This window comes from Canis lupus, chromosome 22, assembly GCF_003254725.2.
Source record: "Canis lupus dingo isolate Sandy chromosome 22, ASM325472v2, whole genome shotgun sequence".
Lineage (NCBI taxonomy): Eukaryota > Metazoa > Chordata > Mammalia > Carnivora > Canidae > Canis > Canis lupus.
Window position 1 is genome coordinate 49,629,573 of NC_064264.1, and position 144,179 is coordinate 49,773,751.

Below are 144,179 nucleotides of genomic sequence, written 5' to 3' on the forward strand. Positions count from 1 at the left end.
TACTTATCTCCATTAATATTTATCTCTGGACAATTCTCATCTCTGAAATTATCTCTAAATGTGAATTGTCTCCTCCATAAAATGGGATAGCAAGTGCTGTTTCATGGGATTGTTGTGCAAATTGGATTCAGTTTTGTTTGTAAAGTAGCAGGGTACCTGTTCCATCAGTGTGAACCTCATCCCCTCCTGCTCCTCCAAAACACGTTTCCTTCTCCTTAGAAAAGCTATACAGACCAAGTTTGCACATTACTTCATGATCCTAAGAGACTTAGAAAGAAGCAAGGTGGAGGCTGTAAAAAGATAAATTTCAGGAAAAGATGAAATTATGACTCTCATTCAAATATAATAAGAATGGACACATGTTGGACAGCCCGGGTGGGTCTGTGGTTTAGCACTGCCCTCAGCCCAGGGTGTGATCCCGGAGACCTGGGAGCAAGTCCCACGTCAGGCTTCCTGCATGGGGCCTGCTTCTTCCTCTGCCTGTGTCTCTGCCTCTCTCTCTCTCTCTCTCTCTCTCTCTCCCTGCGTCTCTCATAAATAAAAAATAAAATCTTTAAAAAACAAAAAGAATGGACACATGTTAAAGGTTTTATTTAGCATCTTGATTTAATTCAAGAATCAGATTTTGTAACACTAGTTCAATAAAGAAGTCAAGAAGCAAAAATTTGGTTCAGTCAATTAAGCATCTACCTTCAGCTCAGGTCATGAGACCAGGATCCAGGGATCAAGCCCCACATCTGCCTTCCTGCTCAGCAGGAAGTCTGCTTCTCCCTCTACCTCTGCCCCTCTCCCTGCTTGTGCTCTCTCTCTCTCTCTCAATAAATAAATAAATAAATACATACATACATACATACATAAAATCTTTTTTTAAAAGAGCAAAAATTTATATGGAGCAAAAGAAATGTTGAAATGACTTGAAAAGAGGAAAACTGGTTTTTTCCCTAAGTTGAGAGGAGAGTTAGCTAAAATTCTCCTAGACAGAACTCGCATAGATACCAGTTATCTATAGCTCACAGTGTTTTAAATAGCTCAGAATCAGAAGGGGGAAATAAATCAGAATCTGATAAGGCAGAAAAGTGTGCGTAGTTCTCCATTGGGAAATACTTTTCTTTTTCTACCACAGCAGGTATGTGTGGCAATAATGGGCTCCTTTGTTATTTCCTACTTCCTAGAGTTAGATCATACAAAGAGCTAAGAGCATGTAGCTTTTTTCTAGGATCCAGGTCCTTGATTTTTAGTGATTTCACAACAGATTTGGGCCAAAGCAGAATGGTATTTGTGAAGGTGCCCCGAGGGAGACTGATGAGCTTAGTGGTCTCCTACTCAATTCCACATTTGCTGTCCAGCAGAGCACCACCACTAGCTCCCATTTTCAAACCCTGGTGGTCTGCTGACTAATACAAAACAAATTCTTTCCCTCACACCTTCTCCAATTGTTGAGACTCCCCAGATGGCCATGCACCCCAATTTGAAACCCTCCCAACTCCCCTCCTGAGCTCAGGAGAATGTTAGTCCTAATGTGGTTCCCTCACATTGCCAGTGGGTGGGCACTTGGTCTACAGCTGTGATTGGTAGCCTATGTATTGCTTATCACAGGGTTAGTAATTAACTGCACAAGGGAAGTGACCTGGAATCATGTTTTCTAATGATTGAACTACCTGGCTTCTATGTTGAACAGCAAGTGGATTAGCAAGTGGGTTCAACTCCATTCAGCCTTTCTCTGCTCCAAATAGGCCCTCCCCCCTGGACTTCCTACTTAGCAGGGCTGGGACTAGGGTGAGGCAAGTGAGGCATTTGCTTCTACTGCAAAATTTAAGGAGCAGAGAATTGTGCCAGAGAAAATCCATTATTAATACTTTAATATAACACATTTAAAAACATCAAAATCAATGCAAAAATCCTTGATAAACAAAATATAAAAATTGTAAATGAAAAGAGGATCTAACCTTATATATGCAAGATAAGTCTTGGCCCTGCAACCTAGCCCAGGCAAAGGCAAATCAGGCCCCACTGTGTTTATGAATCTAGGCTCTTGCAGATTTATGCATGTTTTCATAATAGCAAATGTACATTTAAGATTTGCATTTCATAAAAAAAAGATTTGCATTTCATTAAAGGTAAGTTTTACACTAAAGGAAAAAAAACTAAGTAGACATTGAGTTCTGATTAATTAAATATTTAAGGGTAGGAGCACCTGGGTGGCTCAGTGGTTGAGTATCTACCTTCAACTCAGGTCATGATCCCTGGGTCCTGGGATGGAGTCCTGTATCAGGCTCCCTGCAGGAGCCTGCTTCTCCTTCTGCCTATGTCTCTGCCTCTCATGAATAAATAAACAAAATCTTTTAAATAAATAAATAAATAAATAAATAAATAAATAAATAAATAAATATTTAAGGGTAGATGTACTGATGTTTGCAATTTACTTTATAAAAAAATTGGATGGATGATAGGTTAGTAGAGAGGATAGAGGGATAGATGTTGATAAAGTATAGTAAAATGTTTATTGTGGAATCTATACAATAAAGTAAGTATACAAGTATACTTACTTGTAAGTATACAAGTGTTCACTATAAAATTCTTTCAACTTTGCTGTATGTGTGAAAATGTTCAAAATAGCATTAGAAATTTTTTATTTTTATTTTTTTAAGATTTTATTTATTTATTCATGAGACACACACACACACACACAGAGGCAGAGACACAGGCAGAGGGAGAAGCAGGCTCCATGCAGGGAGCCCGATGTGGGACTCGATCCTGGGACTCCAGGACCATGCCCTGGACTGAAGGCAGGTGCTAAACCGCTGCGCCACCCAGGGATCCCCAGAAATTTTTTTAATTAGGGGGAAAAATAATTCAGTCTGCTACAATAAATGTAGGATCACTAGCTCTCAAGTTAGAGATGTTGGATTTGTCACTTTCTCTCTCCTTTAATGAGTGGGAAATATTAAGGTTTTAACTCTAAGCGAACTAAATTTACCGTCCTCAGTGATATGTGTTAGATCACACCCAGTGCTGTCTGGTGGAATTCTCCAGTGTTTAAGAACATCTAACAATTTTTATTTTTTCTGAAGCCCCGATATCACCTAATGTGTGATAATTCAACAAAAAGTGAGTTTTTGCTTTCCAGACCATTTACTGTATGTCATACCCTCACCACTGCACAGCAATTTGCCAACATTTAATAATGACTGTTAGCTATTGAAGAGTGCCAGAACATGCCACCCCAAATATGCACTGTGACATAAGGATTATTTTGAGCTAAAGGCAACAGGGAAGAAACAGATACTAAAATATCTCTCTGCCTTTCCTTATTTGCCTACTAGCAAGACATAAACTTATAAAGGTGTCACTCCTCTTTTCTTACCAGGAAGAACAAAGGTTAGTCTCTGAGACAATTTTAAACTCTTATCAATGGAGAAGGTACCAACCAAAATCTATATAAAAACTTTATTCATGTTTACTGTGCTTTTCCGGGGCACCTCCCCATTACTGGTCTTCCTACACCTTATTTTCTTTTGTCTTTAGGGGAAGATAGTATTTAAGCCTGAGTTCTAAGCCACTCTGAGAGTTACTCATTTTTCCCTGCATCTCTCTCTCACATATACATGAGGTTTACAGGTTAGTAAACTTCTGTCTGTTTTTCTCTTGCATATATTTGCCACCTATATGTCTTAAAGTTTGAGATTTGAGACCAGAAATTTGAAAGCTAAGATACAATAGCATATTTGTGAATAGAAGCAGAGGATGGCCTGGACAATTTTCTAGATAGCCACACTATTTAGCAGCTGTTTTGTTTTCCTAGTAGATGCATGATTGAGATATAATTCACATACTATAAGATTTGTCTGTTTAAAATATACAATTCAATGTGAATTTAGTGTATTCATATAACTGTGCAATCATCACCACATCAATTTTAGAACATTTTCATCATCCCACAAAGAAACACCATAGCCTATAGCCAGCACCTCCCAAAGCCTGTATCTGCACTCCCTCAACTGAGGTGACCATTCATTTACTATTTATTTATTTATTTATTTATTTATTTATTTATTTATTTATTTTTCATTTACTCTTTATCTCTAGATTTGCCTGTTCTGAACATTTCATATAAATGGAAGTGTACCATATGTGCCTTTTGTGACTGGCTTCTTTCACTTGACATTGTTTTCAAGGTTTATACATATTGTAGCATGTGTCAGTACTTCATTCCTTTTCACAGAAGAATAATATTCCATTATGTGATATAATACATTTCATTTATCCATTTCACAGCTGATAGATATTTGGATTTTTTCCACCTTTTGACTATTATGTATATACTGCTGTGAACACACATTTAGAAATTAAAAAAAATTTTTTTATGATAGTCACAGAGAGAGAGAGAGAGAGAGAGAGAGAGGCAGAGACAGGCAGAGGGAGAAGAAGGCTCCATGCACCGGGAGCCCGACGTGGGATCCGATCCCGGGTCTCCAGGATCGCGCCCTGGGCCAAAGGCAGGCGCTAAACCGCTGCGCCACCCAGGGATCCCACATTTAGAAATTTTTATGTGGATATGTGTTTTCATTCCTCTTGGGTATATATCTAGGATTGGAATCATTGGGTCATATATCAGTTCTATGTTGAATCTTTTCAGGCACTGCTAGACCATTTACCATAGTAGAATTTTACATTCCCACCAAGGTATGGGGATTCCAGTTTCTCCACATCCTTGCCACTACTTGTTATTACTTATTTTTTTCTTTTTATGATAACCATCCTTTAGCAGCCAAACATGCCAAGTTAAGAAGGTCAAGAGTGGAATGGACATCGATATTAGGCTCATTGTGTACTGAGTCCATGGTAGAGAGTGAATTTGCATTTCCTCAGAATTAGACATTGAGACAAGGATTCCAGAGCAAGTAGATTATTTTGGAGGAAAAGAAAATAGTGTAAGGGGAGTAGGGAAGTGAGACCAGAAGGCGAGGCAACTAGTGTGCTGTCAGCAATCAAGCCAGATACTACCATGGACAAGGAGAGCTTGGTCCCCCCAGGGAAACTCTGAGTCAATACTTTTCAGGCCTTCTAAGAGATCAGAGAGCTAGGGTATTTATACCTCTTCTCTCTTTAGCCATTGGTTGAGGCTGCTCTTGGGGGACCTGAATTCCTTGCCCCTGCCATAAAGAGAACAAGAGACAGCCTACCTCTAAAACAGAAAAACGGAAGTTCTGGCAGTTTGAAGTTGAACTTGAACAAGGAGGTATAGGAAGATCACTGAACAAGTACCCTACAGAGGGTATGAAATTGTGACTTACATCTCATCAAGGCAAGATGGGAACACGTGGCAGAAATAGAGGGCAAACAGTGAAATACACTACTATGTCAAATGACTATCTGAACTCATGATCAGAAAGACAAAAACAGTGCAGAGAGATGGCCACATATTAAATAAATCCATTTACAGGAGATGCCCCCAAAAGGCAAATCTCTAGAAAGTAAAGGCAGACTTGTGGTCCTGGGGCTAGAAGGTGGGACAGGGAGAGAGAGCAAATGGGTTCCACGGTTCTCTTGCAGTGATAAAAGTGTTCTCAAATTGGATTTTGGTGATGTCTGCACAACTCTGTGAATGTAGTAAAAATCAATGAATCATACACTCAAAACAAATGAACTTTATGGCATGTAAATTATACCTTAATAAAGTCGTTTTTAAAAAATGCCACAAGAGACTTGTCTGCAGGCACAGGGATTTGGGGCCTGCCTTCATCCTTTGTCTAGCTGCATACCAGGCCTCTTGCTGCTCCTGAATCATAATCCAAGTGACACTGGACAAAACAACTTTGCTGTTGGAAATCCATCAGATATTGATGGTTGTAAGCTGGACAAAGTCACCTGATCTCCCCAGGATGCACTGTCCTCATGTGGGCAGTGTTGGGTGTTTTTTAAAGATCACAAGAGTACCTAATGCCTCAAAATCTAATACTATTATATTTGTTACATAGTGCCATTAGGAGTGATTTCTTGGCACTATGATACATAAATACAGTAATGAGATAGTCATGGAAACAAAAGTGGATTGGAAAAGAATCCTAGCCCAGGACACTTTACAAAATGAATGGAACTTTTAGAATGAATAATGTAACAGCGCTAATAAAGAAGAGTACAGCACAGGGCACGAGAAAAAGTGCAATGGGGAAGAAAATGGCAGTGCGTGGCTTTCTGGGTATAAGGCTTTTAATGATTTATATGGTTGGTAGAAAATCTGGCTTTAGGAAACCTCTAACTCAGTTTGATGAAGAATGAAAGGAATTTTCATTAGTTACTTCAGTTCTTATTCAGTCCTTCTGATGACAAAAGAAAATTGAAACCACTGAAGCGTGTCTTATATATGCAAGAATATTGATTTGATTTGAGCAGGTAATAAACTTGGTGGCAGTACCACATGGGATTAGTTGAATTAGGCCACAGTCATGGGATTTAGTCAAACTCTTTTTTTAAGCACCAATCCAGAAACTTCTCTTGCATTAGACACCTTTTAGTAGCTTAAGATCTGTCATGATTCCCCCCCAATCCTTTTGCAATCAGTTGTGGTTTTTCTGAGTATTTTGAGGTTGAACTTTACTAGCTGCAAACAAAATCAAGCCAACTGCTTAAAGTGATTTGGAAGCCGGTTTCACAAAATATGAGTGCATATTTTCAGAATGTTTATCAAAACAAGAGAATCCTGTGTATGACCAATCTTTCAAATGATTTTGCTCCTAGAAAGTAATGACTCTCCTGGTGAGCTTTATTATCTTTTCAGAAGTATTTTTTTCTGAATTTTACAAATATTCTAAAACAAATTGGTATTATTTTACTTTAATCGTAGGAATTTTAACTTAATTATGCCAAATAATATGTGAATAGATTCTGCTCATAAAATATTCAAATAACCCAGAAGTATCTGGAGTAAAAAGTGAAGTCCTTGCTGTCACCACCAACTCCAATTGTCTTTTTGTTACAGCTTTAACAACTATGACAGTTTAAAATGTGCCCTGCTAGTAATTTATTTATACACATATGTTGTTTTCATTATATTATATGTTTTGGTTCTGTTATATGTTGTGACTTGCCTTTTGTGCTTGCAAAAGTTTGGATGTTCTTTAAATTTATTTATTATTATTTATTTATTTATTTATTTATTTATTTATTTACCTATCTGCACACCAAGCATCATACTGGCTTCTCCTTTGACTCTGTGAGCTATGCCATGTACTTTGAATAAATACATTTTTATTTTAGTTAACCAACGTCAGATGGCTTATATTCAGAGAAATCTGAACAAATACCTCCTAGTGGGATAAGCAAGGGACAAACTCCACCATGTAGAAGGGACAGAGTTAAGATAAGGCAAGAGAAGCTCCCATTCTTCACCAGAAAGCTAGAGATTCCTACAAAGTGGTTAGAAATTCCCTGGCTATGCAGATGCCACTGTGTCCTAGAATTCTGGCCATGTATCTTCTGCGCCTAGAGCTTTAGGGGACTTGAGGAGGATGCCATGTCTTGGGTACTTCTTGAGGCTATGAGTAGAATTTTGCCAAAAAGAAGCAAGCTTTGAAATAAAAGAGTGCCCTAGAGGACAGGGAGAAGTGGGCATCTGTGCCTGTTTCTCAAAGACCAAATTCTCCCGTTCTAATGTCAGGATTTCGGGACCATCCTATGACTAGAGAACTTAAGGAACGGAGCAAGGATTGTTAGAATGTGGGGTCCTCAGGACAGGGACTTTGTATTTTTCATTGTTATATTGTCAACTCTAGAACAGTGGCAGGTAACTGGTAAGCACTTAGTGTTTATTGAATGAATGACTCATTATTTCTAGTCCAAGCATTTGATGAAATGCAAACTGGATGAGAGGACACCATGGGTTTACCAGTATTATATCGCCAGAGAAACCAAGGGCCTTACAAATGATGGAGTTTGGGTGGGCATGGCCCCTTGACATTCACCCTCATCCTCAGTCCCAGTGGTAGACACAGAACAGGGACAGCCAAGGCACTGAGCAATCAGTAGAGATAGAAACATGATGCATGCCAAGTCAGTTTGTGCTTTCCGAACTAGGCTGAACTGTGATGTGGATCAGTTACAGTGCCAGAGTACTCAGGAAATTGGTTTGAGAAATGAACTGTCAAGCTGCTCACGCAACTAGGGAGCAGACTGTTTCCATGACACTGCAGGATCCTGCTCTTGTGAGCACTGGTTTTTTTCTTTGCCCTTTCCTGCTGGAGAATTCTCCAAGGTTCTACCCTTGACCTTCAACTCATGCTTTTAACTCTCTCTCTCTCCCTCTCATCCATTGTCACCTCTCCATCTTTACCTTCCTTTGGATAACATTCAAATTCATGTGTCCCTAAATTCTCTTTTCTCCAAAGAAAGATGTATGCAAAGCACAGAGGCCATTCCCAGGATCAGAGTATTAATCACTAAGATCAGGGAGGTTTCCACAGAGGTGGTCACCTGGCTTTAAAGATTAGCAGGAATCAGTTTGGGAAGAAAGGATAGAATAGAAGACACCATGCGAACACGTTCCAGACAGAAGTAGCAACATATGTGAATGTAGGGAGAAATAGCTCTGTGGAAATAAAGTTGTAATAGTAAAGCTTAATCCTTCATTTTCTTTAAAGTTTTATTTATTTAACTAATCTCTATATCCAATGTGGGGCTTGAACTCATGACCCCAAGATCAGAACCACATACTCCTCTGACTGAGCCAGCCAGGCACCTCTAATCCTTCATTTTTAATGTGCAACAGATCAAGTAGAAATAAAATCACTGAAGAAACAAAAGTCTGAAATAAAAAAAAAAAGAAAGAAACAAAGGTCTGAACAATGTAGTTAACAAGATAAATTAATCAATCATACAGGAACTGTATGCCACAAGGAGCTATAGCATTTCCTTCCCCAGAATTGTATTCATAAAGCTTTAAGCTTGGAGGGAAGTAAGAGAAGCAGTCCCTCTCCACTGGGATCTCCCGGCCAGTGCCAGGGAGCATACAGAGTCAGAGCACAGGTGTGGCTAAATACGGTGCTGCTTTTGGGGAGGGGGGATATCAATTTTCTTTGGGGATTCTCAAAGGAGTGAAACATTGTTACTATAATCAAATCACCTTGAATATTTCTGAAGCAGAATGCAAACTTCTTATTATTTTTTAAGGTGACCCCCAAACCTTTACAGATGATTCTCAGAACCTTAGGGTATATCTTTGTAGCCTCTGATCAACTGTGTTAATGGTATTACTCCCAGTTATTCACTCCCCTTACCAGCAATAGCCCCTTATTTGTTGCTTTGTGACTTGTGGTGACCTCCCTGTGGGAGGGATATGATTTAGTGGCCTTGCTGATAGCCAGCGTGGCCATATGGCTTGCCTTGGCAAATGGATTTGAGCCGAAGTGACAAACAACCACATCCAAATAGAAGCTCTCAGAGACACTGCAAGGTTCAGCCACTTGTGCTTTCCTTCTGCCACAGGAAAATGGCATGTTCCCAGTAGGGGCTGCTCTTTCAGACCAGATTCTGGAATGAAGAAGACATATGGAAGAGAGCTGTTAGCAATATACAACTGAGGTGTGACATGATTGAGAAATAAATCTTTGTTCCCATAAGCTACTCAGATTTGGGGGTGTGGGAATGGACTCCAAAGCCTAGAGTTGGTATAATTATTATAAGAAGCTAACAAGATTATTATAAGGTTGTTATAAGAAGCTAACTAAAAGTGGCAACTTCTGGGAAATGGGGCTGCCACAAACTCCCCTTTCAGGCAGATCTCTTCCAGGAAGGGAGAACAGAAATAAAACTTATCCCAAAGCCCTTTTCCAGGGGAGATCTGTGGCTCCGAAGGAAACAGACGACTCATACCTCTGTGGATAAACAGTATCACAGATTTTCTTATCTCCTCTTTGTTCTCCTGAAAACCCACTTACCTTCCCCAAAAGTCATTTGTTTTTCTCTAAGTACATTTCTCTTCCTCTCTTCCACCTATTAAGATGGTATATAAACCCTTAATTCTGACCATCCCTTTGTGTCACTTATCACCATGTACTCACAACATCTATATGTGTTACACATGTAAATAAACTGGGTTTTTCCCCCTGTTAACCTGGTTTTCATCAGTCTAATTCACAGGCTTTCGGTACAGAACATAGAGGAAAAGTTTTTCTTCCTTAAAGGAGTCATTTTTTACTGCAGCAAAGCTGAGTAGTAGATAGAGGCAGGCCTTAGTTTCTTTTTTTTTTTTTTTTTTTAAGATTTTATTTATTTATTCATGAGAGACACGGAGAGAGAGGCAGAGACACAGGCAGATGGAGAAGAAGGCTCCATGCAGGGAGCCCCATGTGGGACTCGATCCCGGGTCTTCAGGATAACGCCCTAGGCTGAAGGCGGCGCTAAACCGCTGAGCCACCCGGGCTGCCCCAGGCCTTAGTTTCTGATTGTGTCTGTGCCATTTGCTTGCTGGATGGAGCTTATGTTCTGGAAGACACGTGGTCAAATGCTCCTTTGTAGGTTTTTGAGGTTGTTTTGTTTTTTGCTTTTTGTTTTTGGTTTTGGTTTTTTTAGATTTTATTTATTTATTTGAGACAGAAAGAGCATGGGGAGAGATAGAGGGAGAAAGAGAAGCAGACTCTCCACTGAGCAGGGAGCCCAATGTGGGGCCTGATCTCAGGACGCTGAGATCATGACCTGAGCCTAAGGCAAATGTTTAATCGACTGAGCCACTCAGGTGCTCCTCTCCTTTGCAGTCTTATAAATTCAATATAGTTAATGGTTTTGTCTTTCTTGTAAAAAATAGGATGAATAAATTGTGATAATTGTATACTGGTATTAAGTCACAGTTACACATCTTTTTCAGAAGATAAATTATACATATTGCAATAAGAAAAGAGATTGGATAATATTTGCTAAATTCCTGTGAGAAACCTCTCTGTCTAAAAATTATTCTTCCTTTACTGTTTTAATGATCCTATTAAAGAATAAAGAAGGAAGTGTCCATTAAATGTGCTTGAAATCCCCATTTAGAATTATGGCTGGATGTCACATGGCCCACCCTTAGTGCCCTAGGAGAGGTTGTCAAAGGGAGCTGAGTTCCTCACCTTCCTGAAACTGGCATTTCCCCAGAGCTCAGCTGTGGGTCACAAATAGCACTTCTGTATCCATGCCTAAGATAAAAAGGGGCTGGAGAATCATGTAGATATTCCTAGATTTTGTTAAGCAAATTGTTTGAGAGAGAAAATAAGAAACATAATGTATTCCTTATTTGGGTGGTTACTACTTTATGAAACAAGAGATACCACCAGTTGGTGAAGTGATGTAGCTAGGTGATGGGTACATGGAAAGTTCTTGTACTTTGTCCCCACCTATGTGTAATTTGGGTTTTTTCATAAATAAAAAGTTTAGAGATCACAATAGGCTTATTCCAGAGAAGGATGTCAACTGAGCAAACTAACTTTCTAAGCCTTAGTTTCGTTATGTGCGAAATGAGATGAATAATACCTCTGTTGGGCAGCCCCGGTGGCTCAGCGCTTTAGCGCTGCCTTCAGCCTAGGGCGTTATCCTGGAGACCGGGATTGAGTCCCATGTCGGGCTCCCTGCATGGAGCCTGCTTCTCCCTCTGCCTGTGTCTCTGCCTCTCTCTCTCTCTCTCTCTCTCCCCCCTCTCTCTCTCTGTGTCTCTCATGAATAAATAAATAAAATATTTAAAAAAACAATACCTCTGTTGTAGAATAGTGTCTTAGTAAGGGTTTCCAAGGATAACACCCTTATGCCCACAAAACAGATACCTGTTTATAATGAGATGCTTTTCCTCTGGTTACTAAAGGATCCACAAAATATTTGAAGTTTCTAGGTAGGAAGTTTGCTGCTACAACTTGATTATAACAAACCTTTTAGATTTGGCAGCAATACTTTTTAAAATATAAATATGTGATTAGCTTTTAGCTAAATATTTTAAAGGGTTGGGTGGATATTTTTTTCTGGGTAGTCTCTAATTGCCTGTTTATTCTCTATGGATTCATAATGCCAGCCAGACTGCCTCGTGGACCACTCCTTAAAAGACCCAGGGCTCCTCCCAGCTGACCCTGAAGAGGGAAGACCCAAATTCCATCTCAGCAGGACAACCGTGTTGTTACTTGAACCCCACTGAAGATCACTGTTGAGTGTAACATTCCTCCACTAACCAGAGAAAGACAGAGGGAGGTCTCCTGAGGATAGTTCCTTCTCTCTCCATCATCAGCATGCACTTATGGTTAGACGTTGTAACCTTTGTTGCCTTCTTTGGCTCAAGATGAATGTACTCCCTCTATTCTATTGAGTCTTAGAAGGATGAAAGGTACTTTGAAGGAAAAAGAACCTGATTCTATTTCACTTTGAAACTATAAATGTATTTCTTAATTCAGATTAAGGCAGATAAATTGGTAGAGAATTTGATGCCATTTTCAACCCATAGGAGTTTCTCACTGAGTTCCCATAGATCTTGTTTAGCCTTTAGAATGTTCTGTTGTAGTATTTAAAATACATAGTATATAATTTTTTCCCTAATAAACAGTGAGTTCTTCTGAGATATGATATATGATCAGCAAATGTTTATTGAATAGATAGATGTATGCAAAAAAAAAAAGATAGATGTATGCATGGGTGGAGGAAGGATGGGCAGGTGTGTAAATAAATGACTGTATGGGTCAACGGATGGATGGTTAGAGTGCATTTATTTTTTTTTTAAGATTTATTTATTTTTTCATGGGAGACACACACACACACACAGAGAGAGAGAGAGAGAGAGAGAGAGAGAGAGAGGCAGAGACATAGGCAGAGGGAGAAGTAGGCTCCATGCAGGGAGCCTGATGCAGGACTTGATCCCGGATCCCAGGATCACGCCCTGAGCCGAAGGCAGACACTCAACCACTGAGCCACCCAAGGCATCCCAGAGTGCACTTTATTTTTATTTATTTATTTATTTATTTATTTATTTATTTATTTATTTATGATAGGCACACAGTGAGAGAGAGAGAGAGGCAGAGACACAGGCAGAGGGAGAAGCAGGCTCCATGCACCAGGAGCCTGACGTGGGATTCGATCCCGGATCTGCAGGATCGCGCCCTGGGCCAAAGGCAGGCACTAAACCGCTGCGCCACCCAGGGATCCCCCAGAGTGCACTTTAATCTATGTAACTATCTCTCTAAGATTTCTGCATAGATCTGTATTACAGGCTGAATGTTTGTGTATCTCAAAATTCATATGTTGAAGCCCTAACCTCCAATGTGATGTGTTTGGAGGTGACACCTTTGAGAGGTAATTCGGTTTAGATTAATTTAGGAAGGCAGGATCCTCATGATGGAATTATTACCCTCATAAGGAGAGGAAGAGAAACTGGAGCTTTCTCTCTCTTTCCATATGCATGTGTGTTTTGCTTATTAATAAGAATAAAAGTGTAAGCATGAATCTACATGATTACAACAGCCAACATTTATGGAGTATGTTCCATGTGCTAGGCATTATGATAAAAGCCTTTACAAACATTATCTCCTTTCTTCTCTTCAGGATAGTTCTTTTTTAAAAGATTTTATTTATTTGAGAGAGAAAGAGAGTGAGCAAGTGCACTAGTGGGGAAGGGCAGAGGGAGAAAGAATCTGAAGCAGACTCCACATTGAGCAGAGAGCCCAATGCAGGACTCAATCTCAGGAATGCGAGATCATGACCTGAGCCAAAACCAAGAGTCTGACGCTTAACCAGCTGAGCCACCCTAGCACCCATCTTTCAGGATAGCTCTTAATCAGGACTCTTGTCAGCTCATGGGCACTATCACAGCTGCCCCACTTGTTAAAACATGGAAATATTACAGTACTGGTTGGTGACTAGGTGATGCTCAAGCACCGAGTGCCTCCAGCCATCTACCTCTCTGGCCCCAGGAAAGGCATCTGGAGGGGCTGCCTTGGCAACTACCACCAGCGTCCTGCTGGAATAGTAACAGCTCCCACCCCATTTGTAGCCGCCAGATCCATGGGAAAATGATCATTGCCAACCTGGCTTTGCAAGGCTGTGTTTACCTGCCGCCATCTGGCATCCTCCATAATTATGGCAGCTGCTTGGTGGAACGGTCTCCATGGCATATAATACAAGATATTTGATATTTTGAATGTCACTCCTGCCTTTATTTTTCTTTTTCATTTTACACCAACCACAGCAAGCTTAAAGCAAATCCACCTAAAAGATGTGTTTAAATCTCCCTAGAGGGGATCCCTGGGTGGCGCAGTGGTTTAGCGCCTGCCTTTGGCCCAGGGCGCGATCCTGGAGACCCGGAATCGAATCCCATATCGGGCTCCTGGTGCATGGAGCCTGCTTCTCCCTCTGCCTGTGTCTCTGCGCCTCTCTCTTTCTCTCTCTCTCTCTCTGTGTGACTATCATAAATAAATAAAAATAAAAAAAAAATCTCCCTAGAGATCAGACATTTTTCATTCTTACCTGGAGACTCTTCTATCCTGGAACCTTGTTTGTATATACTCACAATTATTACATAGTTGTAATCAGAGCAAAGTTCATCTTTGTCTCTTGCTTCTTTTGAGTAACATTATGTCATAAGCATTTTCTCAAATTATTACATTGGTCTTCAAAATTCCTAGTTTAATGATTAATTAGATCCTACTTTGATTTAAGCCAGATATCTGTCCATAAAAATTAGGTGTGGTAGGTGGTATGTGGAGAAGAGAGAGAGAAAAGAAAGACAATACAATGTCCTCTCTCCCCATTTACTGGGACCTTCCACAGCCTGCAGATTTCCACAACAGGTGTCAGATAGCTAGACAAGGTATATTATTCACATTTCTCCTACTGGGCTCAATTTATAGCCCTGGGGGAGAAATTCCTATAGAACTTCACAAACAGCTGTAATTACAACTTCACCAAGATATCTGGTTCTTTGGTTCTGCATTACTTGTTTTATGGCTCTTTACTTGGGGAGCTCAATCCCCATGATACCCCCAACGCTTTTTGTAAAGGTACTAACACTACTATTAAAGGAGGGCAACTAGAACAAATGGTTAGTTTTGAAAACACAGCCTGTCCATTAAGTTCTAGAAAAAGATCACTAATTTCTCAGATACATCCCTTGATCTCAGAGTGATTGTATACTTATGAGAACACTTTTTAAAAATTGGGCTCTTTTTCATGCCCTAAATCAATGGCCTCTGTACTTCCCCACATCTTTCTACAAGCTGGCAAAGCAATAAAGAAAAATAAGAGAGGACTTGATAACACTAGGTATTCAAAAACACTTTCTTGTTGCTAAGGCTTTAAAATTCCTTCTTCGTGGAACACAATATCATCCTGTGCTAAGCTTGCTATCGGTAATTTAGCAACAGGATTTACTTAACAGAGCAGTTTTTACTTGATCTAATTTTAGATAATTACCTTTATTTTCCAAGCTTGTTTCCCTAGTACTTCTGCTGGTCCTGGTTTGTCACACACACGTTTACCCTAGGAACTCCTGCTTATAAGGCACTAGATAGAACAGCTCAAGTTCCTTCATCAAATTTCAAGCATGAACTCTAAGTAAATGTGTAAAATAAGGAATTCCACACCAGTCATAAAAACCTACCCACAAACAGGTGGAGAATGGAAAAAATAAATAAATAAAAACAAAAACAAACAAAACCTGAACCAGAATCCCTAAGTCAATAAAAGATTTCATGAATCCAAGCAAATGCTTAACATCACTGACAGCTGGATACCGAATCTGAGTCACTACCCAAATAGGGCACCCTACTTAATGTTCACCAAATACTGGTGATTTTTTTTTTTTTTTTTTTTTTTTTACTGGTGATTTTTATTCCAAGGCTGTTTTCCTGGGACTGGGTTTGCTAATGCCTTAATAAAGCTAGACCCTGGAAATAGGGAAGGAAATCAGCTATCTCCTCAGCAACTACTCTCAGTTTTTGGGAAAACGTGCCTATATTCTTATAGAATCTTTCATCTTTTTGTTTGAGCACATTTGAAAATGCTTTACCTCAAATAGACATCCATCTCCTAATATTAATGACAGAGAACAGAGGAAAAATATCTACTCTTAAGAGCCTCCTCTATGCCAGGTGTTGAGTAGGTGCTTTTTGGGGGTTTCTCACGGAAACTCAGCCAAACCACATACTGAAAACTGTTCCCAGAACTGTCCCCAGAGGCTCCGTAGCATCTACTCTCTGAGTAGGCACTGTAATAGCTTCCCTGCTTTTATCACAAAGTTTTTGTGAGGACCAAATTAATGGGGGTCGTTGGGTTTGGGTGAGGGTGAAGTGGGGGGAGGTTCAAACTCCAAAGAGTGGTTATCTATGTGGGGTAGGAAGCTATCTTCTACTTTATTTTTTTTAAGATTTTATTTATTTATTTATTTATTCATGAGACACAGAGAGAGACAGAGACAGAGACAGAGATACAGGCGAGGGAGAAGCAGGCTCCATGCAGGGAGCCTGACATGGGACTTGATCCTGAGTCTTCAGGATCACGCCCTGGGCTGAAGGCAGCGCTAAACTACTGAGCCACCCGGGCTGCCCTACTTTATTTATTTATTTTTTTAAGATTTACTTATTTATTTATTTATTTATTTATTTATTTATTTATTTATTTACTTACTTACTTACTTATTTGAGAGAGAGAGAGAGAGAGTATGGTAGGGAGAGGCAGAGGGAGAGGGAGAGAGAAACCCGAACAGACTCCCTTCTAAGCATAGAGCCACTTCCAGTGGCTCCATCGAGGACCCAGAGATCAGACCCCAGTGGAAACCAAGAGTCTATGCTTAACCCACTGTGCTACCAAGTCACCTGGCTACCTTCTGCTTTAGACATTTTTAACGTTATGCATTGCATTTGAAGCAATACACTTTTCAATAATAACTTTTCCTTTACAGAGAGTGTGCTAAAGTATCTTTGAGTCTGTAACGTAGTGTATTAAGTAGAACAGTAGTATTCACATTTAATGATTCATCTCCAACATAAGGATAAATGACAAATACCATCTGAAAAATCTCTTTTTTAATACATAGATTGATTTTTAGAGCAGTTTTAAGTTTATAGAAAAAAATAGCAGAAAGTACCCAGGGTTCTCATATATCCCCCTCTTCCCCATACATCCTTTCCCTATTGTTAACATCCTGCATCAGTGTGGTATATTTCTTAGCATTGATGAGCCAGTGTTGAGATAATATTATTAACTGAAATCTGTAGTTTACATTGGTTCTACTCTTTGATATTATACATCCTGTGTATCTTAACAGATATATAACAGGAACATGCCATGATAGTATCATAAAGAATATTTCACTGCCCTAAAAGTCCCCCACACTCCACCTATTGATCTCTCTCTCCCTCCCCACCAAACAAAGCCATGGTAACCACTGACAATAATTCTGTCTAAACCCTAACTAGGAAAAAAAAAAAAAAAAAAAAACCCTAACAAGGCTCCTCTGAGCTCTTTTTTTTTTTTTTTTAAGATTTTATTTATTTATTCATGAAAGACACAGAGAGAGAGGCAGAGACATAGGCAGATGGAGAAGCAGGGTCCCCTTGGGGAGCCTGATGTGGGACTCATTCCCAGGACCCTGGCATCATGACCTGAGCCAAAGGCAGACGCTCACCCACTGAGCCATCCTGGCATCCCCTCTGAGCTCTTTCTAGACTAGGTTTCAACTTTGGCCTAAGAAGACAGGAACAAACACTAAAATAGTTGCTAGCAGCTAATGGCAACATCCCACGGATGACTCTCACCCTCTCAAAGTAGCTGCCTGAGAAAATTCAAGGTTCCCCCAAAGAACTGACTGTTCCAGCTGACACCCAAAGTCAGGGCCCCGACTTGTGGCTTCTGTGGGAAGGTAAGAGCCTAACTTCCACAAGCTCCAGTCAGCAAACCCAGATGGGTTTTATATGGACTAACCTTCCATCCTTGCTTTTTGTAAGTTTTCACTTCTCTGACTCTTCCTTCCCTCCCGTTCCCTCCTCAAAATATAGCTACCTCCGTACAGAGCAAGGTGGAGTTCAGTTCACTCTGGTTTCGTTTCCCTATTGCAATTGTTTGAAATCTGTCCTCACCACTTTAGCTAGCATCCAGCTTTGTTTATCTTTGATATGGATGATCTTTTTTTTTAATATATTTTTTAAAGATTTATTTATTTATTTATGATAGACACAGAGAGAGAGAGAGGCAGAGACACAGGAGGAGGGAGAAGCAGGCTCCATGCAGGGAGCCCGATGTGGGACCCGATCCCGGGTCTCCAGGATCGCGCTCCTGGCCAAAGGCAGGCACTAAACCGCTGAGCCACCCAGGGATTCCCTGGATGATCTTTTTACTGTCTCAATAGTTTTACTTCTTCCAGAATGTCATATAATTTGAAACATACAGTATGGAGACTTTTTAGATTGGCTTCTTTCACTTAACAATATTTGAGGTTCCTTCATGTCTTTTCATGGCTTGATGGCTCATTTCTTTTTATCACTGAATACTCCATCATCTGGATGCATGACAGTTTATTTATGTGTTCACTTGCTGGAGGACATCTTGGCTCTTTCCATTGTAGCAGCTCTGAGTAAAGTTGCTAATAACATTTGCATGCAGGTTTTTGTGTGGACATAGTTTTCTGGAAATGTAGTGTTTGGTTTGCTTTTCTAACCATCATATGGTCTTAAGTGATCTGCACAATTCTAAAATAAGTGACCTTAATGAACTGGAGAATTTAGCATGTACAATGCTCAATTAACCAGGATACTCTCCTTTGCATTTGACCTTAAAAAGAGAGAACAAATATATAAGGAAACAAGCTATTAGAAACTTGTTTTATAAAATCCCACAGCAAAAAAAAAAAAAAAAAAAAAAAAAATCCCACAGCTTATATGTTATCCTGGGATTGTTGCAGTTTATATTTGCAATTATATGTTTCTATGTCTACATCTATAAAATAGGTCTTCTAAATACATTGTCCAGTTTTGAGAAAATCTTTAATGCTTGCCTTGGCCTACAGAGCTCTGCTAAAGCATTCTCTACATACATTATGCCATGCTTGGCACCACACAGTTTCATAACACACTGTGACCCTGGCCAAACTGATTAGACCATTATTAGGAGCCTAGTCCAATAGCAGGAGGTAGCTTTGGAAGGGGCTTTACCCAGCAGGGACAAGGTAATAGGTATTTTTAGGTTGGCCCACCAAGAAAATTACTCTCTTCTAAAAAAACATTCCTTCAGACCATGTGGCACATATGTAGAAAGAATTATGACACAGCAATTAGTCTAAGGATGGGATCTAAAGCCCAGTTGGATCAATCACAACCTTTATCCCAAAATATTTTGATTTGGAACCAGCAAGTCTAAGATTCACCTCCTCTCTGATGATGGAAACGTAGATCTCTGGAGCCACCAGTCATCATGTTCCCTGTCCCACGCAAGTAAACTCTGTGAAGCTGTGAAATAGTTGTAGAAGGCCAGAGTCTAGATGATTTTCCAGGCGCTGCTGCCCACTGTTCCTGAGACCCCTGGCCTTCCTACAGATGTGAAATAAGTAATATCCCCTTATAAGACTTGAGTTCTTATAAAACAGTCCTTATAAAAATACAGTCTGTGACTACATTTATAGAGAGAACACCATGTGAACATGAAGACAGTCAACTATAAGCCAAGGAAAAAGGCCTGGAACTGATCCTTCCCTGGCATCCCTCAGAAGGAAACAACCCTATCAACATCTTGATTGAAGACTTACAGACTCCAGAACTTTGAAATAATAAGTTTCTGTTATTTAAGCAACCTGGTTTGTAGTACTTTGTTATGGTAGCCCTAGAAAATTAATAGAATTTATTACATGCAACCAAGAATTCTGACTACCATAACTACCCTCTCATGGATAGTGAAGGACAAATCAATTCAGTCTTCTCTTGTGGATGATGGCAGGAACACTAGATGTGGAGACGCTGATAATTATCCACAGGGACAGGGCCCTAATTCAGGGAACAATAATAGACTCTCAACTTTTATGTCTTCCAGAGCTGCTATCAGATGATTTGAGTACTGTTTTGGTTTCCTTTGAAGACCGCTATCTTTGATATTGAAACATTTTCCTTCTCTCTAATTGTATTCCCTATTACCTGAGATACTTTGAATGTGCCCTTGGTACTTGCAATCTGAAAGATCCTGAATCTGCAAAAAAACCAATAATACATTTTTTAAAATTTATTTTATTTTATTTATTTATGATAGTCACAGAGAGAGAGAGAGAGAGAGGCAGAGACACAGGCAGAGGGAGAAGCAGGCTCCATGCACTGGGAGCCCGACGTGGGATTCGATCCTGGGTCTCCAGGATCACGCCCTGGGCCAAAGGCAAGCGCTAAACCACTGTGCCACCCAGGGTTCCCGATAATACATTTTTTAACTGAAATTTTTATTAAGATAGTGATAGACTCACATGTAAGAAATAACAGAATATACACTTAACCTGCTTCAGCGGGATAATGTTGCAAAATTAATCACCATCAGTATTTGACATAGGTACAATCCACCCATCTTATTCAATTTTGTTTTACTTATGCTCCTGTGAGTGTTTAGTTCTACACAATTTTATCACCTGCGTGTGTCTGTGTATCCAACCACAGTCAAAATATTGAACAGCAGCAGACACTTTTGGCAAAGTTTTCCATCAGTAAGAATAGATACAAAGACAGCTTTTTGGCAAAGCCCAATTTAACATAAAACCCAATAAAATAGGGATCCCTGGGTGGCGCAGCGGTTTGGCGCCTGCCTTTGGCCCAGGGCGCGATCCTGGAGACCCGGGATCGAATCCCACGTCGGGCTCCCGGTGCATGGAGCCTGCTTCTCCCTCTGCCTGTGTCTCTGCCTCTCTCTCGCTCTCTGTGACTATCATAAATAAATAAAAAATTAAAAAAAAAACAATAAAATAGATCAGCTGTATCCCAACTGGCCCATTTGCTTCCTATACTTCTCTTATAACACTATTATACTTCCTTATAGTTGCTCATTCAATTATGTGTAATTCCTTCTGACTTCCATTCTCCACAAGAGCAAGAGCATTGTCTGGCTTGGTTACCATTATATTCCAAATTCCGCAGCCACTTTCAATGTTCCTAATTATTTTACCTGAGATTTATGCCCAAATTTCTAAACAGTGTGCTTATTATAAATTAATTCTTTTTTCTAGTGAGATGATATAATTGGCCCCTACTATAGTCAATCGGTATTATTTTTTCTTTTTTATATATATAAAGATTTTATTTATTTATTTTTGTGCATGCACACTCTAGAGAAAGAGAGAAAGAGGAAGAATGAGCATGAGCTGCAAGAAGGGGCAGAAGGAGAAGCAGATTCCCCACTGAGCAGGGAGTCTGATGTGGGACCCTGAGATCGTGACATGAGCTGAAGGCAGACACTAAATGGATTGAGCCACCCAGGTGGCCAGTATTATTCTTTCTTATGTTATACACGTCACAATCCTCCCAGAATAACGTTTGACATTGCTGAAATTAATATATGTACTTTACATTAGGACAATATAAGTATTTCTTCCTGTTGAACCACATGGAGCACTGTAATGAATTATTTTACTACATAAATGTTTGTTCTTAAATTAACAACTAAATTATATTTCCATCTGCTAGTTTTCTATGTACCTTTATTAAGTTTTCTTCCAGACTTTATTAATCATACATACAGAAATCAATGGGGTTTCTTCTTCTCTTTTTTCCCCAAATTTGTATTTAAATTCTAGTTAGTTAACATATAGTGTAATATTGGTTCTAGGAGTAGAATTCAGTGATTCATCACTTACATCTAATACCCAGTGCTCAGTACTAACAAGTGCCCTCCTTAATGCCCATCATGCCCATCCCCCACCTAGGTTTTTTCTTCTTTTAAAATCCATTTGTCCTCTTGCTCCAATCTGGACTGACAGTAAGTTCTCTGTGCTTACTGCACAGTGCTTCTCATTTTGATTGTTCTGAGGAGTCTTTTCCCCTTTTTTCTGTATCACATGTCCTATTTTCATATCTTTTTCTTTCCTGGCTTACTCCCTCATTTTAGTAAAGGATGTGTTCCGGTCGCTTCTTAAGAAAAGGTGCACAAGTAGTAAAAATTTTGATGCCTATCTGTCTTTATTTTCATGCTTGAGAGTTTAGCTGGGAATGGAATTCTAGAGGTATACATGCCATTTCTGCTTCCTCATCCTCCTTTCATTTCTGGCCAACAATCAAGTACCAAATTAATTTTTCCAAGGGGTATATATCATTCAAACCACTATCTGTTCCTGGGTTTTGTTCCTCTCAAACTCTTGAGATTCTCACTTCCCCTGGCTTCTATAACCTTGTCCCCTCCTGGTTTGCTATTGCTCTAGCTATTCCTGTTCTCCCTTACTTTTTATTCACATACCTTCCTCACAATTTTAGCCTTCCTCACAATCATGGGCTTCTTTATAATTATACTAGGCTCCAGAGAGAAGTAAGCCATTAGTAACAAAGGCTGGAAATAGGAAATAAGACAGGTTTCAAAACACAGAAGTCTCTTATGAATGAAATCCAATGGGAGCGGGTCCAGCGCCAATATGGCCACTCCAAAAGTCAGCAAGGAGCTTTCTGCTCTGTAATCACTGAACTGCTGCTAGTTTTCTAGGCATCATGTCTGCTTTTCAGGAAGAAGATAAGAGGAAGGACTCAGGGGAGGAAAAAAGGTACCTGCCAAATGTCTGCCCACTTTTTAAAGGAGGTTTAGTTGAGTTCCCACCCAACTTTGGAACTCAGGGCAAATTTAGTCACATGGCCACCCCTAGCTATAAAGAAGTTTAGGAAATAAATCCTTCTAGCTCTAGCTAGGTATAGTGTCACTTGCATACAATGAGTGTCTTTTTACTAAAGAAGAGAAATATATTGGTCATTTGCTAGATAAGTAACAATCTCTGCCATTCTAGTATAGCTCACACCCTTGGTTTTAACTGTCTGTACCCCTTCTTTTGGTGAGAGCATCTCAGTTTTCCCTCCCCCATTGCCTGAAGTCTTGGCAAGACTCACAGTCAGGATGCTTCTATGTTCTCTTGGCCAAAGAGTAAATACCTGACCTAAGATAGGACAATCACATCCTTTCTATATATAATTTGACTTTTGAGTAGAGTATCAAAAAGACTGGAAATGATGGAAAGTGACTCAAGCAATGTCCTGAAAAGATTCTCCATTAGTTCCATTAAGTGGTTCTGATTCCTATAAGTATTTTCTTTCAATTCTTTGAGCTGCCTCCATTCTTCTGATAAATTCACTTTTCCTCCTTAAGTTAGACAGTTTCTACTGCTTGCAATCAAAGCATCCCACCGCTACCATTCTGCCTCTCCCATCTCCACTCTCAAGGCTTATGCACTGCACATCTTCAGAAGACACCATTCATATTGCATTCTGTTGAGCTGTGAATGGTGCCCTTGACATGGTGCAATAAATGACCCTATAATGCCAATTTGTTCTCTATGCCACTGCTGGAGTTAGCTTCCTGAGGAACATGTATCAACATTTTGCTTCATTCCTTGAAAACCTTCAATGGCTCTCCAATACAACAAATAATAAAAGTCAAACTGACTTCAACACACTTCACAATCTGGCTCCTGTCAGTTTTCTTAGCACTACTATCCACTACATGTTCCTCCCTTTCACAACATCTTGCACCCAGGGCTGGGCATATTGGACAAGCCATATTTCAATACATCCTGTGTTCTTCAGCCCTCGTGCCTGGTCCAGTGTGAGAATCTATTTCCTTTTTCCCCCAGTACCTCAGCAACCAAAGTCAGCCCTGCTGACTTTCTACTGTCTTTGACTTCTTAGGTCTTCTAGTTAAAAGGTATCACCTCATCTTCATTGGCTATTATACTTTGTGTCTCTGATTACTGTATTTCTCACCTCTTGTCTGTAATTGTAGTCTTTTTTGAGAGAAAGAGAGAGTGAGTGCATGTGTGAGCAGTGGGGAGAGGCAGTGGAAAAAAGAGAATCTCAAGCAGGCTCCATGCTCAGCACTGAGCCCTATGCATGGCTTGATATCATGACCTGAGCCAAAATCAAAAGTCAGATGCTTAACCAACTGAGCCACCAAGGTGCCCTTGTAATTATAGTCTTAATCAGACGTCTCTCTCTTCCATTTTATCATTAGCCCCTAGAAGACAATAACTACCCTATCTGCTTGGTGTATACCCCATAGCTTCCCAGCAGAGCTCTTCACTCAATTCAAGTTTTCCATTCAATGGAATGGAAACCTTTAAAATTGGACAGAAGGTAGTTCAGGGAGCTGAAGAGAGTCACTCTGGGGAATCACAGGGAAGTTATTTTTCTGAGCTGGCTTTGTCTTCTTCTGTTGCCCACTATCCGAGTTTTAAAGCTCTGTGCCCATAGCTCCACCAGAGTCTCTTAGTCCTTAGTCAGCTTTATTATGCCAAAACAACTAACAAGGAAATCATCTTCATGTAAATTTCCTTTGTTTTATTACTAAAGAGCACCATGAAAAGAACCTGAAAGAATGGGGATCCCTGGGTGGCGCAGTGGTTTGGCGCCTGCCTTTGGCCCGGGGCGCGATCCTGGAGACCCGGGATCGAATCCCACGTCGGGCTCCCGGTGCATGGAGCCTGCTTCTCCCTCTGCCTGTGTCTCTTCCTCTCTCTCTCTCTCTCTCTGTGACTATCATAAATGAATGAAAATTAAAAAAAAAAAATTAAAAAAAAAAAAGATGGAGAACCTGAAAGAATGAATGAATTAAATGAATAAATGCATTAAGGAAGAGATACCTGAGTGGCTCAGTCAGTTAAGCATCTGCCTTTGGCTCAGGTTATGGTCCCAAAGTCCTGGAATTGAGCCCCACATCAGACTCCCTCTCCCTCTGCTGCTCCCCCTGCTTGTGCTCTCTCTCTTTCAAATAAATAAGTCTTTTTAAGTCTTTAAAAAAATTGGGACACCTGGGTGGCTCAGTGGTTGAGCATCTTGCCTTTGGCTCAGGGCATGATCCCAGAATCCCAAGATGGAGTTCTGCATCGGGCTCCCTGCATGGAGCCTGCTTCTCCCTCTGCCTGTGTCTCTGCCTCTCTCTCTGTGTGTTTCTCATGCATAAATAAAGAAAATCTTTTAAAATAAATAAATAAATCTTTAAAAAAATTAATAAATGCATTAGGGAAGAAGATTTTCTCTAAAAACAGATGTCTTTCTTCAAATACTAAATGACCTATCACCATCTTATTTTCTGAGAGACACTGAGTATACATGTGATTTTAATATATCTTGGACAATAATATCTTAGGTTTTAATAAAAGGAAAAATACAATTATGTATACATAAAAGAGAGTCTCATAATTATTCTATTACTTATTTTCTTATTAAAACATGTCAAATTATACCCAGAATAAAATGATAATATAATTTAAGGGCAATCATCAAGGAATCTTTTTTATTGGAAACTTTTTTATTGGAAATTCTGAATACTAAAAAGTGGGATATATTTAATAACTATGGTATTTTGTACTTGTATTTTAGTTACTTGTTCCCTCCCTGGTAGAACATTTATCCCTGTAACTTCTGTGAACTTCTATTGCTTTTAACCTAACATGGTGACTCGTTTTCCTGTACTGAATCACATACTGTAATTTCCTAATAAAAGGTCATTATATTATTTGTTATGGCCCCTTTGAAACATTCCTATTCTTGATTCTCCTGAAGCAGAATTCCTTAATGATGGTAGGAAAGAAGAAGGAAGAGAAAGGAGGAAGGAAAAAAAGAAGTCTTCTGCTGCCTTTCTGCTGTTACTGATCACTGAACCAGACTCAGAATTGAGCTTCCAAAAAAAAAAAACAAAAACAAAAAACGAAACAGTGACTCCACTTTTCAGCTTTTTTTTTCTTTTTCTTTTCTTTTTTAAAATACTTTTGCAGATCTCTTTAATATCTGATTTCACGGAAAATTCAATTCTTTGCTTCTCCATTCAATCTGTTGAAGTATCTGGGTTTTTGAAATTATGATTGAGGAAGAATTGACACACAATGTTGCATTAATTTCAGTTGTACAACACAGGAACTCAACAACTCTATGGGTTGTCACACTACAACCTCATTGCAAATGTAGCTGCCATCTGTCACCACACAACACTATTGCAACACCATCGACTATATTCCCTGTGCTGGGCTCTTTTCAGCTTTTTCTTAAGATTGACTCTAATTCCATCTTCTCCTTTCTGTGAGAGTTATTAATATCATATACAACACTTCTTGTTCCTCTAAGATGTTGCTCTAGGCAGCCCCTGGGCTGTGCTCTGCCCCCATATCTAAATTTCTGGTCCCAGTGGTTCTCCTCCTCATCCTGCTGGTCCTGCCCCATTACCAAGTCCTCTAAAAACCTTCCCCAGCTACTTGTGTCACAACCTCCTCTCAGATCCCCAGTAGTGAGTGATTTGTCACAGTGAATTATCACCATTCTTTTGTCTGGCTTCCTCACAGGACAGGAGGCTCCTCAGGAACAGGAACCTGTGAAATCCCACCTCCCTCAGTGGGGAGTCACGTGAAAGCCCACCTTTCTTTTCACTTTCTGCCCAGGAGAATGTTGCCAACTTCCTCTGGAGCTGACACACAGATTCAGTGAGGCTCTTTCTCAAAAGGCCTCACCTGGCCTCTCACGGCCCATGACATGAATTCTAGACACTTATATGGTTGTGGATGATTCTGAACTTATTCCTCCTAACCTCATCCCCAGTTTGCTCACCTGTATCCCTAAGCTGTCTACCATATGTTCCCCTCCAGATCTCCATCTCTTTTCTTCTGGCATGTGGTCACTTTGTTTCTGAGTATTCTTTTTTTTCTTAAGATTTTATTTATTTGAGAGGGAGAGTAAGAGAGAGCACGAGTGGGGACGGGGAGAGGGGCAGAGGGAGAAACAGACTCTCAGCTGAGCAAGAACCCACCATGGGGCTTGATCCCAGGATACTGAGATCATGACCCGAGCTGAAGGCAGATACTTAACCAACTGACTCATGCAGGTGCCCTTGTTTCTGGGTATTCTAACACTTCACATTCATTCACCAGTAAAAACAGAAATAATCCAGTCTGAGAACTTTTTGAGTATTACTAGACCATCAAATCCTATTGAATAACTTCTCTAAGCTTCTTTTCACTACTATGAAACCACCTTCCCTGTTCAGTGCTATGCAAATCCTAATTCCTTCCTTTGGTGTTGTGTATACTCCTCTGGACTTCCATAGTTAACGAAACAATGTAAGACCCTCATTCCTCTCAAATTCATCTGTCCTAAGCTCCTTCCAAACATCCACTCTTATAAAAATGACAGAATAGAGCACCTGGGCAGCTCAGTGGTTGAGTGTCTGCCTTTGACTCAGGTTGTGATCCTGGGGTCTAGGATCGAGTTCCTCATCAGGCTCCCCACAGGGAGCCTACTTCTCCCTCTGCCTATGTCTCTGCCTTTCTCTGTGTCTCTCATGAATAAATAAATAACATTTTTAAATAAATTAATTAAATGACAGAATAGTGAATTTATCCATCTTTCTTCCTCCCAAAAAAGATCCTAAGATTTGATTTTAAAGTATAAGATAATATAATATGTAAAAACTTCAATAGTTCCAGACCAATTTAAAGTACCCCATTTCCAATCTTTAATATTGTCACTAGTCTGGTATGAAGCCTTCCAGACATATCCTATGCATGTACATATATATGTTTGGGTAGCTGTAGAAATAGATAACATTTTTGGTTTTGTTTGAGTTGCAGAACTATTCATTGGGAGTCAAGGCCAAACCCCTAAGAAATTACAACATGTCTGCTCTAGTCTTTTGTAATATCCTTGCTCTGTGTGGTATAGTTCTCAAGGCAGCCAATTGCTCACTGTCAAACTGCCAAGCTAAAGCATAATGCCTGATAATAACTGTGGATTTTTGAGAAACAAGTTGGCCTGGAGGATGCCTGTAGCCTCCCTTCCTGCTGGTAGCTGTGGCAGGCAAAGATGAAGGAGGCTGGGATACCCCAGGGAGTGATTGGAAGTGTTAGCTGCCAGGGTTCCAGTAGGGGTCTGCTCTCAGGGCCAGTTCTCATACCACAATCTCAGGCTTCCGTCATAAAGGTGGCAAATATGAGCAAGTAGGCCAAATGCCTACCTGAAACTTGGTTTAAGTTTTTCTCTGTAGATTTTTGGATAAAACCACTGAAAAATTTTACCTAGCATAACTTTGGCTAGTGTCATAAAGCAAAATCATATAAGTCAGATGCTATTGGAACTCCTGATTTCCTAATGCTTAATACTTGATGAAACTTCTGATCTGTTTATAAGACAAACTGAGTTGATGAGAAAGGGGAGCAAATACTCGATCTATGGTATTGCATCATTACCCTTACATTTTCCATTTCACAAGGAATTCTGGCTACATACCATAAAGTGGAATCTGTTGGTTAATGGATGCTAATGGGAGACCTAATGGTACAGCAGAAGGCCATGGCACTCTCTGCTGTGGCCCATGGCAAAGCACAAGATTTATGGAGAAAAGACAGCACTACCAGTTCTTTCATAAGTAAAAGAAACATCTTATCCAAAAGATATTTTTTCCAATAACTCAGTGAAGCTTCTTTGCCCCCCAAAGCCTGAACCAATATGAGATAATGGCAGGCATGACTCAAGTTTTCCTATAACAAGATTTATTTACACATATATTACCTATCTAAAGAAAATCTCTTCATAAATGAAACATCTGTTCAGTATTTTTAAAACTGGAAATACTCCATAATCGAGATAGAAGCAAGCACTTGTATTTGCCTGCATGGAAATAACTCCTCGCAAAAATTGTATGTGTATCTTTTCTTTTTTTTCTATGTTTATATATTTTTTTCCATTTTTAAACACTCCTTTCTAAAAGTTTTAACACATGTATAGATTTATGCTACACCCTCCAAAATCAGGATGCACAACAATTCTATCACTCCCAAAATTCCTCTTGTTATCCTCTTTGGTCATATCTTCCTTTACCCCTAATCCCTGGCACTGGAAATACTTCTCTGTCACCACTGATTTGGGTTTTTGAAATTTCATATAGGGACGCCTGTGTGGCTCAGTGGTTGAGCATCTGCCTTTGGCTCAGGGCATGATCCTGTGGTCCTGGGATCCAGCTCTGCATCGGGCTCCGCACAGGGAGCCTGCTTCTCCCTCTGTGTATGTCTTTGCCTCTGTCTGTGTGTCTCTCATGAATAAATAAATAAAATATTTTTAAAAATTTCATATAAATGGAATCAGAGAGTGTGTAATATTTTGAGATTGGCTTTTTTCCATCAGTGTGTATGGGATTCATCCAAGGTGCTGTGTGTATCAATAGTACATTACTTTTTATTGTGAGTATTCCACTGTATGCATGTATCATGGTTTGTTTATATATTTACAGGTCGAAAGACATTTGGACTGTCTCCAATTCTTGTAATTGTGAGTGGAGCTGCTATAAATATTTGTGTACAAATGTTTATGTGAACCTAAGTTTTCCTTTTTTCTAGAGTTTGAATACCTACTAGTGAAATTGCTGGGTTATATTATAAGTGTATGTTTACTTGGTAAGAAATTACCACACTGGGCAGCCCAGGTGGCTCAGCGGTTTAGTGCTGCCTTCAGCCCAGGGCCTGATCCTGGAGACCCAGGATCAAGTTCCACGTCGGGTTTCCTGCATGGAGCCTCCTTCTCCCTCTGCCTGTGTCTCTGCCTCTCTCTCTCTCTGTGTCTCTCATGAATAAATAAATAAAATCTTAAAAAAAAAGAAAAAGAAAAAGAAACTACCACACTGTTTTCCAGAGTGTGTTACATGTTACCTTGTTACATTCTTTTTTTGTTTTGTTTTGTTTTTTGTTTTTTGTTTTTTTTTTACCTTGTTACATTCTTAGTGGCAATGTGTGAGCCTTCTGTGCCCTACATCCTTGCCAGCACTTGTTATTGTTGCTGCATTTATTCTTAGTCACCCCACTGGTACCTAGCGGTATCTCAGCATGGTTTCAGTTTGCATGATCCCATTGACTGATGTTAAACATACATACTTTATTTGGTGTCCACATAGCCTCTTAGATAAAGTGTCTGTTCAAGTCATTCACTATTTTTAAATTGGAGTTTTTTTCTTACTGTTGAGTTTTGGGAGTTCTTTATACATTGAAATCAAGTCCTTTGTGGGCTAGATAATTTACAAATACTTTCTTCTGGTCTGTAGTTTACTTTTGTATTATTATAACAATGGGTATTCATGTTTTAATAACAAAACTGAAATCAGAATGAACATGCTATTTTATAACATATCTCTTTCATTTAGCAATGTATCTTAGACATCTTTCCATGTCATTAGTTCTTAGCATAATTCCAAAGGCTGCCAAGTAGTCCATTGTGCAGATGTAGAATCATAATTTATTTAACAAACTCATCTGTTGAACACTGAGGTTGTTTTTTATTTTTTTTTTATTTTTTGTTTTGTTTTGTTTTTTATTTTTTACTGTTAAAAAACATTACACTGGGGAATATCCTTAGAGCTATATCTTTTCACACATTCTAAAATTTCCCTAGGACAGATCCTGAGAAGCAGAATCATTCTTTCAGATTATACACATTTTCAAGGCTTTTAAAAAAATACATAATGCCCAATTGTCCTCCAGAAAGGCTATTGAACTCAAATCGTCAGGGTATGAAATAACACAGTATTACTGTTGCTTTTTAACTTTGCTTCCTTGATAGCTTAAAAGAAGTATCTCACTGATTTTTAAAAATGTAGCATTCTTGGGGCACTCCGGTGGTGCAGTCAGCTCAGTGTCCAACTTTTGGTTTCAGCTTGGGTCCTGATCTTGGGGTTATAAGATCAAGCTCCATGGTGGGCTCCATACTCAGTGCAGGGTCTGCTTGAGAAACTTTCTCCTCTCCCTCTACCTTTCCCTGCTCCTGCTCTCTCTCTCTAAAAATAAATAAATGAATCTTTTTTTAAAATAAGCCATTTGGGCAGCCCAGGTGGCTCAGCGGTTTAGCGCCGCCTTCAGCCCAGGGCGTGATCCTGGAAACCAGGGATGGAGTCCCACATCAGGCTCCCTGCATGGAGCCTGCTTCTCCCTCTGCCTGTGTCTGTTCCTCTCTCTCTCTCTCTCTCTCTCTCTCTCTCTGCCCCCCCCCCTCTCTCTCCTCTCTGTGTGTCTCTCATGAATAAATAAAATCTTTAAAAAAAAATTCCATTCTTGGGACACCTGGGTGGCTCAGCAGTTGAGTGCCTGCCTTCTGCACAGGGCATGATCCTGGAGTCCTGGGACTGAGTCCCACATCGGGCTCCCTGCATAGAGCCTGCTTCTCTTTCTCTGCCTATGTCTCTGCCTCTCTCTCTCTCTCTCTCTCTGTCTCTCATGAATAAATAAATAAAATCTTTAAAAAAATACATGCCATTCTTTCATTATAAGTAAGGGTGAATATTTAAGTGCTTTTTGCCGTTTGTATATTTTTTTGTGTGTGTGTGAATTATCTCTTTGTGTCCTTTGTGCATTTTTGAGCACCTTCTTTGTTTTTGTTTTAAAGATTTTTGTGCATTTTATATAGGGGAATTTCCTCTTTTTCTTATTATTCTATAATAACCCTTTCATTGCAAATGTTTTCTCCCAGCTTTTCATTTCAATGTTCCTTAATTGTGTCATCCCCTTTTGAAGCCTCAAAGAGAAAGATCCATCAGTGTGAGGGTGGCCAGATTTAGTAAATAAAAATAAACAACAAATAGGGCCACTAGGGTGGCTCAGTTAGTTAGGCATATGATGCTTGATCTCAGGGTTTTGAGTTCAAGCCTCAAGTTGGGCTCTATGCTGGGTGTGGAACCTACTTAATAAACAAACAACAGATAATTTTTAATAATTATGCCCGAAAAATATTTTGTTTATCTGAAATGTAAACATAACATAACATAACTTGTATCTTATCTGGGAACCCAGCCAGGAGTCACAATTGCGGTGAAGTATGGCTGAATTGGGTGCTCGGTTCTAAACTCAATACATTTGGTGAAAATTGTGTAAGACCAAAAGTGCCTTTAAAAGTCCTTTAGAGGGGTGCCTGGGTGGCTCAGTCAATTAAGCATCTGCCTTCAGCTCAGGTGATGATCCCAGGGTCCTGAGATGGAGCCCCGAGTCACGCATCCTACTCAGCAGGGGAGCCTGCTTCTCCCATTCTGTCCCTCTGCCTGCTTGAGTGTGCTCTTTCTCTGTCAAATAAATAAATAAATAAAATCTTTAAAAATAATAAAATAAGTAAAAGTTATTTAAGAAGCTTTTAAAAAATTTTTTTTGAATTATTTATTCACGAGAGACAGAGAGAGAGAAAAGCAGAGACACAGGCAGAGGGAGAAGCTGGCTCCATGCAGGAAGCCCAATGTGGGACTCCATCCCAGAACTCTAGGATCATGCCCTGGGTTGAAGGCAGGTGTTCAACCACTGAGCCACCCAGGTGTCCTCCTTTAAGAAGCTTTTGAAGATCAGTATATATGAAGTTCTTTCTTCTACCTTATAGAGTAATTCATTCATTCATTCAGAATGTGAGTGGGGGGAGGGGTAGAGGGAGGAGAGAGAATCTTAGTGCTGCACTCAGAAGCGCATCACTGGGCTGCATCTCACGACCCTGAGCGAAACCAAGAGTCAGACTTAACCATATAAGCCACCCAGGCAACCCCCCCCCATGTATGGTAATTCTTATGCTCAATGAAGTTGAGATCCTCTCAGAACAGAAGGAAAGTCCCTGGGCAGATATCTGGTTGTTCAGACCATTTCACTCCATGAAAATAGTATGGGCAGAAAAGGGTGAGGAAGTTAAAGTGTTTGCCTTTAAACAGTGTCCATCTGTTTGCCTACAAGCTTTTTCTGGTTTATATCAGTTTCTAAAATGTTTAAACAAGTATTTACTGTTAGTTTGTAATTCAGATATAGTAGTGAAGTTCATCTCACATGGGCATCATGTTCTAAAGTTAGCTCTCAAGGAAAACATGACCAGGCTGTGATTCCACCGGATTATTTTTATACAGTTACCCTTCAGTTCATGCTTCCCAACTTCCTCAGTCCAAATTTTCAATAAACATTCTGACCCCAAATTACTCAAATATTTTTCTTCTGGGAGAACATGTATATTTTGGCCCATTCAGCAGCTACTTAAGGGTAATCATGGTGATGGGCTTACAATGTTTGTTATGCAATCATGTGCTCTTTCAGGCAACCTCTGTCTTTATTTCTTTTTATGGAAGTTTTTCTAAAAACTTTGCCCAACATTTTATTTTACTGAAATATACATACTGATACTCAGAAGTTTCAAACCAATCATTAGCCCAGAGTCCAAAGCAAAATGTATTCATTTTTTCAAACAATTCATGAATGACATTCAAATCTCATGTATTTCAACCACATTTTTTTTTAAGATTTATTTACTTATGAGAGAGAGAGAGAGAGAGGCAGAGACACACAGACAGAGGGAGAAGCAGGCTCCATGCAAGGAGCCTGAAGTGGGATTCGATCCAGGGACTCCAGGATCATGCCCCAGGCCAAAGGCAGGTACTAAACCTCTGAGCCACCCAGGGATCCCTTCAACCACATTTGAAACATTCCCATGAAATAAAAAATGTATAATCCTAGCCTAAGTTCATTTTTAATAGGATTTGCCCTGTCATAATAGGTTCTGTCATATTGTCTGCCTTCTCTTCCATGTATTTGTATCTATTTCTGTAATATACATATAATACATATTCAATATATTTCTATGAATATATATGTATATGGATTTTCATTCAGATTGTTATTTTACATATTAGGTACATTGGTTTTATTGGCTAATACCATATAAGCACACAAACATTCTCCTTATATGTTAATTTCCAATCTAACGTATTATAAAGGAATCCCAGGGCTCTATTCATGTTGCTGTGATCTCTGGGAAATCATGTTCACTTTTGAATAGACTGGCCAGTCCAAGTGCAACTCAAACATTTATGAATAAATATACATACAAAAATACACATACATAAGTATATATGTACACATATACATATACATACATGCAAACATATGTGTTTATATATATTTAAACTTTTTATTGTGGAAACTTCCAAATGCATAAAAGTGGAGAAAATGGTATAATCAACCTCCTGTACCCAATACCCAACTTCAATGATCACTAAGTTTTTCACAATAATAATATATATTTTATTTTATTATTTAAAAAATATTTTTATTCATGAGAGACACAGAGAGACAGAGACATAGGCAGCAGGAGAAGCAGGTTCCCTGCAGGAAGCCCGATGCAGGACTTGATCCAGGACCCTGGGATCATGTCCTGAGCTGAAGGGAGACACTCAACCACTGAGCTACCCAGGTGCCCCAATGATATATATTTTAATAAGCATTTTTTTAGAAGTACAACATACGTACAAAAAAAGTACACAGATCATAGGTATCCAGCTCCAAGAATTATTACAAAGTCCCTGCATCCAGGTAACTATCACCCGGAACAGAAGGAAAGATTAAGATACAGATTAAGATACAGAACAATACAACCACTGCAGCAGCCCCCACCACATGTCCTCCCAATCACTACTTCTTTATAGCTTTTAAGAGGTATCCACTAACCTGACCTCTAACATCATAGGTTACTTTTGCCTATTTTTGAGGCAAAAACTTCATATAAATGGAATCCTGCAAGTGTTCTCATTCCCTTTGTTTTACTTAATATGTTTGTGACATTAATACATGTTGTTGTTTTTAACAGTGATTTGTTTTCATCGCTGTCGTAGTACTCTATAGTAGAACTATATTATATTTATCCACACTACTGTAGAAAAACATTAGAGCTCTGTTTTGGTGAACATATCTTTTGGTGAATGGAAGTAGGTATTAGGTCTAGAAGTGAAATTTCTAGGCTATAGAATATGTGTGCGAAACAATTTCCCATCAATTTATACTCCCACTGGCAGTGTATGTACCTTCCAGTTGTTCTACATCCTTGTCAATGCTTAATGTTGTCAGTCTTTTAAATTTTAGTTCTTGGGCAGCCCGGGTGGCTCAGCGGTTTAGTGCCCGCCTTTGGCCCGGGGCGCGATCCTGGAGACCCGAGATCGAGTCCCACGTCGGGCTCCCTGCATGGAGCCTGCTTCTCCCTCTGCTTGTGTCTCTGCCTCTCTCTCTGTGTGTCTCTCAGCACATTTATTTATGAATAAATAAATAAACTCTTAAAAAAATAAATAAATAAATTTTAGTTCTTCTGCTGTGTAGCTCTATTTCACTGAAGTTTTAATTTACAATTTCCTCATAAGTAATGAGGTTGAAGATGTCTTCATTTTTCTGGACCACTATCTACTCTTGTGATATTCTATCTTTTGCCCATTTTTCTACTTACTTGTCTTAAAAAATGATTTATAACAATTCTTATATCATGGATAGAAACCTTTTGTCAGTTATATGTACAGCAAATATTTCTAAACTCCATTTGAAAGATTCAGGGTGCTGAAAGAAAGCAAGTAAATAAAGAGTACTAATATTGTTGTTCACTGCTTCACTTATAAAAGAAAGGGTGAACCATTTTAAAATCCATAGAAATGATCACAATCTGAGTTTGAGGATTGGAGGTTACCCAGTGTCTAGTATTTTTGCAGAAATTTCAAGAAAAAGGTAAGTATATCTAGTAATACTGAGGAGTGAATAGCTGGATAATTACCCAGACAAGTGGATGACATTATTTTGGTGAGGAGAACAGACCCTGACATGAGGATCTGGCATGGTACTTTAAAGGTAAGCCTCATTCGTTGAGTATAAATAATTTCACAGAACATGAACATCAGACAAGGCCATTCTGACCATGGTCAAGACAAAATACAACCCCTCTGTAATTATGTCTTAAGGAGGGACAAAATCTGAACATTGGCCAAACCACAAAATCACCAAATATTTCCCCTACTCTAAGAATAGTGACTGCTGTTTCTTTACCAAATACAGCTTTAGCCAACAGTCTAGCCTGTTGGCTAGATAATTCTAGATAAGGTTCATTAAGATATCCAGTCTTAAGAATTACCCCTGCTTCCTGGCAACATCCTATCCAGAGCAAAGCGCCTCTTCTTTAATTACTCCCCTAAAACATCCAACAAGCTCCAATACCATAATGAGTCCCTCCTAATACTCTTACTGAGATGTCCCATAGTTCACCACGATGTGCATCCTCCCTCCCTGTATTGAATAATAAATCTGACTAGTAATGAACCCAGCCACTAGTGTGGTCCTGAAGGCCTTTGCATGGAGGGCATTGACATTGTGGAATCCAGGACAGCCTAGCAGCCTGACACAGGTAACTTGTCAGGACACTGAAAATATACCTATCCATGGGTTGAATTTACATTAGCTACAGACACAGAAATCAATAGATGAATACAATTATTAATTTAACATTTTAAAAACCCAAAGGAGACAGAAAAGACACATTGTAGAGACAGTAGATTTGTGGTTGCCTAGAGCTGAGTGTGGAAAGGGGGATTAAACATTAAAGGTCATCTCATTGGGGTGATGATGACATGACTCAGTAAATTTACTAAAAATCATTGAATTGTAGACTTAAACTGAGTGATGCATGGTATGTAAATTATACCTCAATAGAGTTGTTAAAAGTAATTCCACAGAACAGATACTTGAATCCAGCAAACATTCGCTCTCTGTAAACAAGCTACATGGCAAGCTACATTATAAGCTCATAAGCTTGTGGGCAGCCTGGGTGGCCCAGCGGTTCAGCGATCGAGGATCGAGTCCCACGTCGGGCTCCCTGCATGGAGCCTGCTTCTGTCTCTGCCTCTCTGTCTCTGTGTCTCTCATGAATAAAAAAAAAAAACATTTTTTAAAAACAGAAAGCTTGTAAACTTGTAAATCGGTTGCTGGGCATACATTTAAAGTAGCACTAGCTACATGATTAGAATATGTCACTCTGTATTAACAGGGACACACCACCACCCGTGTTGCAGACGCGCAGGCTTTGAGCCAGGCCATTATGGTCTTCTCGGGGTTCTCCCTTGGTGGTGTTTGCCTCTGCGGATTTCATTCTCCTAGGTTCTGCTGGCTAAATAATCCTTCCGGTTGCGACTCCTATTTTAGCTAATAAATCCCAATGTCCCGGGAACCATTCTTTCACCTTAAAACTTAACATTTCTTATACGTTGGCTCTGAACTTGCCTTTATAGCCTATTGTTCAGGGACAGTTTGGTTTCCTACTTGCAGTATTTAGACTGGGGAAGGGGACCATGGATTACTCACTTTTTGTCTCTTGGACTATCACATTTTCCTATCAGAAGTTAAAGGACAATGAGGTGATTTTTATCTTCTAGAAATTCCTGAAAGCCCATTAATTGCCAAGCATACAGCTAGCGGACTACAGCGGCCCTTCCTGCAACGTGACGTAGACATCGGGTTGCCAGGTCAGACGCATGCATGACCCAGGGAATATCTGGGATGCACATGCACTAAAAAAATTGTTTATTATTAATCTGGTTAAAATTTAACTAAGCATCCTGTACTTTTATTTGCGAGGAAACACATAGAAGCCGTGGGAAACGCAGAAAAACAGCTGTCTAAATTACTTTGGCAAAGAGGAGTGGAAAAACTGAATGCCAGATTATTAAGAGACTAAAACAGGAGTCATCCAATGCTATCTGCCTCGGAGGAAAGGACCAAAGCATATCCCTCAACTTTCACAGCCGGGTCTGAGCTAGTCCTTGGAGAAAGGGAGCGTCACAAAGGGAGGATGTAAGGAAAACTTCGTATCTTCCTAGTTTGGAATTGGAATCCCCACCAGGGTTTCTGCAGTGGCAGAGCCCGAAGGAAAGACCCCCTCCAACCAGAGACTCCATTTTGTGGCCCGGACGAGGAGGTGGGGCGATCTCCCCGAGCCACGCCCCGGGCACCGCAGCACGGTAACCAAGGGAACCCCGGGGACTGGCGTTTCCGGGAGAGGCCGGATCCGGAAGTAAGCGCTCCGCTCCTCCCTGCGGCCGAGCCCCGCCCCCTGTCCTACCACCGGGCCCGGCCGCGAGGGGTGACGTGTCTGATCTGTGGAGGCGGAAGCCGGAAGGAGGTCGCAGGGGTAGGAGTTGGGGAGGAGCCGCCTGTGGGCCCTGCGCATGCGCCGTCCGCACTCTGGTCAGACAGGTTTGGGACTGGAGTCCGGGGACCATTTATTGAGGAAGACTCCACTTCTCCGGGTTTTTGGTGATGCTGAGTTTCGGGGACTCGAGAGGCGGCGGGGTTTGGAGGAAAGGAACCCGGGGACTTCCTTGAACCCCCAGGTCTCTGAGGTCTCAGCGGTCTCAGCCCCAATAAGTAGCTGATTGGCTGCGGGCAGCCACGCCCCTTCATTGTTCTATAAAAGGTTAAATGCATCTGGAAAACCTGAGGTTTATTTCAGCACTAGAAGTCTGCGATTCTAAACTCAGATTTGGAATTTCTGTGGTCCGGCCAGTGCTGGTCTTGTAGTGCTTTCCAGTTACTGACTCCACTTGTGTTCTACACGCTGCTCCAGGCTCTGGGGATGTAGAGATGTAGGATGTAGAAACAGAGTCCTTATCTCCCACAGAGTTTATATATAAAAGGGAAGTGAGCTGGTAAGCATAACCACGTTAATTCCAGATAGTGGAAGCATGGGGTGCCGGAGTTAAGCAGATGAATGGTTTTGAGGGATTTAAAGACTATAAGATCGCTGTTGGCAGGAGTGGAAGCTGAAAGGCTATTGCGGTAAGGGTGAAGTTCAGGGGGATCTAAGATTTTGGCTTGGACGAGGATGTGGCCGCAGACATGGAAAGGATTTAGTCTTGTTCAGCGCCCAGCAAGCAGACTCTATGTTAGGAGTGAGGAAACGAGACACTTGGGTTATCTCCCAGGTTTGGATTTTTTTTTTTTTTTTTTTTTTTTTAGTTTATTTATTCATGAGATAGAGAGAGAGAGAGGCAGGGACATAGGCAGAGGGAGAAGCAGGTTCTCTGCAGGAGCCTGATATGGGACCCTATCCCAGACCCTGGGATCACGCCCTGAGTCAAAGGCAGACGCTCAACCACTGAGCCACCCAGGCATCCCCAGGTTTGGATTCTTTTTTTTTTTTTTTTTTTTTTCAGGTTTGGATTCTTGAGCAAGGGGCAGCAGTGTCATTCCTGAGATGGGGAAAACTGAGCGAAGAAAGGTTGGGGATGGGGGCAGTGGGGGTAGTGAAGGTCAAGGAAAAATAAAAGATAATTGAACAGAAATGCTACTTTTCCTTCCCTCTCCTTGACCGTCTGCTTCCTCTTATGTTGGAAATCTCCATCAGAATGTTATAAATCCTTTTCCCTAGCTCAAACTGGATGCTCAACAGATATGTTAATTGATTTGCCGGAAGAATGGCCACTGCTCAGGCCCCCAGTACCTTGGCTTTTGTTATAAAAATGACTGCCATTTCTCTGTGCCAAGCAGTGTGTTCAGCACTTAACTTTTTTTTTTTCATTTAATCTTCACAACAACCTTAAGATAGCATTCTCTTCTCACTGCTTTCCAGTTCTACTACCCTAGATTTGATTAATTAACTTGCTCGGGGTCACATTAACTAGATAGTAGTGTTCTCACTGGAGTTAATGCGATTTGCCTTTGCATGAAAGAATTTTATCTTTCATTGTTCTGGTTACTCCACAGTACAGAACAGTGAGTGGTTTTCAACCTTTTTTTGTAGAGTCATAGATCCCTTTGAAAATTTAATGAACACTGTAAACTGTCCAGGGGAGGAAATACCCACAAGAATTTAGATAAAATTACATGAGGCTGCACACTTTCCTGAGTTACTGATTTAACAAATTTGCCCATTCTTGAGTTGGAGGTACTCCCAGGTTTTCATTCCTTGATATATAGTCTAAGAGAATCCATCCTTACAAAGTCTTTCAAAGCTCAACTGAATTGACATTATGTTACCAAAAGCAAGTTGCTCCTTGAAAAATACTCAAGAAAATACACACACACACACACACACACACACACACAAATACATAAATACACAGATGGTCTTCGCGTCACTTCAATCAGGAAAGTGACAGAAACTTGCTCAAAGGTGATCGTAACCAATGGCAGAACAGAGGACTAGCTGAGGACAAAGCACGAACCTGGGGCAGCACATTGACAAGTCTTTGAAGGCAAAGGGACATTCCTCTACAGACTCAACTGCCTCCATGTTAATACTTTGCTAAGGACAAAAGGCAATCTTAGCCCCACCCCCAGGATCCTGTAAGTGTATTTTAACATATAAAAATTCCTTTAAGGCAGCCTGGGTGGCTCAACAGTTTAGGGCCACCTTCAGTCCTGGGCCTGATCCTGGAGACCTGGATCAACATCCATCTCCCCGCATGGAGCCTGCTTCTCCCTCTGCCTGTTCTCTGTCTCGCTCTCCCTCTGTGTGTGTCTCTCATTAATAAATAAAATCTTAAAAAAAAAAAAAAAAAAGAAAAAAATTCCTTTAGAAATTTCGTTAACCTCTCCCCACCAAAGATACGTGTTGGCAATCAATCATCCCCCAAGCACATCTGAAGGGTCTCATGACTCAGGTTTTATGAGACGGTAGTAAATGAGCTTTTCCCAACAACAGCTAGGCCCCTCAAGGTGCTGGAAATCTTGCTCCCAAAATCCCTTAGAGAATACAGTATCCTCAAACCCCTCACAACTTTCAGGTATATAATCAGCCACCCCTCATAGGCCCCGGGGCAGCAGCTTTTCCTGCCCATGGGTCCTGTCCCCGTGCTTTAATAAAACCACGATTTTGCACCAAAGGCGTCTCAAGAATTCTTTCTTGGTCGTCAGCTCCGGACCTCACCTATAATTCCAAAACTTCATCAATACCAGATTGCTATTTCACTAGAACGACTATCCTCACTTAACTGTTGCCCATCTTCTTTTGCAAAGAAACATCAACACTACCTTCTGTTTGCCCACTCCTGATTCCCACCCCCCACCTCATTTCCACTCATCTTTAAAGAGATCTCGTTTATTCTGTACTATTACTGTCCCAGGCAAAAATGGCTCACGGCATCCAACGCTTGGAACCTGTCCGTGCAAACAGGGACACTCAAAACTATACGAGACTTTTTGGCTAGTTTTCCCCATTTGTTTCTTTATCCTGCTCCCAAACAGGTGTTTGCCGAACTACTTCTCGCCACCAAGGCCGCCTCCATCAGCAAGCATTTCCTGGGGCACCAACTCTATAGCAAGGGTTGACGTGCCAGGAGAGGTGTGGCGAGGAAACCTCGTAATTGCTATGGGAAATTGAACCAAAGCAGCGAGCCGGGGCCGCAGCGCGACACGTGGTGCCCTCCTGGACGCCGCCAGGCAGCTCCAGATCTGAATTTGGAAGGCGAGCCGTGAACGCGGAAGCCAGCAACCCCCTCGTCGGCCTGCTGAAAACCTGGAAAGTGGATTTCCTCCAGGCTCCGTCCCGGAAACTCCTCCCGGCGCTTGCGGCCCCTCTCACTGAGCATGTGCAGGCGGCGCTGCGCATGCTCTGTCGAGCTCCGGTTCGGTTGCTGTTGCGGGACCCGCGGCGTCTCCTAGCGCAACCGGAACTGTCCGTGGCGGGGCGGTCCCCCTTCAGCTCCCGCGATCTTGTAGTCGTCTCCGAGGCTCCCCGTCCCTCCTTCCCTCTTCGCCCCCTCGGCTCGGCTGCCCTTTTCCAGAAACAGCCGTCATGAGCGCGAGGCTGCTGGTGTTGTCTCCGCCTCGGTGGCCGGGGCTGGTGCTGCTGTTGCTGCTCCTGAGGGCGGCCCCAGGCCCACGTCCGGGCGCCGCCTTCTACCTGCCCGGCCTGGCGCCAGTCAACTTCTGCGAAGAAGACAAAAAGAGTGACGAGTGTAAGGTGAGTGAGGCCTGGCGGACCCTGAGTGCTCTGACCGAAGGGCAACCTCCCCTTAGCCGGAGAGCTGCGGTCCGAGGGGAAGGGGGCGTAGCTGGGATGGGTCCGGTGTCCCCGGGAAGTGCTTGGGTCCGCCCGGCGGCAGGTCGGAGGTTCTGGAATGGCCTTTTAGGGGTGGGTTCTGCGGGGCTCAGTGGGCCTCAGGCTCGCCTCGGGTCTAAAGGTCCAGGTAGCACGAGCAGCTGTAGTCCGTTTGCCTGCAAACAGGGGCTGCGTGTATGGATGGCCGGCCCTCCGTTGGAGTTGGGTGCATGCGGGTCCGCACGCAGTCCACGGGGGAGTGTGGGCTCACCGCCCCGGGTCACGCACTCCAAGAAAGTGGGCGACTGGGTCTTCCAGTTACTTTTCAAAAAAAATTTCATTGCTTCCCGAGGTTTTTTTTTTTTTTTTTTTTGTTTCTCCCTACTTTGTTGGAACTCCTGGTTGGTTCTGAGAGCTTGTTTTCTTTCTAGGACTTCGGTGTTTCAGCTTCACACTTAGCAGTGTGTTCCTTTTTTGGTGAACTCTTAACACCCAGAACCGCGTAAACTGCATCAATAAAAAGTTGCTGTAATAGTGGAGGCTGTTCATTTCTAACTCACTTAAAATATTTTTTAGCCTGCAGAAATTGTAAAAGATCCCAGCACTTAGTTTCTCTGACATTGTTTTAAACACTGACAAGCAGGTCACAGGAGAAACGCGTATTATTCCTAGGACAGATCCTGAAAACTGTGATCTCTTACGACTTTTACACTCAAGGTTTTCAGCTTAACTGCTAGTGAAGAGGCATATTAGTAACTTGCTTTTACGTTATTTGCTATAGAGCATGACGGTAGACATAATAGTTTTAAGTTGCTAACACCGTTGGGGCATGAGGATCTCTTTGAAACCAGTAATAATTTTAACAATTCAAATAATCGTTCAGCAAACTTTTACAGTCTGTAAATAGGTTTATTTATTAAGTTTGATTTTATTTTTAAAGACATGTTTATTTTATTACTGCCAGCTTTACTATAGCTATGAATTTTAAGCTTCTTTTAGGGCATTAAATAAGCTATTAAATTTTTCATAGCATTTTACAGTTTGCTTTAAAATCTTCAGTCTCGGGCACCTGTGTGTGGCTCAGTGGTTGAGCGTCTGCCTTTGGCTTAGGGCGCGATCCCAGGGTCTTGGGAGTTGATCCCCTCAGGGAGCCTGCTTCTCCCTCTACCTGTGTCTCTGCCTCTGTCCCACTGATGAATAAACAAAATCTAAAAAAAAAAAAAAATCTTGGATCTCTAAAAATGTCTAAGGATCTTTAAGTTTTACTCAAGTTGACAGTTACCACTATCAAACTGTTAACTTTCATACCCTGCAGCAAGAAGCTTTCACTCTTTGAGAGTTCTGACTGAAAGAATATAGTGCTTGCAAATAGAGAGTTAGTCTTGAAAGCACACTGTTTTTTCTGTTAAATATTTTAGTAACCAGCCTTTAAAAACTAGTGTTTGGTCTTTAAATTTAAATCTAACAGCAATCCTGTATTGTATTCCGAGTGCCTTAGAGACAAAAAAAAAAAAAAAAAAATTCCCTGTCTTCTAGGGACCTCAGAGTAAAGGACATAAGTTTATGAACAGATCATTGAAATCTGATATGTTATAAAAGATGTATGTCCAGAGTGCCTTAAAACACAAATGAGGAAACATCTGTGGATTGGAGTCTTAGGGGAAAGCTGCAGAGAGGAAGTGACATTTGAGATGGACATCAGTCTGAGTGAAATTTACAGGTGGTCTGCCTCTTAGATGATTTTTGGTTTCTCAACAGTCCTTCTTTAAGTAGCTGGTTTTTTTTTTTTTTAAGATTGATTGATTGATTGATTGATGAGAGAGAGAGAGAGAGAGAGAGAGAGAGAAAGAAAGGCAGAGACACAGGAGGAGGGAGAAGCAGGCTCCATGGATGTGGAACCCGATCCCTGAACTCCAGGATTGCGCCCTGGGCCAAAGGCAGGCACTAAACTGCTGAGCCACCCAGGGATCCCCTAAGTAGCTACTTTTAAGTTAACTTTTGGATAATTTGGGGGAGCCCTTTGGTATTTTTAATTTTCAAAACTATAGGAATAAAACAGGCAAGGCAAAATGTTTTTTTCTGAAATATTTGGGTTTCACCTTTGTTGCCAACTGCTCTCACAACTTAGTCAATGGAAACAACTCTTAGAAGAACAGAAAGATATACCTGTAACCCTTTTTTCCTGCAATTTGACTGTGATAGAGAATTTGAAGTAGATTTTAATATATCTTCTTGGGATGCCTGGGTGGCTCAGCGGTTGAGCATCTGCCTTTGGCTCAGGGCATGATCCTGGGGTCCCGGGATCGAGTTCCTCATCAGGCTCTCTGCACGGAGCCTGCTTCTTTCTCTGCCTGTCTCTGCCTCTCTCTGTGTCTCTCATGAATAAATAGATAAAAATCTTAAAAAAAAATATATATATATATCTTTGTTGCCTCTGAGAGGAGAAAAACAGTAAATAGTTCAAATGTTTATTACTTCAGTGTATTAACAATTTTTTCTCATATATTTCATATTTAAGAAGGACAGTCATGTATATACTGTTCAGAAGAGTTAAAGGAAATTATTTTTAAAATAAATAATGAAAAGTAAAATGTGAGTGGGAAAAATTCTTTCCAAAAGATGCTGTTAAGGATAGGAAATCAAGAGTTGGATGAATTGTGTAGGACGCTGATACTTTTTCCATCAGTTTTTCCATCTGTAGAATAGGGATGATCATATTTGCTTACTATCTGTTCCCTTTGAAAAGTGATTTGCATTTTTTAGAGAAAAAGTACAATATTTATTGGTTGTGATATTATAAAACGTTTTCAAGTATAAAGATGAAACAGGTATATCTTCAGCATTTGTAATTTTTGTAGTGTAGTCATTACTTGTATACTGTCCCACGTTTAGTACATTATGTGTATATTGTTGAGAGACAGTCAAAAGAATCTTGAGGGTTTGGTCATTTTCTTCTCTCAAAATTATTTTATGTTCATTTTATGTTTATGGCAGAGAAATAGTCCAGTGAACATAAAATTCTACTTATATTGCTCTAACTTCTGATGTATGATCTTTATGAGCCTTTGTAAATACTATGACTATGTTCTGTGGGTTCCCTTTTTTTTTTAGACTTAGTACGTGTATATACATTTGAATATCAACATAGTGCACATTCTTACTGGTTTTTATTGGCCATATAGTATTTTATTCTATTACTGTACTGTGGTTTGCTTAACCATTTCTTGCCTATAGGGCACTGAGATTGGTTCCTGTTTCTTCTGTTATAAATAATGTTGCTAGAATATATTCAGTAGAAATTACTTACATATTCCCAAATAAAAAATTACTAGGTCAAAGGCAAGAAGCAATTTTATAGCTCTATTTGATATTGCCAGGTTTCTTTCAAAAAAGATAGATTGGAAAAAAAAAATAGGTTTGCTTTGTAATGCCTTTAGCTAAATGATTCGCTGTGTCTCCAGAATATTTTATAATTCTTATTTATTTTAATAGCTATGTGACGATATGGAAAACATTAACGTATTACTTTCATTGCTGTTAAGGTTTCTCATTTAATTTTTTTCTTTTATTTGTTTTGTGTTGTTAGTTTTTGAAACCATAGTAATAAAATAATTGAACTATGTATTTTTTCCCTCTAGGATTCATTTTACTTTCTTAAAATTAAGGGACAATGTATTGACTGCAATAAATAGAATAAAGCCCTGATCAGAAATTAATAGATCTTTACAGAGTAAAATGTGCAGTCTAATCTACTTCATAAAAGTTTTGATCATTTCAGTTAGCTGCTGCGTGTTGTTTTACTTTAGATTGGTCCTCAGGGTGCTGAGTAGCATTCTGATGGCTAATAGCTGATTAGTGAGCAGTTCACTGTTGCTGCATTTAACTTTCAGTTAATTGTCAGCTTGTCAACATGAATTCAGACCTAACAAATAAAATCTCCAAAACATCTGCCACTTCTTTACTGCTTGATATATAGATTGTGTTCTTTTTTTTTTTTTTTTTTTTTAATGATAGTCACAGAGAGAGAGAAAGAGGCAGAGACACAGGCAGAGGGAGAAGCAGGCTCCATGCACCGGGAGCCCGATGTGGGATTCGATCCCCGGTCTCCAGGATCGCGCCCTGGGCCAAAGGCAGGCGCTAAACTGCTGCGCCACCCAGGGATCCCAGATTGTGTTCTTACATGAAAGATTTTCTTTCCTGTCCAGTAAGGAAAAATAACTGAATATACCCCCTTGTGTTTAAAAAAAAAAAAAAGTTTAAATGAATTAATTTACAGTTTTTTGATAAAAGGAAATGTAGTTAGAATCATACTTTTTCTTTAAATTGTAGTTGACACACAATGTTACATTAGTTTTAAGTGTGCAACTAGTATTGGACACCCTAAACTGTCATACAACTCTATTATAATACCATTGACTATATTCCCTATGCTGTACTTTTCATCCCTGTGATTTTTTTATTCCATAACTGGAAGCCTGTTCCTTCCACTGTCCTTCATCCATTTTGCCCAACATCACCTCCTCTTCCCCTCTGGCAACCACCAGTTTGTTCTTTGTATTATGGATCTGTTTTCTGCTTTTTTTGTTGTTGTTTTGCTTTTTAGATTACACATGTGAATGAATAAAATACAATATTTGTCTTTCTCCGTCCAACTTATTTTACTTAGCATAATATCCTCAGGGTTTGTCCATGTTGTTGCAAATGGCAAGATCTTATTCTATTTTTTATGGCTGAGTAATATTTTTGTGTGTGTCTATCACACTTTCCTTATACTTCTATCAGTGGACACTTAGGTTGTTTCCATATGTTGGCTATTGTAAATAATGCTATAGTAAACAAACATAGGGTGCATATATATGTTCAAATTAGCATTTTTGTTTTCTTTGGATAAATGCGCAGCAGTGAAATTACTGGGTTGTATGGTATTTCTATTTTTAATTTTTTGAAGAACCTCTATCCTGTTTTCCAAAGTGGCTGCACCAGTTTATATTCCCACCAACAGTGTACAAGGATTCCATTTTCTCCACATCCTTGCCAACACATGCTGTTTCTTGTCTTTTTCATTTTAGCCATTCTGACAGGTGTGAGGTGATATCTCATTGTGGTTTTGATTTCATTTCTCTGCTGATGAGTGATGTTAGGTATCTTTTCATGCGTCTGTTGGCCATCTGGATGTCTTTGGAAAAATGTCTATTCAGGTCCTTTGCCCATTTTTAAATTTTATTTTGTTTTTTAATGTTACATTGTATGAGTTCTTTGTATACTTTGGATATTAACTCTTTATCGTATATATCTTCTCCCATTCTGTAGGTTTTCTTTTCATTTTGTTGATGGTTTCCTTTGTTGTGCAAAAGCTTGTAGTTTGGTGTAGTCCCAATAGTTTCCTTTTGCTTTTGTTGCCCTTGCCTGAGGAAGCCTATCCATAACTATGTTGCTGAGGCTGATGTCAAAGAGATTATTGGCTATGGTTTCTTATAGGAGTTTTGTGGTTTCAGTTCTCACATTTAGGTCTTTAATCTATTTTGAGTTTCTTTTTGTGTAGGGTGTAAAAAAGTGATCCAGTCTTCCAAGCACCATTTTTTGAAGAGGCTGTCTTTTCCCCATTGTAAATTCCTGCCTCTTTTGCCATAGATTCATTGACCATATAAGTGTGGGTTTATTTCTGGGGTCTCTGTCCTATTGCATTGATCTGTGTGTCTGTTTTTGTTTGTTTGTTTGTTTTTGTGTTTGTTTGTGCCAGGGTCATACTGTTTTGATTACTATGGCTTTGTAGTATATCTTGAAATCTGGGATTGTTGAATCCTCTAGTTTTGTTTTGGCTTCTCAGAGTCTTTTGTGGTTCCATGGAATTTTAGGTCTATTTGTTCTAGTTCTGTGAAAAATACTAATAGTATTTTGATAAGGATTGCATTGAATCAGTAGATTGCTTTGGATAGTGTGGACATTTTAACGATATTCTTTCAATCATGAGCATGATATATCTTTCCATTTGTTTGTGTCGTCTTCAGTTTCTTTCATCAGTGCTCTATAGTTTTCAGAGTACAGGTCTTTCACCTCCTTGGTTAAGGTTATTTCTAGGTATTTTATTCTTTTGGGTGTAATTGTAAATAGCATTGTTTTTTTAGTTTCTCTTTGTTGCTACTTCATTATTAGTGAACAGAAGCATAACAGATTTTTGTATATTGCATCCTATTACTTTACTGAATTCAGTTATTGTAATAGTTTTTTGGTGGAGTCCTTAAGGTTTTAAGCATAGTATCATGTCATCTGTTATAGTGACAGTTTTACCAGAATCATACTTTTTTTTTTTAAAGATTTTATTCATTTATTCATGAGAGACACAGAGAGCAAGCAGAGAAGAGACCTAGGCAGAGGGAGAAGCAGGCTCCTCCCAGGGAACCCAATCGTAACTTGATCCTGGAATCGGGATCACGCGCTGAGGGATCACGCGCTGAGCCGAAGGTAGATGCTCAACCCTTGAGCCACCCAGGCATCCCCAGAATCATACTTTTAAATACTTTTTCTAGATAGTTACATTTAGAAATGTTTAATAAATTGTATGTCTGTTACTTTGGGAGCAGTTGCCTATAAATATGGAATAAATAAAATATAAGAAAATAATTCTAAATGTTGCTTTATGCAGATGTATATTTTACTTGTTTTAATTTAACCATAGATATAGTTTGAAGATCTTGAAATATCTAAAAAACATAATTACATATGAACTTTTTGATATAATTGATATATGTTTATTGGTATTTACTTTCATATTATCAGAATTCCGCTGGAATAAGAGATTGATTCTTAGCTTCTGGAAACTAATCAGTGTATGTGGGTTACTGATAATGTTTCAAATAGGAAATTTAGGGGGATCCCTGGGTGGCTCAGCGGTTTGGCGCCTGCCTTTGGTCCAGGGAGTGATCCTGGAATCCTGGGATCGAGTCCTGCGTTGGGCTCCTGGCGTGGAGCCTGCTTCTCCGTCCTCCTGTGTCTCTGCCTCTCTCTTTCTCTCTCTACATCTATCATGAATAAATAAATAAATAAATCTTTAAAAAAAAAAGGAAATTTGGCGTTGGAATGACTTTGACTATGATAAATTCACATTCCAACAATTGTTTTTCTTTTCTGTGGGAAAAGTACATGGAGCTTAGAAAGTTTGCTTTCAGAAATTAAATTTTTTGAATAAAACTATTTTAAAGCTGTGATTGTTCAATAATACTGGATCTGAAAGCTAGGGTTGGGAAAGCAAGCAAGGTCAATATGGATAAAAAACTCCTGCTGCCATTGGCTCTTCACAAAGGGAAGCCCTTCCAAAGGTATATTTTTGAACATCTGAAACAAAGCCACAGACAAGTACTTTATATCCCACATCCTCAACACACTCATAGAAACACACACAAATTCTAGAGACAGGTCTGTGCTCTGTGGGCCTAGAGCCTAGTTCTTGATGCTCTTACTTCCTATTCTTCCTTGCACTTTTTAAAATCAGTGTCCTTTTAGTAAGTATAGAAAAGTATAGAAGTTAATAATTGCTACTCTAAATGTGCTCTAAAAGGTTACAAAGTCTTTCTCTTTTGCCATTAAAAATAACTAAGTATCCATGAAAGGCTTTGGAGGAAACTTTTTTTTTTAAGATTTTATTTATTTATTAATGAGAGACACATAAAGAGAGGCAGAGACACAGGCAGAGAGAGAAGCAGGTTCCCTGCAGGGAGCCTGATGTGGGACTCGATCTCAGGACCCCTGGATCACACCCTGAACCCAAGGCGGATGTTCAACCACTGAGCCACCCAGGTGCTCCTGGAAGAAACTTTTGAAATATATTTTCTTTGCTATTATTCTCAATTTTCAAACCTATTTATTGCCTATGCTAATAATAACAATAAAGAATACAATTTGTGTACTTTGTGGGTGCCTTAGTTAATTAATGTTCAGAACAGTCCTGTGATTTATAAATAGAGAAACCGAAGCTGGATAAAATGAAGTAACCTTCTCAAGTGTATTTACCTAGTAAGTGGTGAAGCCAAGATTCAGCTCCTAGAGTGTCCGATTCTAAAGGCTGGGCTCTTCACCATGTTGGAGTACTGCTGTATATTCCATGCTGAGTACTCTCCACCTCTTCTGCCTCACCTTGGAGATCCCTGGCTGCTAATTATTGACTTCTACAATTGATGCAGTTTTAACCTGTAGAGCCAATTTTTAAGTAGTCATATTTTGTATTTATTCCTTTCTTTGATACAACCTAAAATTGAAATTTTAGTTTTCAGTGAAGTGGGGATAGAAGGAAGAACCTTAGTATATAGGAGATCAACTTCTGGGCGTTGCTGGTCAGATAACTCAAAGTTCATGAGCAACCATTTATGAGTTCCAGCATTTCTGTTGGGATTGTTTTATTATGTCTGAGTTAAGATTCTCCTTTTTTTTTTTTTTTTTTTTTTGAATTTATTTATTCCTGAGAGACACAGAGAAAGAGAGAGGCAGAGACACAGGCAGAGGGAGAAGCAGGCTCCATGCAGGGAGCCCAATGTAGGACTTGATCCCGGGACTCCAGTCTCATGCCCTGAGCCGAAGGCAGCCGCCAAACTGCTGAGCCACCCAGGGATCCCCAGATTCTCCTTCTTCAGAATTTTTCCCACTGTGGACTTCTCCAATATTGAGCAGTTGAAATGTCCACAGTTTTCCTTTTCTGTGGCTGTGCCTTCGTATCTTAGAGCCTTTTGTGACTAGCCACTTGCTTTGGTTCTTGTTCAGACTCACGTTTCTTCTCTGAATATTACTTGAAAATCAGTTGTAGATGTGGGTTGGGACAAATGTGGTGGCAGGTAAAGTGGAATAAAAGCAAAAAGAAGGAAAAGGAAATAAAACAATGCAGGCCTGTGGCATGGCACACATGGCTTAAGGTGATAAAGTACAGGTGTGACCAGAGCTGGGATCAGATGTAGAATGAGTGGGTTAGGACCAGAAAAAGAAAATTGTACATTTGGGAAGAGAAGGATTTAGAAGAGAGACCATAACACTCTAAATTAAATAAAACTATTTCCATTAAAAAATTCTTAGGGTGGGATTTAATTAGTCTTTATTTTTTTTTAAAGATTTTATTTATTTATTCATCAGAGAGAGAGAGAGAGAGAGAGAGCGCATGCGCACACGAGAGAGAGGGAGGGGGAGGGGCAGAGACACAGGCAGAGGGAGAAGCAGGCTCCATGCAGGGAGCCCATGTGGGACTCGATCCCGGGACTCCAGGATCATGCCCTGGACCGGAGGCAGGTGCCAAACTGCTGAGCCACCCAAGGATCCCCCTAAGTCTTGCTTTAAAATTTACTGTCTTGTTTTATGATTTATCTGTAACCTCCTAAGGGTGATGAGCCTATTTACAGCTAGTGTTTTAAGAACTGTGGAACCTGGATCCCTACAGATGCATTATGTTCTGCCTTTTAAATAAATATAAGCAATATTTAGGGGAAAAAAAAGTATACCTTTGTCACAACTTTTCATGCTTTTAATAACTCAGTTTGGGACACTTAGAAAGCAGGAATATGAAGTAAGTAACCTTTAAAGCTCTTTCTAGGGCAGCCCAGGTGGCTCAGCAGTTTAGTGCCGCTTTCAGCCCAGGGCCTGATCCTGGAGACCCTGGGATCGAGTCCCACATCGTGCTCCCTGCATGGAGCCTGCTTCTCCCTCTGCCTGTGTCTCTTTCTCTCTGTCTCTCTCTCTTTCTCTCTGTCTCTCATGAATAAATAAATAAATAAAATCTTAAAAAAAAATAAAGCTCTTTCTAGTCATGTCAGTGGTATTTTGTAGTTGGCTGTCTCTATTTAAGGCAAATTTCCAGAAGGAGATGTACTTAACTTTTGGATGGGAAGTAAAGATATGCAGAGTAGAAAGTGACCATAAAATTTAAAATGTTTAAAAAAATAAAATCCCTTGAGATTCAGTAACTATCCCAAGAACTTATAAATAGCTTTGTCATTTTTTTCTTTTACTTTCTTGAATGTATGTCTTATCTTCTCATCTGGATTAGAAATTCTTCAAAGGCAAGTGTTTCTGTCTTTGTATTATTATATCACTCACAATGTCTAGTATTGTGGCCATTAAATAAATGTGTTGAGTGAATGACTTTCTCATGGTTGTTCAGCAGGATTTTTTTTATTCTTGGGAATGTACTTCAGTTTTCATGTACATTGCATATTGTTTTCTCCTGTTTTAATACTTATTTTGAAGTCATCTTTCCTAGTCCAGAACAACTTTCCACGCTAAATTTTACTCTTTCATTTTTCTCTCTTCTTGCTTCAATTAGGCTTCTGTTGCTTCGCAGAAAGACTAAAGTCTGCTGTCAACTTTAAAGCCTTTTATTTTTCCAACTTTTAATTTTGACTATTTTCAAAGTTAAAAAAAAAGTTGATAGAGTAGTATAATGATCACCTATATATCCATTTAGACCACTAGAACCAACAGCTGATTATATTTTTCCAAATTGTTTTATCCATGTATGTGTTTATATTTTTAGAGATGAAGGTCAAGTCTGTAGCATTTTGCCTTTCATGAAATCACATGCTTATGAGCAGGCTCTTTTCCTTTCTCCTTCCAATTTTTAACATTTTCTCTACTGCCATATAACAAGGATCTCATTCCTAATAGCAATTTTATTTATTTTTGAGACAGAGAAAAAGTGTTTAAAGGGGGGGGGGGGGAGTACAGAAGGAGAGGAAGAGAGAATCTCAAGCAGGCTCCATACCAAGCACAGAGCCTAATTCTAGGGCTCTGTCTCACAACCCTGAGATCATGACCTGAGCCGAAACCAAGAGTCAGACGCTTAACCAACTGAGCTGCTCAGGAGCCCTTACAAGGATCTCATTCTTAAAATATTATTGAAATTTCCTTGTTTCAGATAAGAGTTGATATTTAAAATGAAGTATTATAGGGGCACCTGGGTTGGGCATCTGCCTTTGGCTCAGGTCATGATCTCAGGGTCCTAGGTTAGAGCCCCATGTGAGGCTCCCTCCGTCTTCTTCTGCTGCTCCCCCTGCTTATGCTCTTTCTCTCTCTCAATTAAATAAATAAATTTTTTTTAAAGAAGAAAAGGGCAAATTAAACTCCAAAATTTAAATAAAATGAAATAAGTGTTATAAATGTAGCATATTTACAAATATGGTATAAATTGCTCTGTTCTTGTTAAAGATATCATTTATTGTAATTTACATTTCTTTGCATGTTGTGAGAGGATAATTCTTAAATTTTTAGATTTTCAGAATTTAAAGGAAGAATGAAAGTGCTACAAAAATAACCAGAATGAACTGAATATCCAAGATGTATTTTGATTAGTTCACCAAATAATAGAAAAAGGTCCGTAATTCAGTGGTGATATCTGTGATGGACTAACTTCCTTGTAAAAGTAAATGTGGAAAAGTGTCAGAAGAGACCAGAAGGAAGAGAAGTAGAGGATTGAGAGCAGCAGAAATTAAGTGATGGTAGTTAGCACTTGAGTTTCCGCACTTTTTTTTGAGTTAGCAGTCCAGGTTTTAAATTTATATTCTTAAAGTAGAGCAAGTAATCCCTAGCTCATAAGGTCATTATGAGAATTGTGCTTGATAATTATTATCTTCCCCTCCCCTAGACTAATAGCTAAGAAAAGAATAACGAATAGGTATAAACAGGTAGTAGATCAGAAGGCTGTTGTCTTAGTGTCCTTTTATGGGAGCAGGGAGAAACCGTCAAGGTTATCCTTATACTGGTAAATATTCAGATTCAGGAATGTCTCTTTTCTCTGAAATAAGAGTAGCTATGTTTATTTAATCATTTACCTTAACTGGATGACCAGCATTAAGGAGGGCGTGTGATGTGATGAGCATTGGGTTTTACACTGTATCTTGGCAAATTGAATTGAATTTATTTATTTATTTTTAAATATTTTATTTATTTATTCATGAGAGACACAGAGAGAGAGAGGCAGAGGGAGAAACAGAGGGAGAAGCAGGCTCCATACAAGGAGCCCGATGTGGGACTCGATCCCGGAACTCCAGGATCACGTCCTGGGCTGAAGGCAGGCGCTAAACCCTGAGCCACACCTAGGGATCCCCAGCAAATTGAACTTAAATTTAAAAAGTCATTTTCCTTATTGTGTATCAACTATGGACCAGTTTCTATATTCTTATCCATTTTATTATCACCTTATACATTCCTCACATTCAAAATTACTCCTTGACCAAAAGCACATATTTATTAAGAGTAAATTTAGGTCTTGAAGGACCTGAGCAGTCTGGCATTATGCTACCTCCAGACTGAAGTTGTGTTCCCTATGTTTTTAGGCAGTTTGAAATTCTTTACAAATGTTAAATCATTTAATCCTCATACTTCTCTCTCTCCCCCTCTTTTCTTTTCTCTCTCAAGTAACAAATAAATAAATCTTGAAAACAGCCAAAGAGAGAGGCTCCTGAGTGGCCTATTTGCTTAAGCTTCCAACTCTTGGTTTCAGCTCAGGTAACGATCTCATGGGTTGTGGGATTGAGCCCTGCATGGGGCTCTGCACTCAACAGGAAGTCTACTTGAAGATTCTCCCCCTCTGCCCCTCCCCCCATAAATGAATATATAAATTTTTAAAAAAATATTGGAGAAATTTGAAACTATGAAAACATTTTGTTGTAATTTAACTGCATATAAGTCCACTCTGAATGGATTTACAGGAGAAATGTTTATCATAAAATTTTACATTTCAAACATGTCAAATTAGTTTTTGGTTCTAAGCATGACTTAAGTTTTGATCTCCATTTGTTTATATTCTAATTCTTTGTTTCTTCATTTTCAGGCTGAAATAGAACTATTTGTGAACAGGCTTGATTCAGTGGAATCTGTTCTTCCTTATGAATATACGGCGTAAGTTTTTCAGCTTGGTTTTTATATAAAATTGTAAGTGACTCATCAGAATCTTGTACTTTTAGAAATTTATTTTCTCCACAGTTATGGGTAAATTCATATGTATTTTAAAAATGTACAGGATCTGAAAACATTTCTTAAGGGGTATTCTTTATGTTTAAGATATGGTTAAAATGTGAAACATGATCTTTTTCAATACAGTAGAAGCACCAACCAAAACCATGGATTTCCTTTTTTATCTGAGTAGACAAAAAGCCATTGTGTTTTCTTTTAAATTTTTTTTTTTTAATTTTATTTTTTTAATTTATGATAGGCACACAGTGAGAGAGAGAGGCAGAGACACAGGCAGAGGGAGAAGCAGGCTCCATGCACCAGGAGCCCGATGTGGGACTCGATCCCGGGTCTCCAGGATCGCGCCCTGGGCCAAAGGCAAGCGCCAAACCGCTGCGCCACCCAGGGATCCCTAATTTTTTAATTATAAAAAACTCCATACAGTTTTAAACAAAATCCTCATGTCTCACATAATCCCCAGAAACAGTTGCTTTGTTTTCTACTCTTCCACATTTTTCTCTGCATATTCTCATATACCTAACTACATCTATGCATTTTTGTTTTAAACAAAAGTAGTTTTGTACCTTCTTTTTCTTACTGAATCTGTTGTGTGCATCTTTCCATGTTAATACACAGCTACCATTACCTCAGTCTTTTTCATAGCTGTTTTTTCTTTCTTTCTTCTCTCCTTTTTTTTTTTCTTTAAGAGTTATCTATTTGAGAGAGAGAGAGAGTAAAAGCATGAGTTGGGGGGCAGAGGGAGTGGGAGCAGGAAAGGGAGAAAGAATTCCAAGCAGACTTTGCTAAGCACAGAGCTTTGGGACTTGATCCCACAATTCTGAGACTATGACCTGAACTGAATTCAAGTCGGATGCTTAATAGACTGCACCACCCAGGTGCACCCTCTTTTTTTGTTGTTTTTTTTTAAAGTAAGCTCTTACCCAGTATGGGGCTTGAACTCATGACCCTGAGATTAAGAGTTGCGTGTTCTACCAACTGAGCCAGCCAGGTCCTGTTTATTTTTTTTTGTAAAGATTGTATAGAGTCATGTATGATTTATTTCACTAATTCTCTATGAACATCTGATTATTTTCATTTTTTGATATTATAAAAAATGGTACAAAAATATACTTTATTCTTTTGACCACTATATGCCATATTTAGTATTAAGCATAGTTGCTAAATTTTGGTTAGTTTCTAAATTTTTGTGATATCTCAGAGTTTTAAAAGAAAATGTGTTTATTGTAGAGAAAAGCATTATACTTAAAAGTAAGACTATCCTATAAGAATCCATATGCCTAAATATGGAGAATATAAGAGAGTATGGCATTCATGAATGGATGGACCGTCATTTACGTAACTATTAGAGATCTCAGTGCTCTAGTTTTTGTTTCTTTTATTTTGTTAAATAAATGTATCTCCTTAAATCTTTGTGGATTTTCCTGGGAATAACAGTGATCTCTTACATCCAACACATAGAAAGCCTTCATTTGAGGACTTTTACAGCCTGTTTTTTATTACCTGAGATTCATCTTTCTCTTAGGAATCTAATCTGTAGCAATTAGTGCCTCAAGTACTCCCATATCATTCCAGAATGAACACAGAACTACCCTTTAACTTTCTGTAGCAAAGCTGAAGTTTGACTGTAATGTTTAAAGAAAACTTTATTAAAATCTGGTTGATAATACAAGGGAATTATAGAGAAGCTTACAGCTGAGTGATTACGGCTTCTCCACAATTTCCTGTTTTCTAGGATCTGTCTCACACATGCTTCTTCCCATTTTGGGATGTGTTGGCCAGTGTACTGAGATGAGACAGAAACCCAGGGAACTTTGACACATCTACCTGAGATGTCATTATTAAGTAAAGCTTTGAATTAGAAATTATAACAAAACGAGATAAGTTAGCAAAATTCACTTGAAGAATAAGGATGTAAATAATTTTATCGTTGAAATGAATGAAAATAAAATGTGTCAGTTTTTAAAATTTTGTAATTTACATCTTCAAAATGATAGTAAGACATCAAAGTATTCTGTAGTTTTCTGATGTTTGGTTTTTTGTTTTGGGGAAGTATACGTGGGACTTGGAATGTGACTATATTTCTTACTCATCTCCTAGAGCTACTGGAATGGTCTATACTTAATCTACCCTCTGCATTGGCTAGGAGTTTGATATTTCATTGTTTCCTTTCATATGTAAAAGCTTAAATACTCTTTCCCCTTAGGTTTGATTTTTGCCAAGCATCAGAAGGAAAACGCCCATCTGAAAATCTTGGTCAGGTATTATTCGGGGAAAGAATTGAACCTTCACCATATAAGGTTTGTATTCAGTGTTTTGTTTTGTTTTTAAGATTTATTTATTTATTCATGAGAGACACACCGAGAGAGAGGCAGAGACACAGGCAGAGAGAGAAGCAGGCTCCATGCAGGGAGCCCAACGTGGGACTTGATCCCAGTACTCCAGGATCAGGCCCTGGGCTGAAGGCAGCACTAAACCGCTGAGCCACCCAGGCTGCCCTGTGTTCAGTGTTATATAGAAGTCATCTAGTTGCTTTTCGCTCTTTCATTCCTCTTTTTCTTTCTTTTCTTTTTCTTTTCCTTTTTCTTACAGAAAAGCCTGAGATAACTCTTATAGCTAAGGAGGATTTCATTTATTGTTTATCTCTGGAAATAATTTTTAAACTCAGAGCTTGGAAGGATCCCTCTCTTCACAATATGTCATGAATAAGTTTGTCTTAATGCACATTCAGATACCAATATTATAAATGATAAGGTGGTGACCTAAAAGATAGTAGTCCGACCCCCAGCCTTACCTTACAGAAGGACCAAAAAGCCTAGCCTTCAGTCATGAAAGTGGCCTTAAGGCTCCCCATATTAGACATATTGTCTCTTAGCAAGTACAGTACTACTTAGGCTCCCCCATTGGGTTTGAGGAAGCTAACCTTTCTCTTTTGACCATTAAAAGTATGTTTGGAATGTTCTTGGTACATTTTTAGGACATCAGTTAAACCAAACTAAGCACAATATAAGATATTCCCTTCATCATCACCCAGAATTGTTCTGCCTTTTAAATCTGTTAACACTTAAGCCTGTTTTCTTTCCACATTGCACAGTCCCCTGTTCATTTTATATCTGCTCTCCTGCTACACAAAGAATAATGCTCACTCTCTTTTAGAAAAATTAGTTTATAATAACGATGTATTGCCATTTAAAAGCCTAAATGGTACAGAATAATATAAAGTAAAAAGCCTATCTTCCCCCTAGATTCACATTACCCTCTTTCTTAATCCTTCCTGAAATTTTCCATGCATTTATAAGCATATAAAATAAAATTTGATTTACTTATTTATGGGGACACCTAGGTGGCTCAGTGGTTGAGCATCGGCCTTGGGTTCAGGGCGTGATCCTGGGGTCCTGGGATCGAGTACTACATCATGCTTCTCCCTCTGCCTCTCTCTGTGTGTCTCTCATGAATAAATAAGTAAAATCTTTAAAAAAAAAAAAAAAGATTTACTTATTTATGTTTTAACATATTATTCTGCACTGTGCCTTTTTCCTTTACGTTGCTACTGTGGGCATCTGTCTGCATGAACACATTTATTTTAATCGCTTTAACTTGACTTCCAAGGTTTATTCAAACCCATCCTGATCCCTCTCTTAGAGTCTCATCCTTATCTTCTGTGACTTAGACCCCATGGTTAGCTGCCTTCTCTGCTTTCTCACTTAGCAGTGCCATCTATTTGCCTTGGCCCTTTCATTGCATTGAACATCTGTCCAGCAGATCCGTACACCTAGAGTAGTCCCAACACCTATTTTACTCCCTCTAGCACTGTGCTCTTTTGTGAAGCGCTGGGAAAAAGACACAGAGCTGTGCAAGTTTAATCCACATAATTTTACAAGTTTACAGTTCTCAACCATGAGTACTCTTAAGTACTGCAGTTTTAAATTTTCTACCCTAAAGATGCCAGTAATTTAAAATTTTTTCAAAGCCAGATTTGAAGGCATATGGGATGAAGTTACTGGGGGAAAAAGAAGCTCAAAGTGTATGGACATGGGTATTACTGAGCAGGGCAAACATATTAATTATCTATCACCTTTTTTTTTTTTTTAATTTATGATAGTCACAGAGAGAGAGATAGAGAGGCAGAGACACAGGCAGAGGGAGAAGCAGGCTCCATGCACCGGGAGCCCGATGTGGGATTCAATCCCGGGTCTCCAGGATCGCGCCCTGGGCCAAAGGCAGGCGCCAAACCACTGCGCCACCCAGGGATCCCCTGATTACCTATCATCTTAATTGTTTATCACTCCCTGGTGTGATAGTTTGAAAGAATACTATGGAAGTTATTGCATTGCTTTCATAGCAGAGGGTGATTTTCAGGCAAATTTATTAAATTATATAATCAACTATAGATATTCCTATGGTATCTCAGCCCCATTGTTTGTTTAGTGATACCTTTGCCTTGAGAAATGATGGAAGAGAAGAGCATCAGTAACATCTTCCGTGAACTCGAGGGACAGCAGGAATTTCTTGCAGTAAACAGCCTGTATCAGATTGTAGATAAACAGGGAAGGCCAGCAAAATATTCAAACCCCTGGAGAAGATTGTCCCTTTGGAGTAGAATTTAAAGGCAAATTACTTCCATAGTAGGCTTCCATCCAGGGTATATTTATTTACAGGGAAAGACAGCTGTGTTTCTTTTTAGGCCTCGTGACTTGCAGATTTAAATTTGAACCAGGAGTTGAGGTAATATAGGAGAACAGGAGTACTTCAAAATGGAGAAAGATGTGCGTACATCTCTCATTTTCTGTGAATTTCCTAGAAATTTTTAGGATCAAGGTTTGTGCTAAAACAAAATCTTTAAGTCCCAAGCTTAAAGAGACAGAGCAGGCATTTCTTAAGACCAGAGCATGGGTAAACAGAAATATGGGAGATTAGATTTTTGTCCAAGCCAACCATAAATGTATTGACCCATATTTTTCAATATGATCAGTATTCTTTGTCCCTTATTTTGACAGAATTTGGCCTTATTTTAGATCTGCAGTAAAAATATTAACAACCAGAAACCAAACCAAACCTCAAATCTACTTTGCTGTCTTTTATTTAGGACTTCTATTGAGGTCAGGAAAACAACAATTCAAGATTATGTGTGTGATGTGAAGCTGGAGCCACATTTCTCAGGGTCATAGAATCTCATCCCAAATATAACCAGTCATACTCATTCATTTACTCAGTTAACATGTTTGTGCCAGGCATTGTGGTAGGTGTGGCATGCAGCAGTGACCAGAGACAGAGACAAAGATCTTTACCCTCATGGATCTTATATTCTGATGAGGAGAAGGAAACAAAATGAATTACTAAAATATATAGTATGCCAGTTGCTAATGGAAAAACTATCAAAAATAAATCAGGGAAGGTGAATGGAGAATTGGTACTTTTAAATGGGCCAGCAAAAGTCTTGCTGTGACATTTGACCAAAAGACCTGAAGCGAGTAAAGGAATGAGCCATGTGAATATCTGGGAGAATGTTCTCTGTGAAGAAAGCAAATACAACTGTCCTAAGATGTCAGCTTGTCTGGGTGTGCTCAAGGTACAGAAAAATGTTGGTGTGACTTGAGCAAGTGAGCAAGATAGAGAATAGCAGGAAATGGGGGCAAAGAAGCGATGGGATCACATAGTGACTCATAGGCCACTGTAAAGACTTTGGTCTGTATATCTGAACAAGATAATTAGCACAGAAGGATTTTGAGTAGGCTTAGATTTTAATACTATCACTAGCTAGGGCTGCTCTGTTGAGGATGGACCATGGAAGAGCAAGGAGAGAAGACTGGCAACCAGTTAGGCACTCAAAATCACTGGGATACGTATGAGATGATAGTAGTTCAGACCATGGGGTAGATGGGTAGGTTTTGTGAAGTGGTCAGAATCACAGAACTGGTTATATTTTGAAGATGGGGCCAGCACAACAGAATTTGCGAATTTGCTGAGGGATGGGATATAGAGTGTGTACTTTCTGTTTTCTAGAATGGGACAGTCTCTGGGAAGGTCAGGTTTGGGAGGAATGGGAAATTAGGTGTCTAAGAGATGTGGAGTAACACTTGAATATATCTGTCTGGAATTTGGAGGAGAGGTTTAGCCTACACATACACATTTGAGAATCATCATCAGTTAATAAATGGTATTTAAAGCCAGGAATTGTTGAGCTCCCCAAGGGAGAGTAGATAGATAATGAAGAGAAGGATTCTAAGGATTGAGCCTTGAGGCATCAGTGTTACTAGGTTAGGAAGATGAGGATTCAGCAAAGGAGACTACCTTTGCTGGAGATTACATGAGTTAATAAATGTTTATTATGATTAAATATCTTCTCTAGTTTTACTACTTTCACAGTTGAACACACAGCTGACTTGCCTAAATCCAGTATGCATTGGATTGATTTGCCAGTTTTGGTATAACTAGTAATGTCTATCTCTGCTCAATTTAAATTTGAGACCTATCCCTCTGATTCCTTAGTATCTATACTTTTTTTCATTAAGGTTAAGAATGTTAAATAATTGTACAAACATTGCTACATTTACAGAATGTAAATAGCAATGAGGCCAAAACTAAACTCTTGGCTGACAGGTGGCAGCAGTGGGCCACACCTGAAGCATTCATTTGTCAGCTAATGCACAGAAGCTGGTTTAAGTGTTTTAATAATATACAAAACAATGGACTACTTAAAAGTGAAACATAGGCAAATTTTTTTTAATCATGTGTAATGAAGTTCGAATGTATTGAATGGTATATAATTATGAGCGATATAGAGTTATTTTAGTAAATTATAATCTTAAACTAGGAAATATATTTTTTAAATGAAGCCATAAATGGATCCTAATAAAGTAAACTTACATGTTACGAATATCATTATTTTTACACATATGAAATAAGTCCTAGACTCCGAAATTGGAGGAAATTTTGGAGACTCCGAAATTTTAACATTTAAATTACCAATTTTTGTTTAAGCCTTATTTTTTGTATCAATTTTATTATTAAATAAGATCCTGAAAATTGATAATCTTTTCAAAGGTGAGTAAAAAAATTATGTTTACCCTGATTTTTAGACATCCAAATCTGACTTCTTGTATCATCACAGTCTGTTACTCACTGCTGCATCTCTCTTACCTGACACATAGGAGACATCTGTGGACTGAAAACTTGTCTGCTTATTACTAGAAAGCCTTCTACTCCACAATTTCTAAAACATCAGAGGACATTACTATAGAAAGACTAATGTTTCATTTTGTTCTACATGTAGTCTTTTTCCCCTTCTAGGATTCAGTTACATATAAAAGGTGGGTAGATTGAAATTATAAAAAAATATATAAAAATAAAAACTATTACTTATCAAAAGAAAAATTGATTTAAATTTTTAGAGAAACAGTAAGATTAAAATTTAAATGTGATTGAGCAATGAGAAATTTAAATATATATATATTATCATTACTAATGCACTTAAGTAATTTAACGAGACTAGTATTTTTCCTCATGGGATAGGTGTGAAGGACCTAGATAATTTTTAATTTGCTTTTCATTTTATTTTAATACAGTTTACATTTAATAAGGAGGAAACCTGCAAGCTTGTCTGTACAAAAACATATCATACAGAGAAAGCTGAAGACAAACAAAAGTTAGAATTCTTGAAAAAAAGCATGTTACTGAATTATCAACATCACTGGTAAGACATGGAGATTTTGGACTTTTGGTAGATGACACCTCTGTTTCATGAATATATAAGTTACTTCATTAACTGTATAAAATATAGCAAATCAATTGATTTCCTTTTTTTGTTGCTAGTAATAGCATGAGGTATGACTTTGACTTGCCAAGGATTACTAAAGTTGATGGCTTACAGTATCATCTTTTAACTGCATAGATTACAGTAATATCTGGTACTTCTTTTGTTACATAGACTAAAAGTTCTCTTTTTCATATGTGGTTGACAAGAGCATTTTTATACTTTGGGAAAAGGACCTACATCAATCATCTAGAAAAATACTGTTATTTTATATGTGGAGGCCATGAAAAAGATGGTGGGAAAACAAACTTAAATTTTGTGTAATGTTTAATAAATAGCATCTACTTCAAATACAACACTTGTATTTTGAGTAATCTGTTTTTTATTTTATACATGTGGTGTTACATTAACTAGATCTTTACCAGTTTGCGTTGTAAATCAGAAAGCATTTAAACCTATTTTATTTTTGCTTCTAAAGTAGTATTGACATAAAAAATAAAGGTAGTATTGATTCACTATACAGAATTCGAATGTTGAATATTTAAAAAGGGGTCTAAAGAGCCAGCTTTTCAAGTATAACTTTTGTTATTCTTCCAGGTAATTTTGCTGACAAATGCCTCTATTCTATGTGGGGTCTTAATTTACATGTTTTACATCTTCTGAAAAGTGGAGATACTGAACAGAAAGACTGTCTTCATGTACTTCTCTTGAATGTTTATCAGTATCTCAAACTGTCTCATTGCCCAAACCACAGGAGGTTAGGAACCATTGATTTCAGTTTGACATGCCCAGATCCTGTGATTGGAGCCTGTCATTCTATTGCTCCTCCCTTCCATATACATGGAACAAAAAAGTCCTCAGAAGGGGCAGCCTTGGGTCATTTACCCATCCGTGAACTAGTCTGTAACTGGGGAGATTAATTCTGATTGGCCAGATGAGTAGAATCTGGTTCAGTGTCCTAAACCATATAGGAATAAGTTTCAGAGGTGTTCATAGCAGAACACCCCTAGAATGAGGAGGAAACTTGCCCATTACATTTGTGTGAGCTTCCTCCTCGTGTGGCCTTCAGTGCAAACACAAACTTGAAATTTCCTCATTTCTTTGTTTCTAGTAAGCCAAGAGCTTTTTTCTTCTAAGCTACTGTGAGAAGATTAGCTAATTGCTAAATCAGTATAACTTGAATACGTTTGCTTATTCATAAATAATTGAAATTTCCCTTGGTACTTTCTCTTTGCTTCAAATTGTTCTTTAACAGCCTTCAAAATAATATCTGAAGCTCAGTTCTTACAGTTTTATGTTAGCTTCATCCACCCCTATTTACTCTAATAGCTACTTGTTTGTTGACAAAATGAAAGAATGGCTCTTCAAGTCTATAGGTGATTTTTTAGCTGTTTCTTCTACTGTCTGTTCTTAGAATGCTACTGCTTAGAGGCTTGCTCCTAAAGGTAATAGAAGCACCTCTTCTTCGGTAGCCTCCTCAGAGTAAAGTACTTAGAAATATATATATATTTTTTAAGATTTTATTTATTTATTCATGAGAGAGACAGAGAGGCAAAGACAGAGGCAGAGGGAGAAGCAGGCTCCATGCAGGGAGCCCGATGCGGGACTTGATCCCTGGTCTCCAGGATCATGCCCTGAGCCAAAGGCAGACGCTCAACCACTGAGCCACCCAGGCGTTCCCTAGAAATATTTTTAACTAATTTATGACACAATTAATATAGGTACTACTTTGATGCCCAAATGTATATAATAACAAGAATAAATAATTTAAAATAGTTTGTAAAGTTAGAAAGCATTTGATAGTGAAATTGATTCAATAATTTGTGATGGGTATGTCAATTGTAAACTTAAACTATAGTCTGTCTAAAAACTTGAAGATGCTGGGCAGCCCCAGTGGCGCAGTGGTTTGGCGCCGCCTACAACCAGAGGGGTGTGATCCTGGAGACCTAGGATCGAGTCCCATGTCGGGCTCCCTGCGTGGAGCCTGCTTCTCCCTCTGCCTGGCTCTCTCTCTCCTTCTCTCTCTCTGTGTCTCTATGAATAAATAAATAAAATAAAATCTTTACAAAAATATTAAAAATTAAAAAAAAAACTTGAAGATGCTGGTTATTCAGTCTTTATCTGTTTGAGTCCTTTTTCACTGTATCAGAATGAAAATAAAATTTTAAGTATTTTTGGTGTTATAAATTCAAATAGCTACTACTCCCTCCCTAACTTATTAGCAAGGCAGTAATTGAAAATTATATTCTTTAAATTTTCTTAGATTTATTTCCAAGTATTTGGTTTTTTTTAATGCTATTACCAGAAAAGGTTATTGTGTCAAGATATATAAATGGTGCTTAAGATGCTTGCTTTTAAAAAGCCTAAATTGCTCCTTAATTTTTCATTTTGTAACTAGCACTATAATTTTTATGTAGTATTTTTTTGGCTATGATAGCATAAAGATGTTATAATCAATATATTGCCAGTATATATTCATTGAATGGACTTAATTCTCTACCTAAAAATTAAAGCAATTAACTGATTGTTTAAGCCTCCAAAATACCTGAATTATTTATTTTATATAGCATTGCTTTTATGCTTCTAATATTTTATAAGCCTTTTTCATGAAAACTACTAGCCTGCTGATTATAATAATAATGAACTTAATAGTGTAGGTGATTCTAAAATTTGGTATATTGGGTACTATTAAATAGCATTTAAATGTGACAAGACATGTTTTATTAGGTCATTAATGTACACCTTGGATACATATAGAATCATATTTTTACTTCCTAAGGCATACATTAATTAACAAATAAAACATGCCCTGGAGTGTCATCTTATGACTGTAATATAGCTAGTATATTTTTAGTAATTTTTTTAGATTTGTATCCTGCAGTGTGCTCTTGGGATAGGGGACCACATGCTCGGACTTTAATGTAGTTAGTGCTACAGAACCTTATTCTTTACTTATTTATTTTTATCCCCCTTTTAAGTGTGTTTGTTTGTTTGTTTATTTATTTATTTACTTATTTAAAGGTGTATTTTCTTTTTTTTAAAAAAGATTTTATTTATTTATTCATGAGAGACAGAGAGAGAGAGAGAGAGAGAGGCAGAGACACAGGCAGAGGGAGAAGCAGGCTGCATGCAGGGAGCCTGATGTGGGACTCGATCCTGGGTCTCCCGGATCATGCCCTGAGCCAAAGGGTGACACTCAACTGCTAAGCCACCCAGACATCCCTATCCCCCTTTTTTAAAGCTTTTTTCCCACTATAGAACTTTTCAACTTTGTTTCTCTAGTTTTATAGCAGCATTTCTTTCAGACACAAGTTGGATTTACTTGGCTTTAATAGATAATACTATAATTTTCACTTTTTCACCTGGCCCTTAAGTTGACTCTTTTCCCATTTTGCAGTTATGTTCTTCTTTACATTGAATTACTTAGTAATAAAGGACATTTGCTTCTATACTGTTCCATTAAATTGTTCTCAAGGAACTAAATACATTGCTTTGCACCTAATTTAGAGCTTTGAGTATTCTGCTAAAGGTAAACTATACTTATTTATCTAGATAATGATATTATTAAATTAGCAAGTCGGCAAATTAATTTATAAAACTCTCTTTCCTATATACACTTATAGTTTCAAAGAAGCTGTATTTTTCTTCACTGTAGTGTATCCAATATTGGAATAGTGCTATTATTTCTGATACATACCATATCTTAATAAAATTCTTTTATTATAGTTTTGACATCTTAAGGCATTTATAGACATTTAAATTTTGTAAAGTGGTAACACAGCTTTGGGCAGTATTTCTTAATCATGTTTGATGATTTCTAACTTGACTTTTATTTCTGTGCATAGGATTGTTGATAATATGCCTGTAACGTGGTGTTATGACGTTGAAGATGGTCAGAGGTTCTGTAATCCTGGATTTCCTATTGGCTGTTACATTACAGATAAAGGCCATGCGAAAGATGCCTGTGTTATTAATGTAAGTTCATGAAAAACTCTATGCTACTTTTTAAAAATGTTTTTTGGTATAGAAGGATTCTGTCTTTACCTGGACAGAATTTGTTATATTCATTGAATGAGTACAATTCAGATGTTCTAAAATACAACTGCTTAGATCTTAAATTTAAACCAGATTAACAATGTATAAATTTAATTTTAGAACTAAAATAATTCAGATTTAGTTCTGTATTCACTGAGAGTGTCTGTTATATGGTAGGCACTGTGCTAAGGGCTGGGACTTTGTATGTTCTGACTCTATTAAAAGTTTAGACTCATAAATGTATATATTTTTTAAAAAGCAGATTAGTGGAGTGCCAGGAATACCTCAATATAAGTCCATGAAATTTGTATCACAAATTTAAGTCCATAAAATATTATATTGCACAAGTTTGATATTATACCTGTTTTAAAAACTAAATGCATAGTTTATTGCCATTCTTTTATATTTAAAAAGGATAGTAAAGTGAAGATGTTAACATATAAAGTATTAAAATTATTGGGGATATATATTAAATTTTATGTAATCAGGTCAATCCGATTTAATCTCTTAATTAATATTACCTGGTAGTAGAAGTTAGCATGAGCTTGATCATGAAACTGGTTACATTAGCTAATGCTTTTGGGAGAGTTGACCAGAAACACTTGCATAATTTAAGTTTTTTGTTTAGTCTGAAGTTATAAAACTTCTAAGGAGGAAAAGTGTTGAAATGTGGAAGATTTAGCATGTTCATAACATGTAACATTTTAAAATTTATTGTTAGTTTTGTCATAAGTGGAAAGCTAGAAAATGTTAGATGTATTCTTTTTTAATAAGTACCTACTTTCATGTAAGAATTAAAATATTAAAGAAGCATAATTTGTACTCTGCCTGTTAGTTTTGGCTGATAGAGAGTTAAGCTTAAAACTGAAACATTTTTATGGGAAGGATTAAAGCTCTGTCTAAGCTCAAATATTCCTACTTGTGCCTCATTTTAAAGTTTTGTTTTGACTCTTGTATAGCCAGTTTTCTACCTTTAAGTTCTGTTCCACAGTCAGAATTCCATGAAAGAGATACATTTTACATCTTTAACCATGTTGACATCAAAATATACTATCATGTTGTTGAAACTGGGTCCATGGGAGCAAGATTAGTGGCTGCCAAACTTGAACCAAAAAGGTAACTATACAAACAGGTAAAAAGTAAACAAATGTGGGGGTGCTTGGCTGGTTCAGTCAGAAGATCATGTGGCTCTTGAGCTCAAGGTTGGGAGTTTGAACCTCACATTAGGTGTAGAGGTTACTTAAAATAAAATAAAGGGGGCACATGGCTGACTCAGGCAGTGAAACATGTAACTCTTGATCTCAGGCTCATGAGTTCAAGCCCCATTTTGGGCATACAGCTTACTTTAAAAAATAAAATGAAAAGAAATAGAAAAGTAAGTAAATGGAAGTGAAGTTGTTCCCAAAGAATAAATATTTAGGGCCCAGTTAATCAGTATTCTAACATATAATCTGGCATTTCAGGATTGATTTTACTAAAACTCCCTTTAGGAGCACCTGGGTGGCCCAGTCTGCCATTGCTCAGGTCATCATCTCAGGGGTCCTGGGATCAAGCCCTGCATTGGGTTCCCTGCTGGATGGGCAGCCTGCTTCTCCCTCTCCAATGCTTGTGCTCTTCTGCTTCCCCACCCCCTTTCAGGTAAAGAAATAAAATCTTTAAAGAAATAAAAAAATAAAACTCCCTTTAGTGTGATTTGCTATTGAGTTATAGGTTGTGCAGATTTATTTTTCTTGTTATGGTAAGTAGTTAAGCCAAAGTGCGTTTTTGTTTTGTTTTTTAATCAAGAAGTTTTGGCAGTTTTACTGTATCAGCTTGAAGTGAATAATGTGACTGATTGGGACGGTGTTTCTTCTTATAGTGGAAAAGCATTGTCTCTAATATTTGCAACTTGACTTCTTATCAGAGTCCCAAATGAGCTGATTTTTAAGGTTTTATTTTTTAAGTGATCTCTATACCCAACATGAGGCTTGAATTTACAATCCTGAGATCAAGAGTTGCATGCTCTTCTGACTGAGCCAGCCAGGCACTCCCTCAGATGAGCTGAGTGCTATCATTTCTAAAATCTCCATGCAGTGTTAGATGCCATTGCCTGACAGGTCATTCAAAGGGCATCTCTTCAAGTTGTCAGTATTTTTAGTATGAAAGTACCTGTCAGTTATTCATGGGATCCTATTTTGATTATTCCTTTTTGTTTGTTTTTTCATGACTTCCCCTCACCCCTCATTTAATTAGCCTTTTCCCCCATGCCACTGGTGGTAAAGAAATGCTTGCTGGGGTGCCTGGGTGGTTCAGTTGGTTGAGCCTGGGACTCTTGATTTAGGTTCAAGTTGTGATCTCAGGGTTGTGGGATCCAGCTTTGTGGGGGGCTCAGTGCTCAGCGCCAAGTCTGCTAGAGAGGCTCTCTCTCCCTTTCTCCCTCATCCCACTGTGCACACACTATCTCTCTCAAAATAAGATAAATAAAATCTTGGGATGCCTGGGTGGCTCAGTTGGTTGAGCATCTGCCTTTGGCTCAGGTCATTATCCCAGGGTCCTGGGATCGAGCCCCATGTCAGGCTCCCCACTCAGCAGGGAATCTGCTTCTCTCTGTCTTGTCTCTCTCTCTCTCATTCAGCCCCTCCCCCACTTGTGCTCTCTCCCTCTAAATAAATAAATAGCTTTTTTATTATTATTATTTAAAGATTTATTTATTTATTCATGAGAGAGGCAGAGACACAGGCAGAGGGAGTAGGCTTCCTGCAGGGAGCTGGATGGGAACTCGATCCCAGGACTCTAGGATTACGCCCTGAGCCAAAGGCAAATGCTTAACCACTGAGCCACCCAGGCGGCCCATAAATAAAATCTTCAAAATAAAATAAACAAAATTGCAAAGAAAAGATTCCCTCTCTCTCATAGCCCCTCTGTCTCACCTGTGCTCTCTTTAAAAAATGCATACCATTATAAGATGGCAGTTACTTTAAACTCCCTTAGTGTTTGTTTTTATTTCTTAAGGTATTTATTTATTTATTTTTGAAGATTTATTTATTTTAGAGAGCGCCAGTGTGTGCAAGATGGAGGAGGGGCAGAGGGAGAAGAAGGAAAGTAGACTTCCCATTGAGCAGGGAGCCAGATGTGGGGCTTGATCCTAAGACCATGACATCATGACTTGAGCCAAAATCAAGAGTTGGACGCTTTATTGACCCAGCTGCCCATTTTTTTTGAGATAGTTAAATGCTTTTCAAGTATAGTGCTTTTAAAAGTTTGTCTCTAATTTTGAGTAATAATTTCTTACACATATTTATAACTAAGCACATTATTTATATGAAGTAAATATTTGTAATATTAAATGTGGCATGAATAATTTTGCCTTTGACTGTGGTAGCACTGTAAAATATGTACAGAACTTCTAGTCTTTACCGCATTTTTTTAAAGCTATACTTTATCAGCATCTTGCCAAAATGTTTTTTTCCCACAGCTTCAAACATACCCATATAGATAAACCGGACTGCTCTGGACCCCCCATGGATATAAGTAACAAGGCTTCTGGGGAGATCAAAATTGCCTATACTTATTCTGTTAGCTTCCAGGTGAGTTTGTTTTATCTCTGGAATAACTCAGAAATTGATTTTAAATTCATACTACTTAAACTAATTAAAAATATTAATGATTAACCTTGTCACATAGATAAGCTTTTAATGAGCTGATATGGAATAGTCAGTGCACTAGGCAACATAATCACACTCAAAACTTAAGTCTCGGGATCCCTGGGTGGCGCAGCGGTTTGGCGCCTGCCTTTGGCCCAGGGCGCGATCCTGGAGACCCGGGATCGAATCCCACGTCGGGCTCCCGGTGCATGGAGCCTGCTTCTCCCTCTGCCTGTGTCTCTGCCTCTCTCTCTCTCTCTGTAGCTATCATAAGTAAATAAAAATTTAAAAAAAAAAAAAAAAAAAAAAAAAAAAAAAAAAAACTTAAGTCTCCATTTAAATGAGAAATATAGTAAATTGGAGAATTAAACTTGATTAAATGTTAAGTCATAAGAGGTACGTAGAAGACAAAAGGTAAAGAGGCATAGAGAATAGTCTGAAAATGTCAAAGATTTAGGTAACAAGCATTTGGGAAAATGACACTATTTTGAAGTCTGGATTAGTATAAATTTTAATGGAGAGTTGATAGTAGATGATTTATATAGATTTTTGGGGAATTCAAGGGAGTGTTTTCATTTATGGATAAGTTTCTTGGAAGGAAAGTAAAAGTTCACTTTATGAGAATCTTAGGCAATATTCTACTTCTTTTTTTTTTTAAGATTATTTATTTGAGAGTAGGAGTAGGGCAGGTAGAGGGAGAGAGAGTCTTAAGCAGACTTCACATTGAGTGTGGAGCCCAACACAGGGCTCAGTCTCACCACCCTGAGATCACAACCTGAGCCCAAACCAAGAGTCAGATGCTTAACAGACTGTGCCACCCAGGCACCCTCCACTTCTATTTTTAATAAACTAACTTGGCAATCAAGTATAGTTACAACGTTTATTCTCCTCATGTAGTGTGTAATTTTGCAAGCCTAGTGCTATAAACACTATATATTTCTTTTTAGGTATTAAGAGCTTATTCTGGGTGACACCTGCCAGATGCTCAGTTATGACTCTATTGTTTCATAAGCATAGGTGACATCAAAAAGAATAAAAATTAAGTACAGCTCTAAATTTTGATATCTAAAATAAACTTTTGCTAGCTAAAATTTATTTATTTATTTATTTATTTATTTATTTATTTATTTATTGCTAGTTAAAATTTATTTATTTATTTTTAATCTTTTTTTTTTATTTATGATGTCACACACAGAGAGAGAGAGAGGGGGGCAGAGACATAGGCAGAGGGAGAAGCAGGCTCCATGCACCGGGAACCCGACATGGGATTCGATCCTGGGTCTCCAGGATCGCGCCCTGGGCCAAAGGCAGGCGCTAAACCGCTGTGCCACCAGGGATCCCCTAGTTAAAATTTAAAGCAAGACTTCAAAAAAAATGCAGGTAACTAGGTACTTATAGGAACTCTTATTATTTTTTATTTGCTACTGAATCTCATTTTGATTTTCCTGACTTGAGTTAGAGCTAAAGTCTGAAACTCATGACTAATCCAAGTTATGATAATGAGAAATAACATTTGTTAACTGAATGGAAGGTCTGTGGAAATGTTTAAATTCTTAATATACTTTGTCAGCAAATGCTTATTTGAAGAGTTATGTTTTCTTTGATCTTTGTAGGAAGATAAAAACATCAGATGGGCATCTAGATGGGACTATATTCTGGAATCTATGCCTCATACCCACATTCAGTGGTTTAGGTAAGAGTACAGAGTTAATCCACTTTAGGTCTGTGCTTATGTTTTGTCCCTTTGAATATCTTCTTTATTCTTTAATCCTCTCTAGTTCTCCAGAAGTCTGGGCTTTTGAGTTGGATAGATACATGTGCTCAATCCTGGCTTTAAGTCACTGTTTGTGAGTCAGGCCAGGTCACCGAGTTATTCAGAGTCTGTTTCTTTATCTAGAAATACCTGCCTCACAAGTCTGTCCCTGAGGATTAGAGGAGAATGAATGAAACAGAACATTTGACCACTTTACTTGAAATGGAAGAAGCCACTGCTCATGTTAGGACTATTTATTATTATTCTCTCTTCAAAGCATGACTCAAAATTTTTATCTGGATAGTTGTTTATAGTGCCATCACTCTCCTTTTCCTACTTTGTTGACTGCCTTTTGACACTCATTAACTTACGGAGTAGATTTGTCATAAATTTTTTGAGGACACAGATCTTTGTTGATCCTGGCAGCTTGTATTGCATTTATTTGGGCATAGTACTTATTTAATAATGTTGACCACAGACAAAAAATTCTAGTTCTCAAAGGATTATAAGATTGTTATGATAAGTATATAAAGTTATGTATCCACTAGAAGGACACAGTTCTTTGAATCTGTTGGATTTCAGGTCAAATTTTGATTTTGATCAGTACTGTTTTAATGTTACTGGATAAATATTTTAAAAAGAAAATTAAGCTACAGATTAATCCTGACATGCTTATTTCTACAGCATCATGAATTCCCTGGTCATTGTCCTCTTCTTGTCTGGAATGGTGGCTATGATTATGCTACGGACACTGCATAAAGATATTGCCAGATATAATCAGATGGATTCCACGGTGAGGGAAACATTTGAACTGTTCTTTGGTCTGTTAAGGATAGTCTTTATTTTATTCTTTGGAAAAAGTTGAAAAAATGGCTTTAGAATCTTTCTTCTCAAAAGTTATCCTGAATTCACCTTTTCAAATAAGAAATGATCCTTAAGAATTGGTATTCTCTAGAAACTTAGGCAATCCAGTATTCAGAGCTGCACTCTTCACAGCCCCATCTGTGTTAGTGGATTGTGTGGGGTGGGTGTAGGTGCACAGCTCCAGGTCTGTCCCCTGTTTTCAGCTCTCAGATTGGCCATTCACAGCATGCACCCAGCTTATGAAACAGCAGGGCTGAGTGGAATTAACTCCCAAGCAGGTTTTATTTGTGTGTTTAATTTTTTAAAATTAATTTTAACTGAAGTTTATCATTTCAGCATTTTGGTATGTTCAAAGTTATTTAATGTCCCAACTTCATTTATTCTCAAAACACCTTAAGTTGCATATTTTACTTCCTATACTTTTTCATTGTATAGCAGCTCTTTGATAAAATTTCCACAAAAAACATAGTGACTTGTAATGAATACAAAAAACCCAGATTTTATTGCTTTCTTTTCCCTGACTTCTTAGCCTTTTCCCCATAACTTTCTTTTTTTTTTTTTTTTTAAAGATTTTATTTATTTATTCATGATAGTCACAGAGAGAGAGAGAGAGAGGCAGCGACACAGGCAGAGGGAGAAGCAGGCTCCATGCACCGGGAGCCCGATGTGGGATTCGATCCCGGGTCTCCAGGATCGCGCCCTGGGCCAAAGGCAGGCGCCAAACCGCTGCGCCACCCAGGGATCCCTCCCCATAACTTTCTGTCCTAATTAGAAAAAGAACATATTAATGTTACTAAGATTTTTAGCATTTCTGTGCTACAGTTTCTTTTCTGTTACTTTTATTGATTATTTAATTAAAATAATTTCAAGGGGGATGCCTGGGTGGCTCAGTGGTGGAGCGTCTGCCTTCTGCTCAGGGCATAATCCTGGAGTCCTGGGATCAAGTCCCACATCGGGCTCCCTGCATGGAGCTTGCTTCTCTCTCTGCGTTCTCACGAATAAATAAACAAAATCTTTAAAAAATAATAATAATTTCAAAGGCAGCTCCGGTGGCCCAGTGGTTTGGCGCCACCTCAGCCTGGGGTGTGATCCTGGAGACCCGGAATTGAGTCCCACGTCAGGCTCCCTGCATGGAGCCTGCTTCTCTCCCTCTCCCTCTGCCTGTGTCTCTGCCTCTGTCTGTCTCTGTCTCTCATGAATAAATAAAATCTTTAAAAAAATTTTTTTTTCAAAATATTCTTCATAGTTGGCAATTTCAAATGATTGCTGAGCTAATATTTTTTTTTTTTTTTTTTAATTTGTGCAAAGGTGCCATGGGATACAGGGCATGGCAACCCTGCTTCCATTCTTGCTCCCATTCCCTTTTCCTCCCTTACTGTAGTGGTCAGAGTCTGTTGCAGCATAATTCAGATCATTTTATTCCTGATCACAGCCCTCCTCCAGTGGCTTCTCATTTTACTCACAGTGAAAGCCAGAGTTTTACAATGGTTCATAGGCCCTACAGTGCCCCTGAAGCTCTGCCACAGCCACACTGGCCTCCTTGCTATTCCTTAGAAACATCAGGCATGTTCTCAAACCTGAGGCCTTTACACTTGCTTTTCTCTCTACCTCAGATGTTATTTACTCCCTCGGATATTTACATTAGTCTTTACTAAAATAGGATCTTCCCAGTAAGATTTTCCTGACCATCTCATTAAAATTCACCTCCCTGGCCCCCACACATCCATATCTAAGTATTCTCTACAGTACTTACCACTATTTAATGTACTCTATATTTTACTTGCTTGTTTTATTGTCTGCCTTCCCAGTGAGAACTTGTACTCTAGATGGATTCTTCTGTTACACTCACTGTAGTATCTCTGATATTTTGAACAGTGCTGTGCTTATAGGTGGTACTCAGTAAATATTTGTTGAATGAATGAATGAGTCATTCCTTGATGTACAAGCTTTGTTGATGCATTGCTGGGTTCAGGATAGGTAAAAAGGTATCCAAGGACTACCTCCCAACTCCATTCTACCCCCCACAAAAGTGAGCTGAGACCAGAGCAGGAAGCAATGCAAGCACAAGAGGCAGGTTGGAGTTCTCCTTTGAGTCAATGCTTATGTAAAGTTTCTAACCATTGGGAGACTAAACCTTGGGTCAGTAATGGGAGAGCTGAACCTCAGTCTTCTCCTGTATTAAGCATGAATTCTTGAAGGGGAGCAAAATGATTCTAGATTAGTAAGTGCCTTCTGATTCTTGTCAGAATTAAGTAGAAATCCCTTGAGGCAAAGTCTCCCAAATTTAGGTTTGTAGGATTCCCTCAATTTAAGATCAATAAATATGATCTAGGGACGCCTAGGTGGCGCAGTTGGTTGAGTGTCTGACTCTTGATTTTGGCTCAGGTTATGATTTCAAGGTTATGGATTGTGTCCCACATTAGGCTCTGTGTTCAGTGAGGAGTCCTCTTGGGATTCTCTCCCTCTCCCTCTGCTCCTTTCCGCTCCTGTTTCTGCAAAAGAAGTCTAAAAAAAAAGGACCTGTTAGAAATTCACAAAAATTTACAATAAAATAACACGTTAGAACTCCCCCTGAAGTCCTAAATATGAAAAAATAACAAATATTTAGGTAAAAGGAACATGATGTGTCCCTAAGCAGAAGAAGTGAAAAGAAATCCACATCTAGATCAACCATGACAAAAACAGAACACCAGAGAAAAAAGATCTTAGAATCAGCCAGAGAGGGGGAAAAAACTTGAACATCTGCAAAAGAAAAACAACTAAATTGGAAATGGAAGCTCAGAGACAAAACGTCTTATATCAGTGAGAGAAATTAACTGTTTACATGGAATCATGTACCCAGAGAAGGTATCTTTCCTTTTTTTAAAAAAAAAGATTTTATTTATTTATTCATGAGAGACACAGAGAGTGAGTCAGAGACATAGGCAGAGGGAGAAGCAGGGTCCCCACAGGGAGCCTGATGTGGGACTCATTCCCAGGACTCCAGGATCACGACCTGAGCCAAAGGCAGAAGCTCAACCACGGAGCCACCCAGGTGTCCCAAGAAGGTATCTTTCAAGAATACCTTTTTCAGATAAACTGAAATAGTGGACCACAGACCATTATCGAAGGAATGTCTATAGAAGTAAACTTTAGCAGTTAGCAGTGAATCAGTCAGTCCATTAATCAATCAGACCTGAAGAAATTTCTATAGAAGTACTTTAGCAGAAAATAAATAAATAAAAACCAATACTAACGAGATATTTAAAAAGATGGGTGAACAAAAAGATACCAAATAAATATTTTCTGTTTTTAATAATAGTCTAAATTTGGAGATTAACAAAAGTATATCAGCAAAGAAAAAACAAATTTGATATATAGTATTGGATAAAGTGAGTGGCCAACTGCTTAAAAAATAAGGTAGATGCCACCTTTATTCTTTATGTTAAATGAAAATATGAAACTATAAAATACTAGAACACATGAGAAGTTATTTTTAAACTTTGGAGAAGGGTAGAATTTAAGTATCACAGAGAGCCAGAAGTTATTAAAAAAAAAATGATTGCTCTATGATTACTGTGTTAAAAATTTTTTTTGAGTAGTAAGAAATACCATTAAGTAAAAAGATAAAAGTCAAATGGGAAAATATTTAGCACATGTCACAAACAAAAAGTTAATGCCTTATAAATCCTAAAATCATTACGAAAACAGTCAGCAGCCCAGTAAGAAACCAGGCAAGGTACATGAAAAGAGAGTCCATTTAAAAGAAACAAATGGTCCTTACACATAAAAAGATGCAACATCATTCATAATAAGAGAAATGTAAAATAAAACTGCAGTGCAAGATTCTTTGCTCCTCTGGCACACTAGCAGATATTAAAATGTTTGATAATAATAATGTGTTGGGGGATTGAGGACACGAGCACTTTGATACATAGCTTATGAGAATGTAAATGGTATAACTTATGAAAAGCACTTCAGCAATATTAGTTCATTTTTTTTTTATTTTAATTTTTATTTATTTATGATAGTCACACAGAGAGAGAGAGAGAGAGAGAGAGGCAGAGATACAGGCAGAGGGAGAAGCAGGCTCCATGCACCGGGAGCCTGACGGTGGGTTTCGATCCCGGGTCTCCAGGATTGCGCCCTGGGCCAAAGGCAGGCGCCAAACCGCTGCGCCACCCAGGGATCCCGCAATATTAGTTTATAATGTAAATAATTCGATCCAACAATTCAGTTCTTAGAAACTAACTTGGATGGAAAGGTTTTATTATTACTGCTATTTTTAATTTTAAGACAGTGTATTGCTTATTATAAAAAATTTCAAGAAACCCAAATACTCATGAATAGGGACTGATTTTATAAGTTATGGAATATCCATGTAGTAGAATACTGTGTATTCATTAAAAAGAATGAGGCAGGGGTGCCTGAATGGCTGTCAGTTAAGTGTCTGCCTTTGGCTCAGGTCATGATCTCAGGGTCCCTGAATTGAGCCCCACATTGGGCTCTCTACTCAGTAAGGAGTCTGCTTCTCCCTCTCCTCCCTGCTGGTGTTCTCTCTTGCTATCTCTTCTCTCTCTCTCTCAAATAAATAAATAAAGTATTTTTTTAAAAAACCAGAATGAAGCAATTCTGTATACACAAATGTGGAAGCATTTCCATGATATTGGACTAAAACAGCAAGGTGTGAAATAATGTGTATAATATGCTACCATTTATGCAAAATGAAAAAAAAAGTATCTGTGCATTTCTTTATGTATAGGTAGAGTATCTCTGCAAAGATAATAAGAAACTAGTCACATTTGTTTTCTCCAAAGAAAGGGGACCTGGCCCTTTATGGGAAACTTCATTTTCATTTAACTCTGGGTTTTTTAGTGCTTATTCAGTAAAAAAGTAATGAGAAATCTCTCATCTGTAACACTACTGCGCCTAAACAAAAAAAGGTGAATGTACTTTTTTTCCCCTCATACTTTTAATGTAGACCTTCAGAGAAGCACAGAGATTTAGTATACCCATCACTCTGGTCCAGCAGTTCTCAGCTCATTCAGTCTTGTTTTAGAATCCCACGAGTTCCTCCCTTTCAGTTATTTTGAAGCCAATCCAAATATAATTTCATTTAAACCATTTAGAGCCCATATACTTTTAACAAAACTTCAATTTGTACATTCCTTATAAATGACTGACTATAATTACCTGGTGTACATGGAAGTATTTTTATTTTTACTATTGTCTTTTATTAGCCATTGTAAGAGCAGGATTAGTACCGACATAAAATCCATGTTTCAAATTTTAGTTTATATTTACTAAAAAATATGTATAAATGTAACATACTATCAATAGTATTGTCTACTGCTCACAAAGATAGAAGTTTGGGAATTTGGGGTGGAAATCAGCTGCATCCTGAAGGAAATGTCAAGAAATGAGCCTGAAAAAGTTACGGGGGCCAGAGTAACCTGTAAGCAATACAGTTTGAAGGTCACGGGGAAGCTCTTGAAGAATTTTAAACAGCACTGACATAGCCAGGTTTGTGTTATAGGAAAATCACTTTGTTTTTTAAGATTTTATTTATTTATTCATGAGAGACACAGAGAGAGAGAGGCAGAGGCAGAGACACAGGCAGAGGGAGAAGCAGGCTTCATGTAGGGAGCCCGACATGGGACTCGATCCTGGGTCTCCAGGATCAGTCCCTGGGCTGAAGGCGGCACTAAACCGCTGAGCCACCCGGGCTGCCCAGGAAAATCACTTTGAATATGTGGAGAATTGGGGCAAGATTGGAGGTATAGAAACCATCCAAAGGTAGTTATGGAACTCCTGGGGATAGAATGATGGTAGGGAAGAAAAAAGGAGGTAGACACAGATAAACACAGGGGGTGTTTAGGAGGTGGGACAGATTATTGGTTGACTGGTCTATGGAGAAGGTAGAAGAGGGAGAAAAAATAAAGGACCCTCCTGGTTGTCATATTGAGAAGTAACTGAATAGAAGCAAGGGCAGGAACACAGAGGTCAATGTAGTATATGTTGGAATAGCCAGTTGAGAGGTAATGACTTGAACCTGGAACGAGTATTAGATTCTACTGAAATATTTTGGAGGTATTGCTGAAGATTTGTTAAAGGACTATGGTCAAGATACGAAAAAAGGGAAGGAATCAAGGAGGATTCCAAGGTTTTGGGAACTGAACAGCTGGCAAGATGGAGCTTTTACTACTGGGTGACCAGGGATGGGGCTAGGGGCGGGGATGGTTCCTGCAGAAAGAGTAAGTTGAGGAGAGAGAATCCATTCAGGTGTGGATAATTCTCTTCAGGATGCCTATTAAACAACCAGGTGGAGCTGCTTGTGTATTTGTGTCAGGGGAACAGTTAGGCCTGGTGGCAATCTTATTCATATGCTCGTAGCTAACTCTACCATACCCAGCAGAGTGGCTGTGAAACCTAATACCATTCACTCATTTTGGAGATTAGTAAATGTAGATTGAAAAGGATAGAGTGTGGGCAGCCTGGGTGGCTCAGCGGTTTAGCGCTGCCTTCAGTCCAGGACGTGATCCTGGAGACCTGGGATCGAGTCCCACATCAGGCTCCTTGCATGGAGCCTGCCCCTCCCCCTGCCTGTGTCTCTGCCTCTGTGTGTGTGTGTGTGTGTGTGTGTGTGTGTCTCATGAGTAAATAAATTTTTAAAAAATCTTAAAAAAAAAGAAAAAGAAAAGGTTAGAGTGTGAGTAAAAATTAAATCATTAATTTGGATCATAAAACTTGACTAGAACTAGGTAAGTATCATATGGTAGTTGTCTATGTTTTTAAAATTTCTTAGTAACTTTTAAATTAGTTTAAATTATTAACTTTATTTAAAAATCAATTCAAGAAAACTATGTAAAACCAAAACTTCATAAAACTTCAGAATTGAAATAAATACTAACATTTGTAAGTTTAAAAAAAAATTCTGTATCAACATATTCACCAGTGAACAAACTGTCTAGCTGTCCTGTGATACATGTCAGTTAAGCAACTTAATTCCCATTTTAGGAGGATGCCCAGGAAGAATTTGGCTGGAAGCTGGTTCATGGTGATATATTCCGTCCTCCAAGAAAAGGGATGCTGCTGTCAGTCTTTCTAGGATCGGGGACACAGATCTTGATTATGACTTTTGTGACTCTGTGTAAGTATTAAGTGAAAATTAAAAAGTAAATACTTTTTCTAAGTGATTATTTGAAAACCAGTCTTCCAGGGCACCTGGGCAACTCAGTCGGTTAAGCATCCAACTCTTGATTTCAGCTCACGATCTTGATTTCAGCTCATGATCTTCAGATCATGGGATCCTGCTCCAGGCTCAGCATGAAGTCTGCTTGAGATTTTCTCTCTCCCTCTGTCTCTGCTCGCATGCTCATGTGTTCTCTCTCTAACATAAAGAGATAAAGTCTTTAAAAACAAAACAAAACAAAACAAAACAAAACAATGAACCAATGTTCCTAAGTGAAGTAGGTAGGCTACTTGATGAATATGTGTGCTTTGGCTATACATCACTTGGGGGCAAGGTTAGCTGTGCCAGAAAACTGACTTCATATCTCCCTTAAAACTGCATAGAGACCAAGCCTTTGTCATGGGCTGGGACTGGAGGTGATTAGATAACCTGAAGACCATCTGGGTCTGAGTCTGGGTGATGTGGAACCAGGGTCATAAGGGTTGACGGTGCCACCCTACCAGGAGCAGTATGATTAGGATTCTAAGATGTTTTTGGCTTCCACTGAGAAAAACAAAAAGGAAAAGAGGAAATAGGGTAGGAAGCTTTTTGTAGACCTTCCTCATCTTGGAAGGATATAGGAAGCAAGACTTTTTTTTCTCTAGCAGTGTTCAGGAGAGACCTTCCTACACAACAAATACCTCTCCTTTGTGCCACCTGAAAATCTTCAGAAATGTTATTACTTAAAATTTTTTTGTCAACTAGGACAACCTTTTTTTTTCCCCCAGATAGCTCCTTCTCCCCCCTTAGAGTTATTGATCAGCCACAGGGATGGTTCTAAGGCCACTCTATGGGAATACAGTATTTCTGCAATTTTCCTAATTGTAAGAAAAAGGTTTATGAATAGAGTTCTCTAAATTTTGCTATTACTTTCCTTATGTTTCCTTTATTGGTGCCTTCTGATGAATAATAACAAATGAATTATTACTGGAAGAATTCAGAAACCACTGACCTTTTAATAATTTTAATGAACGTTTGTTCTTATATTTGATTACATATTAAATATATAATACCAAAGTCATTTTATGTTAGTAAAATTACTCCAGATTTTTATGATGGAACTATATAAAATGCTTTACAAAGAAGATTCTCACTTCTAGGTGTCTGGCACCTGAATAAGGTTGAGAACCACTGATTTGCACCTTTAGGCTTACTTTGAAGACTAACTTGAAGATTAATTAGAACATGTATCTTTATCTACTTAGGTAAGGAGATGCAGCTGTGATGGGTAGACCTAGAATTCTTGAATATATTATACTGAAGAGGGTAGATTGGGAGAAGTCATCATGGCAGAGATTTAGACACAGTCAGAGGATAGCATGAAGGCATTAGATCCCCCAGAGAGCCAGGAGCTGGAGCAGAATGGATGCTTTAGGATAAAATTCTGCCTAAAAATTGTATTGGGAGTTGTCTTCTGTCATCATCTGGTTCTTGTTGGGGTCTGCTAGAAAGTGAACTCATGAGGAAGGAAAGATTCAGAGAACCTAGGGATTATTTTCCTTAAATGCTCAAATATGAACTTTCTCCTTCAGAACAGTCCATTTCTCTGTTCTGGGGAGAATGAGGGTGTGCATTTTGGTTGAAATTTGAATAGGTCTTCTAAAGTTCCCCTGGTTGGTTTCCTGCTCATGAGTTTCTCCTTTTGCCCCTCAGTTGGTGCTGAACAGAAGGTGTGGGTGGACATGTGCTTGATGTACACCTCAGGGAAACACTGGGAACTTTCTTGCTACTGGAATTAGAAAGTCACTTGGATTTCTTTCTGAGCAAAGTCATAACTTCCAAATCCCAGCTTAAATCCAGGAATCTCTATAAATATAAGATAGCATGTTTATTCTTATTAGTCAGGTGCATTATTATAAGGAAGAACAAATAAAACCAACCAACTAAATAAAAGTAGAAGCCAGAATTTCTCTGAGTCAGTGACCAAGTCCTTCAGTAATTTGTGTTCCGAAAGCCAATGTGTACTATGAAATCTTTTTTCTCTTATTTTACTCATTGATTAGATTTTGTCTTGTCTTTGAATGTTATAAGGTAATTTTCACCCAGAGGACCCGGTATTATTTTTTTAAAGGAACAAAAGTGGGACTATTTCATGGTGAGAATATCTTTATTCATATTAATTTTTAAAAAGCTGTACTTGATGGGGGCACCTGGGTGGCTCAGTCAAGTAAGTGTCCAACTCCTGCTTTTGAAGCAGGTCATGATCTCAGGGTTATGGAATTGAGCCCCGCATCGACTCTGAGCTCAACATTGAGTCTGCTTGAGATTTTCTCTCTCTTTCCCTTTGCCCCTCCCCCAACTCATGCTCACACTCGCTCTCTCTAAAAAAAATAAATGTTAAAAAAAAAGGGGGGGGGAATCCCTGGGTGGCGCAGTGGTTTGGCGCCTGCCTTTGGCCTAGGGCGCGATCCTGGAGACCCGGGATCAAATCCCACGTCGGGCTCCCGGTGCATGGAGCCTGCTTCTCCCTCTGCCTATGTCTCTGCCTCTCTCTCTCTCTCTCTCTCTCTGTGACTATCATAAAAGAAAAATAAAAAATTAAAAAAAAAAGAACTCTGCTTGAATCTCAGAAGAGCTGAAAGTCCTTGTGAATACCTAGTCAGCCTTCCCTGATGATAGGAAAGGTGGAGCCTGTTGACATAGTACCTTACAATATTGCTAAGATTTAGTGTGGACCCTATGGTAAGACCGTGTATTCATGAATTTATTTAATTGTATTTAGTTTCTTGTTTAAAAAATGAGGTCGTCTTCTATCATTTCACAAAGGAAATAGTAACCAAATTTATAACTTAAAATTACTTATTTTTTTAGTTTTTGCTTGCCTGGGATTTTTGTCACCTGCCAACAGAGGAGCATTGATGACTTGTGCTGTGGTCCTATGGGTGCTGCTGGGCACTCCTGCAGGCTATGTTGCTGCCAGATTTTATAAGTGTAAGTAAAAGCCACCCTGAATGAGTGTCAGATCAGAAATCTAATCACTGCATATGAGCCTTTGTGGCCAGCAGGTGATTTTCTTGAAACAGTATGTATTATAGGTATATATCTTTATTTAAAAGAAGCTTGTGATGTGGATGACCATCCCTATATTTATTTATTAATAAGTGTTTATACAGTGAGGTAAGCAAATTTAGATGCTGCTTATCCACCATCCCTCTGTTCTTTTACTTTTAAGTTTTGGCATAAGAGGTTTGGCTGAACAACTTAGATTTGCTACATTCATAGAAACATATATAGACTAATAAAGGAAGTAAGCATATTTATATCACTGATTTATTAACTAAAATAAATAATATATATAGTCATACCTTCTCTTGAATAAGAGGTCATGCATGCTAAAGAGCCCTGAAGTAATTTAATTTGCTTTTATAATATAATGAGCTGTAATCTTGTATTCTTGCTATTCTTGAACTTTATTTTAGTTCAGTGAAAAAGTTCAGTGAAAAAAAAACATCAAGTCCACAGGGTAAGGATGGGATGTGACTAGATGACTTAGCACATTTGCCAGGGGCAGTGAATGCCAGTGTTTGCCAGGGAATCCTGAAGTCTTCTTGAGATGATCTCATAGGTAACCTCAATTTAAATTGACAGGGAGGAGGTTAAAAAAAAAAACCTATGCTCTGAAAACTATAAGATATTAATGAAAGGAATTGAAGGCACAAATGGGAAGATATACCTTGCTCGTGGATTAGAAGAATTAATATCATTGAAATGTCCATACTCCTCAAAGCAGTCTACTTACTGATTCAGTGTGATCTTTACCAAAATACTATAGTATTTTTCACAGAACTAGAACAAATAAACCCAAAGTTTGTATGGAATCCCAAAAGACCCGAATAGCCAAAGCGGTCTGAAGAAAAAACAAAACTGGAGGTATCACAATCCAAGTTTTCAAGATCCACTGCAAAACTGTAGTAATTAAAACAGTGTGGTACTGGCACAAAAACAGACACATATCAATGGAACAGCATAGAAAGCCTAGAAATAAACTCATATGGTCAATTAACCCACGACAAAGAAGGCAAGAGTATACAATGGGGAAAAGAGAGTGTCTTTAAAAAATTGTGCTGGGAAAATGAGACCACTTTCTTAAACCATATACAAATATAAATTCAAAATGGATTAAAGACCTAAATGTGAGACCTGAAACCATTAGACCCCTAGAAGAGAGAAAACGGCAAGTAACCTTTTACATCAGCCTTAGTGGCATATTTATGGACATGTTTCCTCAGGCATGGGAAACAAAAGCAAAAATAAACTTGGAATTACATCAAAATAAATATCATTGTCCTTTTGCACAGTAAAAGACATATTTTATGTGATTTCATTTCTATGTGGAATCTACAAAACAAAAAATACAGAGAACAAATGTGATTTGCTAGAGAGGAGGTGGATGAAAGATGGGCGAAACAGATGAAGGGGATTAAAATGTACAGATTTTCAGTTATAAAATAAGTCATGGAGGTGAAAATTACAGCATAGGAAATGTAGCGTGTTGTATGGTAACAGATGGTGATTATATAATGGTAAACAATGAGAAATGTATAGAATTATGGAATCAATATGTTGTACACCTGAAACTAATACAACACTGTGTTAGTTACACTACAGTAATAAATTCAGGGGGGGAAAGTGCCCACCAAAAAAAAAAAAAAAGAAGATGAGACAGAGCTAAGGAGCTAAGGTTGATGTGAATAAGGTTTGAAGTCAGACATGGTGGTTGGGTTATGTATGCATCCTTAAAGTGAGGTTGGCTAGACTCAACCCCAAGTAGAAGTAGAAGTTAGACTTTGCCAGATACAGTGCTCTTCTGAAAAGGTGAAGTCCTATATGTATGTGTGTCTGTGTTTTACTCTTTGTGGATTTTGTCAGTTTTTTTTTTCCTTTCTTTTCATCCTTTAGTAAAGGACAGGGAATTGAGGGTGTCATGTGTGTTTTAATGATATGATCAGACCCCTGCCTCCCATGCAGCACATTCCCTTTCTCAACTATGCTGGCTTTCTTTCAGTTCCTCTGTCAGGCTGTGTACCTTCACACCTGCCTGAGGACCTTACCCCATGCTGTTCACTGTGCTGGAAGTACCAGCGCATTCTCCCTCCCATCCCAGGCAGAGCCTTCTTTATTTCCTCTCCATCCTCAGTTCTCCCAGCTGCACATTAATCAGGTGGAACATTCAGAGACATGCTGTCGTGTGGCCCCAGTCACAAAATACTTCATTTTACAGAATATTTCTAACGTTTCAATAAGTATATTTGAATTTTGTTTGGAATTGCATTAAACCCAGAATTAACCATTTCACAATAGTCTATCAATAATGCTGTGAATTCAAATCATATACATATCATTTGTCATTTCGTTGTAGGACAAATGGTACTTAAACTTGCTTATAAACTATTACAACTTTTTTTTTTTTTTTTAAATCAAAGATGTTCTCACATCTCTGCCAGTTTCATCTCCAACTTTTAAACCGGAATAGGAGGAGTGCTTTCATTTTTTACTCTATATACTTAAAAAAATGTTTTTAAGTGGGGAAAAGAAATTAGAGAGGAGCAAAGGAGTTTGAAAAGTTGATAAGCAAATTTATTCTGTGAAGTGGCCGAAACCCTTCCACTCTTCTTTGTCACCTGATCTGACACACTGATCTCCCCACCCCCACCCATATCTCGGACCAGAAACTGTGATGCCAGGGGAATCCTAAAGATTTAGGCCTACTGTGGAAATTTAAATGTGTTGTACTTTAGGTTTGAGGGTTCCTAGTTTTATAACCAATTCTGAAACTGGCTGCAAGATAAAGGAGAATCCCCCCCTTATGCCCTTCCTCTCCCCAGTCCCATGGATTGAAACTGGCCCAGAACTTAAGGGTTTGTTTTATTTTGAAGTAAAAAAAGATTAGAAAAGCAGTGGTTTTGATGACCTTCCTTTGATGGTAGATTTATTATGCTGAAGCAAACATCTTGAGAGCCGGGCTTATTCAGGGAAGTCCTATGATGTGCATCTCTGATCTGGATCACTTGTGTAGGGACTGTCATATCATTTACTGGTGTGATTTTCTAGGAATGGGCCTCTAGTGCTGTCTGAAAATTTGTTTAATGTAGACATATATGGTCATTTGGTTTGCTTTGAAGAAAAGTCTGTGTGTTATCCCACTTTTGTTTTCTTCTACAGCCTTTGGAGGTGAGAAGTGGAAAACAAATGTTTTATTGACATCATTTCTTTGTCCTGGGTAAGTGAACATTTCAATAGTAACTTTCTTACATTATCATATTTTAGCTCCCAAATTTTCAGTCTCTTAAGTCTTGAATCTTCTCTGTCTCTAAACCATGTACCATAGAAAATTAATTTAATTTTTTAAAAAGAGATAAAAATTGAATATTTAATAAACATTTGTGCAGTGATTACCACATGCCATACCTGGAAAAAGTATCTTTGGACATGAGAAATTGTTACATTCCGTTTCTTAAAAGTTTGTTTCTTAGACTTTGTAAGTTGGTCTGGCATGTTGTTGTGTAAGGCTGCATTGAAAGCTTTTGAAGCAATTTTCACCTGAACATGGTTCAGGCAAGCAAATATTTTCAGATAGAAAAATGTTTGATAGAGGGCAGCCCCGGTGGCGCAGCAGTTTAGCGCCTCCTGCAGCCTAGGGTGTGATCCTGGAGACCTGGGATCAAGTCCCACATCAGGCTTCCTGCATGGAGCCTGCTTTTTCCTCTGCCTGTGTCTGCCTCTCTCTCTCTCTGAGTAAATAAATAAATAAATCTTAAAAAAAAAAAAAATGTTTGATAGAAAATTTTGACAGAAATCAAAAGTATTGCAGCTTTTAAGCCACCTAAGTGTCCATTGATAGATAAGTGGGGTAAAGAAGATGTGTGTGTATGAATATATATATATATACACACACATAAATACACAATGGACTATTACTCAGCTATAAAAAAAAAATGAATGAGCTCTTGCCATTTGTGCCAACATGCATGGACCTAGAGAATATTTTGTAAAGTGGTATAAGTTAGTCAGAGAAAGACAAATACCATATGATTTCACTTATATATGAAATCTAAAAGCAAATGAACAAAACAGAAATAGACTCATAAATAACAGAACAAATTGGTGGTTGCCAGAGGGGAGGGGTGGGGAAGCGGATGGGCAAAAAGTCAAGAGAATTAAGAGGTATAAACTTCCAGTTGTAAAATAAATAAGTGACAGAGGTGAAAAGTACAGCATGAGGAACATCCTAAGCTAGTTCTTTTATATCTGTATCAACCCTTTGATTTATCTTCTTCATTCCACCCTTAAAAGTAGGTGTTCACCAGAAGGATAGTGAAGTAATGAGAGAAGGAGAAGGAGGGAAGGAGGGAGAGGAAAAGCACACAAGAATGCACCGAGAACCCAAGGGCGCAGAGAGAATTGGTATTCATCTAGGAAAAGAAGTACCATTTAATGACATGAAATTCATGTAATTTTATGGAAATAAACACCTACATATAGTTATTGCAGTAGACACAACCAAATGGCATTTGATAATACTAAACATTGTTTCCACATTTTAAAAGAATTTAATGGAGAGAGATGCTTCCTTATATTAATAAAAATCTCAATTTAGTTGTGATATAATTTGTATACAGAGAATATCAATAAATTTCAACTATAAAACATGGAGAATTAATACAAGTTTGGCAGTATGTCTAGGAATCAGCTAATATTCCAAGATTATGAATACTACCAATAGCAAATTCCATGTTTTCGTGGTAGTTGTATTTGTTTGGGAAGAGGACTCTATTCACCAGGAGTATTAGCCACAGGAAACCTTCACCATACCTGAAATAACTTGTCAAAACATGCGCCATTCATGTGACAAGTTTACAAAGCTAATTAACTAGTATGAGTTACAAATTGACCATGTTACTTGATGAGAGCACCAAATGTATGAGGGGTTTGGCAGTGTACTGTGGCTCCTAGCACAGAAAACATAGAAATAGACCAGATATTCATAGAAGCATGCTAGGTGTGACATCACAAACCAGAGGAAGTGTTAGAGGATGCTGGTAAATTGTCTATATGAAAGGAGAAACTCTCTTCTTACCAGTCACACACAAATCAGTTCCAGGTGCAATCTAAATATAATGGGCATAACAATTGGAAGAAAATATAGAAGAGTATCATCATGATCCCAGGTTAGGAAAGACTTTTTTTTTTCTTTTTTTTAGATTTTATTTACTTATTCGTGAGAGAGACAGAGGAGGGGCAGAGACCTAGGCAGAGAGAAAAGCAGACTGTATTGCAGGGAGCACGATGCGGGACTCAATCACCAGACTGGAATCACGCCCTGAGCCAAAGGCAGATGCTCAACCGCTGAGCCACCCAGGCGTCCCTAGGAAAGACTTTGTCTTAAATTACACAAAGAGTAAAGGGAAAAATTGATGACTGATCACATTAAAAACTGTGTGTGAGGAATGTAGAAACAATTATAGTATGATTACAGCCATGTTTTTAAAAAGGTACTCATAGGGCAGCCCCAGTGGCGCAGCGGTTTAGCGCCACCTACAGCCCAGCGTGTGATCCTGGAGACCCAGGATCGAGTCCCACATCAGGCTCCCTGCATGGAGCCTGCTTCTCCCTCTGCCTGTGTCTGTTCCTCTCTCTCTCTCTCTCTCTCTCTCTCTCTCTCTCTGTGTCTCATGAAAAATAAATAAAGTCATTAAAAATATATATATATATAAAATTAAAAAGTACTCCTAGAAGAAAGACTAAAGGGAAATTTAGTACACACATTCACTTGTTTGGGTTCATAAATAGCCATAAACTGGGAGAACAAGATATTTAACAAGGAATTATTAAATAACTAGAATATATAAATAACTCACATCTATAACTTTGGGAAAGTTGTACAACCCAAATGAAAAATGAGCAATAGATGTAACCAGCAAGTCACAGAAATAATACCTATAAAGCTAACAAGCACAAGATGTTCAGCAGTAGTCATCAACAGGAAATGCAAATTAAAACAACAGACTTGACAATCCAACGCATGAAGAAATTTGTAAAGAGGGAACTTTCAGGGACTCCTGGGTGGTTCAGTGGTTGAGCGGCTGCCTTCGGCTCAAGGCATGATCCTCGGGTCCAGGATCAGGTCCCATATCAGGCACCCTGCATGGAGCCTATTTCTCTCTCTGCCTTGTCTCTGCCTCTCTGTCTCTCTCATGAATAAATAAATAATATTTTTTTTTAAAGTTAAAAGGAAAAGGGGTAATTTTCATAAATTGCTGGTGGGAGTTTAAGTCAGGCAGAACCAATCTGAAAAGTAATTTGGCAGTTTTAAATTCATACACCCCATAACTCAGCAGTTTTGTTTTCTTTGTATATAACACAGAAATTATGGTATTAATTACATATGATTGATACTATATCATTTGCTTCTGACTCAAGTTTTACCCAAAAGCCTATTGTATTTTTCAGGATTGTGTTTGCTGACTTCTTTATAATGAATCTGATTCTCTGGGGAGAAGGATCTTCAGCAGCGATTCCTTTTGGAACACTGGTTGCCATATTGGCTCTTTGGTTCTGCATATCTGTGCCTTTAACATTTATTGGCGCATACTTCGGTTTTAAGAAGAATGTAAGTCTATAGGTGTAAATTTCAAATAAATTCCAGCTATGGAAGTTAGCATATGCCACCTTAAAAGATAGAAAAGTATCTTTTAAAAATAGATGTCTAAAAGATATATGCTTACCTGTGTGGTCTGGATTTCACAGAAAATGGATGACCTCTTAGTTTGACTGGAGTCATTCTTAAAATAGCATTTTTGGGGTATGGTAGAAAAAAAGTCACAGATGTAAATTTAGATTTTAAAGTTTTGTAAGTAAAATAGGAAATGAAATGCTAATTCAAACTAATGAAAACTTTGACTTTTTAACATTAAAAATAATTGTGTAACTTTTTTTCTAACCTAAAAAGTATGGCATTTTTTCCTTAGCATTAAGTATTTGGTTTGGGAGGGTTTTTTTAGGTTTTAAAAAAATTTTATTTAAATTTAGTTTGCCAACATATAGTATAACACCCATCATCTCATCATGTGCCCTTCTTAATGCCTGTCACCCAATTACCCTATGCCCCCCTCCCAAATTAAGTATTTCTCCATTACTTAACAAAGTAAACTAAGAGTATGGGTTAAGAAGAAAGCTGTAGGAAAAGGGACTATAAAGTGACAGCCATTTTTTTTTAACGTGTAGCTTTGTAATAAATTTTATATGGTTTTCCTGCTAATACTTAATTTTAAGGAAGATTCTCAGCAAAGCTCAGTCCTTCCCTCCCCCAAGTCTTTCTCCACCTCTGCTGCCCTTTTCTGCCCTCAGGATAAGAGGAAAATGAGAATTTATTCTTCACTGTCCTTCCCACTTCACTATCCTTGCTCTTCCTGAAAACATCCGGTCCACAAGGTTAAAAAATATATATAATATATATTATATATAATATATAATGTATTACTGTCATACACTTTGGAAAGGGGACCTAGAATGTCCTGGCAGAGACTGTCAGTGCTTCGCTGTCTCCACTACACCTACCATGCCAGCCTATTCCTAAGATTTTTCAGTTCTTTGGCATTTTGTTTAATTTATTATTTTAAGTGTATGTACTACAAATAGTGACCTGACAAGATTTAAAACTTTTTGAATACATAGATAAATAGGTTTTTGAAACTCTAAAAATATGCCTGTTAAAAATATAAACACTGAAGAACAACATGACAATTCTCTACCTTTACGCATGCATATCTACATGTAAAGTAATTAGTCCATGGAAATAAAATCTCATTGAGAATACCAAGTTTTAAGTTTTTGACGTATCATCACAAAAACTATGGAAGTATGCTTTTGAAAGAAAGTGAATTTCTACATATGTACCTGTTTTACCCCTCAGCTATGTTTTAAGTACTTTAAGTTTCACTTATTTTTATTCTACCAGATCATGTATTGTGAAAGGGAGAATGTTATCAATACCTTATGGTCATAAAACTTCAGATAGCCATTCATTGTTGCCTTTGTGTTCTTAAGTCTTAGTAGAATTGAGATTTTTTTAATAAAGATGGCATTGCCCATCTCCAAATAAAAACCTATTACAATTTCAGAACCAGCTGATTTCTTACAAGTATATAATTAAAAGGGAAAACCTAACTCTACTTTTGTCTTAACTAGTATTTTTAAGTATTGTATTATCTCCTGTGTATTTCTTACTTTATCTAAAGCCATTAGTGGATAACTGCTGGAAACAGTTGTGGCTTGCTGCAACAGACAGACTGAATATTGTACTGATAGAGTCTGGGTCATTCTTTCTAAATACACATTTCAGCTTGATGACTGAAGTAGACTTGTATTGCCAATACAAGCATGAAAGCTGAGAAAAAGGCAAATAGTCTAATATAGAGAAGAATTTTTAAAATAGATTAATTATGAATCCATTCTTTTTTTTTTTATTAAAGGCCATTGAACACCCTGTTCGAACCAATCAGATTCCACGTCAGATTCCCGAGCAGTCCTTCTACACAAAGCCATTGCCTGGTATTATCATGGGAGGGATTTTACCTTTTGGCTGCATCTTTATACAGCTTTTCTTCATTCTGAATAGTATCTGGTAAGCTAAAGGTGAAATCCTCTTATTCTCATTACCATTATATTATATTACCATTATATGTAGTAGCGGCTTGCTTTCTTTGTTTCTCTGGATGACTATCTTATAAACTGTTATCCAATAATCAAAAATATTAAGAGCCAAAAGGTAATTTTATCTTTTACATGTGTGAAAAAGAATAGTGATAACAGTAGCTGTTATTAATTGAGTACTTATTAATTCTCTTAATTCTCTTAATTTTCAGACCTCTGTGAGGTGGATATTATCCTCATTTTAGAGAGAGGTGAAGCATTGGATGTTAAGTAATTTATTTGTGTCACACAGTTACCATGTAACAGAAATTAACCTATCTCTCCAAACCTGTGTTATTAAATAAGTAATCTGTACTGCTTCAGAGAAAAGATACTCTGAGCTTGTTATAGAAGGGATTCGAACTAGCATTGGGAGAAGCATGGAGGTAGATGACCTTCAGAGTTCTTACTAATCCCAGGATTCCTTCATTCTCTTGATTTCTTATTTGCACGGAGAAACTTATAGTGCTAATTTTGAGCCAGTTTATTAGGGTATATATACACTGCAGTATATCATTATTAGTTGATCACATTGGTATGTTAGAATAAGTACCAAGGTTTGCAGTAGCTTAAAGTCAGAACTGAATCTGAGCTTTTTAGCGATTAGAACATATCTTTCCTTCCTGATTTTTATAGCATTTTCACAACTCACTGTTTCTTTCACACATGATAGAAACTATGTACGACATGGAACCCTTTTTTAGTTTGGCTCTGCCTGTCCATTAATTTTTTATTGAAATTATTTGCCTCGCTGGTAGACAATTAGACTAAGCATATTTGAATAAGAGTTTCAGGTTCTATGTGAGTGAAAAGGCAAAATCCAATGACATTGCCATATCCTTTCCTCTCCCTGCCCCACCCGTACTCCATCACTGTCTACACCTATGAGAATTTGTTGTCTTTGATTAGTTGGGGCAAAAAGCAAACATTTCCCAGTTCAGGGAACATGAAAGGATTGTGTCAGTTACTGTGTCAAAGAGAAAATGTTTATAGTTTAATCTTGATGTGTTCATTATAGGTCACACCAGATGTATTACATGTTTGGCTTCCTATTTCTGGTATTTATCATTTTGGTTATTACATGTTCAGAAGCAACTATACTTCTTTGCTATTTCCACCTATGTGCAGAGGTATGTATTAGTAGTGCTCATTTATATTAATTTGTAGACAGTGTTTATAATTTTGGCATAAGCCAACTTTGAATAATACTAATTGAACTAATTTCTATAAATATGTGTTTGTTAAGATAGAAATTGACCTGTAGTCCTAAATCAAATGTAGCTCTCATTAGGAATAGATTAAGATAGTATCTTCAGTTCAGTATATTTATTTAGAGCTTAAATTTAAAATGTTAATTTCCTGAGAATAGCACATTATGCTGAGTTTTCCTTTTTGAGTTTTTAAATGTCTAAATTAAAAATTAGTGTTCTTCATGAAATATAGTTATTTCTAGGCTGGAAATTTAGTAAACATTTTTAAGTGAGAAAATTCATTAAAACATTTCAGTGTTACATTATAATGAATTCTATTCATGGCAAACTGATGGCATTCTTTTTTTTTTAACTGATGGCATTCTTATGTAGAATTAATTTTTAAAGGTCTAGATTGTATTAAATCATTTATTTTATAGTTATTTTCTGTATAGGAGATTGAATCTGTTCAACTTGAGATGCTTTTTTTTTTCCAAAATTAAGGTTAAATTCACATAATTTAAAATTTAACAATTTTAAAGTGAACAATTAGGGGACTTATTACTACATTCATTTACAGTGTGGTACAACTACCACCCTTCCTAATTCCAGAATATTTTCATCACCCTTAAATAAAACCTCATACCCATTAAGTAGTTACTTCGCCTTTCCCGTCTCCCTCCCAAGACCCTGGCAATCACCAGTCTGCTTTCTGTCTACATATTTACCTATTCTGAACATTTCATATAAATGGAATCCTATAACATATGGCCTTTGTGTCTGGCTTCTTTGACTTAGGATGTTTTCAAGATTCAGTACTTTGTTCCTTTTTGTAGCTGAATAATATTCCATTGTATAGATATACCCAATTTGTTTATCCATTCATCTGTTGATGGAAATTAGGCTTGTTTCCATCTTTTGGCTATTGTGAATAGTGCTGCTATGAACATTCAGGTACAAATACTTGTTTTGAGTACCAGTTTATCTTTCTTTTGGGTATATACAAAGGAGTGGAATCGCGGAGTCATGTGGTAATTCTTTAACTTTTTGCAGAACCACCAACCTTTTTCACAATGACTGTACTATTTGCATTCCTGCCAACAATGTACAAGAGTTCTAATTTTTCTACATCCGTGCCTACACTTGCTGTTTTCCTTATTTATTTATCTATTTTTCATGTCAAACTGCTTTATTACATCTTAAATAACAATAGTTTAATATAGTATCTATCTTGCATCCAGCCTCCTTGCCATACATTGACTTTAAAATTAAATACAAACAGTGAAGGGCACATGGTGCAGAGAGCTCTACAAAGGTGTCAATGGAAAGGAAGGAGGGCTCGTGTTTATTTTCTCTGCCAGATCCAGACATACTGCATGTCACAGGACAATTCTGTACAGGATGCTGCAGAAACAGAATGGAGAGAAGCCACCACTGCTGCTGTGGAGTGGGATTGGGTACAGGGAGGTGGCCCATGGCTCTGCCATCCAAACACTGCTGCCGGACACACTGGCCTCCAGTGGGACCAGGGAGGTCTGTGTGTTAGAGAATGATCTGCCTCAGATGCAAAAGGCTGGCAAAGACAGGCCATGATGAATTTATAGAGGAAGGCCAGGGTCTCCATCCCCTGCCCCCACCACCACCCCCACCCATTAATCCAACAATTTTCATTTGGAGCAAGACTCTTTTTTTTTTTTTTTTTTTTAAAGAAAGAAACAGTAACTAATCCCGCTGCCCAAGCATGTAGCGCTTCTGGCTGCACTGCTTCCCAACACTTGTGCACAGAATAGCAGCAGTGAGTGGACAGAGCCACAGTGGGTACAACTGTAAAGAGGTTATTTCTTAAAAGAAAAAGAACATCTAAGGATTGAGTCCTATATGTGCTTTTGAGTATTTCTACAGCATGCGATTCTAAGAGTAAACCCACCCAATATGGCAAACGATGAAATTTTTTTTAATTTAACTTAGAAAGTTTGAGGTCATTATTTTCAAAACATTGATTTGTACATGGTTTCATACACAAATAATTGACTGACTATCCAAGCACAGGACAGGCGCCTCTCTGGAAAACAGGTTCCTGATGGGGCAGCGGGCAGGGCGCAGGATAGTGTTAGGCTATTATTACGAACTTCCCTCTGACTTCACAAGGAAACCCAAGGCGAGATTAAGAACTGAACTGAGAAGGCAGGGAGGACAGGTCAGGGAGCAGACGGTGCCTAATCTGAGTTTACTATTCATCATGCATTCAAGACCAGCCATAGCATGTGCTTGGTTCCTTTCCTTATTAGCATCTTCCTTTCTATGCTATGTTTATGCCTAACAATTATGTGACATGAGACAAAAAAAAGAGACTCAATTTATATCATTAACAATTTCAGAGAGGCTGTACCAGACCCTCTTCCTCTGTGTAACTACTGAATGAAAGGAATAGGTTTTAAAAAGGAAATATGGGGCAGCCTGGGTGGCTCAGCGGTTTAGCGCCGCCTTCAGCCCAAGGCCTGATCCTGGAGACCCGGGATCAAGTCCCACATCGGGCTCCCTGCATGGGGCCTGCTTCTCCCTGTGCCTATGTCTCTGCCTCTCTCACTCTCTCTCTCTATCTCTCATGAATAAATAAATAAAATCTTAAAAAAATAATAATAAAAAGGAAATATGGGATCCCTGGTGGCTCAGTGGTTTGGCACCTGCCTTTGGCCCAGGGTGTGTTCCTGGAGTCCCGGGATTAAGCAAAATCCTGTTACAGACACAACCTGAAATTTAGAACCTATTACAAGATAAAATCCTCAACTTGTTTGGCATGAACAGCACAAAATAGGGTCACTGACCTAAAATTCAAATGAACTAGTAAAAAAAAAGTGTGTGTCTGCCTCACAATTACACTCAAGTTTATCTGCTGGTTAGCACATTTATTACAGTATTTCCTTTTAAATTCATCCAAGACAAAAAAAAAAAAAAAGGACACAAAGACAATGGTCCCGGGAGGAATGGACAATTTGAGTTTACAGCACAAAGGTTCTTCCCTCCTTGGGAATTGTGCTCTTGATTTTAGCAATAAGTGAAGGAAAAGGTCTTGCCCTTTTAAAGTTCTGAGGGGGTGCAGGGCATCCATGTTAGTAGGGCTGGATTGGAAATGCTGTCACTGTAACGCTTCAAGGTTGGAATGATCTTCCAGTCGCCACAGCGTCTACTTGCTGTCAGTGTTAGTTCCAGATCTTGAGGAAGCTATCCCAGGACCGTGTCGCCGCAGCCATCCCATCGTCAGTCACCCCCAGGCAGCTGACACGGTTGTCATTCCCAGCCAAGACACCTGCTCTGTCGGCCTTGAGTGCGTCCCACACATTGCAGTTGAAGTCATCGTACCCTGTGAGGAGGAGGCACCCGCTCTTGGAGAAAGACACCGAGGTGATCCCACAGATGATGTTGTCATGGGAATAAGTCATGACCTCCTGCTGTGCACGAAGGTTGAACAGCCTACAGGTGGCATCATCCAAGCCAGTGCAAATGCATTGCCGTTTGGAAAGAAACAGATGGCATTGATGTCGGACTCGTGGCCGGTGAAAGTTTGCCGGCACATCCCTTCTTGCACATCCCAGAATTTGGCTGATGCATCACAAGCACCAGAGACAAACAGTCTGGTGTTGGGAGCGAGAGAAGGGCTCATAACATCCCCAGCGTGTCCAGTGAATGTGGTTGTCTGCTGGCTGGTCTCAATGTCCCACAGAGCACAAGTGGTGTCCCTAGAGCTGGTGATGATCTGATTGTCATCCAGGAAGCGGCAGCAGGACAGATAACCTGTATGTCTGCCAGTTCACGGCTCACACGTACATTCCCTTCACGAGTTTTCAGATTGTAAATGGAGCAAATGTTATCCAGGCCACCACAGGCCACATAGTTCCCAGAAGGGGCATATGCACAGGTCATGACCCATGAGGAACGCAGAGGGTTGGCATGGACCTAGTTTGTAGCGTAGCTATCCCAGATGATCAGTTTGTTATCCTGTGAGGCACTGACCAGAAGCCTGGAATCTGTGCCCCAATGCATGGCATAAGTTTTGGCCAAATGCCCTCAGCGTTCTCCTGGTGTGTGCATCTGGATTCTTCCTACTGGGTCGATGTTGTTTGTGATCTGAGAGACAGTTACATCTGCACATGCCTTTCTAACATCCCTAATTTGGTTTTTAAGCTGCTTGGCCTCCTGCCATAACTAGTCAAGTTCACTCATCTTCAGGTCCTAGTGCTCTTCAATGCCAACTCAAGGAATCTGAGATCTTAATTCAGAAGTGCTTCTGGTCTGGTCTCCAATGCATGGAAAATTGTCATCCCAACTCAGAAACTTCCATAGAGGAATTGAGCAGATATAGCTGATACCACTTCCGTGTGCTGTATAATTTAAAGGACTTGAGACGTGTCTCAGACACCTCAAAGAAGCATACGGGGAGGGAGTATCCCCCAAGTCCAAGCGCGGCCACCACCCGGGCAGAAGGGTCAGCCTGTTTTCCTTTTTAAAACAAAACTATAGCAATCTCCTAGTAGGTGTGAGGTGGTATCTCACTGTTTTGATTTTCATTTCCCAGTGACTAATGATGGTGAGCATCTTTTCTTGTGCTATTGACCATCTGTGTAATCTTGTTTGGAGAAATGTCTATTCAAATCTTTTGCCCATTTATGAACTGGGTGGTTTATCTTTTTTTTTTTTTTTTTTTTTTTTTGAGCTGTAAGAGTTCTATATATATTCCAAATACTAAAATACTAAATACTAGATCTTTATCAAATAAATGAGAGAAGACATTTGCAGATATTTTCTCTCATTCTTTAGTTGTCTTTTTACTTAATAATGGCCTTTATGCAAAAGTTTTTGATTTTGATAAAGTCTGACTTCTCTATTTTTTCTTTTGTTGCCATATCTAAGAATTCATTGCCAAATCTAAGGTAATGAAAATTTACCTCTATGTTTTTTTCTGAGTACATAGTTTTAGCTTATATATTTGAGTCATTGATCCATTTGAGTTAATTTTTAGTTGTGATAATTAGGAATCTACCTTCATTCCTTTGCATGTGGATATCCAGTTTTTCCAGTACCATTTGTAAAAGAGACTATTAGTCTTTTTCCATTGGGTGGTTTTGTAACCATGTGGAAAATCCATGGGTCATAGATGTATGAATTTATATCTGGATTCTTAAGCAATTCTATTCTGGTAGTGTATATGCTATCCTTATGCCAGTACCACACTGTTTTGATTACCATAGCTTTTTTTTTTTTTAAGATTTATTTATTTATTCATGAGAGAGAGAGAGAGAGAAAGAGGCAGAGACACAGGAGGAGGGAGAAGCAGGCTCCATGCTGGGAGTCTGACGTGGGACTCGATCCCGGGACTCCAGGATCGCGCCCTGGGCCAAAGGCAGGCGCTAAACCGCTGAGCCACCCAGGGATCCCCTGAATACCATAGTTTTGTAGTAAATTCTGGAATTGGGGAGAGTAAACCCTCCAACTTTGTTGTCCTTTTGTGAAGATTATTTTGGCTATTCAGGACCCTTTAAAATTTCATGTGAATTTGGGATCAGCTTTTCCTTTTTTTGCAAAAAAAATTGGAAATTTGATAGGAATAGCATTGAATTTTAGGAGAGTATTGCCATCTTAACAGTATTAAGTCTTCCAACCATGACATGGGTGTCTTTCCATTTGTTTCAGTTGTCTTTTAAAAAAAAAAAAAAAAAACAAAAAAAAAAACCAATGTTTTGTAGTTTTCGGTATGTAAATCTTTCACGTCCTTGGTTGAATTTGTTCCTAGGTATTTGATTTTTTGGGATGCTGTTGTAAATGGGATTTTTTTTTAAGATTATTTATTCATGAGAGATAGAGGCAGAGACATAGGCAGAGAGAGAAGCAGGCTCCTCGCAGGGAGCCCATTGTGGGACTTGATCTTGTATCCCAGGATCACACCTTGAGCTGAAGGCAGGTGCTCAACCGCTGAGCCACCCAGGCGTCCCTAAATGGAATTCTTTTTTAAATTTTCTTTTCAGATTGTTCATTGGTAGTATATAACAACACAGCTGATTTTCATTCCAATCATGTATCCTGCAACTTTGCTGAATTTATTAATTTGCTATAGTAGTTTCTATGTGTGGATTCCTTAAGATTTTCTCATTTATGCTGGTATGCTTTGTAAACATATTTGTTTTTTTCACATATTTTAAGGGGTAGAAAAGAATGAAGTATTTTTTTTAAGATCTCCTGTTAAATCTATAAGCTACTTTATATAAAAGTAAGAACTGTTTTAAAAATCAACCTTGTTTAAATTTTGTTAGTAGTAACTGAAAATAGATTTCATCAGGCCTTGATAGGATAATCTTTCTAACATAAAGTTGACCAGACTATATGATAAGTAATATTAATTTTAAACTACATAAGTAAGCTCTTATGCATTGCTTTTCTTTGGGCAGAGTACATTTTATTTTATTTTTTTTAATATTTTAGTTTTTTATTTGTTCATGAGAGACAGAGAGAGGTAGAGGCAGAGACATAGGCACAGGGAGGCATAGCTCCCCGTAAGGAAGTATCCCGGGAAGAGTACATCTTAAAGTACAGTCTAGGGGCACCTGATGGCTCAGAGGTTGAGTGTCTGCTTTGAGCTCATGGCAAGATCCTAGGGTCCTGGGATTGAGTCCCACATTGGGCTCCCCACAGGGAGCCTGCTTCTCCCTCTGCCTGTGTCTCTGCCATTCTCTCTGTGTCTGTCATGATTCAATGAATAAAATCTTAAAAAAAAAAAATACAGTCTAATTCTTCATTATTTGTAAACCATTTAAGATTTTGCCACAGGTGTTTAGCCAGTCTTTAAGTAGCTCCCCTAAAAGTAGAGGATAGTTCTTAGCATCTTTAGTGAGGAGGGAAATGGGCAAGGTTCAGTAAGGGAAAGAGATTGGAAATGATAGTAAAAATTAGATTTGGAGGCTATTATATGTTATCTATTAATTGAAAAGTAATTCTTATTCCTTTTTTCTTTTTACTCTAGGATTATCATTGGCAGTGGCGTTCATTCCTTACCAGTGGCTTTACTGCAGTTTATTTCTTAATATATGCAATACACTACTTCTTTTCAAAACTGCAAATCACAGGAACAGCAAGTACAATTCTGTACTTTGGCTATACCATGATAATGGTTTTGATCTTCTTTCTTTTTACAGGTAAGAATTAAAATGATTAGTTTTAGTTAATAAGTTTGTTGGCAAATTATTTATAAATATTTTCCTTTTATAAAATCCATGATGGTTTCTACTACTACGCACTGCTGTATTTAGTCCTCAGTGCAGCTAAGCATTGTTTGATCTGCCCTGCTGTGAGGTGGATGTCAGTAAACCAAAAGTGAGGGAACCAAACCTAATGGAAGAAATCTAGACAGACACCATCATTGTCCTACCATCCCGGGGTACCTGGACCCACACCTGCCCAAAGTTTTCCCCTGTAACCTCTTAATGGTATATAGTCTTTTGCAAGCTCATTTCAGAAGTAGGGTAAAAAGTTTAAATATGAGTAGAAGTTGAGGGGGTGAAGTCAAGATGAGCTTGAGAAAAATGTCATCAAGAGAACACCATCATAGAACACTCCTTATTCTAGAAGTTTTAAACTATAAGTTTATATCTCCACTTGAAAATCCAAGTACCTAAATGGGAAGTATTGGTACTTAGGTTATTTATGTGTGTCTTACCTGTTCACTAGATAAAAGTTTTCTGCATCTTAGAGCCCTTAGAGTAATTACTTGGTAAACATTTATGGAATAATCAAACTTAAAAAAAGAAAATTGTAGGACCTTTCTTTTTCACAAAAAAAATGTGCATCTAAAATTTGTATTTAAATAGTGTTGCATGTTCTTTGAGGAAGTATAGAATCTGAAAAGGAAAAGGGAATTTAAAAAAAATTAGAACTGTTCTATTTTTTAGTCATTTGTTAATATTTAAGAGAATTTGGTAGAGTTTAAAGTTTCCTTATAGGAAACTTTAACTGTATCAGCATAGAATGAGCTTTAAGCTCTTCTGTTGATTCTGTATTTCTAGGTCATTGGTCAGACAGTGGGGTAGGTGTATGTGTGGGAGGTGTTTATCTTGATGCCATGTGATCAATAAGATAGGTCCACAGCTATAAATCTTAATAAATAGTCTGTAAAACAGAGGTAGCCTATGAGACAATGAATTACTGCTTTTATGCATCTGTATCTGTGTGTTCCTAAGGGCATATATAGAATAATTTATTCCTGTTTACACACAAAAAAGTAGTGATCTTAGTGAATGTCTCTTGGTTTTCCAGGCATGTGATATAATAAGAGTTTAACCATCACCTAAATCTTTATTGTTCTGGTTTTTAGTGTCACATTTTATTTATTCAGAGTAAACCTTTGTAATCTAAATTTGGGAGCCACCTCAAATTGAATCATCCAGTTTAACCAATAGCTTTTGGTATATGTCACTTTATGGGAAAGATTCTCTAAAGGGGAGTGGTGAGCCCATTCAGTGTCTTACATGTTTCCAAAGTGGGATACATCTGTATTTTACTTCAGTGCTCCTAACTAACACCATGTCATTGAAGTCAGTGTTTTACAAAACAAAACAATTATTCTGTCACATGAGAAAAGATGCCACTATCCATGTGTATGTTATATTTATCCCATATTAAGAACAAAGTGAAATAGTAAGAGTATTTTGTTAAGAATAAAACCTTAGGGTTACCAAATACGGTGATAAATGTATTTTCTCATCTTAAAATATTATCTTGAAGTTCTTGCTAAGCATAAGGTTGTTTAAATACATTTATGTTTTCACCATTACTTTTCTAAAATTAGCCCCAGCCTCTACACAGACCTTAATAATGATCTTTTGAATATCCAAAAGATGTATTTTTATTTCCTTTAAAACACACAGTGACTGACAAATTGCAGGGACTCATACGATGTATGAATGAGTACAGTAATATTTATAACATCCCCTAATAATGTCCCACATATAGTCTCTTGACTTAGAAAATCGACTTAGAAAATCTCCTTTAATACTTTTTCTTTGTATTACATTTAAGACAATGACGAAAACTTTGGAACTTTTTTTTATTTAAATTCAGTTAAGTAATATATAATGTATTATTGGTTTCAGAAATAGAGTTCAGTGATTCATCAGTCTTGTATAACACCCAGTGCTCATTACATTACATGCCTCCTTAGGGCCCATCACCCAGTTACCCTATCCCCATATCCCCTCTTCCCTCCAGAGACCCTCAGTTTGTTTCCCGTAGTTAAAAGTCTCCTACGGCTTGTCTCCCTCTCTGGTTTCATCTTGTTTTATTTTTTTATTATTTTTTAAAGATTTTATTTATTTATTCATGAGAGACACAGAGAGAGAGAGAGAGGCAGAGACACAGACAGAGGGAGAAGCAGCCTTCATGCAGGAAACCCGATGTGGGACTCAATCCCAGGACTCTGGGATCATGCCCTGAGCCAAAGGCAGATGCTCAACTGCTGAGCCACCCAGGCGTCCCTAGATCCTCTGTTTTGTTTCTTAAATCCCACATTACGAGTGAAACATATGATAATTGTCCTTCTGTGATTATTTCACTTAGCATAATACCCTCTACTTCCATCCATGTCATTGCAAATGGCAAGATATCCCTTTTTTGACAGCTTAGTAATATTCCATTGTGCATATATGCCACTTCTTTATCCATTCATCTGTCGATGGATATAAAGCTTACACAAAGATATGTGCATCCCCTTCTGTGTTCATCAGCACTTACATTTATTTTCTCGGGGTAATTCTGGAATTTTTTCAGTTTTTAAAAATATATTAGGCAGTTAACAATTTAGTAAATAATCTTTTGCAAAACAATGTCTCTGAATTTGTTTAGTAAATCTAAGCATGGTAAGGTTTAAAAGAGCACCATACTTGAAGTCAGAAAAAGTGAATTTGCATTCTAATTCAGCTATGTGGCCATTAGACAGTTTCTTAACTGAGTCTTATTTTTGTCACCTGTCTAGCATTCAAATTTTCTGGAACCTAGACTGATGAAGGAGATACTTGAAAACCAAAGCATTTATTTTTCATGAATCATCTCATTTACTTTACATAGGACAGATAAAATTATCTCTGTTTTAATAATAAATGGGTTTGGAGATTTCATTTGACTAGTCTGAAGAATAATTCAGTCATGACAGAACTGCTCTGTCCTCCAACACCACACCACCTCTCATATTCAGTGGGGATGCACTTTGTTGTGATCCTAATTAGATCATTTTTAACACTGTAAAAACTTTGAGTTTAGTTTTATTGTATTTCTTTAGAAATTGATAATTCCCAATAACTATACTTAGGAAATAGCCCCCATTTAAGTCTATGAATCTGATATTCTGTTTAAGGTATTTATATCATACCTTGAATTAATTTTAATAGTGGTTTTCCATTTTGTGATATATTATTATTAAATAGGAAAAGGAAATTGATATCCTATTTATCTTTTCATTTTAGTTTTTTTGCAAGTAATAAGGAAAAGAATATTCTTAGGTAATCTTAGAGTATAAAAAGTTCTATCAAATCTGTAAAAAATTTGATTTAAGGTAGTTGTGTAATTTTCAAAAAACTTATAGATCTATGGTATATTCCTGGTAAGTAATAGTTTATAGTTTTGTGGCTATTACTAAAGGAACCAATCATTTTAAATCTGTGTTTTTGTGTAAATTATGAAATTTCCTTTGGAAAAGTATTTATTTATTTTTTTATTTTTTTATAGGAACAATTGGCTTCTTTGCATGCTTTTGGTTTGTTACCAAAATATACAGTGTGGTGAAGGTTGACTGAAGAAGCCAGTGTGTCCAGTTAAAACAGAAATAAATTAAATTCTTCATCAACAAAGAGCTGTTTTTGTGACTACCTTGAGTTTTATCAGACTTATTGGCCTAAGTAATCCTTGAGAAGCAACATAATTCTAAGTACACCTCTTCCCATACACCTGTCTCCACAAAATGTGTTTTCAACACTAAAACATTTGTATCGTGATTTGATTAAGTATATATTCAGTTCTCGTTGAAGAGCAAATTTAAATATTATGTGCATTTGTAAATACAATAGCTATAAAAGTTTCAATACTGCTAATGGCAGAATAGAGGAGGCCATATGAAACAGTGCTGATGAAATGCAGGACAGTTCATTGTAAATAGGATTTTCTAGGCTCGGTAGGTGGAAAGAATTATTTTTCTTTGAAGGAAATAACTTTTTATCATGGTAATTTTGAAGGATGATTCATATGATGTGTTTATTGGGGGGCTGTGGCTTTTAAGAAAATCTTGTATTGGTTGTAACTGTTCATATCTTCTTCTCTGTGTTGACTTCATTATTCCCATGGTACTGGCCTTTTAAACTATGTGCCTCTGAGTCTTTCAATTTATAAATTTGTTATCTTAATAAATATTGTAAAAACGTCTTCATTGCATCATTACCTAATGTATATTCAAGGAAAATCTATAAAAGAAATCTATGTACCAATGGTATTTTAAAATGGTTTATACTGTTTTATGAGATTTTACTGAGTTTTGTTAATGTAACACTTTCTTGGTTATCTAAATGAAATTCCAGTCTCTTGGGCTTTGTGACAAATCTGAGAGATTTTCACTATTAGTAATTATAGTCATGTACATCTAGCCAGATAAATAATGTATGTCTAGTAGTTAATATGGGCCTCACTACATTGTCATTAAGGATTTTATATTTTTGACCTGTTTTTCAAAATACGGTATTTAAAAATTTTTTTTAATAAAAGTCCCAATCATTTTATTTTTTTACTATTTTTGGTTTTAGAGCATGAGCTGTGGTGGGGGAGGGGCAGAAGGAGAGGGGGAGAGAGAGAATCTTAAGCAGGCTTCAGATTCAGCCTGCAGGCCCAAAGCAGAGCCTACAGGCTCAGTCTCATAACTCTGAGATCATAATATAGGCTGAAATCAAGATTTGGATGCCCAACTGACAGAGTCATCCAGGCGCCCCATTTTTTATTTTTTTAAGTCAGTATTTGTTTATATACTAGCAATGACTAGCAGATCTAGTCTTTATATTCATTTGGAGTTCAGTTTTATTTCTTAAGAGTTAGGAAATAACTGTTTCTAGGGTGCCTAGATTGCTGAGTTAAGCATCTACCTTCAGCTCAGATCATGGTCCCAGAGTCCTGGGATCAAGCCCCACGTTGGACTCCCTGCTCAGCAGGGAGTCTGCTTCTCCCTCCCTCCCACTCACGCTCGCTCTCTCAAATAAAATCTTTAAAGGAAAAAGAACTATTTCACATTCATCTAATTGAAATCCATTTATGTGGAAATAGAAATTTGAGATGATTACAGAAACATTAGTTTGCTTATATCTATAAGGATATTCATCTTGTATTTTAGGGGCTCGATGCTTGCTGCTTATGAGAGAACAAATCATATAGTAACATTGCTGGGCTCTTACTCAGTTTTATGTTGATACTCTTTTTTTTTTAAAAGATTTATTTATTTATGATAGACATAGAGAGAGAGGCAGAGACACAGGAGGAGGGAGAAGCAGGCTCCATGCCAGGAGCCCGATGTGGGACCCAATTCCAGGACTCCAGGATTGCGCCCTGGGCCAAAGGCAGGCGCCACCCAGGGATCCCCCGATACTCTTTTTTAAAAAAACGAACCTGTTGGTTTTGAAGGAGCTCTAGTTATTTTTAACTTCTCACATGGAGATTTTAGAGAAGTTCCTTTTAAATTTATTTTCTGGGGCAGCCCCAGTGGCTCAGCAGTTTAGCGCCACCTTCGGTCCAGGGTGTGATCCTGGAGACCTGGGATCAAGTCCCACGTCGGGCTCCCTACATGGAGCCTGCTTCTCCCTCTGCCTGTGTCTCTGCCTCTCTCTCTCTGTGTGTCTCTCATGAATAAATAAAATATTTTTAAAAAATAAAAAATAAAAATAAATTTATTTTCTGCATCTCTTAAAGTATAGTTTTTATGTATAATACTGTTAAAGTACGGTTGAGATAAGCTAGTTGACTAAACAAAAGATTTTATTAAAAAAAAACTGGATTCAGAATGAGGCTAGTTTTGCTGATCAAAGTTAAGCTTAAATTTTATTGTTCCTTCCATGAACAATTAGCTTAGTGACTCAGTCAACTTACTGTTTTGATATAATTTTTTTAATATAAAACTTTAATTTTTCTCTATACTTCACAGTAAGCACATTTTACACAAATGATGAGGCAATTGGAAAAATAAAATGTCAAAGGAAAAGACTTAGTAGAGAGGAGACATGAGAGATGAGGAAGGAGACAGCAAAGAGGAAAGCAAGCAAGACAAGTGGTGAGGAGGGCCTTGGAGAACACACCTCTTTGTGGCTTTGACGTCAGCTCCATGGTTCTAGCTCACTTGCCTCGGTTGCCATGGACACAGGGCAGTCACATGATTGGAGTCAGTTTGCTTTTTCTCCTCCCTTCAGAATTTACCTTTATGTGTTGTTCTCAATGCCCCAACTCTTGGCTAATTTGATAATCTGAAGCAATGACAGTATTTAAAGTAGTCTTAGTAACGCTATTTAACATTTGAAGTTTGGGTTTTATGGCGTATGAACAGTGCTTCAAGTGAGAGGAGTGCTTCTAAAGGGTGCCTTGTTTAGGTCACGGAGCACTTAGGGGAAGTGGCTGAGGGTAGACCTTTCTGCATTCATCATACCATACAAGGTACAAAGCTGGTGCATTGTGCAGCCTTGGAAGTTGCTGTATTGTCAGATGGGCATCTGGTGCCTTTGTCCTATGTGATGGGTGACTTGAAAATTAACCAGTACTTAAATCAATGCTATCAGGCCCTCATATTTTTACATATACCAGCTAAGATTAAGTAATGCCACGAGTCACAAAAGACTTTTAAAATTTAAAGCATTACAGGTCCTAAAGATTTTTTTTAAATGATTGATTATAGAAGGCTTTATATAGGCCTGCTTTGAGTTTTTAATGAACAGGATAATGACCTCTTAACAGAATGTATTCCTTACCTTCTGCCTATGGATAGCAGGACATTTGAGTGTTTCATTAATATGTAAATTTATGTCATTAAAATTAAAATATTTTTCCATTTTTGTATTTTTCTCCTGTAGCCTGGATAGTGGCCATAACATCTCTGCCTGCAATGAAATCTATATGTAGAACATTTTTTGTTTGCTTTCTCAGAAATTTTTACTTTGTCAAACTTGTTTCCTTCTACTAATTTGTTCTCTCCTTAACTGAAATTTGAAGTCTAAACACTAAAAATCATTGTTACTGCACATTTCTCTAGGTTTTGAAATATGTTGTATTTTTTTGGCCTGCCCATTTAAACTTTCTATCTTCGTTCTCATATTTGATTATCTTCTGTTCTCTTTCATTCTTTGGCCCACTGATATAGTTGATAGTTTCATCAGTAATGAATTATTTTATAAAGAAGAAAACATTGGCTTCTAAAAGTCCTATTTATTATTTCCTTTGGATAATTTTAGCAAAAAGCAGTCTAGGCCACATGAATGGTCTTGACTTTGATATATAAATAGTACTATAATAGGCCATAGGTCATTAATTTCTCTGAAAAGAATTAAAAATATAACATTTAACTCAAAAATGATTGAAGGATTAGTGTTTACTTTTAAAAGCTGGTTCTCACTGAATCTTTATAATCAAGGAATGTATATATAGAATTCAAATCTGATTTTCTTCCTCAATATAAGCCAAATGTTTTTATTAACATTATTATCAAAGAAAATAATAGGCCAGTGAGTCGAAGTGAATCAGGCTCTCTTCTCTGGCTAATGCTACAGCTAGACAAGTTGCGTTGCAGCCTGCTGACTGGCACTGTTTCAGGTACAGGAGCAAACTAAGGTGGTAGGGCTAGGGTTGACCACAGGAGAGTTGCTGCCTGCAACTCAGTTGTGTCCTGCTTTGGCAGTGCTAGGATGGAAGGAGCTGTGGACTCAGAAGAACCCATCCTGTGAGACGCTGCTGAACCACGGCCCTACCACAGAGTATCCTCAGTGGCCACCATCACCAGGAGTCAAAGACACCTTACATATTCTTACTCCTCTGCTCTGGATTATTTGACCTTGAAGAACTTTGCCAACCCCTTGAGGAAAAGGGGTCATGATAAGAAACCTCTAAAGCTGCAGAACTGAGGTTGTAGGACCTTCCTTTAGGACATCAGGAAACCAGATGGTAATGGGAGCACCGAAGTGTGGTGGCATTTGCTTTTCATGCAGGGAAATTGTGAACCAGTCATTACTGGAATTGCACAAACCAGCTGACATCAAAAACGACCCCTTTCCCTGCCCACATTTATATGATTTCCTTGAGACCCATTGCATGACTAATCAGCAAATTGGGCAATCAACCTGTGCAGGATGGGGGCCCAGGAATCTGGTATCTGACAAACACACCCTGGGAGGCAGTGAGGACTAGGACCAAGATTCAGGCTGGCTTCCCTAAAGCCACCAGGATGCTTTGGACCTTCACCAACACAGTGATGCATCTTTGGGTTACCTTTAACCATTCTGGAGGCTGTATACCCACCTTTGTAAACCTGCCATGTACGTATGCATTAGCTGTGTGTGTGTGTGAGAGAGAGAGAGATTTGAGTGGAAGTGATCTAAAGAGCCCCAGGCTTTATATTTTTTTAATGATTTATTTATTTATTTATGATACACACAGAGAGAAAGAGAGAGAGAGAGGCAGAAACACAGGAGGAGGGAGAAGCAGGCTCTATGCCGGGAGCCTGACGTGGGACTCAATCCCCGGACTCCAGGATTGCACCCTGGGCCAAAGGCAGGCGCCAAACCACTGGGACACCCAGGGATCCCCCCGCCCTTTTTTTTTTAAGATTTATTTATTTATTTATGATAGACACAGAAAGAGAAGCCCCAGGCTTTAGAATCCTGCTCTACCACTACTGATCAGACCCCACCCAGTATAAAGGTTTTGACCTAAGTAATTCTTCCCATCCTCTGAACTCCTAATAATTTGTTACATGGTGATGTTTGACTGCTCTCTTATTCTTGTCTTAAATATTACTTAGATTATTGTTTAACTTTGCAGGCTTATCCTCCCAGATAGAACACAGACTTCTTTCTGAAGGGCAGGAACCACCGCTTACATCATCTTTGGTTCATGCCCGGGGCATAACAGTCCTTGGCACATAGTAGGTGTGTGTTTATTGAGTGAAACTAAGAATTTAGGTTAAGTGATACAGATTTTGAATATTTAAATCATTTGATATGACGTAAAGACACCATTTCAGTATTTTGTTTAGCTCTCAGGTTCTAGAATGTGCTGTTTTGATTCCATAAAATTATGCATTTTAATGTGTATCCCGCAACATTGCCTTGTACACTTGTCCCATGATCACTGACAGTTGTTAAAACAAATCAGCACTGGCAGAACTTGGCCAGCTCCTCTCCACACTTAGTTTGAACTGTTACCCATGGAACTAGCTCAAACATAAAGCTACAAAGAGGCTAATTGAAATCAGAATGCTGGGTCATTTCTCATTCAAACAAAACAGATGGCCCTCCTAGCCACACTTCTGTCAAACTTTGAGGGGGGAATGATTAAATGCATTTTTAACATCCACACGTGCTTACTAGGCTCCTCAAAGGAATTACACACAGCTATTGAGATGCAGGGGGCAAAGGAGAGAGGGCTTTTTTTTTTTTTTTTTTTTTTTTTTTTTTTTTTTTTTTTTAATAGCAGAGCTTGTTTCCCTTTACCTTGAAGGTTTAGGAAAAAGCACTGTAACAGGATATATAGTGTTCAGTTTCAGCTTAGATTCTGAACATTTATTATAATTTTCACTATTTTAATTCAATTTTTCCTTGGGGATGGGTAATCCATGTGCATGGTACACAATTCAAACCATAGTAAAGAATATGGAGAAAATCTGCCCTCGTCCTAAACGTCACTGAGTTCTCCACCCAGGAGACCATCACTGTTAACACTCTCCTTCCTGAGCACCATATCTTTCCAGAAACCAAAACTTCATTTTTAATTTACCTACTTGAAGCCTCCTATTTGGATCCTTATTTAGATGACAATATTAATAGCATTTGGTTTCAGAATTGGCATGAGGATTTTGTGAAAGCAGCTGTGGAGATCGTTTTACTGTGCAGACTGTATTCAGCATGTAGTACAAAGCATCGCTGTTATTAAATGACACCTCAGGAATATCTAATAAATATGTAAAGTGATATATGCTACCTCTTAGGAACTGTTTGGTGAAACAGATTTGAAGAAAAACTTCTATTGCTTCCTAACTCAACTACCCACCATCATTATCTAATGACCAAAACTAACGAAAGCATCACTAGATCCCAACTAATGGATGCATCGTTTAATTCCGTGCATTGCTACACAGAAATGCGGCCCCTTACTACGGACCTTTGAAAACAACCTGATACCAGCACTTGACTGTCAGTCTTGATGTTTGCTCTTGTTTGCCTCAGAAGCCCAGTACCCTGACATTGCTCCACTGAGGTGGCTGCTTCCTTGGCTCACCCATGCTTTGTGCTGTGGCTGTGGCTAACTTCCGGTCTCTTCCCTTCAAACCCACAAGGCTGGTTTGAAAAGAACGCCCCCTTTCCTCTCCCTCACCTGATCTGGGGGCTTTGGCTGGAAGCCCAGGTATGTGAGTGCCTCAGAGCATGCTCCCAACTGGGGTTCCAGGTTCCAGCAATTCTCCAACATCCTACTACACCCTGGCTACCCAGAATAGTCCCAACAGAGTGGACCACTCCCCACCAAACTAACCCTAAGGTGGTTGGTGAAAGCCTCCCCAAGTATCTATGTATTGCTCTTTTCCACTGGAAGATGAAGCCTATTTTCAAAGCTGTGAAAAATCTGTAATATCTACTTTTATCCTTTCTAACTTACATTTACATTTAAATATTGAGTTTCTAGATTGCTATAGTTATGTATGGATAACTATATGTGAAATTCTGTCAGCAAGTGGGCAAAAAGCTAAAAAGGAGATAGGTCATTTTATATTAAGTAACAATTACCTCTGATTCTCCCAATGTCTTGTCACATAAGCAATGGTTTGGCATTTGGAATATTTATCCTAATTTTGCCAAATTCTCTATAATATGTAAGTATTCTGTACACACACACCTGAAAAACTAACATATTACTTTCTTTTTTAAAAAAATTAAGTTTTTTAAAAAAGATTTATTTATTTGTTCATGAGAGACACAGAGAGAGAGAGGCAGAGACATAGGCAGAGGGAGAAGCAGGCTCCCTGCAGGGAGCCCAATGTAGGACTCGATCCTGGATCCCAGGATCACGCCCTGAGCCAAAGGCAGATGCTCAACCACTGAGCTACCCAGGCATCCCAAAATTTTTAAGTTTTAATTCTAGTGTAGTTAACATGCCATTAGTTTCCGGTGTATATTATAGTGAGTCAGCAATTCCATACATTACTTGGTGCTCATCAGAAGTGTACTTTTAGTCCCCTTCACCTGTTTCACCCATCCCTTACCCATCCCCTTCTGGTAACCACCAGTTTGTCCTCCATAGTCAAAAGTCTGGTTTTTGGTGGCACCTGGCTGGCTTAGTTGGAAGAGCATGTGACTCCTGATCTTGGGGTTGTGAGTTTGAGCCCCACGTTGGGTGTAGAGATTACTTAAAATCTTTTAAAAAGAGTCTGTTTTTTGGTTTATCTTTTTTCTTGGTTCATTTGTTTTGTTTCTTAAATTCCACATCTGAGTGGGATCATGTATTGTCTTTGACTTATTTCCCTTAGCATTATACCCTCTAGATCCATCCATGTTGTTGCAAATGGCAAAATTTCATTCTTGTTTATGTCTGAGTAACACTCCATTGTTTATCTATATCACATCTTGTTTATTCATCAATTGATGGACACATGGGTTGCTTCCATTTTTGGCTATTGTAAATAATGCTGCAATAGGCCTAGGGGTGAATATATCATTTTGAATTTGTGTTTTCGTATCCCTTGAGTAAATATCCAATAGTGGAATTACTGGATTATATGTCTATTTTTAATTTTTTGAGGAATCTCCATATTGTTTTTCACAGTGGCTGTACCAGTTTGCATTCCCACCAATGGTGAACAAGTCTTCCTTTTTGTCTGTACACCCACCAACACTTGTTGTTTCTTGCGTTTTTGATTTTTGCCATTCTGATAGGTGTGAAGTGAGATCTCATTTTGGTTTTTATTTGCCTTTCCCTTATGATGAGTGATGTTGAGCATTTTTTCATGTGTCTCTTGGCCATCTGTATGTCTTCTTAGGAGAAATATCTGTTCATGTCTTCTGCCCATTTTAAATTAGATTATTTGCGGGGTTTTGATGTTAAGTTGCCTAAGTTCTTTATATATTTTGGATACTAACCCCTTATCAAGTATTGTCATTTGTAAATATCTTCTTCCATTCGGTAGGTTGTGTTGATTGTTTCCTTTGCTGTGCAGAAGCTTTTCATTTTGATGTAGTCCCAATGGTTTATTTTTGCTTTTGTTTTCCTTGCCTTAGGTTACATATCTGGAAAAACATTGCTATTGCTGATGTCAGAGAAATTACTGCCTGTGCTCTTTTCTAGGATTTTTATGGTTTCAGGTATCACATTTAGGTCTTTAAAGCATTTTGAATTTATATTTGGGTATGGTGTGAAAAAGTGATCCAGTTTCATTCTTTAGCATGTAGCTGTCCAGTTTTCCCAGCACCATTTTTTAAAGAGACTGTCTTTACTTCATTGGATATTCTTTCCTCCTTTGTTGTAGATTACCTGACCATATAAATATGAATTTATTTCTGGGCTCTCTATTCTGTTCCATTGATCTATATGTCTGTTTTTGTGACAGTACCATACCATTTTGATTACTACAGCTTTGTAGTATATCTTAAAATCTGGAATTGTGATACCTCCAATTTTGTTTTTCTTTTTCAAGATTGCTTTGGTTACTTGGGTTTTTTGTGGTTCTGTACAAATTTTAGAATTATTTATTCTAGTTTGTTCTTTATATTCTTAAAATCATAACATGGCCTCTATGGAAAAGAGAGAAATTGTTAGAGGATAGCATAAAGGAACTAATGTGGTTCATTTTGAGGGTTAGAGTCATTGCTTGGGTTGTAGGAGGTAAGCCTAGGTCCCCACCAGTCAAGACAAGGGACTGTAGTAAAAACCAGTTGGAGGTTGACCAAGCAATGTCCATTGACTGGGACCTGCTAGTTAAAGAGCCCATATTTACTGGTCTTCTGTTGGGCAGAAAACACGAATCAAATATAGCAGTTGGATGGTAACTGGCATTGAGATAGAATGTGGAGAGTTTAAGGGAGAATAATGATCCTGAGTCCCTTGGTACCATGCCAATTATTCTCTAAATAAAGCAAGTGGCCTCTTGGCTGAATTGAAGTTCAAGATGTTGCCTTTGGTTTGTGATTTTGTTCCCATGTCTGCACTGGGCAGGGCCAGAGCCAAAGCTGCAGTACCCTGTGAACACCCCATAAGCACTAAAGGAACAAGATCCAATGGGTGGGATGCCAAGAGATGTCATGGAGGAAAGTTCCAGAACTCTCAGTCTGTAGGCAAACAGCAGTCCTCAAGAAGATGAACTGTTGCATGAACTCCCTCCTGCTTTCAAATGGAACTTGATGAGTTCCTCAGTCAAAGGGAAGTTTTAGAAGTTGCTCAGGGTCTGGGTACAAGGAAGGCCTGAGCCTGACCAAGCCACCTGGTGGAGTGTAGCTGAAACAACACCCCAAATAGACTTCCCGCACGTGTGAAAGCCACATGTCAGTGTCCTGCATGGCCCATGTAGAAGATATGGTGCTGACAAGTGGTTTGCCACTGGGAGATAGGGAATCTATCTTGTAATTTCTTATGTTTTCTGCCAGGCTCTGCAGGATGTGCTGGCTGGGCTTTGGTGACCAGTTACTTTCCTGAGGAAGAATAGTCTAAGTGACTGTGTCTAATGTGCACAGAAATATAGGGCTTCTAGGGAATAATTAAAACTTCCTCCCTTTCTTCCTTCCCTGTCCTCCCTTCCCACACCACACCCAGCAGAAGTACCCAGAATTCCTCAACTGTTAAAGAATCAAAGCACATTTCTCTATTGGGAACCAGGACACAGCTGCTGCTTGCCTTCTTCTTCCTCCTCTTCCTTCTCCTCCTCCTCCTCCTCCTCTTCCTCTTTTTCTTCTTCTTCTTCTTCATACTTCTTATTTTTCAAGAAGAATCATATTCTGAAAAGTAAAACTCATGACTCTTCTATAAACACATGCTTACATGTGAAAGATTTTATTTAACTCATTAATTGAGTTAATTAAGATGTTAAAACCAGATCAAATAAGATGTAGACTTATAGAGAAGATGTAGACTTATAGAGATGCAGATTCTCTACCGGACAAGTTAATTTTGCACCACTATGAACAAGACTCTGGCATCACTAGAGACGGGAAACATTTGCATAGCTGTCAGTTTTCTACAAGTTTACTAACACCTCTACAGAGTTGTAAACTAGTCCAATCAAAGACAATCAAAGGTACACACACACTTATAGTATCCAGTACTCCTGGCCAGTCTGGGGGACAACACCCCAGCATTTCCCTGAAAGAATACTAATAGTCTTTTTTGCCGATTTCCAAATCTTTGACAGTTTTTCTGGTATACATATTTTGCAGTATATAAGTGTGTTCATGGGGCTCTTCTGAGTTCTCATCCAACTTTGTGTGGGTCAGGCATGAGTAAGAAGGAATCTGTCACTAAATCTCTGACGGTACCTGAACTGAACCCTCTGTGGGTTTGCTCTAACTTGTCTTTCCTGAGCTGAGCTGAAATCGCCCTATTAGCTGACCCTGTGCAAGGCCACTTGAGTTCTACTGCATCCATATCTACATCCCCAGGGTCCATTATTATTTGATGTCCAAGGGAAACACAGACTCTGCCAACAATCCAGCATTTTCTGCCTCAGCATTTGCCATCTTGTCTTATTTAGACTACCTGTGGCCAAACCCTCAACATGATTCCAGCTTGATCACCCTTAAACTGTGTATCCATTTCTTTGGTGCCAAGATGAGAAAACCAGTATCAGCTCCTGTAGTATAACCTTCTTTACTCATTCTATGGTACAGGCAGGTGACAGCTCACAATGGAGAAGAAAAGGAATTTAGCAAAATTAATATTTTTGCTAGTATTCAAAATATTTATTAAGCTGAGTGCTTATTATATGTTAGGCTTTATGGTAAGAGATAAGATATTCAGGGGCATTAAGCATCTGCCTTTGGCTCAGGTCATGATCCCAGGGTCCTGGGACCAAACCCCATGTTGGGGGAGTCCCTGCTCATCGGGGAATCTGCTTCTGCTCACTCTCACTCTCTCAAATAAATAAATAAAATCTTCAAAAAATTATAAATAAATAAATAGCAACCTTCTCAATTTAATGGGGTAACGGACAGAAAAGCACATAATTAGCCATGACTATGCATGGTATTCTAATGTTCCAATCTTTTATTTATTTATTTATTTTTGTTCTTTTTTTTGTTGTTGTTCCAATCTTTTAAAAGCTTGTTGCTTTGCCCCGATTCCCCATTGCTATAAGCTCTATCTGAGCATATTTATGCGTTACCCCAAGCATATTTTGTTGTACACAGGGAATGGCTTGTTGGGACAAGCCATGCCATCTAGGCTAGGTCTTCCCAGTCTCAACTTAGATATTTTTACTCATACATATGTCAGCTAATATGTTTTTGGGAAAATCTGAGTTTGATTAGGAAGAAGAAAAGAGTAGAGGGACCTGGGTAGACGTTATGGGTTAATTGCATCTTCTCCAAAAAAAAAAAAAAAAAAAAAGTCAAAGCCCTAACCCCCAATACATCAGAATGTGACTTTATTTGGAATACGGTTGTTGCAGATAATGAGTTAAGTTGAAGTCATACTGGAGCAGGGCGGGTCCTGATTCAATATGACTAGTGTCCTCGTCAGAAGAGAAGAGAGAGACACACAAGGGGGAAGCTGTGTGACGAGGAGCAGAGGCTGGAGTGATGTGGCTGCAAGCCAAGGAGCACCGTGGATGGCCAGGAAGCCAAGAGAAGCAGGGAAAGAAGGAAGGGTCCTCCCCTACAGGTCTCAAAGGGATGGGGTTGAGGGTGGGGGCCTGGCCCTGCTCACACCTCCCTCTCCGATTTTAGCCTCCAGAACTGCAAGAGAACAAATTTCTGCTGTTTTATGCCACCTGGTTTGTGGGATTCTTTTTCTGGTGGCCCTAGGAAACTCATACAGTAGACAATCAGTAATGTCCCATATTCAGTACGGAAATGTGCTCTAAAGTGTGGACAGAATTGAAATGAAAATATCCCTCTGAGGGAGCTCTGGAGCCATCACTTCCTTAGGCCTAATTTGACTTTAACCTAGATTATGGACACATAATAGCTGTTTTCAGGAGGTGACTCTCTTAACCACCCTTGAAAGTGATTCTGATTATTTTGAGTTTCTGTTCTATTGAAATGTGGATTCAGACCACAGATGCCTTTATCTCACCGAATGCCTTTGACCTGAGGGCTTTGGCTGAAAGTGTGGGATTCCAAGGGAGATAGATGCCAACTAACCCATTAACCTGCTCTGACTGCTCAGACTGTCCCAGTCAGGGCTGGGTGCTGGGGCAGTGTGATGACAGCTTTATGACTTTTTTTTTTTTAAGATTTTATTTATTTATTTATTCATGAGAGGCAGAGAGAGAGAGAGAGGCAGAGACCCAGGCTGAGGGAGAAGCAGGCTCCATGCAGGGAGCCCGATGTGGGACTTGATCCCGGGACTCCAGGATCACACCCTGGGCCGAAGGCAGGCGCTAAACCGCTGAGCCACCCAGGGATCCCCGTGATGACAGCTTTAATGAAGAAGACCCATCCATGCCACCCACCACTGTTGACAATGGGATACTCCAGGGGACAGGAATAGGTTTTGCCTTTTTTTTTTTTTTTTTTTAGGCATTTTTTTCACAAGACAGGAAACAGCAAAATCTGCTATTCTCTGGAAATTGCTATCTGGATGGACAACATAGAAATTTTTTTCAATCTGTCCATTACTTCATGCCAAGCCTTTGAGGTTTGATTGTCTTAGCCACTCATTCCCTGTAACTCTTGGCTCTCAGTGTGGTTCCCAGACCAGCAACATCAGCCTCACCTGAGAACTTGTTAGAAATGCAGATTCTTAAGGCCTCAGTCTATTTTTTTTTAAAGATTTTATTTATTCATGAGAGAGAGAGAGAGAGAGAGAGACTGGCAGAGAGACACAGGCAGAGGGAGAAGCAGGCTCCATTCAGGGAGCCCGACGTGGGACTTGATCCCGGGTTTCCAGGATCAGGCCTTGGGCTGAAGTCAGCGCTAAACCGCTGAGCCACCCGGGCTGCCCAAGGCCCCAGTCTATTGAGGTGATTCTGATGCCCACTAATGTTTGAAAACCAAAACCTGAATCTATTGCCATCTGTGGCAATGCATTGTCTTAAGGCACTGGCTAGCCTTCTCAGATGCTTCTTTATCATGTCCTATCCTGGCTCATTCCTCCTTTATTCCCCTGCTTGTATGTGAGCATGTATGTACACATGCACACACACGTGCATTCATGCAGCTGACAGCAGACATCCAAGAAAGAGTATGCTATCCAAGAAAGGGCAGTTTGGTAGGTGGATCTACATGAGTCTGAAGGTTTGATGGGATGTTAGTTAAACTCCTTGAGGTTATAGGGAGCAAAGATCCTTTTGGACTTTTTCAGGTGGCAGCATTTATTGTAAAGAAACAAAGAGAATGAGCATCTCTTACTACAACAATCAGGAAAAAACCGTATAGGGATGCCTAGGGGACTAAGTTGGTTAAGTGTCTGCCTTGGGCTCAGGTCATGACCTCTGGGTCCTGAGATGGAATCTGACACTGGGCTCTCTGCTCTGTGGGGGGTCTGCTTCTCCCTCTCACTCTGCCTCTGTGTTCTCCCTCTCTCTCTCAAATAAATCTTTTATTTTATTTTATGTATTTGGGAGAGAGAGAGAGAAAGCATGCAAGCACAAGTCGGGAAGAGGAACAGAGGAAGAGGAAGAGAGAGAAGCAGGCTCCCCACTGAAAAAGGAGCCCAACTTGGGCTCGATCCCGGGACCCTGGGATCATGACCAGAGCCAAGGGCAGACACTTAGCAACTGAGCCACCCAGGTGCCCCAAATAAAATCTATTTTTAAAAATGGAATAAATTGTATAAAGGTATTTCTGAGAGAGAGGGAGGGAGAGAAGCGAAAAGAAGTAAGACAGAGGGCAGCCCTGGTGGCTCAGCGGGTTTAGCGCTGCCTCCAGCCCGGGGCATGATCCCAGATCATGCATGAAGCCTGCTTGAAGCCTGCTTCTCCCTCTGCCTGTGTCTCTGCCTCTCTCTCACTCTCTCTCTCTCTCTGTCTCTATGAATAAATAAATAAAATGTTTAAAAAAAAAAAGTAAGACAGGAAATCATCTCAATGTCTAGGCTCCGTAGAATCTTGGAATGCTCTTCATGACAAGTAGTGACTCCCAGTCACTCCAGCAGTCCAACATCTAGTGTCCTTTGCTACTGGCTCTAGGAACTCCACTCATATATGATAGAGCTTCCTACATCTCTGTCTCTTCTGTGATTATTTCTGCTTCTCCTTGATGCCACTGCCTACCCTTAGGTGTGATTGCCGTGAGAGATCTGCATATTGGCTTTTTTGTTGCTTTCTTTCAGTCTGGCTGTCAATGTGGAGTTCCTCTGTCTCACATTCCCAGAGCCCACAAAGACATCTGATTGGGTCTCCAGTGTCACTGTGTCAGCATAGAGCTTTCCCATTTAGGTGGAGAATTGCTATGGCCTGTCTAGAGGTGGCAGCTCTTGCTTGAGCACCAGTCCCTGATCAGTCAGTTTGGGCCAGGACATGTGGAGGTACAGGTGAGAAACTGCGTAATGTTGTGGGGTACCCAGGGGTATTCTGGGTATGATAGGCGCTCAGGCAACATCAGATCCTTCTCTGGATTAGAAGAGAGGTCTAGGAAGAGATTATAAGTCTTAAAGTCATGACTCTATAAGTAGGTGGTAGTTGGGATGCCTGGGTGGCTCAGTGGTTGAGCATCTGCCTTTGACTCAGGTCATGATCCCGGAGCCCCGGGTTTGAGTCCAGCATCGGGCTCCCCGCAGGGAGCCTGCTTCTCCCTCTGCCTGTGTCTCTCTGCCTCTCTCTCTGTGTCTCTCGTGAACAAATAAATACAATCTTAAAAGAAAATAATAGGTGGTAGTTAAAGCCTCATGTGTGGTAACATTGCCCAAGAACAATGCTAAAAAGAAAGAGAAACATAAATCCAGGATCACCCACAGCTACTAAGGGGTAGATGGAAGGCCATTAGAATATAGGAGCTAGCATTTATTGAGAATCTACTGTTTACCAGGCTCTAGGTTTTGATATTTTACATAAATTATCTTATTTTTAAAACTCTTGCAAACTAGTTATTTTCATTACTGTCCCCAATTTACAGATGAGAAGGCTGATTGAGGCTCACAAAGATCAGGATCAAGTGACTTATTAATGACAGAGCTGAGATTTCAATGTAGTTTTGCCCAATTCCAATATTCTTACTCTTGCAAGAATATGAACTATATTGGCTTCAAAGAAATGGTTTGAAATGTAGTGATATCAGGGAGAAGAATGTTTTCTGGAAGAAGTGATTAAGAGAGAAAACCTCTAAAAGGTGCCTCTTTGGGCACTTAGGAATTTCTATTTCATTTGCGAGAGTTCAACTGTGATGAATTAAGACAGGAAAAGGAGACCGTGAGGGTCAGCTGTGAAGAGTAAGAAGTGGGGAAAGCCTTGTGTTGTGTTGTTGTCTGCTATTTTATGGTGAAGATGATCCAGTCAGGAGACAGAATCCATGCTAGTAATTTGAACAGAGAAACTTTAGCACAGAGAATTATTAAGTTGGTAAAAGAGTTAACCACGAAGAGTAAAGAGAACTCAAAAGACACTCGCTGAGACTGAGATAAAGGACTCATTGGGGAGGGTGTGACTGTGGCCACTGGACAGGATGCCAGTTTGCTGGGGTGTTGCAGGCCATGGCTAGCAACCAGAAAATCACCTGCTGGAGCGCAAGTAAAACATCCTGGGAAGCTGCCAGCTGGGGAGCGGCAGCAAAACTTCCTCAGGGAGTGTGTGCCATGGATCTCCCGCTGGCACCGCTGGTTTCTGTGCTATAGGAACAAGGTCAAAGACATTGGAAGCAGGGCAAAAAACCCTTTTCACCTGCAGTGTCTTCCCCTACTTCCCCCACCCACCCACCCTGAGTGCCTGCTGCAGATAATATTTACCTTTTGTGACAGGTGGCAGGACAAATGTTTACAGGGTCCAGCCCCAGCATCACATAGCAGGGCAAAGAAGGATGGATTTGGAGCTCCAAGGAAATAAATTGATTACTGGTACAAATGGGATATACTGCAATGGAAGAGCCAATAGAGGTAAATATTTATGAACCTCTATGAAGGTTCATTCATGTTAGAACTCCAGTGATGACACTTTCTGTAGAATTCTCAAGCCATCGTGTGTCCTATCTACTCACCCAATCTGACTCCAGTCTTGTAGCTAGCCACTTTCTCTGATGAGCTGTGAATGCACACGTTTGTAATTCAGATACACAGAATTTAGCTAATTCCATTATTGTCATCTTTATGTGTAAGGCCCCTCTCTCCTTTTATTTTTCTCTTAATTTCCAAACCTTATTTCTCTGCCCACTCTACCCCAGCCCCTATAATATTTGGTGTGTGTCCTGGGATATGTACATATGCATGTAATCATTAAAAAACACATAGAGTTCTTTGTATATGTATTATATATATATACACACACACACACATATATATATACACACATATGTACATATGTAGTATTGATCTATGGGTCTCACTATGTTCTGTTTTTCTCTCCTCCACAGAATGATCTATCCATGCAACTCTACAAATCTCTAGTTCACTATTGGCTAATGCATAGGCCCCTCCCTGTAGGCTGTACCCAGGACACCTGATTGCCCTTCCTTTGAATATTACCAGACAGATTCCAACAGCCCACTCCCACAAACTGCCGAGATGGACGTCCTTGTGCACATTTTCCTACAGACCAGAGTGAGGTTTCTCAAAGTTGCACCCAGGAGTGGGATTGCCGGGTATTCCACACATGGGCATTTCACTAAGTCTGGCTACTCTGAAGAACACTGCACATTCTTTTTTTTTTTTTTTTAGAATATATATATATATTTTATTTATTTATGATAGTCACACACACACAGAGAGAGAGAGGCAGAGACACAGGCAGAGGGAGAAGCAGGCTCCATGCACCGGGAGCCCGACGTGGGACTCGATCCTGGGTCTCCAGGATCGCGCCCTGGGCCAAAGGCAGGCGCCAAACTGCTGCGCCACCCAAACACTGCACATTCTACAGTCCAATCTGCACAGCACAATAATTTCCATTTCCATACATCTTTGTCAACTATTGTTATTTTCTAATTTTTCTATGCTGACTTTCTAATTTTTTCTATGCTGTGAGTATAAAGTGGAATCTCATAATTTGCATCTCTTTGACTAACAGTGAAGTTGAGCGTTTCGTCATATTTTCCCTTTTATATCCTTGGCCCATTCTTCTACTGGTTTCCTGACACTTTTTGTTAACATCCTTGTATATTCTAGGTAAGATGTCAATAAATTTTACTATAAAGGGCCCAGATAGTAAGCATTTTAGGATCTGCAGGCCATATGTTCTCTGCTGCACCAGCTCGACTCTGCTGTTGAAGCATGCAGCAGTCATGATAATGTGTAGGTGAATAAGGAGGGCGATGTTCCAGTAAAACTTACACAAAAATGTGGCAGGGCCAGATATGGCCTGTAAGCCGTGGTTTGCCAACCTCTGTTCTAGATATTACTTCCTTGTTGGATTTTGACTTTACAATTATTATCTCCTCCCTTCTCTGTTGATCAGAACCATTTCATTTTGATGGGTTCCCATCCACCCATTTTTCCCCCTTACAGCTTGTACTCTTAATTTAAGAAGTTCTTCCCAACCTCAAGATGATAAATTTATCTGATATTTATTGCTATTGGTTTTATAATTTTTCTTTTCACATTTAGATTTTGGATTATCCAGGATTGATCTTTGTATATAGTATTATTTTCCTATTGATATTTGTATATAGTAAGCCATTTCCCCCCCAACACCACCCGATAGTCTATCCTTTCCCCACAGGTTTGTGATACCAACTCTCCTATATCCATTTCCAAGTGTAAATGGATCTGTTTTTGAGCACTTTATCCTGCCCCCACTCCCTTATTTATCTGTTCCACTGCCAACACCACATTGTTTTTATTACTATGACTTTGTAGTGTGTCTTCATATCTCACAGTGTGACTCTTTTCATGTTTCCTTTCAAAGGCCCATGAATCCAAAAAAAAAAAAAAAAAAAGGCCCATGAATCCACATCTATTTCAATGACTTCTTCATTCCTTTGCTGCTGCCATTTGGCTTCAAACCATTTACAGGGCAACGCACAGAATGTGAAGTTAGGCAAAGTCTAAGTGGTAATTCTCTATTGAACTGTTATTTAGCTACTATTTCTTCTTCTTCTTAAAGATTTTATTTTTAAGTAATCTCTACATCAATGTGGGGCTCAAACTCACGACCTCGAGATCAAGAGTCATGTGCTCCTCTGACTGAGCCAGCCAGTCTCCCCATTACCTGCTATTTCTTGAATACTTGCTGAATTAAGACTCTTGGTTTCAAGAGCCAAAAACTCACTCAAGCAACATTAATTTAGAAAATATATACATATAGCTGGAAGGTCTAATGAGTAACTCAATTAGATCTAAGGGTTCAAACAATATTGTTAGGACTTTCTCTCTCTCCATCTTTCTGAATTTCTCATCTCTGCCCTTCTCTGTTACATGTGTTCTCAAGGAATCTCTCTTCCCAAAGTAGCCTAGATGGTGATACTATCAGGCTTACAGTGTCCTTACTATACCTGATATCAGAAGAGGAGATCCCTTACTTACTAAACATTCATTTCCATCCCCCAAAATGGATTCTGATGGATCACATGCCCTCATCTGGATCAATCATGGTGGCAGAGAATATGGTCATGTGAAGACAACCCTACCAACTAGCAGAGGTGTGTTCCCAAAAGGAAAGACACTGGGCAGACTGAATACCCACAGATATCCACCTCACCTCTGTAAGAAGCCAAGCCAGGATTAGCAAACAGCTCTATGGATGTCAAAGCTGGCTTTCTTTCCACTATGCCACATTGCCACTCGATTATACCACTGTTGCTTCAAACCTACCATGGTACAGAGTGAGCTCATCATTTTTCCTAAAGTCATGTTCAAAGATCAAAGTCTCCAAAAATTACTGCCAAGACCCAGGAGTCTTCTAGGTGCAAAAATGTGCCTCTGTTCCCACTGATTCAACCTTTTCTTTCACCCTTTGTGAATCCTCTCAGTCTTCCTGTTCCTCTTGTATCCACTGCCTGCACACTGTTCATGGGCTAATCATCCAACATCTGAACCACTGTACTATCTTTTCCTCACCTCAGTCCAGCCTAAACACAGTAAAGGTTGAATTTTTTAAAAAGATTTATTTATTTATTTTAAAGAGAAAGTGCGTGTGTGTGTGCAGTGTGAGGGGCAGAGGAAGAGGGAGAGAATCCCAAGCAGGCTCCTCACCCAGTGTGGAACCCAACTCAGGCCCCATCCTACAACCCTGATGTAATGACCTGAGCTGAAATTAAGAATTGGATGCTTAACCACTGAGCCACCCAGGCGTCCCATAAATGTGGTAATTTTAAAGAAAAATTATTTATTATTCTTTTTTGCTTTAAGTGTGTTTTAATTTGTATCACCACAATAATGCAACATAGCAGGGCGCACTCTAAACTCAGAGGCTTAATATAACAAACAGGTATTTAGGATTGGTCTGTTGAGGTTCAGCCCATTTGGGCTGGGGCAGCTTCGTTTCTCACTGCAGGTGGCAGCTTGGCTCCACTGGGCTCTCCTCCGCACTATGGTGTGCTCTGTCAGGGTCTGTTCTTCTTACAGTGATGGCAACAGTGCAAAGGGAAACCAGAAACATGTGGGGCCTCTTAAGGCCTAGAGCTTCAGTGTGCACATGTAGTCAAGCTCAAAGTCAAGGGGTAAAGGATATACTCTATGCACACTGAGCCGATGGAAGGGTGTGGAAGCAGAGAGGGTGGAAGAATTGGAATCTCCAACTCTGTCTACCATTATGAGGGTGAAATCTAAACTCCACTACCTAGATTTCAAAGCCTCCTATTGTCGGTCTCACTCCATTCATCCAACCCAACCCCCCACTTTGGGCTACTCATCTAGGACACAGTTCATGGACCTTGGGAATCTTCAAGAAACTGGACAAAACAGCAAAACGTATTCCAACTATAGGCCAAACTTAGCTTGCTGCTGCTTTCCCACCACACAAAACAGAGGGGGGAGTTTTATGGGTCAGCTTGTTATTGGTAGTGTTTATAAAACAAACAAATGCTAAAAAATTTTTCCTCTAGGTAATAAACCAAGCCAGAGATCTTCTTTATGATCTTTTATTTTCGTTCTTTGGGGGAAAAAATCTCCAGGAATTATTTTCTCAATAAACAATGGCAACAGTTTATTTTTGTGGGATTGACTTGAATCCTCCCCCATTTTCTTTTTTTGGATTAAGAGGTTGACTACAGAAATGAGAAAGAGATAGTTTTTTATTCTTTTTTTGTATGTGGTTTCTCTGGCTGGAAAATAAAAGCTCTGCATTCTTTCTGTATTCAGTGCACTTCAAAGTTATAAAAATTTAGATAAAGTACATCAGGGTTATGGTTGTTCTAGATTTCAGTCTATTTATAACTTTCTCATATTTCACATTAGTTTGACCTCAGGTTAAAGGAATGCTTTTGAAAAGTATAATGATTTGATCCTAGCAACGGATATGGCAAAAATACTGGGGTCAATAAGTTAAATTAAAAGGTTTGAAATAAAAAAAATAAAAAAATAAAAGAAGGAAAAGAAGAAGAAAAAACTAGATCTGACAAACTTAAAGTTTAGGACTGCATGACAATAGGAGAAATTTCCTAGCCGTGTTCTCATAAAAGAATAATGGTGTGAAAAATATTTTTCAAAGCTTGCCAGAATAAAAAAGTTTGAACTAAAAGAAACTAATTTCCTAAATTCTGACTCATTTTCACAGCTTACATATGTATGTAAATATGTATTTGATTTAAAAAATATATATATGATTATGTGTATCTATATCTGTCAGTTTAGAGTGAAAAAGAGATACACATACACACATTACACAGAAAAATGTGTAAGAAAATGTCTATAAGGAAGATACCAGAATATTAACAATTACCTTTGTGTGTTAACTTTCCATGCCCCTATTTTCATGTTTAAATTTGTTTATAGCGAACATATATTATTACCTATATAATACCAAATGGGATTTTTTTTTAAAAGATTTTATTTATTTATTCATGGGAGACACACAGAGAGAGAGAGAGAGGCAGAGACACAGGCCGAGGGAGAAGCAGGCTCCTCGCAAGGAGCCCAATGAGGGACTGGATCCCGGGGTCACGCCCTGAGCTGGAGGCAGACACTCACCCGCTGAGCCACCCAGGTGTCCCGGGATTTTTTAAAATAAGAGAATAAATATTTAACAATTCAACTTTTCACCAGAGGAATTCTGAAAGAACTTTCTAACTTTAAGGAAACTGATGAGAAAACCTTCCATAGGGTGCTTGTTGGAATGCTGGAAATCCTGTAGGTAGCTTTATTGTTTCACTAGGCAGAAAATCAGAGTGGGACGGAATGAGTTGGGATCCCACCAGTTGCCTTCCTCACCAGGCTTGTCCTAGTATGCCCCTAGGGAAGCATGCCCTGTGCAGGAGCCATATACCCGGAGTTACCTCTGAGTCTGGGCCGGTGTATAATCACCATTTCACCGCTTCGCATGCAGCATGGGGAAGTGGTTGCTAGACCAAGGGTCAGGCAGGTCTTGCTAACTGAGATATTAATTTATGCTTAGAAATTTTTCTTCTACAGCGATACTTTAAAAAATAATCACATTCATTGTGATATTATGGATAAGATTAAATACTAACCATATGCACAGGTTTAGAACCTGGCAGATGGCATTTTACTTCTTATAAATCAAAAGGAATTATAGATGTGACTTAATCTCTCTTTGTGTTTCCAAATGTAGTCTGTTAAAATTTAGATATCTGAGGAGTGAAATTATGTTAGTTTATGAACAAGGCAATCCCACAACTGGTTTTGAGAACCTGCTGAGTGTTAGCTACTGGAGCTATAAGCTAGGAATGAAGAAACGGACCTCGCAACATTCAGGGATTTGTGCTTATCATAGCAACAAGTTCAAGATTTGCTTTGTCCTTTTGTTTTAAATCTTAGAACAACAGATAAAAACAAGAGGGACTAGGGAATCTCAGCCATATGAACAATTATAAATAAATAGTCCAATTTATTAGATGGACTGTTTTGCCATCCTGGATCAAGGCCAGTTATGCCATTATGGGAAGAGGTGCAAAGGTTTAGCAAATGGGGATTAAGGAACAGCTCAGAGCAGTGAGATCATATAAAGTCCCAAATGCCTAGTTTAGCGGGATGAATCCAAGTTTGGCTCCTATTGCTAAAAGAAAAAATAAAAAGCAATGCACATGTTACTTACAAGCAAACCTGAGGGCATGCCATCTATTATCAGCAATAAACAGATTTGATTCTTTCGTAAACGAGATTGTCAGGGCCCAGGGGATTTGTGAGCACCCAGATAATCCTTCAAATCATCTGCCTGGCCTACCATGGTAATAGGAAATTGTCAGTAATAAGGCTGGTTAACAATCTTCTTGTCTGGTGCATTAAAGATTATTCCACAAAACCCAGAGGGTCTTAGCCACCAGCCTTCATTATATGGTTCAGCATTACAAGTCCACAGAGCCTGCAAAGACTGTCACCTGTGCAAGTTGCTAGGCCCTCAAATTTGCGCAGCAGCTGGGACTTGGGGAGTTTCTGATGTAATATGGGATATGAAATAGAGAATTTGGTGGCCACGGGCATGCCACAGTGTATGCAATAATATCTGACTCTCCACATACCAAGATAGTGCAGGAAGCCAGGCCCAGTTAGGGATCCACAGCTTCATGAAGGTCAGACTGGTTTCTTTCTTTCCTTCCTTCCTTCCTTCCTTCCTTCCTTCCTTCCTTCCTTCCTTCCTTCCTTCCTTCCTTCTTTCTTTCTTTCTTTCTTTCTTTCTTCTTTCTTTCTTTCCTTTCTTTTTTTAGATTTACTTATTTATATGAGAGGAGGGTATGGCACAGAGGGAGAGGAGAGTCCTAACCAGCTCTGAGTTCAGCAGAGCTTGATCTCATGACCTGAGATAATGACCTGAGCTGAAACCAAGAGTCTGAGGCCCAAGGGACTATGCTACCCAGGCACCGCCAGACTGTGGTTTCTTGTTTCTTCTTTTCACTTTATTGTTTATATGATTCAAATTTAGTGGTTTGAATAAGTAATACATACACATGATTTATAAAAAACTTTTTAACCTTTTTTTTTTTTTTTTTTTTTTAAGAAAGCTCTATGCCTGTTAGGGTTGCCTGGGTGGTACAGTCAGTTAAGCATGAGACTCTAGGTTTCAGCTCAGGTCATGCTCTCAGGGTCATGGGATTGAGCCCCATGTCAGGCTCAGTCCACACAGCAGGGAGTCTGCCTCAGATTATCTCTCCCCCTCTCTTGCACTCACATACTCTGTCACACATAAATAAAATCTATTTAAAAGCAAGCAAGCAAGCAAGCAAGCTTGCTCTACACCCCATATGGGGCTTAACATCAGGACCTGAGATCAGGAATCACATGCTCTACCAACTGAACCAGCCAGGTGCCCCTCAAAAAATTTTTCTTAAAGATTTATTTATTTATTTGTTTGTTTGTTTGTTTGTTTGAGAAAGAGAGTGAGAGAAAGAGAGTGGGGAGAGGGACAGAGGGAGAGAGATGAACCTCAAGCAGACCCCACAAATATTTATTCAGCATCTACTGTGTGTTAGGGATCATTTTAGGCATTGAAAATATAGTAGCAGACAAGGTAAACTCAGTTCCCACCCTCATGGGGTTTCCATCCTAACAGTAAGTAACATACTGTAAACAAAATGACAGTAACGGCGGGCAATAAACAAATAAATGTATACTGTAATTTGAAGTAGTGATAAGTGCTCTGTGTCTGTATTTAATGGGTTCAGGGGTGAAGAGTCTCTCTTTAAAAAAAAAGATTTTATTTATTTATTCATGAGAGACACACAGAGAGGCAGAGGGAGAAGCAGGGTCCTCAAGGGGAGCCTGACATGGGACTGGACCCCGAAACTCCAGGACCACGCCCTCCCCACAGGGAGCCTGCTTCTCCCTCTGCCTGTGTCTCTGCCTCTCTCTCTGCGTTTCTCATGAATACATAAATAAAATCTTAAAAAAAAAAAAAAGATTCAACACTTTGAGTTTAGCAAATGAGATTTGAACATCTGGAGTGTGCCAGGATACACCAGTGAACAAAACAGGAAAAAATCCCTGCCCTTACAGGGCTTACATTCAGCAAGGACATCATGTATCAGGTCATCAGGTGGTAACTTAGAAACGGGGACGTGCTGCGGAGGCAAGGAGGAGAGGATGGGCAAAGGCAGCGGAAGGCCGCCGGCGGCGCGGGCCCCTCGGCCTGCGGACACTAGAGGGAGCTGCAGCACACTCCTGGCGCCTGGATGGTACCGGATCTCGTTATATAATCCGTGTTTGGGAGCCAGAAGGAATTTTAGAGGTCAGCTGGTTTAACTTCCTCAGTACATAAAGAGAAAGTTATGGCTCAGAAGGTCCACAATGTGGTCGTTAGTTATTCTGCATCTGGCCTAAATTTGAGAGTCTCCTCCTCTCTCTCCAAGAAAGCCAGACATAGTCACCAACTATCAAAGGCAGTGCCTGCCAGGAGGTGAGGCTGGGAGGGTTTTGTATCAGAGCAGCAGGAGGGATGGATGATCTCAGAGTGTAGTTCTATCTATGCCACTGTTGAAAAATCATTCCACAGAACTTCTAATATGTCTTTCTAAGTGCAGCATTCTGAAGTCTTAAATCAGTGACATTGCCCTTCAGCCTTTGAGACTCAACACTGGTGAAAATAACCTATATCGGCCAGACACCAAAGGAAAGGAAAAATGGATTATGATAAAGAGCCTTTGGTGTTTATAACAAAAGAATAATGTAGCTTCATTTTCCTAATCATTACTGCCTTGCTTGGCTATTTAAGCTTTAAATGGTTGCAGTAAATCATCAGCTGATTAGCTATTTTCATCCAGTATCTCCTGGGGTGTGACGATTTGCCAAAGGTATAGTTGAGCTGATACGAAAGCCCAATATTTCTAAGATTAATAAGGAGAGTTATTTGAGTTTCATGACAATAACAAAACCAAGCGGTAACAATGTAATGCACTTCTATTCAGGAGACCTGTATTCTTTAGGGCAACATTGGTTGAGACTCAAGCATTCCCCAAGCTTACAGTCTGGCCCCAGGCAGTACCTTCCCCCAACGCTTTTAGATCCACTAGCCAGTCCCAGCTGGCTGTCCCATTCTCTGCAAAGTCCCAGGGTTGTCCTGCCCCTCTCAAGCAAAGGGAATTCCAGGATTCTTTCTGCTTCTGTATTCCTTTCCCTGTTATCACCTGCAGACTCAGGACCCACCTATTTTTCCCATTTACCTGTCTGCCTCTTTCACTATACTGAATAGCTTTCTTTTTAAAATCTTTTTTTCTTGAGGTGCCTGGGTGACTAAGTTGGTTACGCGGCTGACTCTTGATTTCAGCTCAGGTCATGATCTCAGGGTCAGGAGGTTGAGCCCAGGGTCGAGCCCTGCACTGGGTGTGGAACCTGCTTAAGATTCTCTCTGCCCCTCCCCTCCTTGCACTCTATCCCTCCACCCCCACCCCGGAAACACATGTGAGCTCCCTCTGTCTAGAGAAAATAAAATCTTTTTTCTTATTGTGGTAAAATATACAAAACATAAAATTTATCATTTTTAACCATTTTAAGTGTACAGTTCAGTAGTGGTTAATATATTCACATTATTATTTTTTTATATTCATATTATTATGCAACAATCACCACTATCCATCTCCAGACCTTTTTTCATCTAGTAGAACTGAAATTCTATACCCATTAAGCAGTAATTCCCCATCCCCACTTCCTTTCAGCCCCTGGCGACCTTCATTCTCTGACTCTATGAATTTGATTACTCTGGAAAACTCCTAGTAGTGGAATTATACTGTGTGTGTGTGTGTGTGTGTGTGTGCCTGGCTTATTTCATTGAGCATGATGTCCTCAAAGTTCATCCATATTGTAGCATGTTTCTGAATTCAGATAGCTTCTTGAGGTTAGCAATCATTCAATGTTTAAATTTGTTTGAGTTGGGGTACCTGGGTGGCTCAGTGGTTGAGCGTCTGCCTTTGTCTTAGGTCATGATTCTGGAGTCCTGGGATTGAGTCCCACATCAGGCTCCTTGCAGGGAGCCTTCTTTTCCCTCTGCCTATGTCTCTGCCTGTCTCTGTGTGTCTGTCTCTCATGAATAAACAAAATCTTTTAAAATTTTTGAGTTGAAAAAACTAGGTGGATACAAATGTAAAGTAATGAGATCTGTAAATAATCTCCAAAGGAAGGAAGTTAACATTGATAGCCCCATATCAACAGAAAAAACAGATCGACAGGCATGCATATATGGCCACAGTGTCTGGTACCCCATGCTGACCTGCTGCTTCACTTCCGCCTTCTAGATCTCATACAAATATCTCTTCTGAACAATCTCAACGTGGAACTACATAGTCAAGGAAATTCTGGGAGAAGTGGTGTCAGCTGAGCTGATCAACAGTGTGAAAGCCACTACAACGCCATTAGAGTATATACCAGACAGGAGAGTTTCCACATTGACCCGATACAGATAAGAACGAAACATTCTCTTTGCAATTTTACAAATGCGGTCCACAGATGGTCTCTGGCTTCATATATTTTAAACTTTCTCTTCTATGACCCACATATTTCTGGGCCACGTGCCTTAGAAACATATTCTTATTGAAACATGACCTCTGGCCTTGCATGTCTACACAGGTGAGGCAGCACACTGGGCAGTAGTATTCCTAGAAAGCAATCCTAAACCTGGACAGATAATAATAACTAAACATGGAAGTGCTTGCAAATCACATAAATACAGGGGTGCCTGGCTGGCTCAGTCAGTAGAGCAGGCAACTTTTGATCTCAGGATTGTAAGTTCAAGCCCCATGTTGGGTGTAGAGATTACTTAAAAATAAAATCTTTTCAAAAATCACATAGGGGTGCCTGGGTGGCTCAGTCGATTAAGCTGCAGACTCTTGATTTTGGCTTAGGTCATGATCTCAGGGTCCTAGGATGGAGCCCTGAATTGGGCTCCATGCTCAGAGGGGAGTCTGCCTCTCTCTCTTTCCCCCTGCCCCTCCCCATCTCTCTCTCTCTCTCTCTCTAATAAACAAATTTTAAAAATGCATTTAAAAAATCACATAAACACATTCTACTAGATCTAAGCCAAATATAGCTCAGCTCAACTTCTGCTTAACTGGACCCTCAAACTGCTGCAGCCACAGGGGTACCTGGCTGGCTCAGTCAGTAGACTATGTGACTCTTGATCTCGGCTCAAGAGTTCAAGCCCCATGTTGGGTGCAGAGATTACTTAAATAATTACATAACATTTTTTAAAAATGCCACTGCAACACCACCCAACACAAAAGAAGCCTGAGAGAAAGTAAGTTGCAGTATACAGAGAAAGTACCCTGACTAATGGTAGTTAAAGTATCTTACTTTTACAAAGACAAATGACCTGTGAACACACAGTAGGAGGGTCTTGTAAGGGGCCTATTCAAGTCAGGGGCCCTGAGGCTTAACCTTCAATGGTTTTGGGTAAAATTGCCTTTGGCTCTTTCTATGCTAAGTATTAATTGAACTGATTTTTGTTTTAATTTTTTTGTTAAGAATATTTTTCAACATATACAAAGGTGAGGAACATATAATCAACCCCACTCCCACCCTATGTACCAGCCACCCAGCTTCAATAATTATCAGTGTTGCTTCATTATTCTAGTGCTCACCATTGCTACCCCTGAGCTTATTATGCTCCAGAGGTAATGTTTCTGGCCCTTATTCTTCTTTCTCAGATCTCTGCAAGGTTCTTACCCTATTGGATTGCCTAATTTAACAGGATAATGAGTCTCTGCTAAATTTCATATTTTTAAAATGTCCTTGGGGCAAACATGTACTTTTATTTTACTTTTGGAGGCTGTGAATAAAAACAGATTTGACTAGCCTCAAAGGAGGAACTCTGGTTTCCTTTCTCTATTATAGCCAGAAATATGGGAAGTTAATAAAACTTTATTTTCAAATATACAAACATTAGAAAACAGTTCTTAATACCTATGAGTTAGTCCTCTCATGAAGAAGCTCAACAAAACCACAGGAGTCCTGGTGAGAAAGAGCATAGCTACAATTTCTTCAAGCAGAGTCTGAAAGAAATTCAATCAGCAAATGAGTCACTGGAGGTCCTACTTTACCTAAAAAGCCATAAGGTCCAGGGCATGTTTAATAAAGATAACTACTCATATGGCAGTTCTTGGAATTATAATGAGGTTGGTGGAACATTTTCGTTTTATGTTTATTAAATACCTACTGGTTAAAAGTCACTCACCCAGGTGCTCGTGGCACCAACACTGACAAGAAACACCAGGTCCCTGTTTTCCAAGAGCTCACAGTCTATTCTTGTAGATGGAGTTTTCAAACCAGAGAACTAGTCTGGTTTCTGGGAGTGGGACTGCCTACACAATACTAGTCTTTACCCCCTTAATGGTCATAACACATCCCCAAAGCCCAGCCCTATGATCAATGGGCAGCAGTTCCCTTCCACCTTGAGAATCCCCGAGGGAAAGGCAACAATAAGAAAGTGAATTCACAAATCTCCAAATATCATGATGAGGGCTGTGATGGAAACCATCAGGTTGCTGTGGCAGTGAAATATATTGGGAGGACACTCTGGGAAGTCAGTGCAGGCCTCTTTGGGCAGGTGACAGGTGGTCTAAGTGTGCTGGAGGATGAGAAGGTATCTCTGTGAGTGTTCTCGGGATGGGGAGCAGCATGCAGGAAGGCCCTGAAGTGGGAGATGGCTTAGTGAACTTTTAAAAAGTGGGAAAAAATGTGGGCCTGAAATAAGGTGGAGATAGGCAGGGTTGTGGTGAAGAACTCGGATTTTATTCTAAATGCTTCCCATTGGAAGCCACCTAAGGAATTCAAGAAGGGAATTGACATGATGATGATAATAATGAGAATGAATGCTACTGAACACTTGCTCTGGGCCAGCAAGGCTTTATTAAGCTCTTTATAGGCATTAACTCAACATATCCTTGTAACAGCCCTATGAGGTGAGTACTATTTATATTCCCATTTTATACAGGAGGAAACTGAAACAAAGAGAACTTAAGTAACTTGCCCAAAGTCACACAGCTAGTCACAAAGTCTGTTTTAATACCTTAGGAGTCCCCCAACTGTAAAGTAGTAGTTGTATTTGCTGCAACACTAGCAAGGAGTTAGAGTGAAGAGTTGTGTTTGCTGCTTGAGTGTTCAGCAAGCATTTCTCTGGCCCCAAAAGTTGCCCACAGCTGTTCTGATCCTACTACAGGCATATATGTCCCATAATGGATTAACTGCTAAAGTGTGCACATGGTGAGGCTCACAAATTTGTTAGGGAGTTCTTTTTTTTTTTTAAGATTTATTTATTCATGAGAGACACACACACACAGAGGCAGAGACACAGGCAGAGGGAGAGAAGCAGGCTCCATGCGGGGAGCCTGATGTGGGCCTCGATTTCAGGACTCCAGGATCACGCCCTGGGCCAAAGGCAGGCGCTAAACCGCTGAGCCACCCAGGGATCCCCTAGGCAGTACTTTTAACAACAAAAGAAACTAATCCCTAGAAAATTTGGCCTGTCTCTCTCTATGTCTATCATAAATAAATAAATAAATAAATAAATAAATAAATAAATAAATCTTTAAAAAAAAGTGGGGGTATCCCTGGGTGGCTCAGCGGTTTGGCTCCTGCCTTTAACCCAGGGCGTGATCCTGGAGACCCGGGATCGAATCCCACGTCGGGCTCCCGGTGCATGGAGCCTGCTTCTCCCTCCTCCTGTGTCTCTGCCTCTCCCTCTCTCTCTCTCTCTCTCTCTCTCTATCATAAATAAATAAATAAATCTTAAAAAAAGAAAAAAAGAAAATTTGAAAAAAAAAAGTTGCCTTGGGGATCCCTGGGTGGCGCAGCGGTTTAGCGCCTGCCTTTGGCCCAGGGTGCGATCCTGGAGACCTGGGATCGAGTCCCACATCGGGCTCCCGGTGCATGGAGCCTGCTTCTCCCTCTGCCTATGTCTCTGCCTCTCTCTCTCTCTGTGACTATCATAAATAAATAAAAATTAAAAAAAATAAAAAAAAAATAAAATGGTAATTCATGCTAAACTTTAAAAAAAAAAAAAAAGTTGCCTTAAAAAAACCCAGAAGCACCGAGAAAACTGGGTTCAGTCACCCAAAAAACCGCTCAAGAAAGGGCCACCCATCCGGAGTCCTGCTGTGCCTGCCGGGACCGCGGAGGAGTTTCGGCAGCAGGGACCCTCCCCCGGCTCCGGGCGGTGCTTCAGGGAGGGGGCGTGGCTTGCGGGGCGGGGCGGGGCCGGGTTGAGGGCGGGGCCACGTGGGGCGGCCCCCGGGGGCGGGGCGTAACGAGGAAGGACCGGAATGAGGCGGGGCGCGCGCGTCAGGAAGATGGCGCTGCGTCTGCTGCGGAGAGTGCCACTCGGGACGCCGGCGGCGGCGCTGCTGAGGCTGTAAGTGCGGGTCCCCGAGTCCCCCGCCGCCCGGCCCGGCCTCCCCAGTACCTGTCGGGAACCACCCCCCAGCCCACCCTCCGCCGGCCGGGAGCCCCGCGCGCTTCCCGCGCGCGGGCTCGACCTCTACCAAGGTCGCCGACGCTCCGCGAGGGTCGCCTCAGGGTCGCCTCTCCCGCGCGTGCTTTCCTGTGGGAGGGTCCTTGCTCGGGCCGGGGAAATGGGTACAAACGTTCGGTTTAGCAGCCCCAGAAGCACAAAACGAGCCTTTCCCGCAAGTGGAAACCGCGAACGCGCGGCTGTTTTATAAAAGGGTCCCGGAATCAGCCCCTGAGGGGTGGCTCGCCGCCTGAGAACACCCTCCACCCGTTTGTCCCCACAGAGGCTCCCGGACTGGTCTCGGGATCCCCTTTACACGCCGGAAAATTGTCGAGGACCCCGAAGAGCTTCTCTTGTGCCTATTAATTCTTATGGTGTGAGGAATTAAAACAAATTTAGTTTTTTTAAAAGATTTTGTTTATTCATGAGAGACACAGAGAGAGGCAGAGACACAGGCAGAGGGAGAAGCAGGCTCCCTGCGGGGAGCCCGATGCAGGACTTGATCCCTGGACCCCGGGATCACGCGCCCTGAGCCCGATCGCAGACACTCTGCCACTGAGCCACCCAGGCATCCCTAAAATAAAATTTAAAAGCACTCATTTATAAATGATAAACCCATAACATGTCAACACAAACGTAGGTCGTGAAAGAGAAGCATGGTTTCATATTTTTGAAAATCTCCTTAGTTTCATAAAGGACAACTGGACCCATCAACTGCTTTGGAAGAAGTTTACAAAGGAATTCTGGGTGCAGGCAGGTGCTAGTTGGAAGAGGGAAACCTCTCAGACCATCTCGAAGGATCTCGGGAACTCCCAGGTGTCTTTGGACCACACTTTGAGAACCCCTGGTCTGGTAGTTGGCCAACTACATGCACACACGTTATCTCATTTGATTTCCTGACCACCATGTGAAGAAGTCAGGAGACTTCTTTGTAAAGATGAAGAAACAGGCTTCAAGATGCTAAGTGATGCCCAGATGAGAATGGCAGAGTTTGGTTCCAAAAGCAAGTTTATGGCTCCTGGTCCAGAGCTGCTTACATTTGCCTGCTCCGTGCTTCCTGACCCACCAGTGTGTCCGGAGCTGAGACCTACCCGATGGTGTGCATCCCACCTTCCCCATTCCTAAACCTGAGCCTGGAACATGCCCTTGGGTTCAGGTGATCACCCCTGGAACCAGAGATGCTGCTGAGGCAATATACCCAGACCCTTCCAGCAGGCCCCTTTTCTTGCAGGCCAGCTTCTAAGGCTTGTTTAATAACAGATCCAGTCACCACATGCAGTCACCTACTTCTAAGAGATGAGCGTGGGGCTCATCTCTCAGTGCTCTTTGCTGTCCTTATTAGCATGCTGGCTCATTCTCTACACGCTTAACAGATCCTACTAAGGCCACAGCAGCAGGCTTTCATGCTGGGTGCTTCAGAGAGCCTACCCATGGGTTTAAGTCTTCTAGGTTTCTGCCCCTTCAGAACACACAGAGATGGGAGAAGTAAAGGTGTCAAATGCCAACTTAGAAAGGTCTGCTTAGAGATGCTTTAGTCTCTACCCCTTGGGTTGTGCTTAAGCTTCAGGTGGATGTGCCTGCCTCTGGTGGCTTTTCCTTCTGTTATTAGAGCATTAGCACCATTGCTGGTAGACAGGGACCATTCCTGGCTGCTCTTCTGAGTCTCCAATATTTTTCCTGATGTAGTGCTGTCCCTGATGCTGTCCTTTTCATCTTATCTCTGGCCCCGCTTTCTGTAGCTACTGCTCAATTTATGTACATACCTGGCCCTCCACTTGAGGGAGCATAACTCCCCACTCCTAGCAGTGCTTTTGGTAGGAGTGTCATTTAACCCCTCTCCACTGACAGAGCGAAGAAATAGATGTGTGAATAGCAACCCATGCATGTATTATTATAAATACATATTTTTTAAGGTAAGCTCTGAGCCCAAAGTGGGTCTTGAACTCATGGCTCTGAGATCGAGAGTCATATGTTCTATAGACTGAGCCATCCAGATACCCCTAAATATTTCTATATGTAACTATTGTATCTATATTAGGCTAAACATGCGTTCATACTACCTCCAGTTCTAATTTATTACCAGGGATCCCTGGGTGGCGCAGTGGTTTAGCGCCTGCCTTTGGCCCAGGGCACGATCCTGGAGACCCGGGATCGAATCCCACGTCAGGCTCCTGGTGCATGGAGCCTGCTTCTGCCTCTGCCTATGTCTCTGCCTCTGTCTCTCTCTCTCTCTCTGTGTGTGTGTGTGTGACTATCATAAATAAATAAACATTAAAAAAAAGATTTAATCTATTACCACATGGATCATTCTAGCTTCCTCCCCTTTGCTTATTGATCAGTTTTTACTACTGGAATTAGAAACTTGGTGCTACTCCCCCTCCCAAATCCCTTCCCCTAACCAAAAAGGAAAGAAAAGAAACCCGGCTCCCACCATCCAATTTCATCATACACACATAGCAGTATTTGGATTGTTAGATCATACTCCATGGGAAAAAAACTGTCAAAAGTACAGTACTTATGTGCAGTTCCACTCATTTCCTTAGTTACTTAGGTTGGTGGCATTTCGTCCTGTCCCCTTCAGTGAGATTGTTTCATACATCTGTGATAAAGGTAGATTCCCTTGTCACAGTCTGTATTCTTTCCTGGGGTCTCTTACCTCCTATGTGAATTTTTAAATTGCATATATTAAGGTTCACTCGTTTTGCTATAAAATTCTATGGATTTTTACAAATGAATAGTATCATGTATCTACCATAACGGTACTATACAGAATTGTTTTATTTCTCTAAAAATGCCTCTGTGCTTCATCTATTCATCCATCCTTCTTCCTCCGAATTCCTGGCAAGCACTGATCATGTTCCTGCCTCTAAAGTTTTGCCTTTTCCAGAATGTTGTATAATTGGAGTCATGTAGTATATAGTCCCTTTAGATGGTGTTCCTTCACTTGCAATGTGCCTTAAGGTTCCTCTGTGTTTTTTTCATGGCTTCATAACTCCTTTTATTGCTGAATATTCCATTGTAGAGATGTTTCATAGTTAATCTGTTTATTTGTTCACTGACTGAAGAACATTTTAGTTGCTTCTATAAAGTTTCAATAAAGCTGCTCTAAACATTCTCTCTCTCTCTTTTTTTAAAATTTTGTTTATTTATTCATGAGAGACAGAGACATAGGCAGAGGGAGAAGCAGGCTTCCCACAGGGACCCTGCTGCAGGACTCGATCCTAGGACTCCGGGATCACAACCTGAGCCAAAGGCAGACACTCACCCACTGAGCCACCCAGGTTCCCCTGTGCTAAACATTCTTGTGCAGGTGTTCTATGTGCATAAGTTTTCAGATTAATTGAGTAAATACCTAGGAGTATGATTGTGTGTAAAAGTATAAATTTAGCTTTGGAGAAACACCCAAATTATGTTCCAAAGTGCCTGTGCCATTTTGCATGCTGCCCATCATCAATGAAAGTTCTTGTTGTTGTGCCAGCATTTAGTATTGGCAGTTAATTTTTTTTTGTTTAGTCATTCTAATAGGTATGTACTGGTATCTGTTGTTCTCTCTCTTTTTTTTAAAGATTTTATTTATTTATTAGAGAGAGTAAGTAAGAAGGCATGAGCAGGGGGAGGATCAGACTCCCTGCTGAGCAGGGAGCCTGATGTAGGGCTGGATCCCAGGACCCTGGGATCATGACCTGAGCTGAAGGCTGATGCCTAACTGACTGAGCCACCCAGGCGCCCCTCTGTTGTTGTTTTACCATTAATTTGTTTAACTTGAAGTTCTTTGGTGTCAAATGATGTTGAGCATCTTTTCAGATGTTTATTTGCTGTCTGTGTATCTTCTTTGGTGAGCTGGCTATCTAGATCTTCTGCCTATTTCTTGGATTGTTTTCTTATTGTTAAGTTTTAAGGCTTTTTTGCATATTTTAAATACAAGACTTTCATAGATATATGTTTTGCAAATATTTTCTCCCAGTCTGTGACTAGTCTTTTCATTCTCTAAATAGTATCTTTCACAGAAGTTTTTTATTATTTATTTTAGAAGTTTTTTATTTTAATGAAATCATGCTTATTGATTGTTTTCCCCATGGACCATGCTTTTGCCTTTATTTTTTCTTTTAAGACTTACTAATTTAGGGGATCCCTGGGTGACTCAGCAGTTTGGCGCCTGCCTTCCACCCAGGGCACGATCCCCGGATCGGGTCCCACATCGGGCTCCTTGCCTGGAGCCTGCTTCTCCCTCTGCCTGTGTCTCTGCCTCTCTCTCTCTTTCATGAATAAATGAATAACATCTTAAAAAAAAAAAGGTGTACTAATTTAGGGGCACCTGGGTGGTTCAGTGGTTGGGCATCTGCCTTTGGCTCAGGGCGTGATCCTGGGGTCCTGGGATCAGGTCCCACATTGGGCTCCCTGCAGGGAGCCTGCTTCTTCCTCTGCTTATGTCTTTGCCTTTCTCTCTGTCTCTTATGAATAAATAAATAACATCTTTAAAAAAAGATTTATTAATTTATTTGAGAGAGGACAGGGGGAGAGGGAAAGAATCCTCAAGCAGACTCCCTGCTGAGCACAGAGCCTGAAGCTGGGACCCTGAGATCGCAGGACCCTGAGATCAATACCTGAGCTGAATGCTTAATGGGCTGAGCCCCTGCTTTTGTTGTTATATTTAAGAACTCATTGCCAAATCCAAAGTCACATAGATTTTCTCCTGTATTGCCTTCTAAGTTTCACAGTATTATGTTTTACACTTGGGTCTATAATCCATTTTAAGTTGTTTTTGCTTTTTGTCATGAATGGATATTGGATTTTGTCAAGTTCTTTTTCTGCATCAATTAATATAATCATATGATTTTCCTTGTTTAGCCTGTTGATGTGGCGGATTACATTAATTGATTTTTGAATGTCAAACCAGCTTTGTATACCTGGAATAAATCCTACTTGATCATGGTGTATAATTCTCTTTATTATATTGTTGGATTTGATTTGCTTATATTTTCTTGAGGGTTTTCCATCTATGTTCATGAGAGATACTGGTATTGGTCTGTAGTTTTCCTTTTATGTGGTGTGTTTATTGAGTATTGGCTTCTGTATGTCTCATGTCCTTTTTGTTCCTCTGTTCCTTTCTTACTGCTTTTTTGTGCATTAAATGAATATTTTGTAATGTTTTACTATTTTAAATTTCTTTAATGATTTTTAACAATTTTTTAACTTTTTAATTGTATTTTTATTTTTCAGATTTTATTTATTTATTTATTTGCCAGAGAGAGGGAGAAAGCACAAGCAGAGGGAGCAAGTAGGCAGAGGGAGATAGAGAAGCAGGCTCCCCATGGAGCAGGGTGCCTGATACAGGGCTCAGTCCCAGGATCCTGAGATCATGACCTGACCTGAAGGCAGACTTTTAAGCAACTGAGCCACGCAGGCACCCCATTTAATTGTATTTGTATTTTTAAAGGGCTTTTTATTAGTGATTACTCTAGGGCTTATCATATATATATTTTTTTAAAGAATTGTGGTAAAATAAAAACAAAATATATGTAACATAAACTTTGTCATTTTAACCATTCTAAGTGTACAATTTAGTGGCATTATCACATTCACACTGTTGTGCAGCCCTTGCCACTATCTATTTCCAAATTTTGTTCATCACTCCAAACAGAAACTCTGAACCCATTGAGTAAATAACTCCTTCCCCCAGTACCTGGTAATCCCTAATCTACTTTCTGTCTCTCTGAATTTGCTGATTCTAGATATTTCATGTAAGTGGAATCATGCAATTTTTGTTCTTTTGTTTCTGGCTTATTTCACTTTGCATATTTTCAAGAATCATTCATTTTGTAGCATGTATCAGAACTTCATTCCTTTTTGTGATTCAACGATATTCCATTGTATATATATTACTATATACATCTTAATTTATCAGAATCTACTTTTTAAAAATTTTTAAATTAAATTTAATTTTTTTAAGATTTTATTTATTCATGAGACACACACATACACAGAGAGGCAGAGACACAGGCAGAGGGAGAAGCAGGCTCTATGCAGGGAGTCTGACATGAGACTCGATCCTGGGTCTCCAGGATCAGGCCCTGGGCTAAAGGTGGTGCTAAACCGTTGAGCCACCTGGGCTGCCCCTCAGAACCTACTTTTGATTTATACTAACTTAATTCCAGAAGTTAGAGAAAGTTCCTTCTATATAATTCTATTTCCTTTCTTTTTTTCTTCCATTTATTTATTTATTTATTTATTTATTTATTTATTTATTTTTTCTTCCTCTTTTAAAAAAAAAAATTTATTAGAGAGAGAACATACAAGCAGTGGGAGTGGCAGAGGGAAAGGGAGAAGAAGCAGATTTCCCACTGAGCAGGGGACCTGGTATGGGACTCAATCTCAGGACCGCAGGATCATGACCTGAGCTGAAGTCAGATGCTTAACTGACTGAGCCACCCAGGTGCCCTCTTCTTTTCTTAATTTTTTTCCTTTTTTTTTTTTTTAAACAAAAAGGTTTATTTATTTATTTGAGAGAGAGAGAGCACATACATGAGGGTGCTTATATGCCAGGAGAGAGGGAAGTGGGGCAGAGGGAGAGAGAGAATTTCAAGCAGACTCCAGGCTGAATGGTATTATAGTTATACATATTGTATTTATATGTTACAAACCCAGTATGCACTGTTATAGTTCTACTTATATACTTTTATGTCATTTCTTTATTTTTAAAATAGGCAGTCTTTTTGTGCTCTCTGTCAAATAAATAAATCTTAAAAAAATAGAAATTTAGAGAAGGAGATGCAAATACACACACGCTTTATAGTATTTGTTATTGTTACCTTCTTATTTACTATTTCTGGTCCTCTTCATTTGTTCCTAATTATTTGAGTCACCATCTGGTGCCATTTTTTTTTTTTTCAGCCTAATACATCTTTGCTTTCACTCATCTTTGTCTAGTTATCAGTAAATATCTTACGTTTCTATATGTTATAGACCTAACAACACAATTATATAATGCTCTTCTGTATAGTTGCTTTTAAATTAGATAAGAAAAGAGGAGAAATATGGATTTATATTTAATTACCTTGCCACAGTTCTGTGTGTGTGTGTGTGTGTGTGTGTGTAAGAGTTTGAATTACTGTCTGGGATCACTTACTTTCAGTCTGAAGAACTTCCTTTAGTATTTCTTCTAATGTGGGTCTGCTGGCAATAGCTCTGCACATGTGTGTGGCCTTTTAGAATCCCAGGAATATGTCAGAGCTTTTCAAAACTTCTTATGGACATTTCGTTTTCCAGCGTTTCCTTTTTTAAACAAATTATATGTTTTAGGTATACAGCTTTATAACTTGACATCTGCATACACACATAGCAATCACCACCATAGGTCTAGTTACTGTCCATCACCATTTTGCCAACTCCTCCACCCCCTTAACCCATAACCATTAGTCTGTTCTCTGTATCTATGAGATTATTTTTGTTTCATTCATTCATTTCTGTTGTTTTTTAGATTCCACATAGGAGTAAGATTTTATATTTGTCTTTATCCATCTAACTAATTTGCTTGACACAATACCCATGTTCATCCATGTTTTTGCAGATGGCAAGATTACATTCTCTTTCATGGCTGAGTTTGACTTCATTATATAAATATAACATTCATCTATTGATGGACATTTTGTTTTTAAAGGTTTTATTTATTTATTCATGAGAGACACTGATACAGGCAGAGGGAGAAGCAGGCTCCATGCCGGAAGCCCGATGTGGTACTCAATCCCAGGACTCCAGGATCATGCTCTGAGCTGAGCTTGACTGCTGAGCCACCAGGTCGACCCTACTGATGGACATTTTATTTCTGTATCTTGACTATTGTAAACTATGCTGCAGTGAACATAACAAGAAACAGGAGTGCGTATAATTTTAACTAAAGTTTTCTTATTCTTTGGATAAATACCCAGAAGAAGAATAGCTGAGTCATATGGTAGTTCTATTAATTTTTTGAGGAAACTCTATACTGTTTTCCAGTGGCTATACCAATTTATAATCCCACCAACAGTGCGTGAGGGTTCCCTTTTCTCTACATTCTAACACTTGTTATTTTTTGTCTTTTTGATAATAGCTATTTTTACAGGTATTAGGTGATATCTCATTTTGGTTTTGAGTTGCATTTCCCTAGTAGTTAGTGATGTAGAACATCTTTTCATGTGCCTGTTGGCCATCTGGATGTATTTTTTGGAGAAATGTCTATTTAGATCCTTTCCCCATTTCTTAATCATGTTGTTTGTTGTTGTTGGGTTGGATGAATTCCTTTTATATATTTTGGATATTAACCTCCTATCGGATATATGTTTTACAGATATTTTCTCCCATTCAGTAGGTTGCCTTTTCATTTTCCTGATGATTTCTTTTGCTGTGCTGAAGCTTTTTGCTTTGATGTAGTTCCATTTATTTATTTTTGCTTTTGTTTTTCCTGCCTTTGAAGTCCAGTCCACAAAGAGGTTGCTGAGACGGATGTCAAGGACTTTACCACCTATGTTTTCTTCTAAGAATTTTATGGTTTATGGTCTTATATTCAAGTTTTTAATCCATTTTGAGTTAATTTTTGTGTATGGTGTAATACAGTGGTCTAGTTTTATTCTTCTGCATGTAGCTATCCAGGTACCTCAACACTATTTATTCAAGAGACCATTCCTTCTGCATTATATATTCTTGGGTCCAGCTTTTCCTTTTAAGCTTTTTAGTTTCCCTGTTGTTTGCTCTATTATCTGCTATCTCAGGTGGCGGTGATATTAAATAATTGCTTCTGATTTGACAAACGCTCTCAGGGAAAATGCTATGCCCACGATTCAGGCTCTGAACTGGGTGAGCCTTGGAAGTGGGATTTTCTAGGGGACTACTGGATAGGTGAGATAGTTGTCAGTTCTCTGTAAATGGTGCTTTAAAAGAGCTCTAACCCTGCCCTGCTTCCTCCAGTGGCTGCCAGGCTGCTGGTTTAAGACCACGATTGTGGCTCTTGGTTTTCAGGCTACCTCTGAGCTAGGGAGAAGGAGTGGGTAAGTTAAAAAGAAAAAAAACAAAACAAAAAAACACAACACCCACA

General features: G+C 39.1%; 2 protein-coding genes and 1 pseudogene across 7 annotated transcripts in view; 2 read left to right on the forward strand and 1 right to left on the reverse strand.

The window, feature by feature from the left end:
* The first annotated feature begins 41,530 nt into the window (after window positions 1-41,530).
* On the forward strand, window positions 41,531-104,478 carry TM9SF2 (transmembrane 9 superfamily member 2). Its single transcript, XM_025441018.3, has 17 exons — window positions 41,531-41,888; window positions 54,769-54,836; window positions 57,112-57,205; window positions 62,471-62,598; window positions 66,504-66,633; window positions 67,685-67,809; window positions 70,148-70,259; window positions 71,930-72,009; window positions 72,754-72,862; window positions 79,930-80,062; window positions 82,955-83,074; window positions 86,306-86,363; window positions 89,594-89,753; window positions 91,615-91,766; window positions 92,853-92,964; window positions 100,037-100,208; window positions 103,789-104,478. Exons 1-17 carry the CDS (start codon window positions 41,721-41,723, stop codon window positions 103,854-103,856), a joined length of 1,989 nt encoding a protein of 662 aa, XP_025296803.1. The 5' UTR covers window positions 41,531-41,720; the 3' UTR covers window positions 103,857-104,478.
* Window positions 96,212-97,083, reverse strand: LOC112655835 (guanine nucleotide-binding protein G(I)/G(S)/G(T) subunit beta-1-like; annotated as a pseudogene).
* Window positions 104,479-134,879: 30,401 nt separating the features above from the next.
* CLYBL (citramalyl-CoA lyase) overlaps window positions 134,880-144,179 on the forward strand; it is a 283,074-nt gene continuing 273,774 nt past the window's right edge. For 5 of the 6 annotated variants that reach the window (XM_025441104.3, XM_025441105.3, XM_025441103.3 and 2 more), the window contains exon 1: window positions 134,880-135,013. In XM_025441104.3, the coding sequence (XP_025296889.1) occupies window positions 134,925-135,013 (89 nt within the window). In that variant the 5' untranslated portion in view covers window positions 134,880-134,924. The remainder of the gene's footprint in view (window positions 135,014-144,179) is intronic. The other variant, XM_035704422.2, reaches the window with a different exon arrangement.

Excerpts from the sequence above, each read along its gene's own strand:
- TM9SF2 (XM_025441018.3), top strand. The coding sequence starts at position 41,721 with ATGAGCGCGAGGCTGCTGGTGTTGTCTCCGCCTCGGTGGCCGGGGCTG. Across the intron at positions 83,075-86,305 it reads TGCTGCCAGATTTTATAAGT|CCTTTGGAGGTGAGAAGTGG; the intron begins GTAAGTAAAAGC and ends TTTCTTCTACAG. Across the intron at positions 100,209-103,788 it reads GATCTTCTTTCTTTTTACAG|GAACAATTGGCTTCTTTGCA; the intron begins GTAAGAATTAAA and ends ATTTTTTTATAG.